At 45.3% G+C, this 144,179-nt stretch overlaps 3 protein-coding genes across 6 annotated transcripts; 2 read left to right on the top strand and 1 right to left on the bottom strand.

The window, feature by feature from the left end:
* The first annotated feature begins 11,065 nt into the window (after positions 1 to 11,065).
* Positions 11,066 to 23,652, top strand: LOC136572551 (extracellular superoxide dismutase [Cu-Zn]-like). Its single transcript, XM_066573226.1, has 2 exons — positions 11,066 to 11,214; positions 22,709 to 23,652. Exon 2 carries the CDS (start codon positions 22,722 to 22,724, stop codon positions 23,406 to 23,408), a length of 687 nt encoding a protein of 228 aa, XP_066429323.1. The 5' UTR covers positions 11,066 to 11,214; positions 22,709 to 22,721; the 3' UTR covers positions 23,409 to 23,652.
* Positions 23,653 to 37,238: 13,586 nt separating this feature from the next.
* LOC136573340 (extracellular superoxide dismutase [Cu-Zn]-like) lies at positions 37,239 to 59,436 on the top strand. The gene is made up of 2 exons (XM_066574630.1): positions 37,239 to 37,318; positions 58,513 to 59,436. Exon 2 carries the CDS (start codon positions 58,528 to 58,530, stop codon positions 59,266 to 59,268), a length of 741 nt encoding a protein of 246 aa, XP_066430727.1. The 5' UTR covers positions 37,239 to 37,318; positions 58,513 to 58,527; the 3' UTR covers positions 59,269 to 59,436.
* Positions 59,437 to 63,893: 4,457 nt separating this feature from the next.
* CCDC149 (coiled-coil domain containing 149) lies at positions 63,894 to 138,111 on the bottom strand. 4 transcript variants are annotated; one of them, XM_066573222.1, is made up of 12 exons: positions 137,956 to 138,111; positions 119,968 to 120,129; positions 107,694 to 107,732; positions 103,749 to 103,856; positions 101,903 to 102,019; positions 97,461 to 97,633; positions 84,119 to 84,191; positions 79,827 to 79,911; positions 77,237 to 77,399; positions 74,564 to 74,640; positions 65,616 to 65,729; positions 63,894 to 65,238 (listed from the first exon to the last, which is right to left on the bottom strand). In XM_066573222.1, the coding sequence occupies exons 1-12, from the start codon at positions 138,106 to 138,108 to the stop codon at positions 64,709 to 64,711; spliced, it is 1,794 nt and encodes a 597-aa protein (XP_066429319.1). In that variant the 5' UTR covers positions 138,109 to 138,111; the 3' UTR covers positions 63,894 to 64,708. The 4 variants fall into 4 exon arrangements, with proteins under 4 accessions (XP_066429319.1, XP_066429321.1, XP_066429320.1 ...); XM_066573224.1 differs by lacking the exon at positions 137,956 to 138,111 and adding an exon at positions 123,286 to 123,362; XM_066573223.1 differs by having other exon boundaries at positions 63,896 to 65,238; positions 77,237 to 77,381.
* Positions 138,112 to 144,179: the final 6,068 nt, after the last annotated feature.

Below are 144,179 nucleotides of genomic sequence, written 5' to 3'. Positions count from 1 at the left end.
CTACAAGGCTTTCAGAAGGTAATTTAGTAAAATAAATGGCTAAAGATTGTAAAATTCCTGCAGAACAGACAGAAATAATGAGAGTGGAGGGAGATTTATTCGATATAATGGAGGCTGCTGGTTGATTTGTCCATCACAGACCAAATTGCTAAGTGGATTTTCTGATGCGCGGCTCCTGCAGTCCTGCTGGCCTCCTGCCATAGGAATAAACTACACTGGAACATGCTAAACTGGTTCCCTGGGTTAGTATGTAGTGCCTCATGTAAATATCACACTGCGGGAGATGGCAGATTAAACAGAGTGATGGTTGCAATGATGCAGCTAGATAGAAATGTATGGCAATCATAAAGGCCGTCTTGAAATGCAAGGATGGCTGTCATGGCCAGTTAGCCATTTACTCGCTCCTCAGGCAGTTTTGCTCCACTATTCCAGCTAGCGGCAGAGTTTGTCTTCATTTAGGCGCCTCTAGGAATTATAGGGACAGATCGCCATGACCTCTTCACACCAGTTATGTAAGGTTCGCTCAGTTACTCTGCTGCAACAATAAGGGTCAGATACGGACTGTAAAAATTTGACCAATTGGGCAAATTCCCACTGGGCTGCGCAGCCACTGGCGCCACCCAACAATCTTTCTCTGAGATTGAATTTGATTGTATCTGATGCAGATACAATTTATAATGGCAGCAATGATGCAGGAAGCCATGCTCAGCTCCCTGCTCCACCACCCAGTTCCTTCTCTGGGACCGAGCTGAGCCAGTTTATTAGTTTTATACAGGGGACAGTATGGCATAATTTTATTACAAGGACAGTATGGCGCAGTATTTATTACAGGGGACAGTGTAGCATATTATTCATTACAGGGGACAATGTGACGTACAGTACTGTACATTACATGAAGAAAGAGTGGCATAATATCCATTACAGGGCACATTGTGGCATATTATGTATTATAGGGGAACAGTATGGCATATTATTTATTACAGGGAACAGTGTGCCCTATTATTTATTGCTCAGGGGACAGTGTGCCCTATTATTTATTACAGGGAACAGTGTGCCCTATTATTTATTACAGGGAACACTGTGCCCTATTATTTATTACAGGGAACACTGTGCCCTATTTATTGCTCAGGGGACAGTGTGGTTAACAATGTTGCCTTGTAGCGCTGGGATCTTGGATTCAAATCCGATTAAGGACAACATCTGCATGCAGTTTGTGTGTTCTCTGTGTATTTACATGGTGGTACTCTGGTTTCTTCCTACACTCCAAAATCATACTAATAGGTTAATTTGGTAACTGTTTAGTCATTACTATAGGGATAAAGGATATGAAAAAGAAAAACCATCTGTCTGACAACCTATTTATGTTATGAGCTTGGTTCCATTGCTGAACCTAATGAGGTTGGCTCTGGTGCTGTATTTATGTTATGAGCTTGGTTCTGGTGCTATTTTTATGTAATGAACTGTGTTCTAGTATAAAGGCCCATTTAGACACAACGATTATCGCTCAAAATTTGCCCAAAAGCTGTCTTTTGAGCGATAATCGTTGTGTGTAACTGCACTGACTTCATACAGTTTTCATTAAGCCGTCGCTCATCGTTGTCTTTCAGCGTGCAGAAAGACAACGATGAGCCTTATCAGGGTTTCACAGCAGGATACAGCTGATACTATTGTTTCAGCTGTATCCCGCTCCCTGATGACAGGCTGGGTATGAAGAACAGAGCGGTCCAGTTCTCCCCCGCTTGCAGAGCTATGCATATTCTAATCAGCCTGGGAGGGAACCTGTTGATAACATTTTGAGCCCCATCCCTGCAAGCACCTTCTCCTGATAATCCTGGCACTGACCAGTGCCAGGATGTTCGTTGTCCTTTTCGTTCTCTCTCTTCCTCTCTCCCTCTCCATGTCACAGCAGAAAGTGGTAATGCGATGAGGGGTCAAAATGGGGAGGGGTCGAACACGGCGTGGTACTCACTCTAGTAACGAGCGCCATCGAGTATGCTAATACTCCAACAAGCATCAAGCTCGGACGAGCATGTTCGCTCAACTCTATTCCTTACTTTGCTGTGAACTGCAATGGTCTGCCCTAACAGGACATACATACTGTGGTTGTCTTCATTAGACCTGTCAGATGAAAGCATTAATAGTCTCTTACCCATTGTTTTTCACAGGGTATAATTAGGTCCTCTGACCTTAGACTCTTGATGTCAGATAAGAATTTCAGATATTCTTTGTTCACCACTATATCAAAGAATTTCTATGAAAGTGACCCAAGTATAAATTATCCAGCATCCTCATCAATGAACACCAGTATATGCTTTGTGCTCCACATTAAAGAAACCCTATAGATCATCTTGTATATTATTACCTAGACAGTGGAAAAATTTAGATCTCTTCTTCTTCTCCATAATATATGAACTTAGAAACCTCCACTTCAACTGGAGTGCAGAGTCTTAAGGAAGCCCTGGTATTCACAGTATTCTGCATGGAGGACAAAAACCAAGATGGAACCAGCGCTGAACTCAAAAAACCTAATGGGAAACAAGCCTTAGTTTAACTAAGCCCAATGCAGATGAAAAGCTATAGTTCTCCACCTGAAGAACTCTCGACCTGTTGACCCGCACATAACATGGAACATCTCCAACAAACTGCTTATCTGACTTACAATTGGGGCTGCAGGATGGAAATCTGCATTCAGTGTTTCAGAAAGGCTTTTAACAAAATTCAATAATCTTCTCTTGAGCAAATATTCCCGAATCATAAAATTACATTTTATCTATAAAAAGTTCTTTCTTTGAACAAATAAGCTTTATTATAAATACAAAAGCATAATAAGGCAATGAGGAACGAAATTGCATGAACAACCATGAATTGTCTGTCTCCCGATAGGAACAGATTACTAACTATAATACACAATAGATAAGGGAAATATGGACATGGAGGTTGGGAACAGAATATCTGATGTAATTCCGTAATTGTTATTGGAGGGAAGTCAACTTGGAATCGGTCATGTACCGGCCTCACAGAGGGCGCATAAAGTAGTAACAGACACAGTGATTCCAGTGGTCTGTCACTTATCAGGCCATGTTGTGTAATTTTATTGCACTAATTAGTTAGGTGGCAGCTCCCCGCATAAAGACCCATTTACATGCAAAGATGAACGCTCAAAATTCATTCAAAAGATAGCTTGAATGACACTTTGAGCGATCATTTTGCATTAACCATTCATGGACACTAATGCCCATTAGTAGCTTATTAGCTTCATTTGCATGTAAATGAGGCTCCCTTCGCTGTATGCAGATAACAGCGGGTGATCTGTTACCTGCATACAATTCCATTGTTGTCCCGCAGGACAGCAGCTGAAAGCAATGTTATCAGCAGTCCCGTAGAGAATCACAGCGTGTGGTCCCTGCTATCAGGTGGCTTTTAAACTAATTTTGAGCGATAATCGTTGTGTGTAAAAGGGCCTTAAGAAAGGTCCTGCTTCCACAGTGCCTGGCTTGGGATAGATCTGGAGTGTTCTTGAGGCACCACTTGCCCTGCAAGCCTGCTTTGACATTTTTCTCTGTATGCAGTGGAATAGTTAGTAAAAGTTAATCCTAGTGGGTGGGCGGGTGAGTGGCGCTATTCAGCATATTAAAATTGGTGTCCATCCATTTCGGTATCTTTATTTCGTTTTTTTACGGCCAAGATCAGAAAACCCAGAGCTCTGTGATGACTACCTGTCGGAAACAGCCGAGCACTTCAGCCCAGCGCTGTTTCTGTAGCTCTCATTGAAATGAACGAGAATTATGGAAAATGTGTAGCACAGTGGCTTGCTGTTTCCATAGCTCCTATGCACTTCAATGAGAGTTACGGAAACAGCCCTGGGCTGAAGCGCTCAGCTGTTTGCGCAGGCTCTGGCTGGGTGACCAGTAACCATAGCAGCATTTTCCCATTTCAGGTATAAGAACCCAAGATGGGAATACCCCTTTAATGATACCAAATTACTAGGATTCAAAGCTAGAAGGGTATAATTCAGGAAGTATCAGGTACTTGTCTTCTTGACAAGGGAATAAACCTTTATTATCTGTCTTAACTGACAAATGAATGAACGACCTGTAAGAACCTATGAGACTGATCATTTAGAAACCTACTTTACACCCATTTTGTATTTACTAACAGCCTCTGGAAGAAGGAATGAACACAGTCTATAGACTGCTACAGCTAAGAATGACAGCCGACACGAGAGAAAGTTCAGGAGGAGTTGTAACTTGTAAAAGTCATCAATACTTTATTGTATATATTGTGGAAAGAACTGGTAGACTGGCACGAAACCTCCAAGGATGAGTCAGAGGACATAAAATCCAACTTCTCTTTTATTGATTAATTATACTGCTGGTATAATTAATGAATCCATCAATAAAGAGTAAGTATTTTATATCCATTGTCTTCTGAATCATCCTTGGAGGTACACGTCAGTATACCAGTTCTTTGCTCAACCACGATCTCCCAATAGAGCGTTCATCTGGTTGGGAGTCACCATCCTGTTGACCCACCCCAGTACTTTTACCCCGGACCAATGCCCTGGGTTGGGGTCTCTTCCTGGGTTTGCTCCACCTGTCACTTTTTTCCTCTTCTACCTTGATCAACACTTAATCGGTCAAGTGATGGAAAAAATATATTTAGGACTATGTTGAAAAATAAAGGGTCCATTCTATAAAAACCTCCATGCACCTGCACGGGAGCTAGTATCATTAGCTCTCAACGGGGAGGCTGCAGGAGATTTTTCTCCTCGCGCTCTTCCGCCCCTCTCCATTGGCATAACATAGCGGCCGTTCAATACTGAACGTCTGCTATTTACACTGAGCGATCAGCTCATCGTCCATCATTTATGAAGCTGATCATTCAGTGTAAATAGCAGCTGTTCAGTAATGAACAGCCACTAGGTTGTGTCAATGGAGAGGGGTGGGGGAGCGCGAGGAGAGAAATCTCCTGCAGCCTCCCCACTGTGAGCCAGCGATACTAGCTCCTGTGCAGGTGCACGGGAGCTCGTATGTGCGGGGATGAGTGTTGGGCATCGTTTGCCCAAAACCTATCCCGTCTAAATGGGCCTTAAGAGTGTTGGCTAGAGATTCCATCACCAAGATAAATAAACAAAGTGTGAGGGGGCAGCCCTGTCGCCTCCCATTTCTAATCGGGAAGGAGTTTGACAAGAGTCCATTTACTCTGATCCTAGCCAAGGGACCACAATAGAGGGACATGATCCAAGTCAACATTCTAGAGCCAAGACCTATTTTGTTAAGTGTTGCCTCTAAGAATTTCCAACTGACCCTATTAAATGCTTTCTCCACATCAATGGAGAGTAAGCAAAGTGATGAGCCACACCCAACTTGCTCCTTATGGATAATAAGGGGTTTATGTGATTTTAATCTAAGAGCGATCATTTTGGAGAATAAATAAATATTGTTGTTTATTAAAGAGATAGGGCAAAAGTTACTACAAGCCAAGTAATCCTTACCCGTCTTGGGAATGATAATAATATGTGCCTGCAGGGCTTGAGAGTAGAAAAGGCAACCTCAAGCAATAGAACTACCGTATATACCGGCGTATAAGACGACTTTTGAACCCCGAAAAATCTGCTCTGCAGTCGGGGGTCGTCTTATGCGCCGGTAATACAAAAAAAAAAAAAAAAGTGTAAAAAAAAAAATTTATTACTCACCTCCCACGGCGTTCTGTCGCGCTCCGGCAGGATGTTGCTCGCTCCGGCAGGCTGTCGCTCGCTCCTCGTCCCCGGCGCAGCATAGCTTTCTGAATGCGGGGCTTGAAATCCCCGCTTCCAGAAAGCTAATACACACGCCGGCAGCCATGACAGCATTGAATGGCTGTGATTGGCTGAAGGCGCACGTGTTAGCAATCACACCCATTCAATGATGTCATTGAATAGTGTGATTGGCTGAAGCCACGTGTGCTTTAGCCAATCACAGCCATTCAATGATGTCATGGCTGCCGGCGTGTGTATTAGCTTTCTGGAAGCGGGGATTTCAAGCCCCGCATTCAGAAAGCTATGCTGCGCCGGGGACGAGGAGCGAGCGACAGCCTGCCGGAGCGAGCGACATCCTGCCGGAGCGCGACAGAACGCCGTGGGAGGTGAGTAATGAATTTTTTTTTTTTTCTCCACTGTATACCGGCGTATAAGGTGACAGTTGGGGGGTCGTCTTATACGCCCCGTCGCCTTATACGCCGGTATATACGGTAAATGCCGTCAGCACTATGGCAGAGACCAAGGTACCACATAATTTATAGAATCTGAGAGTAAATCCCTCCGGCCCTGGGCTTTTCCCAATTTTCAATCCCCTAATAACCTGATCTAGTTCGTCAGAATTAAAGTCTTGGTCAAGGCTATGCCTCGCCTCCTCTGGATGGGGTCTGGGGAAGTTAAGCCCCAAATACTGTCTAGTGTCCTGATGTATCCTATTTTCTGTGGAGCCATGAGGTTGTGGAGTATTGCATAGTCTAGTATAGTAGGAGAAAACGTCTTTAAAATTCACTGGGGAGTATGTACCAGGCCCTTAGTTGGAGAGTTTATGGAGAAGATGTGTGAATGGGAAGAGCGGGGATGTAGTGTTCTAGCTAGGCATCTGCCACATTTGTCTCCTTACTCGAAGTATCCATCTCGTAATTTATCTCTCAAGCAGAGAGTTTTCTGATCCAAAATTAATAATACTTCAGATCAAAGAGATGATATCTCAGAGGCCAGGCCATCAGTGGGATGTGCTTTGTTAGCCTCCTCTCTGATTCCCAGGTCCTGCAACAGTTGGGAGAGCTTATGTGACCTGTCTTTCTTTACTCTGGTTCCATGGGAAATAAATATCGCCTTTAGGACACATTTTAATGCTTTCCACTGAACGGCTGATGTGGAGTCCGATTGGTGATCCATTATAAAGTTATCTATTGTAGTTTTGATTTCAGCCATACAAACTGCATCTTTCAATAAATTCAATAATAGCGCCAATTCGGACTCCTAAGTCCCTGACTATTACGCCCAAAGTTCCCGTAGATCGGTGTATGGTCAGACCAAACAAAGTTGTCTAGAGAGAACCCTAGTGCATTGTCTCAAAGTTTATGTGATATGAAGAGATAGTCTAATCTGCTATGAGAATTATTTGCTAATGAGTGGAAACTATAATCCTTAGTGTTCGGGTGTAGTATCCTCCAGAGGTCTACTAAATGTAGACCTACCAGGGCTTTTTTCACTCTACCTATTGCCAAATGGAAGACTGAAAACCAGCCCGCTGACGAGTCCAAAGAAGGATCGCACACGAGGTTAAAGTCTCCTCTCAGGATGATATTTGACCCCTCAGCAAATTTTTTAAGTTTCTGGAGAACCCTGGACCCAAAGGAGCCTTGTTCCTAATTGAGGAAATAAAGATTAGCGATTGTATATATAGATCCTGATATCTCAATTCCTAGGATTATATATCTACCCTCAATATTGACCTGGGATGACATACATTTATGGAAAGCTACGGAAACTCCGCAGGCTTTACGACTTGGATGTAGAGCATGATGCTAAGAGGTGTAATATTTATTACTACAGCGGGGAATTCCTGATGCCATTAAATGTGTCACTTGCAAAATGGCTATCATTACCTTCTTTTTATGTAGCTTATATAAAATTTGACTTTGTTTTTCAGGTATGTTGAGGCCTCTAGCATTGTGCAAAATGACGCTGTGCAATCTGATTTAGGCAATGGGCTGTGGGATGTGTAACCCGCCAAAAGTGGATACCATAGTCAAAGAGGCATAAGGGGAAAAGAAAAAAAAGTGGGGATAAAGCCATGAGCAAAGAAAAAGAACGGAGTGGAGAGACAGATAAAGAACAAAAATAACTAATAAAACAAAGAGATACATAAATGTAATCTCATTTCGAAACTACACATGACTCCTGTCATTACAGCACTCCATGTTGTGAGCCTTATGTGGGGGGAAAGGAAAATTATGGCTAGACCACGCTTTCCCAACAACCCCAGTAACTAGTATTACCCAAATTGGGCAAACTATTGAGCTAGACGTCTATCAGATTGTATGTCTTAACTATCTAAAAGTGAAGAAGACATCAGGCTCTGATTGAGTGGATCCCCCCGGGGCCCAACCTGAAGGAAATGATCAGAGTGGACATGCACTCATATGCCCAGGGGGCAGCCAACTCACCTAAATTTCACCTAAATGTAAATATTTAGAGATGTAGGCATTGTCATAGTGATATGTATAATATGTAGATCCGTTTTGAATACCGTTTAGAGGAGTATGTCTCCACTTAAATAATTGTATGCTGAAAAAAAAGAGTCTGCTCGTGGGCATATGCCCCGGGATATTAAGCGGATGTAGATTTAGTTTCTCTCGTGTTCCGTTTTGTGGGGGATCTTGCCAGCTGCCATCACTCCCTGGGAAGCAACGGGGAAGGAGTAGATGAACTCGGCCAATATGGAAGAGAGATCATGGGAAGTTCAAATGTAGCTAAAAACTTAGGCAGACCTCCCAAATTTTAAAAAATTGCTGATTTGCCCCCACAACTAGCAAACAGTTGAAAGTAGCACACCCAATAATATGGTATTGCCTTTTCCTTAAGTCCAGTAAGCAATGGGTGGAGGGCTCAACATAGCTGGGGAGTCCTTCTGGACAGATCAGGGAGGACTGCGAGCACAATGCCTTAATATTTAATGGGATCCTTCTACTTAAGTGATCTTAATATTTCCTCCTTTTCCTTGAAGTGGATCCTGAAAATCACATCTCATGTATGGGTGGGGTCTACGGGCCGAGAGCCCAGTAATCTATGAATCCTATCTAATTCCACCAGCTCCACTGAGGGGCATTGTAAAAGTTCCCCAAAACATTTTTGTGCCCAACTTTCCAATTGTACAAATTCCACCTCTTCCCTCAACCCCCTTATGTAGATAACAATACGCCTGTTAGTTTTCAATATCATCTAGATATGTTAGAATGTCAGAAATCTGATCTGAGTGTTCTTGTAGAATAGAATGGTAAGCATTAATGTGTTCAAAAATCTGATCTTAGACCTTTGCCACCTCTATTAACCGATGGCCTATATATTGGATCTCTTTTTGCAATGACGCCATGGTCTGTTTTTGAGATGTTTCGAAATGAGTGAAAAGGACATTTAACTCCATCTTGGGGGGATAGCCTTCAAATGGGCCTTCCAGTCCCACTCCTCTAAATCTGCTGAAGCTGGGGAGGGTATCGGGTGCCTGTTTGCTGTGGGATATATTGCTGTATTGCTGGCTGATGAATAGGAGGAAGATGGGGACCATCGCAGTGCAGGTTTGGGTGTGCGTGTTTGTGAATGTGCAGGGCCTTGCTGATCTTCACTTAACCCCACCTTCATGGGATAACCAAGGATGGCTGTTTGCTCTCCTCAGGATGGGCCAAGCTGGAATCGGGAAAGCTGCAGCACCTAACTCCTTTACTGCATAATGTTAGTAGGGACTCTCAGAAGCCTTCCCATCCTCTTCGCATTGCCCCTGGGCCGGAACCCCGAGAAGTAACCTGGTTCCTTTCTGTGTGATTTTTGACTACTTTCCTGCTGCAGGGCCTGCAGCGCTCACAGGCATGGCTTCTCCCCCCATACCTACCACATAGGAAGGAGTTGCAATGAGATCGCGGTCAGTGCGGCAGATGGCTCCCACCCATCAGATGTGGCTCCAGGGTCACCTCCAGAGCCAGAGGAGGGATCGGGGATGAGGCCACAGTAACCCCAGCCAGCCGCCTCCGCAGCGTGAAGGAGGACGTCTCAGACATGGTGGCAGGTGCCTGTTTGGATTCCAGAGGTAGGCCACGCTGTCTAGTCTGAGCACCCAAAAAGTGCTCAATGCTCCCGGAAGCCTCTTCCGCCGTTGCTGCCCGGACAGAGGGTCTTCTCCTACGCCCCATCTTCTGATTTTTGTCTGTGCAGGGTGTACGCCACAAGATGCAAGGGACATCAGGCAAACCACGCTACCAGAATTGAGAATATTTAGAATAGTTCAATTATGTCACTATGGTCATGTGTCATGGCCCCAAAGGCAACATTCATCCTAAAATGTAGGGCCAATGTTGATGCAAAAGAGCTCAAATACAGTTGGCTGCAACTGATGTGTCGAAAGGGGTTATATTTATTTTACACTGTACAATTGCATACATAGCAAAGATAAAAAATAGACCCATTTTACAAGCTACTTGACACTTTCTCACTGACTACATGTGAAAGGAAGTTCTTTTGCCCATATACCATTTTTCATGATCCAAAAGCTGCCCATATACATAAGACAAAAGTAGATCAAAATGATCTATTTTGGTAATTTTTGCCAATTAACATTTGAAAATTTTACGCAAATAATCATTTATGATGGTCAACGGCCAGCCTCTGTCTGCTAAAACATTTCTTCTAGCAAGTTGGAAAATTCTAATTCAGATGATCATTTGCCAATTTATTAATTGTTTGATCTGGCATGTACGAATGAGCCGATGGATTACGGATTGGTTGCCTTCTTGCAGATTGAACTCTTATATATATATGGGCAGCATAATACATTTTTTACTTGTTTGCCAACATTACAGCACCTGTGAAGAGCATATCCCTGTACAGGTACTCTCCACCCAGTAAAAGGGGGATGAGACCAACTGGGAAATGGCCTGATCTCTCCAGGCGCCATGGGATGCCTCAATGGTGCATACACCCTTGAAGAACAATTGCAAAGTAACAATTGCTCTGCAAGTCATTGTGTGGCACTTCCCCTTCCCTCACACATAAGTGAAAGATATTGAAATTGTCCTACACCCAAGGGGTAAAGAAAAAGTTTGGAAGAACTGCATCATGCCTTGGAGAAGATCATTCTGAGGTAATTCTTTCATTTCTGCTTAGATGACCCCTAGCGGTGTATTTATGCAGAGACACTTATTGCATTCATGTCTAAACTCTTTTATGTTGCTTCTACACTCAAGGTCTTTTATACCTGTGGAGGTAGTTTGACAAGTGGCTACATGATAGACCCAGCTGAAGTTACGTGGAGCCCTGGAATGTGTATTATAATGAGCTTATCACGTCAATGTGACCACTCCCCTTCTACAGTGTTACAAAACCACTGAACATCCCAGACCTCATGCACTTTGAGCACTGCCAAGTTCATTCCTTCTATCTCTGAAAATCACTACATTACATTACGGCTCCAAACAACTACCGAGGTAAATGGTATTTCATGTATATTTAAGTAGCAATTAACCAAATGTATTAATTAGTGTTTATTCTTTTCAGCTTGTAGCAGCTGCACATTTATTTCCATAGTGCAGTGTGTTTGTTATACGGCTTTATGGTATACAGTGCTTATACTGTTTTATGGCGTTTTTACTCAAGGGTTCTAAAATAGTTCACCAGATTCTAGACTTTTCTGCATATTTTCTATTACTACTTTAACGGTGGACGTCCGTCCAGTGTGGAGTTGTGTCAATGGAGCCATTTCCTAATAAAATGTAAGTTACATAATTGCTCCCTTTACAAAACAATGAGATTTGTAACCCCACATATAAATAAAGTTTAATGAAAAGTTCTGCAACTTTTTAATATACTTTTTGTTACAATTCCTCACTGTTTGCAGCTGAGGAACAAGAACATGTATATATGAAGTTGAGGAGTGGATGCAATTGACTATTTTTCTAAAATGAGTCAAGTCCAATTTTTGAAGATTTTGCGCTTTTTGATATAGTACAAATCCCTTTATTTCTGTTTACATGTCTATGAGGCGACTACCTAAAATATGTCTCATAGTGTCCCAGTCATAATAATACTAATATCGTTTTTTACAACTCTTTTACAATATTATGTTTTTTTTATGTATTTCGATTTTCTCTAAAACAATTCCTTGTAACTTTGGAAAAAGTCATTTTGGAAAAACGCTCCTCAGTTGTATCCAGTGTGGGCAGCCTGTATTCTATGGATATGGTTATGTTGCTGTTAGCATTACCTTAGGCGTTTACTAATTATGCCTCAAACTGCAGCTTCACAATAAAAGTTAAATGCAGTTATGCTCTTGAAGAGCTATTTAGACCATAATGTTTCTCAGTGGGGTTTCAATCACAAGTACCCATTAGGGTCCCTTCATTAGGCTGCTTTCATATGGGCTACAAAATCACGCGATTTTGTAGCGATGCAACAGTGCTACAAAACGCATGCATGTGAAGCCCATGGTTTCCTATGGTCTGATGCTATGTTGCTAGAAAACAAAAATTGCGGCACGATTTGCGATGTTTTGTAGCCCATGTTCCCCTATGGAGCCTCCTTGTTTATTGCATCACATAGCACGAACTTGCGATTTTCGTGCGATGCGATTTTAATATTTGAAAGTCCTATCACCTTTCTCGTGATAAAATTGCGTGATTTTATCGTGCGAGAAAATCACGAATAGCAGCGACGCGAGAAAATGCATCAAATCGCAGCGATTTTGTAGTGTCGATATTGCTGTCGCCCGTGTGAAAGAGGCCTTACAGAGCACAGATGGCTACAGTAGTGTCCGGGGTGCATGCAGAGTGCTCATGGGCATGCATACACTTTAGGCATGCTGCTACTTAAATGGTGATTCTATATTTATGTACATTAACAAAGGACACATTGACTTCTACTTCCATCACTGCCCCCACAATTACTTGCATGTGCCCATATTACAGATGGGAAAGGGGAGCAAATCTTATTTTTCAAATTAAAGGTAACCCTTTAACTATCTTAGATGGTGGTACAGGCATAATACACACAGTCTGCTGCAGCTCAATAGAACTGTCCAGCTAGTTACCTAATGGCCTTAATTCCGCTGTGGTGCACCTTACTGTACTGTTATCACGTAACGTAGCTACAGTATTATGTAATGTATATTATGTGATTGTCATGGTGCAACCATTGTCCAAAGTCAGTCACCCAACAGACCTCTAATAAAAGCTGGAAGCTGGAACAATTCTGACTCTCCTAACAACCTAGAGAGTTACTCCTTGAGAGAAGACTATAAGTATAGGAGATCATTGTGAAGCAATTAGGAGATCAAGTGTGAGCAATAGAGAAACCAAAGCCTTGATCCGGTAACAATCCAGTATAATACAGCATCAACCATTCTTCCTTGATCCACAGACAAATGTTTCTTAAAAAAGAAAAATATATCTACACACTGGTTCTATGCAAGAACAAAACATCTACACAAAATGCTTGATCTAGGACAATACACCTGCATGAGTCACCAGGTCTAGATCTATAGACCTGCACAAGCCACCTGAGCTAGTACTTGATCTAGGACAATATACCTACATGAGACACCAAGTCTAGAGCAATAGACCTGCACAAGCTACCCCAACTAGTACTTGATGTAGGACAATACATCTGCATGCGACACCAGGTCTAGAGCTATAGACCTGCACAAGCCACCTGAGCTAGTACTTGATCTAGGACAATATACCTACATGAGACACCAAGTCTAGAGCAATAGACCTGCACAAGCTACCCCAACTAGTACTTGATCTAGGACAATACATCTGCATGTGACACCAGGTCTAGAGCTATAGACCTGCACAAGCCACCTGAGCTAGTACTTGATCTAGGACAATATACCTACATGAGATAAGCACAAAAAAACAAAAAAGATCCAGCGCTCCAGAGAAATGCCTATTGTACTATATAAATAATAGGTCTCTTAGATATTTCCAAAACAAGCACTAACTTTTATTCACAGATATGTCCGACGCGTTTCGTCGCCTAAGAGCGACTTTTTCAAGTGACATATACACATATACCTTCTCCTTATATACATATGTTAAACCTTACCCACCCAATCATCTCTGCATATCCTCTGCATGGCCTCCCGAAGCGCCGGGTCCTGACTTCCGGTGCACGGAAGGTTACCTAAAGGACTTCCGGTTCACGGTTACTGCTTCCGGGTTGCCACCATGGATATGTTATCTCAACAAAGTGACGTATGGACGTACCGGTCACGTGACTGTACTAGTCACATGATCGCACACCGTCCTAACGTCATCACGTTCAGGATGCATCTGTATGATGCTTTTCTAGGGGGTGCGTTCCCATAGTAATGGGACGCATTCCCCCGACATATATCGGAACCATGAATATGTTTTCTCAGCGATATGACGCGCGGACGTGCCGGTCACGTGACTGTACTGGTCACATGATCGCAGCACCGTCCTGACGTCATCACGCTCGGAATGCATCTGTGTGATGCTTCTATAGGAGGTGCGTTCCCACGGTAATGGAACGCATCCCTCCGGCATACAACGGAACCTTCACTGTATTGTTGTTATGTTTTATACATATAAAAAATGTGTCTAAAACTATATAAATAGATCAATATTGCATATCTCCTTAACAACATTATAAGTTTGCAACAAAATCAATCACTTATTTCTTATATACTACATTATTAACCCAATGAATACCCATTACTATCAATACATTCCCATTGCTTCAAAAATATATATATAAATATAAGATCATCTAATAATAGCATATATATCATATCATAATACCAATCAAAATCATATATATCATAAATATCATAAAACTATATCATCACATTAAAAAACCTCAATAGATACTTTCTAAACTATAATCCCATCCATATATCTATGGATGGGTACATCCCAGTTGTCAATAAAAAAACTTTAAAAACTAATAAATACATAAATACATAGAAAAAATGAGACAAAAAAAAAAAAAAAAAAAAAAAAAAATTTATAGAAAAAAGGGGGGCCCTGATTAAAATTTCTCTAACACTTCATTGAGACCATGCGGGACAAGGGAATTTAACTTAAATATCCAAAACATCTCCTTGGTACGTAAATTTCTAATAGACCGTAAGGAGATGCTCTCCAGGGGGGTAACCTTCAAACCTGCGGGATCACAATTATGGTGTATTTTAAAATGCCTAGAGACGCTGTGTTGCATAAAACCCTTCCTTATGTTGCTTTTATGCCTTGAGATTCGTGCTCTCAACATATTAAGGGTTCTCCCCACATACTTTTTGTGACAAGGACATTCCAAAAGGTATATAACATTTTTGGATCTACATGTAAGGTGTTGCCTTATCTGGATTTCCTCCCCATCCTGACCTATTATTTTTCTAATTTCATGTGCGATGTGTATGCAACTCTTGCACCTCTTCTTACCACATTTATATACTCCTTTTTGCCCTTCTTTCCCTTCTTGCTCCTCTTTAACTCTATTTTCTTTTTTCGGGCGGGATGGGGCCAACATATTCTTAAGGGTCCTATTTTTTCTAAAAATGCATTTAGGATTTTGATCTATACAATTCCCCAAAAAAGGGTCATTCTTTAATATACCCCAATTTTTCTTGATTATTGCCTTAATTTCCTTATGTTGTGAACTATACTTTGTAATGAACGTGGTCTTTTGAGATCCATTCTTCTGAATCCCCTCTTTGTCTTTTTTCTGTTCTTTTCTTTTTGATATCTCACATACCCGTTTATAGGCCCCCTCTATTATTTCTCCTGGGTATCCCTTTTCTCTAAATCTTTGTTTTAAAATTTCTGACTGTACATCAAAATCGGATTTTTTTGAACAATTTCTTCTTATCCTCCTAAGCTGTCCGTACGGGATGTTAGTACGCCAACTTTTAAGATGACAACTATTAAAATCTAAAAAGCTATTGGTATCTACTGGTTTAAAAAATGTCTTTGTAGTAATTTTTCCTTCTTCAATGAATATCTCCAAATCCAAAAACACTATTTTATGCGGATTACAAGTATCGGTAAACTTAAAATTAAATTCATTAATATTTAGGGTATCAATAAATTCCCTCAAACTCTCTACGTCCCCCCTCCATATCATCAAAATGTCATCAATATATCGTTTGTATAACCCCACACGTGGGTCTTTAAAACGATTCTTCTCGAATATGCCCATTACGAGGTTGGCAAAGCTAGGGGCACATTTAGTGCCCATAGCTGTGCCCCTTGTCTGCCTGTAAAAAACTCCATCATATGTAAAACAATTATTACTTAAAATAAAAGACATGGCTTCTATAAGAAAATCCTTTTGTTGATTTGGCATAAGGGGATCTTCATCTAAAATTTCTCTTATGGCCTCTAGACCTTGTTTATGTGATATGTTCGAGTACAATGCCTCAACATCTAGAGAACACCATATTGAGGGGTTATGCCATTGTTCTTCCTTTAAAATCTCCAATAAATGGCCAGTGTCCTTAATATATGATGGCAATGTTTTTACATAGCGTTGTAATTGTATGTCCACATATTCCGACAGATGACTCGTTATTGAACACATTCCCGCTATGATGGGGCGTCCGGGAGGCTTATGTACGCACTTATGTAGTTTGGGAATGTGATAGAAATAAGGGATATCTGCATCTATATTGATAATATATTTGTATTCTGTTCTAGAAATCCCATTTTCCTCTAAAGCCCTCTTCATCATGTCATGGAACATTATATTAATTTCACCCATGGGGTCTTTATCCAATTTCTTATAATAAGATGCATCATCCAATATCCTTAAAGCTTCCCCATGGTAATATGAATGATCCATCAACACTATTCCCCCACCTTTGTCCGCTTGCCTTACTACCACCTCCTTTTCTTTAGTTAGTCGATCTAATGTTTTTTTCTGTTTTTCATTTAAATTAGGTTTCCCTATATGGGTCTTCTTTTTTTTACACATCATGTTAAAGTCCCTAAGGACATTCTGGTAGAAGAGCTGAAGGTATTCACCCTTCGATTCTGTGGGATAAAATTTTGAGTGGGGTTTTAGTTCTGTGATGATGGGTTCATCTAATGAAAATTCACCTAATACATCTTCATTATTACTATTTCCATTTTTTTCTCGAGGATGTTGTAAGAAATACCTATTTAGAGTGAGTTTGCGAAGGAATGCATTAAGGTCGACAAAAAGATCGAACATATTGGATCTTTGGGTGGGGCTAAATGAAAGACCTTTCGACAAAATTTCCACTTCTTTTCGCCTCAGTAAATACCGTGAGATGTTAAAAATACCGCATTTTCTTGCTTCCTCAAAGCTAACTACTTCCTCATCTGTATTTGATTTGTTTCTACGTTTCTTGTGTTTTTTACCACCCCTCGTGCCCCTTCTTTTGTCCCTTCCATTTTTCTTTTTTGAACCTGGGTGGACTGTGTTAATGGATGGTAAAACTGTGTGATCTTGGACCTCGCTCCCAATCCACTGGTAGTTTGGTAAGTTCTTATTTTGCTCTGACTGGGGGCATTGCTCCCCAATCGGGTAGTCATGGATGGTGCTGTTTGATTGATAGTGACCAGAGGGCAACGAATGGTATCTTGTAACCCTAAAAAAACCTGACCTGAGCCCGTTTGATTATGGGAACTGATATTATTTATCACACCATCTTTCCGCCCAGTTGTTGTGTTCGCTAGGCATAGATCTAATATATCCGTGGGGGAATTTCCAAGTGGAGATGTTAAAAGGGCTCTCTCAATAGGGTGTGGAATTAATTCCGGAGTGAAAAATATATGGTCACTATTTAATCTCTCCGGCGTTTTCCTGGAAACTTCCAATCTTCTAATAGGTGTAACCATGGGACTAGCAATTATGTCTTTGGTATTCTCACATCTAGTATCATCCACTGTAATCATGGACTGTAAATTAACAGTATTCTCACCATCCAAATCCTGAAGATGCAATGCATTAAAACTTCCATTAGTGTAACCCTGCCCCCCTTCTGTTTGTGTCATATTATCCCTATTGATCCTATGTCTAGGTCTGGTTTCCATATAAGATGTACTATTGTTATCATGGAATCTTGAATGTGTATAGTTCTTCCTCTCTAACCCCCTTCTTCTCCCCCCTCTGTACTGATTTCTAGATCTAACTGGTTCCCAAGGATAAGAATTGTCATGTATGTGTGAATATTGGTTTCTTCCAAAATTCCATTCCCTATTCTTTCTACGTTCATTAGACCGATTATAATTAGTGAACACCCTTGTTTCCCCAAACCAGATCTTTTTCTGGGGAGGTATATATACATTATTTGCAATAACCTTTTCATGTCTACCTTCTCCCGATGTATGGGGCTCCTGATGATTCCTCAAATTAGACACCAAGTCTAGAGCAATAGACCTGCACAAGCTACCCCAACTAGTACTTGATCTAGGACAATACATCTGCATGTGACACCAGGTCTAGAGCTATAGACCTGCACAAGCCACCTGAGCTAGTACTTGATCTAGGACAATATACCTACATGAGACACCAAGTCTAGAGCAATAGACCTGCACAAGCTACCCCAACTAGTACTTGATATAGGACAATACACCTGCATGTGACACCAAGTCTAGAGCAATAGACCTGCACAAGCTACCCCAACTAGTACTTGATCTAGGACAATACACCTGCATGTGACACCAAGTCTAGAGCAATAGACCTGCACAAGCCACCTGAACTAGTACTTGATCTATGACAATACACCTACATGAGACACCAAGTCTAGAGCAATAGACCTGCACAAGCTACCCCAACTAGTACTTGATCTAGGACAATACATCTGCATGTGACACCAGGTCTAGAGCTATAGACCTGCACAAGCCACCTGAGCTAGTACTTGATCTAGGACAATACACCTACATGAGACACCAGGTCTAGAGCTATAGACCTGCACAAGCCACCTGAACTAGTCCTTGATCTAGGACAATACACCTACATATGACACCAAGTCTAGAGCTATAGACCTGCACAAGCCACCTGAACTAGTACTTGATCTAGGACAATACACCTGCATGTGACACCAGGTCTAGAGCTATAGACCTGCACAAGCCACCTGGACTAGTACTTGATCTAGGACAATACACCTACATAAAACACCAGGTCTAGAGCTACAAACTTGCACAAGCCACCTGAGCTAGTACTTGATCTAGGACAATATATCTTTCTTATATATATACAGTATCTCTTTGAGACACCTGAACTAGAGCAATAAACATTGCATGAAGTAACTGATTTCGAACAATACACCTCCAAGAGGCACGTAATTTAGCATTGATCTACTGTAGGATAATCTATGCTTAAAGGCCCATTTACACCAGCAGATGATCGCTCAAATGACAGTTTGAGTGACAGCTTTGAGCGATCATTTTGCATAAAGTATTAAGTACCTACTTAGCTACTTAAGTACCAATTAGGTGTGCAAATGAAGCCTTCACTGAACGCAGTTAATAGCCCAAGGCTATTATCTGCGCTCAGATCCTTTTTTCTCCACAAGGAAACAATGCTATCAGCACTCCCCGTGGAGAACTACTGATAAGGCTGACCACCGATTTTTAGGTTGGACTGAATTTAACTATCAGCTAGCAGTGCCCAAAAAGCGCATGATGGGCGCACATTTACACGCATCGATTATCGCTAATATGATCACCGATTAGCAATATTTTAGCGATCATCGGCTGGTGTAAATGGGCCTTAAGACATCTGATATAGAGCAATGAAACAGCATGAGTCACCTAATCTAGACTCGGATACTTACTATTAGGCAGGCAGATGTGGAACCACCTTGCCACACACTGCTTTGACTTTGGGTTATCTGGGGAGGCAGCACCTGGAGTACCTCATTTTTCACCTTTGACCCCTCCAAGCGGGATACCAACTTTGCTGTGGAGTCTTCAAGCCATTACTCATCCAGATAGTCCTGGTAGTATGGCTGCTGATGCTGCACTGGCCCGAGACGTTGTACCTGTAGGTCTGAACAGGAGCGTAGCTTAAAGACAGGCTTGAGTCAGGGCTGGGGGCACAGTTGCATTAATGAGGTCCAGGCTGTTGGTTAGGGCAGGCTACAAGCAATAACTGAGTCCAGAATACATAAGCCAAGGTCAGGGAGGACAGAAGTCAAAATAGTCAGTAATTAGGGAAGGGTCAGAACCAGAATTTACACAAATGGGGGCTTTGTCCCAATGAGTAGTATGACATCAAATTACCTAGGCATCCTTCATAGGGAAGGACACCTCCCAGAGGTGTGCATGGATTGGTGGGGATAGAAGAGGGAGTTGCACTAGCCCTTTAAGACCGGGACAGAAGTCCGTGCGTTCCCTATGGGTGGAGAAAAGCAGAAGAGACTGATCATGGGGTAGACAGAGGGTGGGAAGTCAGGTGTGAGGAACAGTGGCACCAAACCATGGTTCTGATAAGAGGAGAACAGTGACACTTACAAGAAACCTAATATAGTACTTGGTTTAGGGCAAAATATCTGAAAAGGACACCTAATCTAGAGCTATACAAATGCACAAAACACTTGTTCCAGCAGTTGATCTAGGATACTATGAGACACCAGATCTTGCAAGAGACACTTAATCTAGCACTTGATTTATGATAATAAGTGTGAATGACACACCTGATCAAGAGCTATACACCTACATGAGACACCTGATCTAGGAGAAAACACCTGCACAACACATGATCTTTCACTTGATGTAGGACAATAGATTTGTTTGAGAGAGCTATGGTAATCTAGAGCTATACACCCACAAGAGGTACATAATTTATCACTGGATTTAGGGTAATATACCTGCACGAGGCACCTGATCTGGAGCAATACAGTTGCATAACACAACTGATCACCCCTTAGTGACAGCCCCACTGCCTTTTTACTGTCTAGCTAAATGGGCTTTAATCTTCAGGGACAGAAAAACATGCTTCCTCTGAGGATTAAAGCCACGTGGGCTGAGGATGTGAGAGCTCCATGCTGTCAGCTGCTGGAGGTAGCTGAGAACCTGGTGCTGTCATGGGGGGCCGGGATATCCAACCCCCGGTTATGCGACCAGCGCCGATCGCATGATAGTAAATAGAAAGTGAAAAAAAGTTAGTTTCAGCTCCCCTCACAGATCGCATCCATGAGGGGTGCTGAAACTATTCAACCCCATCCTACGCGATGTCCCGCGATGATCTGATCTGAAAAGGAACTTTAGCCGTCTTCTGCGCATGCGTGCCAAAGGAAAAACAGCGACGCATTTTTTTCAAAATTTTCCCAATTTTGGCACTTTTAATAAATATACACAGGTTCTATTGCTCTATTTTTGCCACCTAAATGAAGTACAACATGTGGCGAAAAAACAAAGTCAGAATCAATTAGCTATGCAAAACTTTTACGGAGTTATTCTATGTTAAAGTGACACATGTCAGATTTCCAAAATTTGCTCCATCACTAAGGCGCAAACAGGCTTTGTCACTAAGGGGTTAACATGACTGGTGCATCATGATAACTCGATTTACAGCAATGTAGTGCATTATAGCCAAGTTATCGGAACACATTAACTATCAAGTTAATGCTTGGTACATTTGTAGCTATTAACTGGAATACCGGTCATATCTTATGCAATGTAAACAAATCACAGAAAGAGGACATATCAATCCAAAAATCACTGCCAGCACCCGTTCTTACTAGTGCACTGATACAAAATACAAGGGTAGGTGTAGAACCACATTCCTCAGCATGCAGATGGCCAAATTACTATATGGAGGAGCATTGCCAAAGTGTAAAATCCTGATGACAACCACTCACATAGCTACCACATATTGGGAGGAGGGGCTGCTTAGTATTACACTTGCACATAGATAAGGCATACAAGGGGTGCAGGCCCGCTGATACATGTAGAGCACCATGCAGGCCTGCAACCTATTAATGATGCCACATACGATTCATTCCAGCAGGTTGTCCTGCACCTCAAAAGTAATCCTCATTCAGCAATTTTGCTGTCTGCATGCTGAGGGATGTGGTGTCTATCCTATACTGTGTAATTATAAATTGTATAGCCTGTATTTTTGTCATTAAAAAAAAAAATTCTATACTCAACTACTTCTTCCCCGTTAGTATCCTTATTACATCTTCTCCTCGCTGAACTTCTGCAGTCACCCAGAGTTACCTCACCGCACTCCTGCCGGCTTGTTATGAAGCCTGCATTCCTTGCATTCTTCTTCCTGCCAGTCAGTGAAGGTCACGTCCCTGTGATGTAGCGTTCACTGGCTATGAAGGAATGCTGATCTATTGCCTAGACAGCTTGCATCAGCAGTCTCTGCAGTAGATCGCCACTCCCCCTGCTGGCCTGTGAGCTGTTATGTAACATACATTGGCTAGCAGGAAGGAGACTGCCTGTAAATGTACGGAACCTCATAGGAAGCAGAGAAATCAGACAGCTGGAGGTGAGGTTACCTTCTGGACTGCAGGAGAGGATAGAGGGGGTGAAGATCTGGTAAGTAGACTGACGGGGGAGGAATAGGTAAGTATAGCATTTTTCTTTTTAATGACAGAACCCCTTTAAGCCTCTGAAGTTTGGCTAGACATCTAATTATGTAGTTAGTTTGCAGTTGTCTATACTGCACAGATTAATAATTTCCTCCTTGCTTTCTAAAAATATTTGATCTACCATCGGGACAGGATTATAGAGAGAACAATTTTGAGACCTCCAGTCGCTGATGGCGCCCCATACACATTTATATACACATTTTCTGTTTCCTTTTTCCCCCAAAATTGTAGAGAACACACCTCAAAAAGTTAAGGGGCCGCCACCAACATTGATCCTGCTTTTGGACATGCGGCTAATGCTGGTTACACGACTAGTAGACCTTGATATACACTGTCATGACATATATTACTTAGCACTGAGTGAAACAATATTTGTCTTTGTTTTTCTTCAGGAATCGTATCATCATGAGCTGCATCTTTTACCCATCCTTCATCTTATACCTATATGCCTTCTGCGGTGTGGGAACAATGACATTGCCTAGAGATGAAGCCCAGATGTTAACAGACATGTCCCAAAAGGCGGATGACATATGTAACATGTCCCTTTTTGGAATTCCCAGCAAGAATAATCCAGATAATCATACATATGGGATATGTAATCTGCAGCCAAATCCAAAACTTGATGAGGGTGAAATCAAAATCACAGGACTGGTTTTGTTCAGGCAGTCCTATCCCAACGGAAAGCTTGAGGCACACTTCATGATACAAGGATTTCCCCAGAACTGCAACCAATCTGGCAGAGCAATTCATATCCATACCTTCGGCGATCTCAGCAATGGCTGTGATTCTACTGGTGGACATTACAACCCTTTTTCCGTAAATCATCCCAATCACCCAGGAGACTTTGGGAATTTTGAAGTGCAAAATGGAAAAATCCAGCAACATCGACCCAACCTTGAAGCTACATTCTTTGGCTTCTACTCCGTTTTTGGAAAATCAGTTGTTGTTCATAAGTCACTTGATGACCTGGGCTTAGGCAATAACGAGGCCAGTCTGCAAAATGGGAATGCCGGCACACGTCTTGCTTGTTGTGTGATCGGTTCCACTAGTAAGACCACCTGGGAGAAGTTCATCACATCTAAAGACTCTTAAAAGTCAGATTTTTTATGAAATGTGGTAAATGTCTACACTTGCAGCTATATTTTGAGGGTTGAGGGCAATCATCCTGTGTAATATTTTGCATAGATTGTAGAATTTGTGGATAATTTACTTGCACTTGCATTAGGCCTGTGAGCATTCATAATCTAATTTAAAAAAAAAAAAAGATTTGAAGGATATAGTTTTTGTAATTCCTCTTAAATAAAAGTTGGTATGATTCCAGTTATAGAAATATTTATTCCGAGTCACTTGATATTTTTCTCTTCATTTATATTCAAGATACAAAAATCAGTCACCATGTAAGGATATTATAGATGCTTGCATAATTCTACATTTTTGCGTCAGTGCACCTTGAAACTTCAGAGCAGTTTTCTCTAATCATTGGCTTAGGAGATACTCAGTCCACTTGGTTGTGACCCCTTCCAGGAGGATGGAATCCTTACCCAAACTTGCAGTGTGGGAACTTCAACATTTGGTCCAGTTCCTACAATGAGTCATGTGATATGGACTTTCTCTGTCCCATCACCTCACTGCAGAGAGCTGTTCTGCTTATTTTAGTAACTAAGGGCCCATTTACACAGAGAGATGAGCGCTCAAACGATAGTTTGTCTGACAGTTTTGAGCGATCGCTTTGCATAAGCTCTTAAGCCGCTAATTAGCGACTTAAGAGTTTATTAGCGTGTAAATGAAGGCAGACGCTGTATGCAGAAAACAGAGGGAGCGCTGTGATCTGCATACAGCTTCATTGTTCTCACAGCTATCAGCTGGTGTCCCGCTGAGCTGACAGCTCCGAGAACAGCAGGGGCGCTGACAGCTGCTTTGTTCACGGAGCTATCGCTGAGAGCTCCGAGCGGGATACCAGCTGAAGCAACGCTATCAGTGGTATCCCGCTGAGAACTAAGCATGCGGCACTGATAAGAGTCATCGCTGACGTTTAGCTTGCTAAAAGTTAACGATGAAGGAATAGTCCACCAAAAGTGCACGATGGGCGCTGGTTTAGACACAACGATTATCGCTCAAAAGGTGGCTTTTGAGCGAATGTTGAGCGATAATTGTTGTGTCTAAATGGGCCTTTAGTCAGCAACCTTCTCTGTGTCTACATCAGCTGTGAAAAAGAAGGGTGTTGACTAGAGATGAGCGAACACCAAAATGTTCGGGTGTTCGTTATTCGTAACGAACTTCCCGTGATGCTCGAGGGTTCGTTTCGAACAACGAACCCCATTGAAGTCAATGGGCGACCAGAACATTTTTGTATTTCGCCGATGCTCGCTAAGGTTTTCATGTGTGAAAATCTGGGCAATTCAGGAAAGTGATGGGAATGACACAGTGACGGATAGGGCAGGCGAGGGGCTACATGTTGGGCTGCATCTCAAGTTCCCAGGTCCCACTATTAAGCCACAATACCGGCAAGAGTGGGCCCCCCCCCCTCCCAACAACTTTTACTTCTGAAAAGCCCTCATTAGCATGGCATACCTTTGCTAAGCACCACACTACCTCCAACAAAGCACAATCACTGCCTGCATGACACTCCACTGACACTTCTCCTGGGTTACATGCTGCCCAACCGCCCCCCCTCCCCCCCACAGCGCACACCAAAGTGTCCCTGCGCAGCCTTCAGCTGCCCTCATGCCACACCACGCTCATGTCTATTTAGAATTGCGTCTGCCATGACGAGGGACCGCAGGCACACACTGCAGAGGTTGGCACGGCTAGGCAGCGACCCTCTTTAAAAGTGGCGGAGCGATAGCCCACAATGCTGTACAGAAGCAATGAGAAATAGAATCCTGTGCCACCGCCATCAGGAGCTGCACACGTGGGCATAGCAATGGGGAACCTATGTGCCACACACTATTCATTCTGTCAAGGTGTCTGCATGCCCCAGTCAGACCGGGCTTTTTAATTCATAGACACAGGCAGGTACAACTCCCTATTGTGAAGTCCCTGTCGACCCACAGCATGGGTGGCTCCCTGGAACCCACTGGCGGTACACAGAAATATCCCATTGCATTGCCCAACACAGCTGAGGTAGTAATGTCGTGCTTAATGCAGGTGGGCTTCGGCCCACACTGCATGCCCCAGTCTGACTGGGGTTCTTTATAAGTGTACAGATGTAGTAAAAACTCCGTGTGCACCTACAGCATGGGTGGGTGCCAGGAAGCCACCGGCGGTACATAGAAATATCCCATTGCATTGCCCAACACAGCTGAGGTAGTAATGTTGTGCTTAACCCTTTCCAATCCAATTTGTATATGGTTTTCCTAGGGGGCTTACTCTTTTTCTGCTGTTATACAACGGCGCTATATGCTGGCTAAAGCCAGTACTGCATGAGCTGACACGTAGGATAGGCTCCGACAGCAGAGAGGCTGGCAATATACAGTAAGAGAACCCCGACGGACGTCTACCAACAACGGAGCTGTACAGCCTTAAACCCTAATGTCTTCACAGGTCACACAGTGGACTGGAAAGGGTTAATGCAGGTGGGCTTCGGCCCACACTGCATGCCCCAGTCAGACTGGGGTTCTTTACAAGTGGACACATGTAGGTTTAACTCCCTGTGGACCCACTGCCTGGGTGGGTGCCAGGAAGCCACCGGCGGTACATAGAAATATCCCATTGCATTGCCCAACACAGCTGAGGTAGTAATGTCGTGCTTAATGCAGGTGGGCTTCGGCCCACACTGCATGCCCCAGTCAGACTGGGGTTCTTTACAAGTGGACACATGTAGGTTTAACTCCCTGTGGACCCACTGCCTGGGTGGGTGCCAGGAAGCCACCGGCGGTACATAGAAATATCCCATTGCATTGCCCAACACAGCTGAGGTAGTAATGTCGTGCGTAATACAGGTGGGCTTCGGCCCACACTGCATGCCCCAGTCAGACGGGTTCTTTAGAAGTGTACAGAAGTATTAAAAACTCAGTGTGCACCTACAGCATGGGTGGCTCCCTGGAACCCACCGGCGGTACACAAAAATATCCCATTGCATTGCCCAACACAGCTGAGGTAACGTCAGCTGTAATGCAGGTGGGCTAAAAATTAATTTGATTACACTGTAGGCGAGGGCCCACAAAAATTGCTGTATCAACAGTACTAATGTACATCCCAAAAATTGGCCATGGCCAGCCAAGAGGGCAGGTGAAACCCATTAATCGCTTTGGTTAATGTGGCTTAAGTGGTAACTAGGCCTGGAGGCAGCCCAGTGTAACGAAAAATTGGTTCAAGTTAAAGTTCCAATGCTTTTAAGCGCATTGAAACTTATAAAAATTGTTCCGAAAAATTATTTGAGTGAGCCTTGTGGCCCTAAGAAAAATTGCCCGTTCAGCGTGATTACGTGAGGTTTCAGGAGGAGGAGCAGGAGGAGGAGGAGGAGGAATATTAGACACAGATTGATGAAGCAGAAATGTCCCCGTTTTGGATGGTGAGAGAGAACGTAGCTTCCATCCGCGGGTGCAGCCTACGTATTGCTTACGTATCGCTGCTGTCCGCTGGTGGAGAACAGAAGTCTGGCGAAATCCAGCCTTTGTTCATCTTGATGAGTGTTAGCCTGTCGGCACTGTCGGTTGACAAGCGGCTACGCTTATCTGTGATGATTCCCCCAGCCGCACTAAACACCCTCTCCGACAAGACGCTAGCCGCAGGACAAGCAAGCACCTCAAGGGCATACAGGGCTAGTTCAGGCCACGTGTCCAGCTTCGACACCCAGTAGTTGTAGGGGGCAGAGGCGTCACCAAGGATGGTCGTGCGATCCGCTACGTACTCCCTCACCATCCTTTTGCAGTGCTCCCGCCGACTCAGCCGTGACTGGGGAGCGGTGACACAGTCTTGGTGGGGAGCCATAAAGCTGGCCAGGCCCTTAAAGACTGTTGCACTGCCTGGGATGTACATGCTGCTCGATCTACGCACATCCCCTGCAACATGGCCCTCGGAACTGCGCCTTCTGCCACTAGCGCTGTCGGCTGGGAATTTTACCATCAGCTTGTCCGCAAGGGTCCTGTGGTATAGCAACACTCTCGAACCCCTTTCCTCTTCGGGAATCAGAGTGGGCAGGTTCTCCTTATAGCGTGGATCGAGCAGTGTGTACACCCAGTAATCCGTAGTGGCCAGAATGCGTGCAACGCGAGGGTCACGAGAAAGGCATCCTAACATGAAGTCAGCCATGTGTGCCAGGGTACCTGTACGCAACACATGGCTGTCTTCACTAGGAAGATCACTTTCAGGATCCTCCTCCTCCTCCTCCTCCTCAGGCCATACACGCTGAAAGGATGACAGGCAATCAGCCGGTGTACCGTCAGCAGCGGGCCAAGCTGTCTCTTCCCCCTCCTCCTCATCCTCCTCATGCTCCTCCTCCTCCTCCTGTACGCGCTGAGAAATAGACAGGAGGGTGCCCTGACTATCCAGCGGCATACTGTCTTCCCCCGCCCCCGTTTCCGAGCGCAAAGCAGCTGCCTTTATGGTTTGCAGGGAATTTCTCAAGATGCATAGCAGAGGAATGGTGACGCTAATGATTGTAGCATCGCCGCTCACCACCTGGGTAGACTCCTCAAAATTACCAAGGACATGGCAGATGTCTGCCAACCAGGCCCACTCTTCTGAAAGGAATTGAGGAGGCTGACTCCCACTGCGCCGCCCATGTTGGAGTTGGTATTCGACTATAGCTCTACGCTGTTCATAGAGCCTGGCCAACATGTGGAGCGTAGAGTTCCACCGTGTGGGCACGTCGCACAGCAGTCGGTGCACTGGCAGCTTAAAGTGATGTTGCAGGGTGCGCAGGGTGGCAGCGTCCGTGTGGGACTTGCGGAAATGTGCGCAGAGCCGGCGCGCCTTTACGAGCAGGTCTGACAAGCGTGGGTAGCTTTTCAGAAACCGCTGAACCACCAAATTAAAGACGTGGGCCAGGCATGGCACGTGCGTGAGGCTGCCGAGCTGCAGAGCCGCCACCAGGTTACGGCCGTTGTCACACACGACCATGCCCGGTTGGAGGCTCAGCGGCGCAAGCCAGCGGTCGGTCTGCTGTGTCAGACCCTGCAGCAGTTCGTGGGCCGTGTGCCTCTTATCGCCTAAGCTGAGTAGTTTCAGCACGGCCTGCTGACGCTTGCCCACCGCTGTGCTGCCACACCGCGCGACACCGACTGCTGGCGACATGCTGCTGCTAACACATCTTGATTGTGAGACAGAGGAGGAGGAGGAGGAGGAGGGTGCTTTAGTGGAGGAAGCATACACCTCCGCAGATACCAGCACCGAGCTGGGGCCCGCAATTCTGGGGGTGGGTAGGACGTGAGCGGTCCCAGGCTCTGACTCTGTCCCAGCCTCCACTAAATTCACCCAATGTGCCGTCAGGGAGATGTAGTGGCCCTGCCCGCCTGTGCTTGTCCACGTGTCCGTAGTTAAGTGGACCGTGGCAGTAACCGCGTTGGTGAGGGCGCGCACAATGTTGCGGGAGACGTGGTCGTGCAGGGCTGGGACGGCACATCGGGAAAAGTAGTGGCGACTGGGAACTGAGTAGCGCGGGGCCGCCGCCTCCATGATACTTTTGAAGGACTCCGTTTCCACAACCCTATACGGCAGCATCTCAAGGCTGATGAATTTTGCGATGCGGACGGTTAACGTTTGAGCGTGCGGGTGCGTGGCGGCGTACTTGCGCTTGCGCTCGAACACTTGCGCAAGCGACGGCTGAACGGTGCGCTGAACTACACTGCTGGATGGGGCCGAGGACAGCGGAGATGAGGGTGTGGGTGCAGGCCATGAGGCGGTAGTGCCTGTGTCCTGAGAGGGGGGTTGCATCTCAGTGGCAGGTTGGGGCACAGGGGGAGAGGCAGGGGTGCAAACCGGAGGCGGTGAACGGCCTTTGTCCCACCTTGCGGGGTGCTTGGCCATCATATGTCTGCGCATGGTGGTGGTGGTGAGGCTGTTGGTGTTGGCTCCCCGGCTGAGCTTTGCGCGACAAAGGTTGCACACCACTGTTCGTCGGTCGTCAGGCGTCTCTGTGAAAAACTGCCAGACCTTAGAGCACCTCGGCCTCCGCAGGGTGGCATGGCGCGAGGGGGCGCTTTGGGAAACACTTGGTGGATTATTCGGTCTGGCCCTGCCTCTACCCCTGGCCACTGCACTGCCTCTTGCAACCTGCCCTGCTGATGCCCTTGACTCCCCCTCTGAAGACCTGTCCTCCTGAGTAAGCGTTGCACACCAGGTGGGGTCAGTCACCTCATCGTCCTGCTGCTCTTCCTCCGAATCCTCTGTGCGCTGCTCCCTGGGACTTACTGCCCTTACTACTACCTCACTGCAAGACAACTGTGTCTGATCGTCATCGTCCTCCTCACCCACAGAAAGTTGTTGAGACAGTTGGCGGAAGTCCCCAGCCTCTTCCCCCGGACCCCGGGAACTTTCGAATGGTTGGGCATCAGTGACGATAAACTCCTCTGGTGGGAGAGGAACCGCTGCTGCCCAATCTAAGCAGGGGCCCGAGAACAGTTCCTGGGAGTGTTCCCGCTCCTGAGCAGGTGTCATTGTAGTGGAGTGAGGAGGCTGGGAGGAAGGAGGAGCAGCAGACAGAGGATTCGGATTGGCAGCAGTGGACGGCGCAGAACTGCGGGTAGACGATAGGTTGCTCGAAGCACTTTCTGCCATCCAGGACAGGACCTGCTCACACTGCTCATTTTCTAATAACCGTCTCCCGCGTGGACCCATTAATTGGGCGATGAATGTGGGGACGCCAGAAACGTGCCTCTCTCCTAATCGCGCAGCAGTCGGCTGCGACACACCTGGATCAGGAGCTTGGCCTGTGCCCACACCCTGACTTGGCCCTCCGCGTCCTCGGCCGCGTCCACGTCCTCTAGGCCTACCCCTACCCCTCAGCATGCTGTATTACCAGTGATTTGATTTCACAGGCAGGAAATAAATTGGCGCAAGACTGCAGGCCAAATATAATTTTTGCCCTTTTTGGAAAACGAAAGGCCCCACTGCCTCTAGTGAATGAATTATCTAAGTTTAATAACTGTGCTGTGTCCCTGCTTATGTGTCACAGAACGTGAGGGTAGCAGAGTTATTAACTGTGGCAGAGCAGGTATTTTTTTTCCCAATTAAGGAAAGCAAATGGCGAACCCAGCAGTAAAGCGTAGCTGGGTGCGTATGATTTAGCAATGTTTTTCACGCAGCTCACACGTCTCCACAGGCGTAAGGACGGACACAGGCTGGACAAATAGATTTGTTTTCAGTTTTTTCCCACCAACAGGCAGCACTGCGTATATTCAATGAACCTGAGAAGTTTAATAACTGTGCTGTGTCCCTGCTTATGTGTCACAGAACGTGAGGGTAGCAGAGTTATTAACTGTGGCAGAGCAGGTATTTTTTTTCCCAATTAAGGAAAGCAAATGGCGAACCCAGCAGTAAAGCGTAGCTGGCTGCGTATGATTTAGCAATGTTTTTCACGCAGCTCACACGTCTCCACAGGCGTAAGGACGGACAGAGGCTGGACAAATAGATTTGTTTTCAGTTTTTTCCCACCAACAGGCAGCACTGCGTATATTCAATGAACCTGAGAAGTTTAATAACTGTGCTGTGTCCCTGCTTATGTGTCACAGAACGTGAGGGTAGCAGAGTTATTATAACTCTTGGAGAGCAGGTATTTTTTTTCCCAATTAAGGAAAGCAAATGGCGAACCCAGCAGTAAAGCGTAGCTGGCTGCGTATGATTTAGCAATGTTTTTCACGCAGCTCACACGTCTCCACCGCCCGTAAGGACGGACAGAGGCTGGACAAATAGATTTGTTTTCAGTTTTTTCCCACCAACAGGCAGCACTGCGTATATTCAATGAACCTGAGAAGTTTAATAACTGTGCTGTGTCCCTGCTTATGTGTCACAGAACGTGAGGGTAGCAGAGTTATTATAACTCTTGGAGAGCAGGTATTTTTTTTCCCAATTAAGGAAAGCAAATGGCGAACCCAGCAGTAAAGCGTAGCTGGCTGCGTATGATTTAGCAATGTTTTTCACGCAGCTCACACGTCTCCACAGGCGTAAGGACGGACAGAGGCTGGACAAATAGATTTGTTTTCAGTTTTTTCCCACCAACAGGCAGCACTGCGTATATTCAATGAACCTGAGAAGTTTAATAACTGTGCTGTGTCCCTGCTTATGTGTCACAGAACGTAAGGGTAGCAGAGTTATTATAACTCTTGGAGAGCAGGTATTTTTTTTCCCAATTAAGGAAAGCAAATGGCGAACCCAGCAGTAAAGCGTAGCTGGCTGCGTATGATTTAGCAATGTTTTTCACGCAGCTCACACGTCTCCACCGCCCGTAAGGACGGACAGAGGCTGGACAAATAGATTTGTTTTCAGTTTTTTCCCACCAACAGGCAGCACTGCGTATATTCAATGAACCTGAGAAGTTTAATAACTGTGCTGTGTCCCTGCTTATGTGTCACAGAACGTGAGGGTAGCAGAGTTATTATAACTCTTGGAGAGCAGGTATTTTTTTTCCCAATTAAGGAAAGCAAATGGCGAACCCAGCAGTAAAGCGTAGCTGGCTGCGTATGATTTAGCAATGTTTTTCACGCAGCTCACACGTCTCCACCGCCCGTAAGGACGGACAGAGGCTGGACAAATAGATTTGTTTTCAGTTTTTTCCCACCAACAGGCAGCACTGCGTATATTCAATGAACCTGAGAAGTTTAATAACTGTGCTGTGTCCCTGCTTATGTGTCACAGAACGTGAGGGTAGCAGAGTTATTATAACTCTTGGAGAGCAGGTATTTTTTTTCCCAATTAAGGAAAGCAAATGGCGAACCCAGCAGTAAAGCGTAGCTGGCTGCGTATGATTTAGCAATGTTTTTCACGCAGCTCACACGTCTCCACCGCCCGTAAGGACGGACAGAGGCTGGACAAATAGATTTGTTTTCAGTTTTTTCCCACCAACAGGCAGCACTGCGTATATTCAATGAACCTGAGAAGTTTAATAACTGTGCTGTGTCCCTGCTTATGTGTCACAGAACGTGAGGGTAGCAGAGTTATTATAACTCTTGGAGAGCAGGTATTTTTTTTCCCAATTAAGGAAAGCAAATGGCGAAGCCAGCAGTAAAGCGTAGCTGGCTGCGTATGATTTAGCAATGTTTTTCACGCAGCTCACACGTCTCCACCGCCCGTAAGGACGGACAGAGGCTGGACAAATAGATTTGTTTTCAGTTTTTTCCCACCAACAGGCAGCACTGCGTATATTCTATGAATAATAACTGTGTTGTGGCCCTGCCTATACAATTCTTTCCCTGCAGTATCAATGGAGGGTGGAATGCTCTGCAGAGGCGATTTTGAGAAGCCCAAAAAAAATGCAGCACAGCTAAAAGCAGCCTGGACAGTACTGCACACGGATAAATATGGCCCTAGAAAGGACCGTTGAGGTTCTTGAAGGCTACACTCACTCCTAACACTCTCCCTGCCTATGCAGCACTTCTGTCCCTAATGCCAGGTGCAACGCTCTGCAGAGCCGATTTTGAGAAGAAAAAAAAATCCCACTGCTAACAGCAGCCAACACACAGCTATCAGTGGCCCTAATAAGGACCTTTGGGGGTCTTGAAGCCTACACTAACTACCAATTCTTTCCCTACAGCAGCTCCGGTACAAACAGCACTGTCCCTCATCTAACTCACACCGCATCTGAGGCGAGCCGCGGGAGGGGCCGACTTTTATATTAGGCGAACACCTGATCTCGCCAGCCACTCACAGCAGGGGGGTGGTATAGGGCTTAAACGTTGCAGGGGGAAGTTGTAATGCCTTCCCTGTCTTTCAATTGGCCAGAAAAGCGCGCTAACGTCTCAGGGAAGGAAGTGAAAGTAACCAGAACACCGCATGGTGTTCGTCACGAATAACGAACATCCCGAACACCCTAATATTCGCACGAATATCAAGCTCGGACGAACGCGTTCGCTCATCTCTAGTGTTGACTTAGTTATTAACCTCTTCCTGATCACTTTATGTAAATATTCGTCGGCCAATAGTGTGCCAGTTTGCTGAGCTATGGCATATTTACGGTTCGTCTCATCTCAGCCATAGCTGGCTTCCAGCTTCAAGAAAGCTGCAGTAATGGCTAAAACTAACAGCCTCTAATATGGGAGCTGACATCAGTACCTGATACGTTCAGGTCCTGATAAGGGCACCCGGGTGAGACTCTGTTAATTTAACCCTTCCCATGCTGCAGGAACTCTGTGATTGGTGGGTCCTTGCAGCACAAAAGCAATTAGCTGTAAAAGTAAGTAAAGATCTATTTCCAATGTTACTTTCATGGACAGCTGATCTCTCCTGCGGGACTTGCCAATCATGGGGTTTCTTGCAGCATGGGATAAGTCTAATCTAAACCCCAAAATCACTGATTCCTCATTCAGGTGGTTGCTGGGGATGTCCTGCGATTTCAGTAATGACATCACAGGAATTCCCTCTGTATACCGGGGCTTGCAGGCAATTGGAGAGGACTAGAGATGAGCGAGTATACTCGTTAAAGGCAATTGCTCAAGCGAGCATTGCCTTTAGCGAGTATCTCCCCACTCGAGACTGAAGGTTCGGGTGCCGGCGCGGGGGAGCGGTGAGTACCGGCTGTCAGCAGGAGGGAGCGGGGGGGGGGGGGGGGGGGGGGAGAGAGGGAGAGAGAGATCTCCCCTCCGTTCCGCCCGCTCTCCCCCGCAGCTCCCTGCCTGCCGCCGGCACCCGAACCTTCAGTCTCGAGCGGGGAGATACTCGCTAAAGGCAATGCTCGCTCGAGCAATTGCCTTTAGCGAGTATATTTGCTCATCTCTAGAGAGGACGCAATGTGCATTCTCTCTTTATGTTTGTGACTACAGATCACTGCTAACAGTCATCTAGTGGGCTATTGTTATCTGTGGCCTGTATGTGTGGACAGCAGGGAACATATTGATAATGTCCTCCCTGCTAACCTGTACCTGTTTTAAAAAATAATTAAAAAAATGTAAATAAATACAACCCCAATTCCAGAAAAGTTGAGACACTGGGCAAAATGTAAATGAATTGTGACCATCTGGGGGATTGTTACTCGCTCATGATCGTTGTCTTCATTTCGGAGATGGTTGTCAGCACTCAGAAAACTCACACATGGAAGAAATCAATAATAATCCACTCAGGAACCATTTCAGGGCAGCAAACATATAAGCTCTTCTCTCGGATCTCACAGGCCCTCATCGCAGAGAATGCGGTCTCCTCCAGCATTGAGGAACTCCACAGCCCATGAGTGTGGCAGGAACCGAAGGTGTTCTCTCTCATTAGTTATCAGAATGACCGCTTTGGAGCCCACTGCTGGTCACTTTGCTTACTACACTATCACAAAATGTTAAGAAAAAAAAGAATGCAATGATGTGGAAATCTCATATAACTATATTTTATTCACAATGGAAAATGGAACTCATATTAAAAGTTGAAAGTGAGAAATTTTCCATTTTATTTAAAAAAAAAAATAACTCATTTAAAAATTGATGGCAGCGACATATCTCACAAAAGTTGGGACGGAGATAATAAAAGCCTCTAAAATAAGTTGTACTAATGAAAAATAGCTTGAGGGTCTATTTTTTTCCTACGTCACATCATATAAAAAAAGCATGTTAGAGAGGCGGAGTCTCTCAGAAGCAAAGATGGTCAGAGGTTCACCAATCTGTGAAAAGCTGTGTCTAAAAATTTGTAAACGATTTCAGAAAAACGTAAAATTGTGAAGACTTTGAATATCCCATCCTCTACAATACATAATATCATCAAAAGATTCAAAGAATCTGAAGAAATTCATGTGCACAAGGTACAAGGCCGACAGTCAATACTGCATTCTTTTTTTTTCTTTACATCTATTTACTTTTTACACAGCGCCACAACTTTTTTGGAATTGGGGTTGTAAATAAAATGTGAAAAAAGATAAAAAAGTGAAAAAGTAAAAAATTAGAAAGCCCCCTTTACCCGCAAAAAATGTGAATCTCTCTCTCTCTCTCTCTCTCTCTCTCTCTCTACCCACATTGGTATCTTGATATTGAAATGTACTTTTTGGGTTGATTAATTTATAATATTTGTAATTAGTTATGAATTAATAAGAAAAAAATTGATATTGATTTGATAGTAATTTGACAACATACAGCATATGATGTGGTTTCACACCTGCATCAGAGTTTCTGGTTTTCTGCTCTATTTGGGGAGCAGTAAAGGGGAACCACCTGGCCGGAAGGCTCAGTCTTATGATGGAACCAAACAGCGCCGAACAGACCCCATTTTCTATAATGGGATTTGTTTGGCTTCCTCTCCGGAAGAAAAAGTGCTGTGTGCAGAGCTTTTTCTTCAGATATTTTGTGCCGGATCTGCAACAGAACCCCCGAACGGTTCTAGTGCAGATGTGAAACCACCTGTACATAATGTACAACTGTTCTTTGGGCCAGTGCACTTGTATACTGAGCTGATTTCTGCAGACAGCTCCGTTGCTACTGCATTGGCCTGGCTCGGTATCGCAGGCCAACTTCCCATTCATTTCAATGGTAGTTGTGCCTTGTAATACCAAGCCTAGTCACTGCAGTGAGAATGGAGCGGTTTGCTTCCTGCAAAAATCAGCTCAGTGCACAAGAATACCAGCCCGGTAAACAGCTGATCGGTGGAGATCCCAGGCGACAGATTCCATACGTTCTACTATTGATGACCTACTCTGAAGAAATACCATCAATAGTTTAGAACTTAACAACCCAATGGTCCAGCTAGTAGTTAGCAGAGGATCCACATATGGTTAAAATAGATCAATGACAGCATGTACTGCCACCCTTAGGAACCTTTCACAGGTGCCAAATATTTCTGCAAGATGCACCAAAAAAATTCTGCACCAAAATCCACATATATACATGTGAGTTACAAAGCAGAGATCCGCAGCAGCAGATTAAGCCGCGTCTTTAGGTGTCTTGGAGAAATATTCTGCACATGTGGAAGGTCTTTTAAGGGGTTTTCTACTATAATATATAGCATATCTTGTGGAATGGCCATAAACAATGAGAAAACTTTAAAGGAGTTGTGTGGTTACTGGACAACCCTACTCAACAGGACCCTCTGTGTAAAAATAATAAACATAGAGACACTTACCCTCTGTGGCCGCTGAGATCCAGTGCTGTGATCCCAATGATTCCTGTGATGTCACAGGAAATCAGACCAAATAGAAACCATACGGTTTCTATTTGGTCTAAAGTTGGATCCAGGGTCAGGATCTTTGTTGGGTGTGCATTTGGATCCGGTTCCCTGAATAACAGTACCAGGTTTGTGCTGCTGACTACATCTTTTATTAGGTCACAGGAAATCAGGTGACCGCTAAGTGGCTACAGCATCACTGCTCATTCTCCCTGGCATCGGCGCTCATATCCTGATCGCCATGATGTCAGGAGTTCAAGAACGTGACGTTGCAGCCTTTCATTGGCTGCATTGATCATGTAAGTTCCTGTGACATCATCTGTACTGGATCGCAGCAGCCACGGAGGGTAAGTATATCTTTTGATTTTCACACCCAGTAACCGGACCACCCCTTTAAAGGGCTTTGAATGTCGCCCATACTTCTAATTTTACCTATGTACTTGGATACAGTTAGGCGGTTTTGCTGGATATAAAATACTTAGCACTGAATCCAGATTTCTTCTGCTGTCTAATGAGATTCCATGTTACATCCACAACATCATGCGCCTGTTAAGTAAGCCCTGGAAGAAACCCAAGGCATCGCTGCAGGCTTGTTGTGTGCAACTTTTACATAACCAAAGGTTAATGATTCCAAAAAAGCCCACTGGAATGTAAATCCTAATGGAGACTGTGACCCCTCCCACAGCAGAGGCTTACAAAACCTCAGCACTTCCAAGACTCCGCACACAAGAAGCCCCTGATCCTCACGTCTTTACACGCCAGCTCCCACTACACAGGTAACTAGCACTGCAATGGCTTAACCAGACTAGGAGAACAGAACCAATACATTCAGCTATCACGTTATATAATATAAAAGACTAGATTGTAACAAGTAGTTGATAGAAGTATACAGACTGCAGCAAGAACAGGACAAGATGTGGGCATATCATGTGTGAACAGTGGGGTCTCAGTGGGGGTCCAAATCCGTGCAGAAATGATATTGCAAAAAGTACTCATTTCTAGAAACTTTATTCTTCCCCATAAACTGACATCACAGCATCGTTAATATAGACTTGTGTGAAGTGGAGCCTATGTCCCGGTGACAGCCGTTGCAGTTAATGACTAGTTGCGTTGCTTAGATTTAGCAGATGGAATATTCTGCCCTTGATGTGCAGCAATAGGCTGTCATCTTGTTATATTACTATTACACTGCTGCTACTAGGATGTTAGAATTTATTTACCTTCGCTGGTATATGTGTCATCTGATATTGATAGAAGCAGATATGGTTGTCCGGTTACAAATGCCTACATTTGACTGATTCTCTCATTTGTATTTTTTTGTTACCTTGTAGGGCTCTCTTTATGCATAAGCCTGTGTGGTTTGCAAAAATCATGTTGCAATGGTAGCATATTGTAATGTTTATAGGCTTTTATCTGTCTGCAGATGGCGATTTTGCACAGAGAATAGAACCCATTAATTTCAATGGGTTCCCTCGCATTATGCATTTTTGCAAAAGTCTCATCCACACAGTGGAGAAGCCGTTGCGGATAAGCCGCGCTGAAACTGACATGCCGCACGGAAATCAAAGCCGCGGCAGGTCAGTTGTATTGCTGTCTCCGCTGAGGCCATCTCTCCTCTCTATGGGGAGAAATGGTCGCAGCGGACTAGAGGTAGTTAAGTCAATTCAAAACCCACGAGTTTTGAAGCTGCATTTCTGCCGCAGAAATCTCGCGGTATTTCCAGCATGGACAGCACACAGTTCAAAGTATGCTAGTGTGTCGGAGGGCGTCGTGGAATAAGCTTCAGCACAACTCAACTATTTACGAATGTTCATCCTGGTCTTCCTGATTAATTGCTCCGTCACATGCAGCCCCCAATAATCTGGACACGGAAACACTTATCTATGTGTGGCTGCTCAGGTCTCGGGAAGAAGAGGGAGCAGGAATGGGCACGTATTAATGTTGCCCCATATATGAGTAAATAGGACCCCTAACAACTCCAGAAAGGAGTACATGAGTATATTATACTTAAAATGCTAGATTGTTAACACAACACCCATCATTTTCAATGGAGAGATGTAAGTATGGTCCTCTCCTCTTTCATGCATTGATTGGGGACCCCCATTCTCCCACTAGTTCTGGAAGTGGAAGCTGCACCGATCAGACATTTACAGAATATACTTTTAATGTGCCATAAATGTCTCAGATTAGAATAATCCTTTGACATTTGTCCAGAACCAAGACTGACTTTTATCACCTATCCACAGGATATGTCATAATAATAGTATTTATTTGCCAACTTATTCCGCAGCGCCGCTAAAAGCCTGACGTATGTGCAACCGTTGCTCCACTCGATCTTCTCCACCCTGCAGGGGGTGCGACGATGTCGCAGTGAGGAGGAGAGGTGACATGGGATCCCTCTTCTTGGGATCAGTAGAGGTCTCAGAAGTGAGACCCCCATCAATCAGACTTTAATCACTTATCCTGTGGGTAGGTGCTAAAAGTCAATCTTGGTACAACTCTTTTGAGTTTTATTGTGGCCGTGGGAGTGATTCAGTATGACAATGTGGTCCTCAGACCAGAAAAGGTTGTGCACCCTTGTTGTAGAGTCATGAAACGAACCTGAAAGGCCTTCGCTGAAAGTTTGTGACGTGTAGCATTACCCTCCTATAGGGTTTGTCCACTTTGGGCAATCCCTGTCCATATGTTCTGAGGTAACAGCAGAGAGGACCAGGATTGGCACACAGTGGTAGTGGATCCGCAAGACCATTAATATCCATTCATTACGCAAACTTATTGATTTCATTTGCCGTCATGTAATACCTCACTTATTTGGACTTAGTCTAACCTTGACCTCATGTAGTTTGCACTAGACAGATGCATAGAAACCACTGGTTGGTTGATGTGAGAAAATCCTGCATACAAATGCAGTGTGGCCGGGCCGTTGGGAAAGCTGGTACTGTTTCCAAGTGTAACCCGCTTATTACTTCATTATTGAACATCTCGCTGCTGAGTCTTCCATCTTATGCTCCACTGGGCCAGAAACTAGGATTCCATTCTCCAACACAATTTCTGCTCCCTTTGATAATTTAACTACAGGTTATTGATATCTCCGCAGTTGAAGGAAAAAGTAAAGTTTTCCAATAGATCAAAGCATTTTCAATTACAGATATTTTCTACTTTCCCTTATTACTTCTGTAGAAAACCCCAGAATATATTTTACTTATAATTGTTTATGTCTATTTACATCAGTAGATTCTTACAACCCGCGATGTCGTTATGTGCGGCCTCCAACCATCAGGACATGCGTATCTGACGCTTCACAAGGACAGGGCTGTAACAAAACAGCCAAATGCTCCTGACGCACTGAGTGGCGTCACCAAACAGCAGCTTCAGTAGCAGTAAGAAGCTGCACACGTGCCAGAGCAGATATAGTAATGGTGCACTATGTGGCTGATATTGTTGTGGGGGACACTGAGTGGTGGGCATTGTTATGGGGCACATTGTATGGCTAGCGCTGTTATGTGGAGCACTTTGGGACTGGCATGGTTATGGGGCACATTGTATGGCTGGCACTGTTATGTGGAGCACTGTGGGGCTGGCACTATTATGGGGCACATTGTATGGCTAGCGCTGTTATGTGGAGCACTGTGGGACTGGCACTGTTATGGGACACATTGTATGGCTGGTGCGGTCATGTGGAGCACTGTGGGGCAGGCACGGTTATGCGGCACGTTGTATGGCTGGCGCAGTTATGTAGAGCACCATTATGTGGCACATTGTATGGCTGGCACTGTTATGTGGAGCACTGTGGGGCAGGCACTGTTATGGGGCACATTGTATGGCTGGCGCAGTTATGTGGAGCACTGTGGGGCGCTCACTGTTATGCGGCACATTGTATGGCTGGCACTGTTATGTGGAGCACTGTGGGGCTGGCACTGTTATGGGGCACATTGTATGGCTGGTGCTGTTATGTGGAGCACTGTGGGACTGGCACTGTTATGGGGCACATTGTATGGCTGGTGCTGTTATGTGGAGCACTGTGGGACTGGCACTGTTATGGGGCACATTGTATGGCTGGCTCAGTTATGTGGAGCACTGCTATGGGGCACATTGTAAGACTGGTGCTGTTATGTGGAGCACTGTGGGGCTGGCACTGTTATGGGGCACATTGTATGGCTGGCGCAGTTATGTGGAGCACTGTGGGACTGGCACTGTTATGGGGCACATTGTATGGCTGGCGCAGTTATGTGGAGCACTGTTATGGGGCACATTGTAAGACTGGTGCTGTTATGTGGAGCACTCTGGGGCTGGCACTGTTATGGGGCACATTGTATGGCTGGTGCAGTTATGTGGAGCACTGTGGGACTGGCACTGTTATGGGGCACATTGTATGGCTGGTGCAGTTATGTGGAGCACTGTGGGACTGGCACTGTTATGGGGCACATTGTATGGCTGGCGCAGTTATGTGGAGCACTGTTATGGGGCACATTGTAAGACTGGTGCTGTTATGTGGATCACTGTGGGGCTGGCACTGTTATGGGGCACATTGTATGGCTGGCGCAGTTATGTGGAGCACTGTTATGGGGCACATTGTAAGACTGGTGCTGTTATGTGGATCACTGTGGGGGTGGCAGTTATGGGGAACATTGTATGGCTGGCGCAGTTATGAGAAGTACCTAAGTACTGTTTTGCGACACAATTACAGTTTATTGCCGCTCCCAGACAACCGGGCCAGAACTCTGTTTAATAACAGTCCACACTGGCCTTCTAGCCTTATTGTTAGACTGAAATAACCTGAATCACCAGTTCTTTTTTCCTGTTCCATAGTTAATAAAGCTGTTGCTTGTTTAGTAAAAACGACGTCCGAGAACTATGTGAGCTATCCTCAGAGTTTTTGGGCCACGGCGGCCAATGGGGTCTACTTTAAGGACTGGCCCTCAACTGAACTGGAATGGCCAGAAATGGGTCATTAGACCCTTATCTCCCAGTTGCCCACTAATGAAGAAAAAGGGGACCATGACCCTGGTCATGTAGCTTGACTTGCCGTTCCTTGCTTGGGAATTAGTTTAGCTCTGTGTCTGCGAGGCTGTCACTCACCTGGAAAACAGCGAATCCACTGCATTTGGTCCCTTACATTATGCCAAGCGCAGACCATCTTTAAATCCCTATGTTATATGCAACCCCCTCAGGCCCTGCACTATTTATAAGAAAGTGTATTAGTTTTATACATCTGAGACAGTTACAACATATCCACAGTATATACAATAATGTTACATGCCAGAAAGGAGAAGAGAAGGTGGAGAAAACATTCCCATCCAGTAATCAAAGTCCTACAATTTGTTAGGTTTTCTTCCGTTAGCAACACGGCTTTAGTTTATGCAAAAGATAAAGTTGGTCGGCACCTCCTGCTACAGTGAAACACATGAGTGGGTGCTAATCTGCTGTGGTCAGAATGCAATTAAAAGTTAAAATAAATGTTTTTTTGATATGCTTAAAAACTGGTACTGCGATGTATTATCGATTCTCACGTTACCAACTAGCGAGATAAATGTGAATCCGCCTTCTACAGTGCAAAAAGCTGATTTAAAGCCTACAATAACCCTGTGGATGATCTTTTTCTACTTCATAGCATAAGAGGAGAGAAGAGGCTTAACCCTTTCCAATCCACTGTCTGACGTCTGAAGTCATTCTGATTGAAGGCTGTACAGCTCCGATGTCAGAAGTCATCCGGCAGGGTATTCTTACTGTATATTACTGGCCGCTCTGTTGTCGGGGGGCCTCTCCAACATCCCCCATACCGCAGTACTGGCTCTAGCCAGCAGATGGTGCCATTGTATAATGTCAGAAAGAGAAATCCCGCTAGGAAACCCTGAATCCAAAATTGGATTGCAAAGGGTTAAATTCTGTCTGTCTAGAAGCAATTCACTCCAAAGATCCTATGCATTTCAATCAGTCTTTATCTTCGGGGGTGTGTAATACTTCTTAACTGTCAAATTAAAGTGCCATCCACAAGGTGTCGAATATATGGCATGGGTGGCAGCTGTGGCGAAGTGTAAATAAAATCAAGCACAGTACTGTGTAAAAGTTTTAGGCAGGTGTGGAAAAAAATGCTACAAAAGTAAGAATTTTTCAAAAATCTGTGTCCGACTCCAAATTTATTCTACAGCTAGACAATGACGCCAAACATACAGCAAAGGTCATTAGGAACTATCTTCAGTGTAAACAAGAACAAGGAGACCTGAGGTGATGATACGGCCCCACCCAGCCCTGATCGCAACATCAAGTGTGTCTGGAATTATTTGAAGAGATAAAAGGGTTTGAGCAGGCTACAGCCACAGAAGATCTAGGGTTACTTCTGCAAGAGGTTTGGAAAAACCTCCTTTCCAAGTTCCTGCAAGAACTGTACAAGAGTATCTAGAAGAACTGATGCAGTTTTGAAGGCAAAGAGTGGTCACACCAAATATAGATTTGACTGACATTCCTCTTTTGTTCCTTCACTTTGCATTTTGTTAATTGACAAAACATTAACACTTCTATCTTTGAAAGCATTCTTACTTTGTAACATTTTTTCGCACCTGCATAAATGTTTTGCACAGTACTGTATATAAAGAGTAGTGATAAGTGCACTTTTGAAAAGTTTGGTTCAGCTGGTTCGCTGAACTTCCACAAAAAATTCAATTTGGCCTAAATTAGTTCAAACTGAACCAAAAGTTCAGCAAAATCTCTAATGTTGGTGCATAACACAGTCTAAGAGCCATAAAAGCCCTACATAATGCTCCCAGAGCATTATACAGGACCTTTATGGATCTTCGATAGTGTTAATGCTCCCAGAGCATTATACAGGACCTTTATGGATCTTCGATAGTGTTAATGCTCCCAGAGCATTATACAGGACCTTTATGGATCTTAGACGATCTTAGGACTAGTGTTGAGCAAACTGAAGTAGTAAAACCCTATTTCAGGTTGATATTTGCTAACTAGGTTTGCTCAACGTTAATAAGAGATTTCCTTCCTCTAACTTATCATCAAACAACCAATGAATTGCCTGAATGTCATAGTGACGTATTGGGTGATAATATTACGGATATGGATGTGCACCCCTCCCAGTGTTTCCAGGGAAATGAGACACTAAAATATTGTTCCATGACAGTTTTGAATGGCCACCATAATCTTACAGGGAAGGCAAGTTTACATTTAGCTCTGCAGTGCGTAACTTAAAAATCAATCATTTTATTTTAGCACTAAATGTAGTAGGAAGTTCTTTATGCATATAAGCAAACATTTATATGTTTTTATGGTAACATAGTAACATAGTATGTAAGGCCGAATGAAGACATTGTCCATCTAGTCCAGCCTGTCTATCCTACTGTGTTGATCCAGGGGAAGGCAAAAAACCCCAAGGCCAGAAGTCAATTAGCCCTTTTGGGGAAAAAATTCCTTCCCGACTCCCTAATGGCAATCAGACTGTTCCCTGGATCAACCCCTAATAGTTCCTACCTGCCTATATACCAGGATTGACACTTAACCTAAAATTTATATCCTGTAATATCCTTCTTCAGAAAGACATCAAGTCCCCTTTTAAACTCCTCTATGGATTTTGCCATCACCACTTCCTCCGGTAGAGAGTTCCACAGTCTAACTGCTCTTACAGTAAAGAACCCCTTTCTGTGTTGGTGATGAAACCTACTTTCCTCTAATCGTAGCGGATGTCCTCTTGTTACCGTCGCAGTCCTGGGTGTAAACAGATCACGGGAGAGATCCTTGTGTTGTCCCCTCATGTACTTATACATAGTTATTTGGTCGCCTCTTAACCTTCTTTTTTCTAGAGTAAATAGTCCCAATTTGGATAGCCTCTCTGGGTATTCCAGTCCCGTCATTCCATGTATTAGTTTAGTCGCTCTTCTTTGAACCCCCTCAAGCACTGTGACATCTTTCCTGAGCACCGGTGTCCAGAATTGTACGCAGTATTCCATGTGAGGTCTGACAAGTGCCTTATATAATGGAAGGATAATGTTCTCGTCCTTCGCCCCTATACCTCTTTTGATGCACCCCAAGACTTTATTTGCCTTTGCAGCGGCTGACTGGCATTGGTTACTCCAGTTTAGTCTATTATCCACTAATACCCCCAGATCCTTTTCCATATCACTTTTCCCTAGTGGTACCCCATTAAGTGAATATTTGTGACATCCGTTCCTCCTGCCCATGTGCATAGTCTTACATTTTTCAACATTGAACTTCATTTGCCATTTTTCTGCCCAAGCCCCCAGCTTATCCAGGTCCGTTTGTAGCCGCACATTGTCCTCCGTTGCATTAATTATATTGTATAATTTTGTGTCATCAGCAAATATTGATATTTTGCTGTGCAGCCCCTCTATCAGGTCATTGATAAATATGTTGAACAGAGTGGGGCCTAGTACTGAACCCTGTGGCACCCCGCTAGCGACTGTGGTCCAATCAGAGTACGAACCATTTATTACCACCCTCTGCTTTCTATCGTTGAGCCAATTTTTTACCCACTTACACACGTTTTCGCCCAGTCCGAGCTGCCTCATTTTGTATATTAGCCTATTATGTGGCACGGTGTCAAAGGCTTTAGAGAAGTCCAGATATACAAGATCAATAGATTCTCCCTGGTCCAGCTTAGAGCTTACTTCATCGTAGAAACTGATCAGATTTGTCTGACATGAGCGACCCTTCATGAATCCATGCTGGTGAGGAGTTATTCCCTTAATCTCCTTGAGGTACTCATCGATGGCGTCTCTCAGAATCCCCTCGAAAATTTTTCCCGTTACTGAAGTGAGACTTACTGGCCTGTAGTTACCAGGCTCACTTTTGCTCCCTTTTTTGTAAATTGGAACCACGTTGGCAATGCGCCAGTCCAATGGTACTACTCCGGTCTTGATAGTGTCTAGAAATATTAGGTATAGCGGCCTAGCTATCTCGTCACTTAGTTCCTTTAGTATCCTTGGGTGTAATCCATCTGGGCCCGGTGATTTATCAATCTTAGTTTTCTTTAGACGCTTCCGCACCTCCTCCTGCGTTAGGTATGAGATATTTTGTGAGGAGTTCGTTTTATTCCCCTGCATCTCGTGTGGCATTTCCTTTTCTTTGGTGAACACACTTGAGAAGAAACTGTTTATTAGATTTGCTTTCCCTTCGTCATCATCAATGATTTCTCCTGCATTGTTTTTTAAAGGGCCAGCGCTCTCCCTGCAAATCCTTTTGCTGTTTATGTAGTTGAAAAATAGCTTCGGGTTGTTTCTGCTCTCTTTTGCGATCCGTCTTTCTGCTTCCTCCTTGGCAGTTTTAATCGTGTCTTTGCATATTTTGTTTTTTTCCCTGTATGATTTTAGCGCTTCTTCGCTGCCTTGTTGCTTTAGTAGTTTGAACGCTTTCTTCTTTTCGTTTATTGCCCCTCGTACCGTCTTGTCGAACCACATTGGTTTCCTTTTAGCTGAGTTTCTTTTATTTTTAAAGGGAATGGACTGCTCACATGAGGCGATTAGGATCCTTTTGAACTTTTCCCATTTTTCCTCCGTACTGATATTTTTGAGGATGTTGTCCCAATTAATGTTACCGATAGTAGTTCTAAGCTCATCAAATTTTGCTTTACTAAAGTTTAGTTTCTATTATGTTTTTATGGTAGCAATTAGAGATGAGCGAACGTACTCGTCCGAGCTTGATACTCGTTCGAGTATTAGCGTGTTCGGGATGCTCGTTACTCTTAACGAGCACCACGCGATGTTCGGGTTACTTTCATTTTCCTCTCTGAGACGTTAGCGCGCTTTTCTGGCCAATTGAAAGACAGGGAAGGCATTACAACTTCCTCCTGTGACGTTCAAGCCCTATACCACCCGCCTGCAGTGAGTGGCTGGGGAGATCAGGTGTCACCCGAGTATCTAAATCGGCCCCTCCCGCGGCTCGCCTCAGATGCGTTGTGACATAGCTGAGGGACAGTGGTATCGTGTTGGAGCTGCTGTAGGGAGAGTGTTAGGAGTTAGTGTAGGCTTCAAGAACCCCAACGGTCCTTCTTAGGGCCACATCTAACCGTGTGCAGTAGTGTGGAGGCTGCTTTTAGCAGTGTTGCACATTTTTTTTTTTGGGGTATATCGGCCGTGCAGAGCATTGCGCCCTGCAGTAATACTCCAGGGATAGAATTCTGTAGGCAGGGCCAGAAGACATCTTATAGATTGAATATACGCAGTGGTCCTTTAGAAAAAAATATTTGAAAAAACGGGAATTTTTTCTTACCGATAATTCCCTTTCTGGAAGACATCATGACAGCATACGCTGGAGGTTGCTCACCTGCTGACCTGAAGGGACAGGAAGAGGCAGAGTATAAAAAGAACCTCCCCTCCACCAACACCAGTGCGTTCCAAATGACCACAGTGACCAGCTATTTAACCAGAAGGTGTGTTTTTATTAACATCACACACCTCAGAAGTCAAAGCATACACATTACCTCATGTGTTGGACAAACTAGGTTAACCATGTTGGTAAGGGGGGGAAAAAAGCCCGTATGCTGTCATGATGTCTTCCAGAAAGGGAATTATCGGTAAGAAAAAATTCCCGTTTTCCCCATGACATCATGACAGCATACGCTGGAGGAATACCAAATAAGTGGCATGGGCTTTTTAGGGAGGGATTACGGCTTGGAGCATCTTCCTACCGAAGGATGCGTCCTGACTATATTTAAAGTCCAGCCTATAATGTTTAATGAAAGTATGGCCTGAAGTCCATGTGGCTGCGTTACAGATTTGCTCAATCGACGCGTGCGCTCTCTCTGCCCAAGAGGATGCCACCGCTCTCGTTGAGTGGGCCTTCAATCCTTCTGGAGGGGGATGCCCTTGGCCTTGTAAGCCTCCTGGATGGCTCTCCTGAGCCACCTGGCGATCGCATCTTTAGAAGCGACCTTTCCTTTGGCCTGCCCCTGAAATTGAACGAAAAGCTTGTCAGACTTCCTGAAACTTTCCGTTGCCTCAAGGTACGCTAGTACCGCTCTTTTGACGTCTATATTGTGGAGCTTTTGTTCTTTTCCATTTTTGAAATTTTGGCAAAAGGCTGGAATAACTATTGGTTGGCCCTTGTGGAAATCTGACAATACTTTAGGCTGGAAGGACGGGTCTAAAGAAAAAACTATTTTGTCTGGGTGGATAGTCATATATGGGGCCCTTCGTGAGAGGGCCTGGATTTCCCCCACGCGTCTGGCCGACGTAACTGCCACAAGCAGGGCTACCTTGTATGTCAGCCAGGCGATGGATAGATCCGTAATCGGTTCGAATGGGGGGTCGCAGAAGGCCTAAAGGACTATGGTCAGATCCCAGGGTGGTGCCGTGGGCCGTGTGCTGGTGTTGGTGGAGGGGAGGTTCTTTTTATACTCTGCCTCTTCCTGTCCCTTCAGGTCAGCAGGTGAGCAACCTCCAGCGTATGCTGTCATGATGTCATGGGGAAAAATCTATTTGGCCTGCCTGTCACTCTGCTCAGTGTTCTGGGTCTGTGTCTGCTGGGGGTAGTAGTTCTCCAAATAAATACGCAGCCAGCTAAGTGTTACAGCAGGCTTGCGCCAAATTATTTCCTGGCTCTGAAATCACCGCTCTGTTGCAGTTAATAACAGTGCAACACTGCAGTTCCGTGACACACACATCAGGGACAGAATTGTGTAGGCAGGGCCAGAAGACATATATTATAGATTGAATATACGCAGTGGTCCTTTAGAAAAAAATATTTGGAAAAAATCTATTTGGCCTGCCTGTCACTCTGCTCAGTGTTGTGGATCCGTGTCTGCTGGGGGTAGTAGTTCTCCAAATAAATACGCAGCCAGCTAAGTGTTACAGCAGGCTTGCGCCAAATTATTTCCTGGCTCTGAAATCACCGCTCTGTTGCAGTTAATAACCAACCAACGCGGTTACTGCCAAGGTCCACTTAACAACGGACACGTGGACAAGCACAGGCGGGCAGGGCCACTATATCTCCCTGATTCCTCCTCCTATTCCTCCTCCTCCTCCTCCTCCTCCTCCTCCTATTCCTCCTCCTATTCCTCCTCCTCCTATTCCTCCGCCTCCTGGAGTCCGCCTCCTGGAGTCCGCCTCCTGGAGTCCGCCTCCTGGAGTCCGCCTCCTGGAGTCCGCCTCCTGGAGTCCGCCTCCTGGAGTCCGCCTCCTGGAGTCCGCCTCCTGGAGTCCGCCTCCTGGAGTCCGCCTCCTCAATTATTTTCAGAACAGTGGGCCTGGTTGGCAGACATCTGCCAGGTCCTTCGAAACTTTGAGGAGTCTACCCAGGTGGTGAGCGGCGATGCTGCAATCATTAGCGTCACCATTCCTCTTTTATGCCTCTTGAGAAGTTCCCTGCAAAGCATAAAGGCAGACGCTTTGCACTCGGAAACAGAGCCGGGGGAAGACAGTATGTCGCTGGATAGTCAGAGCACCCTCCTGTCTATATCTCAGCGCGGTGAGGAGGAGGAGGAGGAAGATGAGGAGGAGGGTGAAGACACAGCTTGGCCCACTGGTGAGGGTACACATGCTGCTGGCCTGTCATCCTTTCAGCGTGTATGGCCTGAGGAGGAGGAGGAGGAGGATCCTGAAAGTGATCTTCCTAGTGAGGACAGCCATGTGTTGCGTACAGGTACCCTGGCACACATGGCTGACTTCATATTAGGATGCCTTTCTCGTGACCCTCGCGTTACATGCATTCTGGCCACTACGGATTACTGGGTGTACACACTGCTCGACCCACAGTATAAGGAGAACCTTTCCACTCTCATACCCGAAGAGGAAAGGGGTTCGAGAGTGATGCTATACCACAGGACCCTGGCGGACAAACTGATGGTAAAATTCCCATACGACAGCTCTAGTGGCCGAAGGCGCAGTTCCGAGGGCCAGGTAGCAGGGGAGGCGCGGAGATCAGGCAGCATGTACAGCACAGGCAGGCCAACACTCTTTAAGGCCCTTGACAGCTTTATGGCTCCCCAGCAAGACTGTGTCACCGCTCCCCAGTCACGGCTGAGTCGGCGGGAGCACTGTAAAAGGATGGTGAGGGAGTACGTAGCCGATCGCACGACCGTCCTCCGTGACGCCTCTGCCCCCTACAACTACTGGGTGTCGAAGCTGGACACGTGGCCTGAACTCGCGCTGTATGCCCTGGAGGTGCTTGCTTGTCCTGCGGCTAGCGTCTTGTCAGAGAGGGTGTTTAGTGCGGCTGGGGGAATCATGACAGATAAGCGTACCCGCCTGTCAACCGACAGCGCCGACAGGCTAACACTCATCAAGATGAACAAAGCCTGGATTTCCCCAGACTTCTCTTCTCCACCAGCGGACAGCAGCGATACCTAAGCAATACGTAGGCTGCACCCGCGGATGGAAGCATCGTTCTGTATCCCCATCAAAAACGGGGACCTTTTCGCTTCATCAATCTGTGTATAATATTCCTCCTCCTGCTCCTCCTCCTGAAACCTCACATAATCACACCAAACGGGCAATTTTTCTTAGGCCCACAAGGCTCAGTCATATAATTTTTCTAAACAATTTTTATACGTTTCAATGCTCATTAAAGCGTTGAAACTTTCACCTCAACCTATTTTTATTTTAACTGGGCTGCCTCCTGGCCTAGTTACCAATTAAGCCACATTAACCAAAGCGATTAATGGGTTTCACCTGCCCTCTTGGTTGGCCATGGCCAATTTTTCTGATGTACATTAGTATTGTTGATACAGCAATTTTTGTGGGCCCTCGTCTACAGTGTAATCAAATGAATTTTTAGCCCACCTGCATTACAGCTGACGTTACATCCGCTGTGTTGGGCAATGCAATGGGATATTTTTATGTACCGCCGGTGGGTTCCAGGGAGCCACCCATGCTGTGGGTCCACAGGGAGTTGTAAATGCATCTGTTTCCACTTCTAAAGAACCCCAGTCTGACTGGGGCATGCAGTGTGGGCCGAAGCCCACCTGCATTAAACATGACATTACTACCTCAGCTGTGTTGGGCAATGCAATGGGATATATTTATGTACCGCCGGTGGCTTCCTGGCACCCACCCATGCTGTGGGTCCACAGGGAGTTGTAAATGCATCTGTTTCCACTTCTAAAGAACCCCAGTCTGACTGGGGCATGCAGTGTGGGCCGAAGCCCACCTGCATTAAACATGACATTGCTACCTCAGCTGTGTTGGGCAATGCAATGGGATATATTTATGTACCGCCGGTGGCTTCCTGGCACCCACCCATGCTGTGGGTCCACAGGGAGTTGTAAATGCATCTGTTTCCACTTCTAAAGAACCCCAGTCTGACTGGGGCATGCAGTGTGGGCCGAAGCCCACCTGCATTAAACATGACATTACTACCTCAGCTGTGATGGGCACTGCAATGGGATATTTTTATGTACCGCCGGTGGGTTCCAGGGAGCCACCCATGCTGTGGGTGCACACGGAATTCCCATTGCGGAGTTGTACCTGCCTGTGACTATTTATAAAAAAACGCGGTCTGACTGGGGCGTGCAGACACCTTGACAGAATGAATAGTGTGTGGCACATAGGTTCCCCATTGGTATGCCCACGTGTGCAGCTCCAGATGGAGGTGGCACAGGACTGGATTTCTCATTGCTTCTGTACAGCATTGTGGGCTATCGCCCCGCCCCTTTTAAAGAGGGTCGCTGCCTAGCCGTGCCAACCCTCTGCAGTGTGTGCCTGCTTTTCCTGTGGCAGACGCACTTATAAATAGACATGAGGGTGGCGTGGCATGAGGGCAGCTGAAGGCTGGGCAGGGACAGTTTGGTGTGCGCTGTGGACACTGGGTCGTGGGGGGGGGGGGGGAATTAGCAGCATGTAACCCAGGAGAAGTGGCAGCGGAGTGTCATGCTGGCAGTGATTGTGCTTTGTTGGAGGTAGTGTGGTGCTTAGCTAAGGTATGCATTGCTAATGAGGGCTTTTCAGAAGTAAAAATTGTTGGGAGGGGGGGGCCCACTCTTGCCGCTATTGTGGCTTAATAGTGGGACTTGGGAACTTGAGATGCAGCCCAACATGTAGCCCCTCGCCTGCCCTATCCGTTTCTGTGTCGTTCCCATCACTTTCTTGAATTGCCCCGATTTTCACAAATGAAAACCTTAGCGAGCATCAGCGATATACAAAAATGCTCGAGTCGCCCAGTGACTTCAATGGGGTTCGTTACTCGAAACGAACCCTCGAGCATCGCGAAAAATTTGTCTCGAGTAACGAGCACCCGAGCATTTTGGTGCTCGCTCATCTCTAGTAGCAATAGAACCCTGGGGTTTTCAGTGAATTTTGTAACAATACAGCAAATTGCATTATAGTTCAACACAACAGCATGTAAGCACAGCACAACAGCATGTAAACGCAGCACAACACCATGTAAACGCAGCACAACAGCATGTAAACACAGCACAACAGCATGTAAACACAGCACAACAGCATGTAAACACAGCACAACAGCATGTAAACACAGCACAACAGCATGTAAACACAACACAACAGCATGTAAACGCAACACAACAGCATGTAAACACAACACAACAGCATGTAAACGCAACACAACAGCATGTAAACGCAACACAACAGCATATAAACGCAACACAACAGCATGTAAACGCAGCACAACAGCATGTAAACACAGCACAACAGCATGTAAACACAACAGCATATAAACGCAACACAACAGCATATAAACGCAACACAACAGCATATAAACGCAACACAAAAGCATGTAAACGCAACACAAAAGCATGTAAACACAGCACAACAGCATGTAAACACAGCACAACAGCATGTAAACGCAACAGCATATAAACGCAACACAACAGCATATAAACGCAACACAACAGCATATAAACGCAACACAAAAGCATGTAAACGCAACACAAAAGCATGTAAACGCAACACAACAGCATGTAAACACAGCACAACAGCATGTAAACACAACACAACAGCATGTAAAACACAACAGCATGTAAACACAGCACAACAGCATGTAAACACAGCACAACAGCATGTAAACACAACACAACAGCATGTAAACACAGCACAACAGCATGTAAACACAGCACAACAGCATGTAAACACAGCACAACAGCATGTAAACACAGCACAACAGCATGTAAACACAGCACAACAGCATGTAAACACAGCACAACAGCATGTAAACACAGCACAACAGCATGTAAACACAACAGCATGTAAACACAGCACAACAGCATGTAAACACAACACAACAGCATGTAAACACAACACAACAGCATGTAAACACAACACAACAGCATGTAAACACAACACAACAGCATGTAAACACAGCACAACAGCATGTAAACACAGCACAACAGCATGTAAACACAGCACAACAGCATGTAAACACAGCACAACAGCATGTAAACACAGCACAACAGCATGTAGACACAACACAACAGCATGTAAACACAACACAACAGCATGTAAACACAACACAACAGCATAAACACGCAACACAAAAGCATGTAAACACAGCACAACAGCATGCAAACGCAACACAACAGCATATAAACGCAACACAAAAGCATGTAAACACAATGATGAGTCATGACAGCGATGCTGGATCATCTTACAGATACTGACAGTCCTGACAAAAAACATTAAAGGGGTTGTCCCGCGAAACAAAGTGGGGGTATACACTTCTGTATGGCCATATTAATGCACTTTGTAATGTACATTGTGCATTAATTATGAGCCATACAGAAGTTATTCACTTACCTGTTCCGTTGCTGGCGTCCCCGTCTCCATGGTGCCGTCTAATTTTCAGCGTCTAATCGCCCGATTAGACGCGCTTGCGCAGTCCGGTCTTCTCCGTGTTGAATGGGGCTGCTCGTGCTGGAGAGCTGCTCCTCGTAGCTCCGCCCCGTCACGTGTGCCGATTCCAGCCAATCAGGAGGCTGGAATCGGCAATGGACTGCACAGAAGACCTGCGGTCCACCGAGGGTGAAGATCCCGGCGGCCATCTTCGCAAGGTAAGTAAGAAGTCACCGGAGCGCGGGGATTCGGGTAAGTACTATCCGTTTTTTTTTTTCAACACATGCATCGGGTTTGTCTCGCGCTGAACGGGGGGGGGGGGGGGAGGCTATTGAAAAAAGAAAAAAAAACCCCGTTTCGGCGCGGGACAACCCCTTTAACCTTCAGTATAATTGGGTCCATCACAGTTCCGTAGGGGTTCTGGCATTCTTGTAACAGTGCTGTAGACTGCATGGCTCTTGCTGCCAAAAATACTGGGAACCCTGACGAACTGGACAAAAACACCAGTTGAAGAGAGCCTTACATACAGGAACTAGGATCCTACTAATTCCACTAATGCCTACAATATTAGGTTTGCCTTTCTAGTACTGGGTGAGACCGCATCCTTCCTCCACTCCTTTGACTGAAGTTTTCGTGGTATGGACTCAATAAGCTGCTAGAAACTTTTCTTAGAGATTCTATTGGAAAGCAACAACAGAATCTGCGTAGTGTCTGAACGGGTAGGCAGTAGAGCGTTGGTATTGTAATGGCAACGGCGCTCTGCTGCCATTATGTGCCATGACACAGCTGCCTTGGACACAGAAGAGGGAAGGAGAGCCTCACCCGACATACAAAAGGACTACAATGCAGAGCAATGCTCATTGAGAGTTGGGGTGCAACCACCAGGGCGAAACCATATAGAAACAGAAAACTGACTGCAGAAAAAGACCACGTGGTCCATCTAGTCTGCACATCTATGGTTTCCTTTTCATTTCTCTTTTAGGGCTCATGTCCACGGGAAAAAGAAGAATTAAAATCCGCAGCGGATTTTAACTCTTCTCCCGCGCGCGGATCCGCACCCCATAGGGATGCATTGACCACCCGCGGGTAGATAAATACCCGCGGATCGTCAATAAAAGTGATTTTAAAAAAAATGGAGCATGAAAAAATCTGGACCATGCTCCATTTTCATGCGGGTCTCCCGCGGGGACGGCTCCCGCGGGCTTCTATTGAAGCCTATGGAAGCCGTCCGGATCCGCGGGACACAAAAATCATATTTTACTCACCCGCTCCGGTTCTTCTCTTCTCCGCGGCGCCATCTTCTCTCAGCCGCGGCCGGATCATTTTGCTTCGGCCCGGCGCATGCGCGGGGCACGTCACCGACGTCATCGTGCACATCCGCCGAGCCGAAGAATGAAGATCCGGCCGCGACGAGAGAAGATGATGCCGCCGCGAAGAGAAGAAACGGAGCGGATCGGAGGTAAGTTTATTCTCATTTATTTGCATTTTCAGCCCTCATGTCCGCGGGGCAGGAGGGACCCGCTGCAGATTCTACATGTAGAATCTGCAGCGGATCTGATTTTCCCCGTGGACATGAGGCCTTAAGATAGATCTCTGCCTATGCCAGGCAGCTTGAATTAATTTAACATTAATTTTCCAACGAAATCTGCTAGAAGTTTATTCCAAGCATCTGCTCCTCTTTCAGTAAAAGATTTCCTCACTTTGCTTCTGATTTCCCCCCAACTAATCTCAGACTGTGCTCACTTGCTTGAGTGTGTAGCGCCCTAATAAATACACTATCCTCCTGAATCTTATTTAGACCTTTAACATATATAAAAGGTTTCCATCATGTTCCTCTCTCCCTTCTTCCCTCCCATGACACAAAGAAAGGTTTCCTTATGTCTCCCCATCTCCCTTCTCTCCTTCAGGCTATACAGATTAAGTTGTTTAAATCTTTCCTGATAAGTTTTGTTGTTGAGATCTTACACTATTTTTGTAGCCCATCTTTGGACTTGCTCTATTTTATCAATGTCTTTCTGTAGATGAGATCTCCAGAACTGAGCACAGTATTCCAGATGTAGTCTCACCAGAAGCGGGATCACAATCTCCCTCTTTCTACTGGTTACACCTCTAGCTATGCAGCCGAGCATCCTACTTGATTTCTTTGTGGCCCAACACCACTGTGGGCTTATTTTGAGGCAACCAGAGCCCCTAAATCATTCTCTTATATCAGTGATTGTAGCAGAGAGGAGGAAGGCACTGTCTGGCAGCTGCTACAGTGGGATCCTAGGACAGAGAGGAAGTATGTCCTGAGAATAGACTGAGCAGTGGACAGAGTGGCCAGCTATCCTGGATACAACTGAACAGAATGGGTGGACTGGTGGGGCGAATGCGACAACATCAAGAGCATTACTCATCTTCCTGTGCACCAAAGTGAACCTTTCAAGAATTAGAACTGTGTTCTGCAAGTATTCAGCATCCTGTCTTGAATAGTAAATTAGTTATATTGCTGCTGCAATGTGTGTTTAGCGGTCCCTCAAAGAGATGGCACCTCTTTTCAAAAGGCGTTGTACTAGAATAGTATTCACCACCCTATGGTGTGGGGCTGTGATCTGGTGTTGATCAGAGTATTCTGCCATGTACACTTGGTACACTTGCAGCTAAGGGTAGTTGGAATGCCATGAAAGGCAATGGCATAACAGCTATGAGGACTTACGAAGGTTGGGTTTAGGCAGGGTAGGAAATGGCAGAATAGCCTCTTGGGGACCTGTAGTGGCACAGTAGACTCGGTGGGATTCTATGAGATCAGGATCCCAACTCTGACTTAATGACCACTCAGGAAAGTTGGTACACTGTTCTATAATAGTATTTGTTCCAGTGCAATTTGTATGTGCAACTAAAATGCAACGGGAAGGTTAGTTTTTCCTAAGTGAGGATACTGTACAGTTCCCAGAATGTATATCACCAGGGCAATTTTTGTGCAGACATAGACCCAGCAATGAATTCTGAGAGATTTCAGCTGTGGAGTCTGTAGAATAGTGAATACAGCTCTAGGCTATAATACAGTCTGAGGTTAGTAAACCGTAAGTAATGCAATTACTGAGTAGCTCAACTTTTTATGTACATTAATTTTATCTGTAAAACTGGTCTTCAAAAGTGAACGCACAAAAAAATTCCTACTTCATTGGCAACTTGTCCAAAAACTAGTGACTTTGATGTAGCTGCTATAGAGATGTCCTTTTCTTCTGGCCCATCAGGGACTCCATTGGTAAGTATACAGCCTGACAGTACTTGTACAACACTAAGTATTGTTTCTCTGAAGCACAGAAGCGTTTAGGTGCCAGGATTTATATTAATGTTGGCAGTGGAGATCTAGTTCACTTATGTGCCACGTGGGCAAACAAAAGTCAAAAATATGTTGTGTCACCAACACAAACTGTACGATATCTGTAGTATTTTATATAGTAACTTAAGCTGAGCTGTAATGATAAAAGCACAATAATATAACAAGGTTGACGAAGCAGTAAGTCTCTCTAGTTAAACTTATCTGGAGGAAGACCAAACAACTTTATGAAGCAGTAGACAAAAGTTCCAAGTACAAGGAGTACAAAACCCACCCAAACCCACTCAACTACTCCCCACCTATGGAAAGGACAAAAAATATATATACCAAACACCCCAATAATCATATTTGCACTCATCAGATGGACATCAGTTTTCCAACCATACATCCGAATTTTTCTCATCTTAAGAAGGAGGGGGTTAAACATTTATTCTTAGTGAGGTGCAATTTCTCGGTGGACTCCTTGTCTCAGCAGCGGGGGCTCATAATTTGGCTTGTATAGCCCACTGGTGTGTTCCCCTCCTATGAAACAGTTTTTGAGCCGTTTAGACGCGGTCTACGAAGAAGCTTTATGCAGCAGAAAGCTTCTCCCAATACGCTGTCTGCAACTGAAACAAGGCTGCATCAGTCAATCCCAGACTTGGAGAGGGAGAGGCCGGAAATGATGGACCACTGGTAATGTTCAGTGTTAAATGTTATGCTATTTTTCAATGGCACTGTCTCTTTAAAAGGGAGCGAGAATGGAGGAACAGAACTGAGCGGGAAGTGTAGCATGTGGAGAGAGCAGTAAACTGCAGATGGAGGATAAGGAGTTGCTGTTTAGTTTGTGCGACTGGGCTGTAACCGTGGTCCTGTGAGCAGTATCTTCCGGAGGGAAAGAAGTTAGTTGGGACGAGCCAGGAATTATAGTATTCTGCATGAAAGCAGTTCCTCTGTTCTCTCTTCTCCAACTATGCTGAACTTGTGCCAGCGGTTTGACGTAGGTTTATTCCCGAGCAACTAGGCTTAAAATCATTGCAGGTACCCTACACTGCCAGACCTAAGGACCGTGTCATGAGAAAATCATTGTGCACTCTTCTTCTGGGTTAACCTTTTTCCAGGACTCTAATGCATAACAGTTTACACGGACTTGCAAACTTCACCGTAGGCTGCGATATCCAATCAGTGTCTCAAGTTGCATTTTACCCATTTTCAGTTAATAAACCATTGTTTATTCTGCAATGTCGGCCTCAGTGCCCTATGCTAGCTACCCCCAAAGCCTCCAGGTTGCAGCCACTAATAGGGCTGTGTGGCCGGAGTCAGGAAACGAGCCTTTGATGTCACAACTGCCTAGTTTGTAAGAGAAAGGGACCATAACTTCCCTTACTGAACTTGGCTTGATGCTCCCTGCCGAGGGATCATACCAGCTCCATGCCAGTCAGCCAGATGTCAGCCCCGAGCCTACAACCTGCAATACCTTACATTTTCTCTGCAAGATTTCTGCAAAACAGTTTATTTTAGGAATTAAAAAAAAATAAAAAAAATCAAATAACTTATTTGTCAGTTTTTTTGCCATTTCCCTTTTAGTTCTGCTGGGGCTTCATTTGCATCCTGATAACTCCGTAATTATACAGTAGAGTCCTCATTAATCTACCATTAAAAGGAGCCAGGTTATCAGAGATTCACAATTACCGGATAGTCATAGGAAAGGCTGACATTTACTTTGAAGGGTAAAGAACCTCAAGGAATACAGCCTGAAATAAGATGCTACACAAAATAGGTTACCACCATCACATACACAGATACAGTATACAGAGATAGATACAAGACAGGTTCTCTCATTTATTCCTTTTCTTATAGTGAATTCTAGAAATACATCTCACCAAAAAAAAAAAACTTACCAGAGTTTTTTTCTCTTTTTTAGAGACCCAAGTAAGCCATGTCCTGTGCGCTTTACCAACGTGTCCTATTCCTCATCTCGATATGCGTCAGGATCGGAGCAGAGATGGAACAAACCTGCCCGACAGAAACTTTAACAGAAATGTCCCAAAAGTTAAACGACTTATGGGCCACGTTCCTTAACGGAATTCCCCTTGAGAGCAATCCAAACAGAACCGTCTACGCCACATGTCATCTACAACCAAACCCAAAACTGGCTGCAGCTGAGCTACAAATCACAGGCAAGATTTTGTTTAAGCAAATCTATCCAGACGGAAAGTTAGAAGCGGTCTTCAGCGCACATGGGTTTCCTATGGATGTCAATCAAACCTCAAGAGCCATTCATATCCATAACTATGGTGATCTTAGCAATGGATGTGACTCCACAGCTGGACATTTCAATCCCCATTCTATAAATCACCCGTATCACCCAGGAGATTTTGGCAACTTCCGTGTCCAAAAAGGCAAAATCCAACGGCACCTAACAAACCTTGAAGCTACACTATTTGGCCCACATAGTGTACTCGGAAGATCAATTGTGGTTCATAAGTTGGCCGATGACCTTGGTAAAGGCAATAACCAGGCCAGCTTGGAGAATGGAAATGCTGGCACACGTCTTGCTTGTTGTGTGATCGGTTTCACAACAAGCAGCAGCTGGGATAAATACATTCAAGACAACGCAAAGCTAAAGAGTCCAAAAGTCTCAAGGCATGTTAGTAGCGTGCGAAGAGCCAGAAACTGAACTCATGCTTGATAAAAAATACTTTTCGTAGCCCTGTTTAGAACTTGCTTAGTTACTATGCATGGTCTTCACAAACCTTGTGTACTTGTGTTAAGCGTTAAAGTATGTATGTTCTGGTGAGCTAAAGGGTCAATAAAGTCAAAAATAGACAAAAAATACTAGCAGCATTTCCCATATTTCCTATGGTCATTGATCCCATTTTGTCTATATTGCAATTCAAATTAAGAAAAAAAACTCCCTATAAGAAGAGGAATCTCCAGGATTCTACTATCTTAAGGCCCATTTACATGGGCCGATGATCGCTCAAACAGCTTTGAGCGATCATTTTGCATAACCTATTAGGTAGCTTGGTTTTTAGGTTAGACTGAATTTAACAATCAGCTAGCAGTGCCCGAAAAGTGCACAATGGGCGCGCGTTTAGATGCGCCAATGATCGCTAAAACAATGGCCGATTAGCGATTTTTTTAGCGATCGGCTGGTGTAAATGGGCCCTTAGATGGTCATAGACATAGATTCGGTCACAATGCAATTATAGTTCTAACTTCCTTTTTTTTTTTTGCCAGAACACATATGAAGTGGACAAGCACAAATGGAAAATAGTCCGCATTGCATGAAATAAAATATTTGTGTGTTCTACATGCATTTTTCTGAAATTATAGTAAAACTACAGCCATAGGGGAGAATTTGTTTTAAAGGTCGCATAAGAAAGTGAGTGATGGAAAAATCCTGCCCATCGCCACCTCTTGGAAGGTGGCTACCCTGTAAGTCAATAGCTGATCTTTTAACAGGTCTTGTAACAGGACTAGCATATTCATGTTCACACAACTGTTTTGGGGTTACTGCCCCTCATCAGTGTACAGTAGGGTTCTGATTGGTTGGATTAATGTTAATCATGAGGGGGGTAAGGTTTCACTTTGTGGAGAGCACAAAGAGGTTCTAGGAAGACTTAAGCCCCATTTACACGCAAAGATGATGTCTGAAAATTTGTTCAAATGATAGGGAGAATGACAGTTTGAGCGATCATTTTGCACCAGCTACAAATGGGCACTAATGCCCATTAGTAGCTTATTAGCTTCATTTGCATGTAAATGAGCCTGCCTTAGCTGTAGGCACTTAACAGCAGGTTGTCCGTCATCTGCATACAGCCCCTTTGTTCTGCCAAGGGACTGCAGTTGAAAACAATGTTATCAGCGCTCCCATAGAGAATCACAGCATGTGGTCTCTGCTATCAGCCAAAAAGCTAATGATGGTAGCATTTACATGCAAGGATTATCGCTCAAAAGACATCATTTGAGCAAATTTTGAGTGATATTCTCTGGGGCTTTAAAGGCCATGGAACGCTCCTTGGTAAAAATCTATGTAAATGAGCAATGCAAGAATCTTCCACAATGCAACTTATTGGAAAGCAGCCACTATATAAGTCAATATCCAACCTGTGGAAACAGTTTCGTCACTCATTTATATCGCTTTTTCCAATGGAGCATTGTACGGCCTATGAGACTTCCTACACCACTGTGGTGCTTTTCACAAAAAGAAACATTGCCCCAGCACTCACATTGATGGCCTGTCACCAAGCCAATGGGAACCCTACAGTATACCAATGAGGGACAGAGCAATGCAACAGCTGTCTGTACATGGGTATGCTGGTTTTGTTTATAATCCCAGTTGCAAGGCCTGTTAAAAGGTTGGATATTGACTCAAAAGGTAGCTACTAAAGATGAGCGAGTATACTCGCTAAGGGCAATTGCTCGAGCGAGCATTGCCCTTAGCGAGTACCTGCCCGCTCGAGACAAAAGGTTCGGGTGCCAGCGGCGGGCAAGGAGCTGCGGGGGAGAACGAAGGGGAGATCTCTCTCTCTCTCCCCCCCCGCTCCCCCCTGCTGACTGCAGCTACTCACGGCTCCCCCGCGCCGGCACCCGAACCTTTTGTCTCGAGCGGGCAGGTACTCGCTAAGGGCAATGCTCGCTCGAGCAATTGCCCTTAGCGAGTATACTCGCTCATCTCTAGTAGCTACCATTCCAATAGGTGGTGTTATTATCAAGGCATTATTGCATCACTCATTGGCATAGCTTTTTCCCACAGAATATTGCATGGCCTACAAGACTACCTACACGCTAGTGGTGTTCTTCACAAGGAGAAACATTACCCTGGACTGACAAAGTAGGATAAAAAAAAGTGCAAATTCTGGTGCAAACCTTTTTGTGCAAAAAAGGGGACTTTTTAAAACGTATACTGCTTCCACCAGTCTAATAATAGTGAGTGTGACGTATTGGGAGGAGGCTACCGCCTGATTAGAGGATGATACATGCCAGCAACTGGTGTAAATTATAACACAAATCTACTCCAGTTTATGGCAGGTCAAATTTCTTTTTCAACATATGCCTAATGTACTACAAAGTATGCCCCTCTTAATACATTGGGCACATCTTGCAGGGATCGTATTAAAGATGGCATGAAAAGGTCGGTCTTAATAAAATCCTACCATATTGTTCTCCTGTAGCCATGAAAAATCTAGATGCACAAGTGATAAGTGTTCAGACCGATGTAAGATATTTCTAGGGGACGGCACCCCTAACACTTACTGCCAATGATGTGACAGCCATCACCTATCACCCTATATGGTGCCCATGTAGATTTTGAAAAACACATTCTTGCAAGAATATCATACGGAAACATATTTATTTCTCCAGCCTATCTTCATAGCAATGCTGGTCATTTTACACGATCATCATCATTGTAACATAAAAAAGTATATCTTTGAGAAGTCATTCAAGTAGATAAAGCACAAACTGTGAATCTGGAGTGTAGAACAGATCATCATTTAATATACAGCCATTGAAAACTAGAATGAACACTGTTACACTGATAATGTAGAAGACTTGACATGAAAACGGCGCACAACCGTCAGGGGGGAGCAGCGCTCTATACATCCTGTGCATAGATGTACATTATATCTAACAGCGGTCCGTAGAATACAGATATTTGTGCTCCGGAAGGATCTAGAACTGCAGACAGGACATGAAATATCGGAATGTTCTAAAGAATAACTAAAATCCGTAAGACATCTTACAAAAAGAATCAGTATACAGCAGGAGATCTGCACATATAACAACTATATGGACCAACGGAATATCTTCCTAACTTATAAATTATTGAATAAATTAATGAAATGGTCATGTCTTCCTTAAAATACATTGAAAGAACGTTCTGCTTCGATTATACTAACTGAAAATGTATAATGGAGAAACTGTACAAATGAGGGCCGGTTGCAGAAGAGAAACAGCTGATATTTTTAGTATTCATACCCATTGACTGTTGTACCCGTCCATTAAGAGACGGCAAACAACGATAAACTTGTGGCCTTGATGACATACATTGTTATCTGACATCCCATTCACTTCAGTGTTAGTTTTGGCGCTTGTCATTGGGTGATCAGGTTCTCTCTCTCATGTTCACACTGGGATAACACATGGACATTTTCTAGGAACAGGTATTTCTAGGAACTCTACTAACAAGTTTCCCAGGAAAATAAGCCCTACCCCTTTACCAGCAAGCGATATTTTGTCAGCGGCTGAGAACTGCAGGGAAGCCTGCCGAAACTGCGGAGACCAGCAGGGAGGGACACGGACGGCGCCTGCTAGGCAAGTATGATAAGACAACCCCCAAAAATAAGAGCCCCATTCCTTTTTTGGGTAAAAAATTAATATAGGACAGGGTCTTATTTTCAGGGAAACACGGTATTGTACAGATGACAGATGTAGCAAACATTTAACACGTTGTGATAATTTAGCCATCACATACTACAATACTGTAATTGCAGTTGTTATGATGTGCCAGTCATGTTAATAATTTCTACATTTGCAACTATACCCAGCCCTGCACTTGTGAGATCAGCATATGAATAGGTCAAATGTATTATCCTATGAAAGGAAACAAAGCAGAGATCGTGAAAACCATGAGGAGTGGATACAGAAAGAATACTGAAAAATTCCATAACTTTTAAACAATGAATACGCTTTATTTTTGAAACCATAACAATTCTTTAAAGGGGCTGACCCACTAAAACAACTTATCTATAGGGTAGGTAATAAGTATCTGATCGGTGGAGATCCAATGGCTGCAACCTGCACTAGTCACGAAAGAGAACTTGAGTCTTTCTATATAAATATTGTGGCGTTTAGACTACCACTCCATTGATATCTATGGGACTACAGAGAGAGCTGAGCACTTGTATTCAAATATATCCATCAGTCCCACAGAGATGAATGGAATGGACGTGTGCACATATGACCGCCGCACCATTTATAAGGGGCAGATTTAAGTTCTTGTGATCAGTGGGGATCACAGCAATAAGACCCCAACCGATCAGATATTTGTCACCCATACAGTGATACAGTAGGTGATATATTGTTTTGGTGGGACAACCCCTAAACAGAGTTGCTCAGTTGTAAACTATTGGTGGCCTATGTGCAGGGTCTGCTACCAGGGACCCCTGCCGATTAGCTGTTCGTTAGGTGGGTGTACATTCATGCACTGAACTGATTTCTGCAGGAATTAAACAGCTCCATTCCCACTGCAGTGGCCAGGCTTGCTATTGCAAACCAAGTTTCCACTGAAGTGAATAGGAGCTTCGCTTGTAATACCAAGCTTGGCCACTGCAGTGGAAATGGAGCTGTCTAATTTTTACAGAAATCAGCTAGGTGAATTATCGCAATGGCCCAGCAAACAGATGACTGTCAGGAGTCCCTGGCTGCAGTGCCCCACCAATCTACTATTGATGGCCTATCCTAAGCATAGGCCATAAAATAGTTTACAACTGGACAACCCCTTTAAAGGAATTGCTCATAATGCAACTCCCTATTCAAGTAGTTAGCTGCTCTTGGTCCATCATTTCTTGTTTGGGTACACGTCAACTTGTCTACACACAATTATATGGAATGCATGATAAAATGATCGCCATCTTTACACCAGACAAGCATTAAAGAAGCTCTACAGCAACCATTTCAGCTTCGCTCCATTTGTAAAGTACATAAGGTAAAATGTAGTGCAGGTAATTCCCTTATTTTGCGCTTGAGTGTCCAGTAATCCGCTTTGTTCTAGCCCGCCATTATATCACGTCACCCTCACCAACTCTGACTCTCCAAATCCTACAGGGTCTGCTGTGTGCACCCGGATTCAGTCTCTCATCGCAAGCCTATGAGCGTCCAATAAAATAACTGTTTGCACTCCCCGTTACCTAATAGATGTTGACAAAATTTAAAAAACTTTCCCAGAATACTTATTTAATATTACATGTTCAAAAACACTAAACAATGAATGGCCAATGAAATGTTAAGACGGTCATTGATATGTGGTTTTTTTTGGGGGGGGATGTTGTACAATTTCAAATGAGGCCCTTAAAACGCACGCACTGTACATGTCTGGAAGCCGATGTATTCAGTCATGATCCATGATCTTCTGTCAACTGAACACTTTCAGAACTGCACAAACTCTTTAAAGATTCATCCAGTTCAGGAGCTACAGCAGACTGGTCGTCTTTTCTGTCCAAACCGTTTTCAAGTGCAATACTCTCTAAGCTAGGGTCACCGGTTTCTGGAGTTTCATCCAAGCTGGATGGTGATAATGGCTCTTGTTCCAGTTTTTTGGTGGGTTCTGGGCTGGACAATGGAGTCTCTAAACCATCAAGAGGAGGTGGCTCTTCTGAAATAGCGTCACCACCTTCAGAACTTACAATGTGGTTTTCCTCCAACTCAACGGAAGCCAGTTCCTCCGCGAGGTCAATAATCTGCTCACCAGTCTTTTCCAAATCTTGTTTCTCTGAACACAGAAGAGGTATTAAAGGATGAAGATACATGTTCTCGTAGGTGTTACCTAGTGGATCTTGGGAGTTCTCTAGTAGCTGATTGGACTCCTTTTTGGCTGGTATGCTCACATCACTAGAACATCTCTCCACGTCAGGTTGTCTGTGTGCTACACATACAAACAAACAGTAATATCCATTAAGAACAACCTTGCAATATCGGTGTGAGAAGGAAATTGCCCATGTAAATGGACGGATTACAAACAATGGGGTCTACTTTCATGGGTCTTACAAACACAGACAACTCACACGAGAATAATCGGTGGTGTAAATAAGGCCAAATGTTGAGCTTTCTCCCAGCAAGGATGTACACACTGTAGATTCATCCATAAGAATCTACCAGAGACCAAGCATGAAGAATGCAACATCTCGGCCAGGGGTAGAAGAGCATGGCTCACTCATAGCAATGCTTGATCTCAATAGCTTCTTCTGGGTTTCAACAAATTTATAGCATGAATGAAATCCTAAAACCCCCATTTGTCATTACCTTCATAGGTTAGAGGTTTATGACAAGGTATGTCAGTGAAGGTCAACATTGGCGACTTTGGTCTCTGTGTGGTTGGCATCGTTGGTTCATGTAATGAGATAGTGTCCCGTCCACCTAAAGAAATAAGAAAAATTACATTTAGATCAGAAGCTTTTACCCCCAGGATGACAATACTGATTATTGTACCAGCTGTAACATTAAATATTAGGATAAGATCTAGCATTTGGGCATCTCCATAGGTCCCATTTAATGGGACGTCAGTCAGACTCCCACTGATCAATAAGTTATTCCCTACCCTGTGGGTGGGGATAACTTACTTTGGTGAAACAACCTCTTTAAAGCGACCTTCTGGGCCTGGAGAAACAAAGATGGCCACACTAGGTTCTCTGATCACCTAATGTACACTGTGCATTAGTATGTATCCTTAGTTTAATACGCTACATCTGCTTTGATTAAACAGTACTGGCCAGTCAGAGCAACATGTAGCGTCTTGGACTGCTGATGCATATTAGTACATAAATGTGCCTCAGGTAGTCAGAGAAGTGGTGCGGCCATCTTTCTTTGTCCAGGCCTAGAGAGTCGCTTTCAAGTTGCGATCATGACATGCTCTTAAATCTGTATTAGGCCTCTTTTACATAGGCGACAGTGATATCACTGATACAAAGTCGCAGCGATATCGCAGCTTTGTCACCACCATTTTGTAGCAACAGCGATGCGTTTTCCTGTAGAAAATCGTGCATCGCATCGCTGCTGCCCGCAATAACATTGAGCGAGAAGGTTAACCCCTAGCTGCACTCAAAAAAAAAAGGGGGGGAATACTTACCTAGTAGGCTCGGCCCGGGTCCTCCCGCTGCTCTCTGGAGCTCCACCGTGCATCCTGCAGTCCCTGTTTGCCCACAGAAGATCAGTTCCTGGTTGCTGGATTCATAAATCCAGCCTCCAGGAAGCAATGACTCTGGCTGAGCAGCGCTGGATGAACCAAAGCGATGTCTAGGATTGGTTCATCTAGCACTGCACAGCCAATCAATGCAGCCCTGGATGATCCAATCAGAACCACCACTTCCTGGATGCGGGATTTATGAATGCAACAGCCAGGAAGTGATCTTCTGTGGACGAATGAGGACTGCAGGATGCCCAGTGGAGTACCGGAGAGCAGCGGGAGGGCCCAGACCCTGCCTGCTAGGTAAGTATTGCCTTTTTTTTTTGAAGGGGGGGGGGGGTGCAGCTAGGGCTTAGTTTCGTGGTAGGGCTTAAATCGTATCGCGTGAAAACTGCGATTTCATGTGTTGCGACAAAAATGAAGACTCCATAGGGGCTTCATTTTATTGTATAAAATAACATTTCAGACACTTCACACAACATTCCATCATCTAGGATACCACTCACATACAACAATGGACTGGAACTACAGACAACCATGCACTTGGTAAATGCAGAACGTAGAAATGCAGATGTTCTTGTTAATCCAGATTATATTAAAGGGACCTTAAATAAACACCTCAGCTGTTGGAGCTCCCCAAAGTGTTCTACATGTCAGTCAGCCACTGACATAAAGGGAGGAAGCTCTGTAAAGGCTGAGCTGTGTGTTATACACTGTATTACCTTAGTTGCTATACAACATCTTTTGGAGAACGAACTAAAAAAGTAAAGGGCAAACGGAATTCAGAAAAATAATGGAGGAAAACCTGCTGCAGTCTACAAGAGAACTGGAAATGAGAAAACCCATTCTCCATCAACACAGCAACATAGTAACATAGTATGTAAGGCCGAATGAATACAATGTCCATCTAGTCCAACCTGAAACAGAAAACCGAAGCTAGAACTAAAACAGAAACAATCATGAAGTTGGAGTAGCCAGGTCACAGCCCAGACCTTAGTTCAATGGTGATTTTATGATGGACTTCTAAGTAAATTATTCCCTCTCTCTCTGAATTTTAAAGAGCTTCAAGAGGCTGGAAAGAATAATGATATAAATTGCAGTGTGCACAGCTAACCTACACAGACTCCATGGTGTAATAGCTGCTACAGGGGATTTTCTCATGTGTATTTTCATACATTTGCCAATACTGGGGGTGGGTTATACAATAAGAGAATATAGGAAACTACTGTATAAGACATTTTATACAAAAAAACTGTATAAAGTGCATCAAACAGCACCATCAGGGAGGCTCCGCTAAGTGCGGATCTGAAGGTGGTGAAGATTTCTGCATTCAAATCCTGTGTGTGAGCGTATAATGACTGTCAATCACTTTGTATAGATTTGTTTCCGCTTTGACAATGAAGAATACTTTCCTGTTTATCACTGTCAAAAACACTTCATTCATCCAGCGTGATTCAGTGCGTTCCAGAATAAAAACACGAAAGGGGGGATGTATACTTTTTAAGAGGCATTGTGTAGGATACCTGCGCATCTACAGACGTCTTTGTGTCCTGTGAATGTCCTTTCTCCAAAGCTCTGTTTATAGAGAGTTTTATGGAGCATTTGACAGGGTAAAGTGAGGAGGTTTAATGATGGATGGCGAGGTTACTGAACATTAATGTAACACATTCTGTACTTGAGATTTCTCGACGTGAAGCCCAGTAGAGCCGTCTGCTTTTTCCCAAATGCCGACTTCATCTGTTATATTCTATTCTACCCATCTAGTCTGACTCCTACTGTGATGGAACAAGCGTTTTGCTAAATAGGTTTTTGAGAAGGGAAAAAAAATGTAATGTAATTACCAAAAAGACAATGAAAGTTACTCAAGACGGCCAAGTAATTACCAAGAGCGGGTATTACTTATGGTGCTAATATACAAGTAATACAATTACATCTTCTGATGATCTTAATATCTGTCTTAGTAAAATAATAATGATGAATTTTAGATTGCGGCTTAAATACATTTGATGAAACCACCAAAGAAATGAACGTGGCCAAGAAATATTAAAACTGATTCTCTTAAAGGTTACTCTCTCTCTCGCTCTCTCTATAGAAGTCTATGGGAGTTTGGAAAACAAGCAAATAAGTTTGTTGGAAATGGGTCAGTGGCCTAGGTTCTCCCAAAAATGATGCGGGTCCTAGAGGATATGGCATCAATGTGTGTGACAGTAAGTGGATCGTCAACTGGGCTGGGACAAGCAACAGTTAATAAGCCTATAGAAGCATCCGTAAATGTAGGCAAAATGATACTATACAGCAGTGTAGTAGATCCTAATAGGAAAAAGTAGACACGTTGTTTGCCAACATCTGCAACTCTGGGAAAGTTGGCGTCTAGAATAAACTTTTGGCACGTGCTGTGTGTTCCTTAAGCAGAATGAGAAAGTACTTCATTTCTTCACCGACTGAGCTGTAACACCAGGATTGCGGGAAAAGTTTATTCTTCATTGATTTCAGTGAAATAAACAGGAAACGAGTTCTCAGGAGGAGATCACTATAAACGGGGCCATCATTTTTGCTGTATGCAGCACAGAAAAATAAAAAAAGTGTATAAAAATAACACAATGTAAATACGATGGGTCAATATGCACTAAACCGCCACTTTATTAAAGACGGAATAACTTGCATTTCTGGTATAACCCCTTTAAGAGACTGCAGACTTTCAGAAACAGAATATGTCCAAACACAGCCAGATTGTCCTATTCTTTCCCACCACTATAAGATCAGCGGTCCGTGGAGACATTGGGATCAGCCAAAATATAAGCAGGGTTCTCTGCTTTGGCCGCCCTATACCTGTTGGAAGGGTTTCTAACAATAAGCTGATCACAAACGGACCCTGCTTGGTGCGGGAAACAGGGCAGTGAGACTTCAATTACCCTGCAGCGCCACCACTGGGGAAATTAAACATTACACAGCGATCATTCCAAGAAATGGACTGTCCATGTGACACAGGACAGGACAGGTCCTTCGGAGCGAGATGCTATTTCTATCTGCTCTCCAGGAGGGGAGGATCCTGAAGAGTAAATTCCCCCAAATGGGGTATATAAAATGGGTTTTCTAGACTAGACAGTAAGGTAACACAGGTGACATATGTAGTATACACAAAACATTGAACCTACGCCCAAATCCCACAGACACATTGTAGCTGAGGCCTTAGTGAAGCAGAAAAGGGAGGGAAAAAAAGAATGATAAGTAACACAAGATACAATTCAGTCACAGTCAGCAATATCCGATACAAGATTAGACATGAATGTTGAGCTCCACATTACGGCTCCCGCAGGGATCATCATTCAGTCTCCTTGAACGGCGTTTTCCTTCCTGCACATTTGGCGTAGAATTAGATAGAGTAACCGTTCAGGAGTTTAGAGACACTGAGTGACAACCTCTGTGGGAGACGTAGGGGTAAGTTCATACGTGGCAGAAATTTTGGCACAGTCTCATTCATCTGAATGGGGTTTGCAGAAACCCTTGCACACGTTGCAGAGACAATGCAGACAGATGTAACATACATAGGCTGAAAAATGACACATGTCCATCCAGTTCAGCCTATTACCCCCCCCCAATGTTGATCCAGAGGAAGGAAAAAACCCCAATGAGGTAGAAGCCAATTTTCCTAATTTAGGGCAGAAAGTTCCTTCACAACTCCAATCTGGCAATCGGAATAATCCCCAGATCAACAACCCTTCTGGACATGCGACATGTAATATTGTATCGCTCAATGAAGGCGCCCAGGCCCCTCTTGTACTCCTAATGATGGAATTGTAGTCACAGAAAATGAATCTGCCACCTGTGAACTTACCCTAAGGGTGGCCGTAAAGGTTGCCACTCTACGCTCCCAAAAAGTGATTGAACTAAGAGACGATAAACCATATTTAAGACCTTGCTAAAAAAGTGTAACTCACAAGTTTGTATATAAAAATATATTCTATGTTAGCAGAAAAGTTCCATAATTTGCAATTATCAGAATGCTGAACAAATATTGAGCATTAACCCTTTCCAATCCACTGTCTAACATCTAAAGACATTATGATTTAAGGCTGTACAGCTCCGATGTTGGAAGACGTCCGTCGGGGTTCTCTTACTGTATATTGCTAGCCTCTCTGCTGTCGTAGCCTATCCAACGTGTCACCTCATGCAGTACTGGCTTTAGCCAGCATAGAGCGCCGTTGTATAACAGCAGAAAAAGAGGAAGCCCCCTAGGAAAACCAGGATACAAATTGGATTGGAAAGGGTTAACATGAAGCTCCACATTGGTTGTACAGTCAGCATATCTTCTGCATAGGCCCGTTCCGTAGATTTTGTCTTTATTACGGATTTCAGCTATTTTTCAGCTTGGTTACTCGTGGATACTGTCAACCGGGTGCTGCTGACAGATCTGTTAGTCTTATTGTTCCACTTAGTACATTGAGTGGATAATGGCGTACTGTTGTGATTGTGCGCTGATTGGATTAAGGACAGCATAATAGCTTGTACAGAAATGCCCATTAGAATATATATGTTAACTACATTATTTGGATGGTTATTTGTTCATATGCAAAGCTGCAGTGGATAGTAAAATGAACAAGCCATAATTTAAAGGCTATGGTCACCTGAGGGGGGGGGGGGCAATTTTTTTTTTTACTTAAAAGCATGTATTTTGGGCTGACTGTTATTCTCACAGTAGGGTTTAATTATGAAGTTTGCACGGTTTGTCTTCTGCAGCTTCTACTTATCACTGTATGTAGAGACTGCAGTCTAAAGCCCCTTTACACGGGACGACTGTCGGGCAAACGATGCCCGTCCCCGCATGTACTCGTCCCCGCATGTACTTGCTCCTGTGCTGTTACACAGGAGCGAGTATAGTTGGCTCGCAGCGGGGAGGCTGGAGGAGATTTCACTCTTCGCTCTCCCCCGCCCCTCTCTATACATTAACACAGCGGCCGTTTAGTACTGAACGGCTACTGTTTACACTCATTGTTAATAATACACAACCATCGCTCATTATTTAGGCTGCATAAAATCCTGAATGATGAACGATGAGTGTAAACAGCAGCTGGTAAGTACTGAACAGCCGCTGTGTTAAGGGAATGGAGAGGGGCGAGGGAAAGAGTGGGGAGTGAAATCTCCTCCCCCTGATGGCCGCTCTGTCAGAGAGCCAGCGATACTCGCTCCTGTACAGCAGCACGGGAGCGATAGCACACAGGAATGTGTGTCGAACATAGTTTGCACAACATTCGTCCTGTGTAAATGGGGCTTAAGTCTCAGTAGGAGAGCCGTCAGTGTGCTGCGTTGAGGGTTTAGTTTTCAGCTCTTATCTCTTCTCTCCTGCACTTTTTATCCACTAATGCAGGACAATAAGAAAGTTTGTTTGTCATATCAGAAATTAGTCGCCAGTCCAGCCTCACTGACACGTCTCGTATTGTGACTTAGGCCCCATTCACATGGCTGTATGTGTATTTGCGTGGGCACCCCACATTGACTTCTATGGGGACCAATAGTGTGCAAATATACAGAAAAAAGTAGAAGAGGTTCTATACTTTTTATTTTAGTGTGACTGAAATGCGTGACTACACGGAATCATGAACAAACCCACTGATATCAATGGGTTCTATTCTTTGCATATTGCCTGTGTGAACCTGGCTTTAGACTGCAGTTTCTATAAACCGTGATAAGCAGAAGCTGCAGAAGACAAACAATGTAAAATTTTTAATTAAACCCCATTTCAAAAATGACTGTTAACCGAAAACACATGAATGCAACTGAAAAAAACTGCCCTCCCCAATTCCCCAAGGGGATCCATAGCCTTTCAGGGGTTGTCTGCTTTGGACAGCTCTTGTTCACGTACAATAGTCTAATGGGCCCCAACAATGTGCTGATTGCCCCTAATGATCAGCGGTTATCATTGGGGAAAGTACCAGAGACATTACACTGTGTCAATTGAAATGCTTTTTATACTGGCTCTTCATTCTGGCTAGTAGAGATGGTTCCAGGAGAAGGATCCTCTATTCCAGTGGTGGCGAACCTATGGCACGCGTGGGGCAGGGGCCGGAGCGCCGGCGGCCGGGAACAGAGCGCCGGCAGCCGGGAACAGAGCGCCGGCAGCCGGGAACAGAGCGCCGGCAGCCGGGAACAGAGCGCCGGCAGCCGGGAACAGAGCGCCGGCAGCCGGGAACAGAGCGCCGGCAGCCGGGAACAGAGCGCCGGCAGCCGGGAACAGAGCGCCGGCAGCCGGGAACAGAGCGCCGGCAGCCGGGAACAGAGCGCCGGCAGCCGGGAACAGAGCGCCGGCAGCCGGGAACAGAGCGCCGGCAGCCGGGAACAGAGCGCCGGCAGCCGGGAACAGAGCGCCGGCAGCCGGGAACAGAGCGCCGGCAGCAGGGGAAGGAGCGCCTGCGGCAGCTGCAGGGGACAGAGCGCCGGCGGCCGCAGCACCAGGAACGCTGGAGGGAGCGCCGCTGGTAGCAGGAGACTGAGCGCCGGAGGCATGAGCACAGCCACTGCCAGCGGAGGCTGGAGAACAGGACACAGAGCGACTTCAGCACAGACTGTGGGGCCGCTGGGGGGTGTGTCACTGGTACGCAGGGGGGCGCTGGGGGGGTGTCGCTGGTACACGGGGAGCCGCTGGGGGGGTGTCGCTGGTACACGGGGAGCCGCTGGGGGGGTGTCGCTGGTACACGGGGAGCCGCTGGGGGGGTGTCGCTGGTACACGGGGAGCCGCTGGGGGGTGTCGCTGGTACACGGGGAGCCGCTGGGGGGGTGTCGCTGGTACACGGGGAGCCGCTGGGGGGGTGTCGCTGGTACACGGGGAGCCGCTGGGGGGTGTCGCTGGTATGCGGAGGGCTGGCGCTGGTACGTGGGGGGGGGGGGCGCTGGTACGCGGGGGACCGCTGAGGGGGGTGTCACTAGTACGCGGGGGGCGCTGTGGGGTGTCACTATTACCGCTGGGGTATGTTTACAGGTGGCGGAAGTGGGCAGGGCTGTTTCAAAATAGACAGGGTGCAGATTTTGACTGCTTTTTCGATGCATAAATGCTGCAGAATTTTCCACATAAATTTCCCCTGAGGACATTCTGCAGCATTTCCGCATCCAAAAAGCAGTTAAAATCTCCACCCGGTCTATTTTGAAACAGCCCTGTCCTTTTTTAGAACGACGATGGTACAATCATACGTCGTGATAACCCCCGCCCCTGACATGTTGGCACTTTGCAATAAATAAGTGGGTTTTGGGTTGCAATTTGGGCACTCGGTCTCTAAAAGGTTCGCCATCACTGCTCTATTCATATAACCTTACAGGGCACATTTACAAGGGTTGTCAACAAAACAATATCGGCAATGCATGACCAGCTTGCTGACAGTTTCCATGGTGCAACAGATTTCTGTTTTAGACTATGTACGAGGACATAATAGCGCTTTTTTAGGTTTTCAGTTAGGTTTAACTATATATCACAGAGATACTACATTGAATTCTATTTATTGTTTTGCATAGATTAACTATAGAGTCAATGTTGGCTGATTTTGTGGGGGGTGTAGGGTGTGCCTAAACATCAAGAAACACGTAAAAATAAAGAAGAGAGTCAATGTAGACAGTTCAGTATGAGGCTAGGTTAACATGCTACGATCCGCCCTCCCATAACTAGATTGGTGTCCTGATAAGTACAGTTACGTCAATCTGGGTTTTCACAGTGTGAGATATTTTACTCAGAGATAAAAAGGATTTTCTGTTCCTATCCCATCATAATAAAGCATCTTTACATTGCGGTTTTCCCTAACAAGGACTGTTACAGGTCAAACACTAGGAGCAATACGAGAACAAAAATGGCACAAATCGATTGCACCAGATCATTTTGGCCATTTGTATATAGGAGGTCATTGCTCAGGTCAGACATTCTCCATTGGATGATAGCAATGTGCCATGTAAGCCTAGCCTGAGGCATATACTGCCTGTAACAAGCACTAAGAAAGAGGTCCTCAGCCCCTGGCTTCACTGACGTAAGTTGTGTTTGATGTGACCATTCTAAGACAAGTCTGTGTTATTGATACAGAAAAGTACTGACCAGGGAGACTCCATAATCCAGACACCTCCAATGTCCGGAGCTTCTTCTCCAACTCCGCCACTCTGTTACCTAAAATCCTGAAGGGAGGGGAGAAAATTAGTTGTAAATAGATGGAAGATTTTATTTTACTCTTCTATTCACCAATTCAAAATTTTTCAATGTCTAGTTCAACTATTCGGTTATTACTTTTACTTTGTGACATGGTGCTCCATCATGATGGAAAAAGCATTGTTAATCCCCACATTGCTCCGGGATAGATGGGAGAACTTGTTTTGGAGAGAAAATAACTTTACCCCAGTCCTCTGCAGTCCAATCCCTGCACAGTATTTTCTATGATGAAGCCCCCTACAAAATGTTTGGGACATCTGGAAGAATGGTTGTCCGGAGAAGTAAAGGTGAGCCCTACCATAAATCCTGGGTCAACAGTAAAGCATCCTGAGACCAAAGATTGAAATTTTGGGTCCATGGCCAGGAGACTCCACAGATCTCAATCTCATTGAGAACCTGTGGTCAATCCTCAAAAAGCCAGTGGACAAACAAAAACACTGATTAGACAAGAATGGGTTGTCATCAGTCAGTATTTGGCCCAGAAGCCGATATCCAGCATGCCAGGGTGAATTGCAGAAGTCTTGGAAAAAAGGCAACACTGTAAATACTGACTCTGTGTCTATACTTGATATATTTATCAAGAAAAGGCTAAAAACGTATGAGATGATTATAACTGTGCTCCTATGATTATAACTGTGCTCCTATGGTATACTGAAGTATCTGACTAAGGCCGGCTGCACACGGGTGTATTTGCATTGTGGAATCAGGAAGCGTGTCCACCTCCGGATTCTGCCGCAAATACTGCCCATAGATATGCTATTGGAAATCCCTTTTTCTGTCAACGGCGGACATCAATCGCAGCATGTTCTATTTCAGAGTGGATTCCGCATGGACAGCTTCCATTGAAGTCAATGGAAGCCATCCGATCCACGGCCCTTCCGCAATGACATTGTGGAAAGGTCATGGATTCCGTGTCATCACTGGGCAATGATGTGGAAAAATCCGACATTTAAAAAAAAAAAAATTCTGTTCTGCGCATGTCCGATGGCTCGCCATGTGGACCATCCGCAGTATAGAAGAAAAGAGAGAAAAGCAGGTGCGCGTGGATGTTGGCTGGGCACAAGGTTGGATTCCGCATGCGGAATCTGACCCACCCGTTTGCAAGTGGCCTAAGTGTGATATCACACCCGTGCCCAAAGATACACATTCCTGCTCTGTTTGGGGAGCAGGAAATGGGAATTTATATGGCCAAACAGCCCTGTCTCAGCGCCAAAATGGACCACACTTACTATAATGGGGCCCACTCTGTTTTCGTTCAGCTACCTGGCTTCTAGACAGAAGAAAAAGCGCTGCATGCTGCGTTTTTTCGTCTGGTATTTTGAGCTAGATCTGTGGCCGTATCCCGGACTGGAGGTTCTACCCTACATGTGAAACCACCCTAATAGATCTAAAAACACTGAAGCAGCAAACTATGTGAAAAACAACATTTTTGGCTATGACTGTACATGGTTATCTTTTCCTTCTGGAGAAAATTCTGGTTTTGGCTTATAGTCCCAGTCATACTAGAAGGAAAGCTAACTGCTAATAGGTGGCGCTGCCGAGGCATTGTAACATAGCCTTCAATGAAACTACATGAGTCTATGAGTGGGAGAAGGGTGTATTTCCCTAAGAAAGGGGTCCGAAACCCTATCTTTTCTCCTTAGTGAGAGAACCTAGACGGTGAGTAGGGAGACTCAAAAGGCCATTTAAGCTCCTCTGGGTAATATGCAAATAAGGGAGATGAAACAATACCTGCACAATGAGTGAACAGTAGAGATGAGCGAACGTACTCGTAATGAGTACTTACGCACCCGAGTACCGCCATTTTCGAGTACTTCAGTACTCGCGCGTAAAGATTCGGGGGGCGGGGAGAGGCGCGGCGGTGCGGGGGGTAGCAGCGGGGAACAGGGGGGAGCCCTCTCTCTCTCCCTCTCCCCCTCACTCCCCGCCGCAACCCCCCGCGCCGCCACGGCGCCCCCCGAATTTTTTCGCCCGAGTACGGAAGTACTCGAAAATCGCGGTACTCGGGCGAAAAAGGGGCGGGGCCGAGCACGTTCGCTCATCTCTAGTGAACAGTCATTATATGTGCTGGGTCTCTCTCACTGGGAAGGGGGGGGGGGGGTCTCTCTCACCGGGAAGGGGGGGGGGTCTCTCTCACCGGGAAGGGGAGGGGTGGGGGGGTCTCTCTCACCGGGAAGGGGAGGGGTGGGGGGTCTCTCTCACCGGGAAGGGGAGGGGGGGGGGGTCTCTCTCACCGGGTAGGAGAGGGGGGGGGGTCTCTCTCACCGGGTAGGAGAGGGGGGGGGGGGGGGGTCTCCCTTGTTACCCATTACTGTGCATGAATTCCTTAGCTGGACCAATTTTCCAGATGCAACAGAATAGGAATTTTCCTTTTCACTTTGATTACGGATTTTTGCAGCCCGAAAGAAGGAAAAGTATTGTGAAAGCTGCAGAGTAAAGTCATGTGAAGGAGAGTTCTCAGAATAGACGTGTCTTGGGCTTGGTTCTCAGAGTGTGATGAAACATCTTGGATGTAACAAGCTGGAAGCAGCAGTGACAGTAAACAGGAGGGGACTGTACACATACTTGTTAGTCTGTCTTTGGTGCTGAATAACCATGTTTTTCTCGTGAATGGTTTCAAGCAGAGCTGTAGCCAGCGACTTGAGATCAGAGATAGACTGCGGAGTAGCAGGCAGACTGCAGCCGTGATCCTCTGATAACAGCTCCTGAACTGCACAAAACACACAAACTGCAGGTGACGGATAATAATCAAAGATGTTAAATCCATCTGGCAACGCAATGTCATCAAAGCAATGCGAGCAAATCTCCCAACCTCGTCTGGAAATATGTCACTAATGAAGCTGAATGAAGGAACAAATTAAGTAACAGCTCATCAAAGAGCCTTTCTAGTCTCCGCGGTGCAGCTAAATATCTATTTATATAGCTACGTAGCAATAGGTTTTGGGATTGTTTATGAAGAATGAAGCACAGAGTCTATGGATTGTTCCTTCTTTTGCTCCCTGTTGAGTGATGCACTTTCTATGAGTCACTAAAGATTAGTGGGAGAAGGGTGTATTTCCATAAGAAAGGGCTCCGAAACGCTATCTTTTCTCCTTAGGGAGAGCACCAAGACGGTGAGAGTAAGGAGACTTATGCTCCTCTGGGTAATATGCAAATAAGGGAGCTGAAACAATACCTCTACAGCGCCACCTATTGGAAGGCAGCAATACCTAAAGTCAATATTAGACGCTTTATACAAGCCTTGCAGCAATGACTAGGAATTGAAAGCAAAGCAAGCTGTATATGCATGGGCTCTGACGTTGCTTTCAATTCCTGGTCATTGTTGCAAGGCTTGTTTACAGAGTCTAACATTGACTTTAGGTATTGCCGCCTTCCAATAGGTGGCACTGTGGAGGTATTGTTTCATCTCCCTTATTTCCATAGGAAAAGCATGTTTGTCACTTTCCAACCCCAGTTATATATGTTTTTCTGCAGGGGCAGCCTTAGAGTACTTTTAGACAGAATAGCTGTTGGGCACTTGTCCAGTTGTAAAACTATTGATGGCGTATCCTCAGGGGTACATCAGCAGAAATCCAAGCTGATCAGTTATTTCCCATCCAGTGTGTGTGTACTAAGCGGATTTCTGCAGGAAGCAAGCAGCAACATTTCCACTGCAGTGGCCAGGCTTGGTATTACAGGCATTAAAATGAATGGGAACTTTGCTGCAGTACCAAGCCTGGCCACTACAGTGCGAACAAAGCTGTCTGCTTCCTGCAGAAATCAGCTTAGTACATTAGTCCAGAAACAATTGGATGACCCCTTTAAGCCATTATTGCTCCTGTACTTTCACACACATGCGATAAATCGCTCATGCAATGGAGGGGGAGCACGTCAGAGATCTCTTCTGGTCGTCCACTTCCATTCAGAGCAAATAGGCAGTCGTTCATAGATGAACAGCTGTCTGTTTAAATGGGCCAACAGTCACTCAGTTCTTAACTAAGCTGAAAACCAAGCAACTTTGGCAAGTGAGTGATTCTTGCTAACTTACACTGTCAGGTCCAGTGTTTAAACAGGATGACAGTCGCCCTGTATAAGAGTCCCCTTATGTCGGATGCTGCCTTGTGTGGTACCTTCTCTTAATGACCTCTTATGTGCGTTCTGTCATGCAGTGTATAAATAATCATCATTATATATATAGTATATGGTGTGTATTTATGGAATAATTGCCAGTGTGATAGGTTGGTGAATAACATTTCCGTACATTTTAATTATTTCTCTTTTTTTTTGCATTTCAATGGGACTGCCTGAGGTACATTATCAGAGTTCTAGTGCTCAGCTATCCGTAACAGTCCCATAGAGATAAATGGAGCAGTAGTGCACATGTGTGATTAGAGGCCCACCTCTAAGGATCGGTATAGGTCTTAGTGGTCCGGCCTCCACCAATCAGATAGTTATTCCCTGTCCACAGAATAGGGGATAAGTACTTATTGCGAGACAGCCATTTTAATTAAAGCGACGCTCCAGTCAGGAGTTTAAAATGAATATATAAAAAAGTCAGTATCTGCGGGAGTTGATTACCTATGTATTTTTTTTCTGATCTTGCTCATTGCCTGCTTTTTAGCTCAGCTCTATTAGGACAGAGCTGTGACCTGTGATTATAATTTAACCACTATGTCTAGTTTAAGGTAGTTTGGGACACGCCCACTGTCTAGTCATTGGTTCAGGCTGCAGAGCAGGCATCCTGAACCAATGAAGATACAGGGGTGTGTCCCAGACTACCTCAAACTACACACAGTAGTTAAATTATAATCACAGATCACAGCTCTGTCCTAAGGGAGATAAGCTAAAAAGCAGACAACTAGCAAGATAAGAGGAAAAACAAAAGTCAGGTAATCATCCCTTGCAGGTACTGACTGGAGAATCACTTTAACGAGATTTACTGTTGTTGCAGTACATCTATCATATGCAGCCATGCCATATAAGAGGTTATGTACTGTATTCTAAATGGGCTGGACAGAGGCAGATTTCCTAATGAATATTCATGAACAGCCGGGAAACACCCCTCGCCCAACACACAAAAGAGACTGAAGAGGATCTTAGAACTAAAGAAATAACCATTACACAGTCCAGTATATATGTACGTATTCTAAAAACATAGAAAACAGAAGCTCAGTACCTTGCTTGGCAGAGAGAACCCCGGTCAGGGCGCTGCTATTAGACTTGCTACTTGACTTTGAGTTCTTCCTCTTCTCCAGCGCATTCTGAAGTACAAAGGGACATCTTATGTAGAAGGAAGGAAACAAACACACAGACATTTTGGAAAATAATGAGAGTGATCCAATAGGCTGCTAGAACGTCATGCCCGAAATGACAGAAGAGGAGTATCATTTATCACAACTGTGAGAAAGACAACAATGCTTTGTTTCCCGTAGCAACCACAGTCCATATTACATTGTTTCAGTATAATCTAGAAAATTAAAGTTGAACTAGTTCACAATTTTGATACACAAATCATCTGGAAATACTCATACAGAATGAAAATAGTTTGGCATACATACTGCAGGGGAAGGGGGTAAACCTTTTAGGCCATGTCACCAATATGACGGCCATTTTGAATGCCACCATCTTGGATTTAACTAATAATTATAATTCCAGGGGGAAGGTAGGTATGTGATATATCAAGTTGGGAGAAAATTTTGCAAGGAAAACCGATGGTTTTCTTCATTTTAACATAATGTTATTTGTTGTCATGTTACCACTGTGTTAGTGTCATCATTCACACTGCCTGCAATGAAAACATTTTAGGGCTCATGTCCACGGGCGGGTTTGAATTCCGGGATCCGCATGGGGCACCCATGTGGATTATCCACAGTTCAAGCTGCCCATAGACAATTATAGGTGCCTGCAGCTTAATCAAGGAATGCAGGTTTGTTTTCCGGAAAACAAATTGCGGCATGCTCCGTTTTGCAGCCGGTCCCGCAGGGACGGCTTCCACTGAAGTCAATGTAAGCCGTGTGATCTTTGGCATACCCGGAACTATCACTCCGGGTGTGCTGCAGGTCCCCTGGAAAGCAGGAGATTTAAAAAAAAAAAAAAAAACTCCACTGCACATGTGCGGGAGGTGTGCCGGTGCACCCACCCACATGCACGGAAGAGATGACGGACAACTCTCACACATTCAGACTGGTAAGTAATGTCCTCATGCGGCGGGCAGGGGCGGGATTTTGCTGTGGGGCTCCCGCCCACGGAACCCAACCTGCCCGTGGACGCAAGGCCTTAAGCAGAACAGGTTCAGATTGTCCTGTCTGGTGAATGAAGCACACGTCATTGCAATAGATTTCAATCCATGCCACCAACCTGACTTACCATTACCCACAGTGCAGTTGCCAAACTTATTACCAAATGAAGAGAAACAGGTTTGTTGCTGATAAATTAAAATTTGGACGACCAAAAGCCGTTACTGATAAAGTATCAGAAGTTGCTGCTCCTCGGCTCGACTTTATGGGACTGCCAGTAGTAGCTGAACACTTGTATTCGGCTCTCTCCAGCGGTCCCACTAAGCGGTAACGAGCACCATTCAGGAGGACAAGGGGACATGGTAGCTGCTTCTGTCCGGTAGGAGACCAAGGAGTGGGACCCTACTAATCAGACTTATCCTGTGGATAGGTGATAAAAGTTGATTGTGGGATCATCCCTTTAGCTGGTTGACTTAAAGGGAAGCTCCGTATGAGTTCAAACCTCTAAAGAACTTTGGACCTTTTTAGATGACCTCAAACTACAGCTACTCTACCACTAAACCACCAAGAATATTACAGGGATAATAGATGTAACAATGTACAATCGTGTACTGAGAGCTGGCAATGGAGGTACAACTGGGGGCATTTGCAAACCCCTTTAAAACCCCTATATTTGCTCCTGGAGCCTGCACATGTATTGTGTTCTGCAATATACACAATTCTGCTGATCTCCAGTCAGATGTAGTGTGTAATTACGGCAGTGATATAACCAGGGTGCGATATCCTGGCAGCTTCACACTTATAATGAAGGAAGCTGTTATGCTGTTAGAAGATGACACTTTTGCTGCTAAGCGATTTACTGTAGTTATTGTGTCAAATTCAGGATGTTCTGCAACTTCATCCCTGTACAAAAGCAGAAAAAAAGTAGTTTTGCTCAAATGGGACAAAAGGGTTTGGTTTTTGTAAAAAAGTTTTGCTTGTTGCTAAAGTCCCGATTCCCTCATTTCTGACCAATTGTATTGATAATTGTTCGCTGCCAACAATGAAACTATTGTTTATTATCGGTCATCAATTGTGATGGCAAAGAAAAGTATCAGTGGTTCGATCGATAAATATAAGTGCCGCTCATAATGGGATCTACACAAGATTTTGTTGTCTAGCGCACAACCAGGATCTTGTGTTCAGTGCTGTGCAAGAATGTGTATGGAGGATTAGCTCATCTAATTAAAATATTTCCCGGTAAACAACATTCCAGGGAAGTTTTTTTTTTTTATACACAGTGGGCCACGGGAAAGTAGCCCGGCATCAAAGTCTTATGAAAATCTTTGTTGCCCATAGTAACCAATCATAAAGCAGTTTTCATTTGTTCTACTGATGAGGTAAAATGAAAGCTGCGCTGGGATTGGTTGCCACGGGCAACTAAGTTTTTTTTTTTTTAGACAGCTTTCATAACAGTGTGGTGCTGGACTAGTTTTCTGTGGTCCACACTGTAGAGGCTATGGTGATGATGAGTGAGTGTGAGGCATACCGTGTAGTTACATAATGCAGTGACATGAGGTTGGAGTTATTTTGATACACCACATCAGGCTAAGATGTACTGTATAGGCATTAGATATAGTATACACACATGCAGTGTATATATGCCGATTGCTTCAAAAAGTCAAGACCACCTGAAATATCTACTAAATGAAAAGAGATACAAGTAGGAAACTTCGTAGAACCCTTAGGCCTCATGTCCACGGCCGGGTCGGATTCAGACTGCGTAATCTCGCAGCAAAATCAGACCAGGTGCTCCAGCAGTGACCCCCAGAGACCGATACTCACCTGTCCGGATTTGCCGCGAGTGTCTCGGTGGGCGAACCAGCGTGCATGCACAGTGCAGGGCATGATGCGGATTTGCGTCGACTCGCTGCGGGATGGATGGCTGGCTTTCATTGACTGCAATGGAAGTAGTTCATGCGATTTTCCACAAAAAAAATAACACATGCTGCGAATCTTACCCACGAGTGGAAAATAGCAGTTGATTTCCGCTAGTGGGCATGGAAGAATCTTTTAAGATGGCATGCTATTGACGGTCATTGCTACGGAATTTGCAGCGGGTGTCTCGCAGCGAATTCCGCAGCGATAATCCATCCGTGGACATTGGGCCTTAACATGGCTGTAGGGAAAACTTTTTGGCACTATGGTGTGTCTGTTGGCCACCTTCAGCCCAAGAAACTTCAATGGAATGGAGTACGTGGGATACATGATTTAGGGTTATCATTTCATCAGAAATTCATAGATGCGGACATTTGGTCAATACCCGAGTTATGGATGATGCTATGTTGAATATTAATACAGCTGGCATGTTTAATTATGAGGTATGAAAAACACTAAATCGCAGGTCTTTTCAGATACCAGAAGACAGACAGTCTTTACAATCCAGGACAGAACCAAGATCATCCTGATGATCGGTAACAGGTTCACATGAGGTGGCCGAGGCTTTCAATCAAGAACTCCCAGAAAGAGAGCCAGTGAGGGCACGAACCATCAGGAAGCTGGTTCAGAAGTTCAGGGAAACTGGTAGTGTCCAGGACAAAACAAAAAATGGTCGTCCAAGCAGTCTTTCCAATCGCCAGGTCTCAAAAGCTGTACTAGCCGAGTCTGATTCGGTGTATTTCTTTATGAGGTCCACATAAAAGCGCCAGGAAACTGGTATTGGAGCATGGTGTGAGTCAACCGTCAACACAAGTGACACCAATACAAACTGCAGCTACAACAGTAGTTGTGTGAGGATGACCCCAACAGACCCTTGGTATTATGTTAGTCGGCTTTACAAACGTGTGAACAAGACGCAAATTTTCCTGAACTTCTTAATCAGTTTCCAGACAGTTTGCGCAATCGCTGGGGCCTACAATATGTAATAAAACTTTAAAAGTTGCAAAAATTAGAAGAAAAGAAAACAAACAAAATGTTGAAGCGGTTGGTTTACATTGTAGATTCTGTAAAATTGGCCTCTTCACAAACAAAAAATTCACAAGTAATGCCTCAAGTTGTCTTCATGATAACCGTGATGAGCCAGTGACTTTGCACTTATCCTTTATTGCCATCTGAGAATCTGGAAATGTGGTTTTGTGACACAAAAGCAATAAATCAAGTGCATGAAATCCAAACAACTGTTTTCAATTGGAACAAAGCTCTGAGGGACACATCTCATTTTTCAATGCATTTTCAAAAAAAATGGTTTCTTTACCTTGTATTTCACAATGTTGCTTTTCTGCAGATTAACTTCTTCTTGCAGTTGTTTCAATCTCTCTTGTAAATACCTGGAGAAAAATAAGATTGAATCTCATTGAAAAGGTCTGGGGCATGGGATGGGAAGCGCAAGAATGATAGAACAATGACAGCGTGCACTGAAGGCGAAAGATGGAGAATCAACCGGGAGGCCTCTCTGTAGACTTTAGATAATGAATAGGATAGAATTCAGCAACAGCCTATGTTTATCATGGTTATCCTCATGTAGCCCTTAACAATGGACATCCACAATGCTTGTTTACCATGGAAGTCTCAGAATTATTCAACCCCTTCATGACAAGAGTCTTTAGTACTTAGTAGAGCACTCTTTTACTGTTATGATCTGCTGTAAATGTGATGCATAACCAGACACTAGCTTCTGACAGCGTTCCTCTGGAATCCTAGAAACTTCCTCATAGGCAATGGCCTCCAGTTCACCAATATTCGATTTACATGCTGCAACCGCCTTCTTCACATTCCAACAAAGCTTTACTATGGGGTACAAATCAGCTGACTGCGATGGTCACGCTAGAATCTTCCAAGACTTCTTCTGAAACCAAGCCTTGGTGGACTTTGAGGTATGCTTGGGTTCGCGGTCTTGTTGGAAGGCCCAATAACACGTAAACTTCAGCTTCCTCACAGAAGGCACAATGGTTTCTCGTAGGATTTCCTGACGTGATTGAATCCATTCTGCGCTGCAGTATTTTAGTGCCAAAGGCAGCAAAGTAGCCTCTGAGGATCACCGAGTCACCGCCATGCTTCATTGTAGGCAGGGATACTTTAGGTCTTAATGACTTGTGAGGGAATAAGGTTAGAGGAAAATTGCACAAAGCGTCAAAAATTGGAGAGTTTTTGCATGCACTTTCTATTTTTATATATTTATTTTTCATAATGAATAGCTATATTCACCAATTTCCTCCATTTTCCAATAGTAGGTAATCTGTCTCCCATCCATCTCAAAGCAATCACCTAATCACCTTCCATGCAAAGAATAAAGTTTCTCTGAGAAAAATGTGCATATGAGAAGTCCACATAGAATCATCTAGTACGCCAAACAGGCACCTCTGCAGTCAAAGGCACTGGAGTTCCTGACACATCAATTTGCATTGCTAGTACATTCACAAACTGAACATGGGTCAACAGTGTGATGCAGCAGCAAAAAAGGCAAATACAATTCTGGGATGTATAAAGAGAAGCATAGATCATGTGAGGTCATTATTTCCCTGTACTCTTCCTTAGTCAGACCTCATCTGGAATACTGCGTCCAGTTTTGGGCACCACAATTTAAAAGAGACATAGGCAAACTGGAGCAAGTTCAGAGAAGAGCAACCAGGATGGTGAGCGGTCTTCAAACCATGTCCTATGAGGAACGATTAAAGGATCTGGGAATGTGTAGCTTGCAAAAAAGAAGGCTGAGAGGAGACTTAATAGCCATCTACAATATCTGAAGGGCTGTAACAGTGCAGAGGGATCAGCCCTATTCTCATTTGCACAAGGTAAGACTAGAAGCAATGGGATGAAACTGAAAGTGAGGAGACACAGATTAGGTATTAGAAAAAAACTTTGACAGTGAGGGTGATCAATGAGTGGAACAGGTTACCACGGGAGGTGTCGAGTTGTCCTTCAATGGAAGTGTTCAAACAGAGGCTGGACAGGCATCTGTCTGGGATAATTTAGTGAACCCTGCACTGAGCCGGGGGTTGGACCCGATGACCCTGGAGGTGCTTCCAAATCTACCATTCTATGATTCTATGACATTGCTCCAAAATGTTTTAATATATGTGCAGCCTAAAGCCATGTGCCAGAAGTCTGACATCTATTATACAATAACCTTCCCACCCATTGGGGTGAGAAGTAACATTGATATAAGAAATATAACAGTGTCATCATGAGTTTAACGGATGTAATTTGTGTTTAGGTGTTTGAGACACACACAGCTTAAAGTGTACCTCCACCGACCCACTTCAGCTAACATTTGTACTTCAATACGTAAATTCAAATTTCCAATCTAGAAATAAAAATGAGTGGTCTATACTGTTTGGTGGCGTCATTTACTTGGAGGCGATATACTCAGTTCATTTAAAAACTGGGAAGAGTAAGAGGAGACTTGAATTACTGTATCCCTTTACTTCCACCCCTCTAACGTTAGATCGATAGATACAGTTTGTCTGTAGTGAGAACCCACTAGCTAAAATAACAGGGCCTGTTATTACAGCAGCATCAGCACTGTTTCAAGAAGACCGTTATGGGAGAGAGGCGTGAATTAAAAAACAAAAAAAAACAAACAAACTGTACTAAAAGGGGAAGGAGATGAGTGACAACAGGGAGAGAGGATAAGAGAGAGAAGGAGGGGTTATGAACACCATGAATTTCTAGAATAGCTGGAGTTCTTAAATTTGAGAACAACAGGTTGAAGAAACATTGACCTTCTCGATAAGAACGTTCCCTCAGTTCAATGCAAATCTTAGAACAATTACAAATCCCCCTGATGTAATGTGCATGGATGCATAAGATCCCACACTGTGATTTTCTACTTCTGGTTTTCTACAGACCAACATTTGTTTCTGAAGTTTCATTCTCATTAAGTAAATGTTCTTTAGCGGATGCTGTTTAGGGACTGTATTATCTGAAGTCCCTGAAGGTTAATTTAATACCATTAAATCAGCTCACTATTACCCAGCGCCTCAATCTCCCAACTGTTCCAGTGCATTCCGAAAGAACATAAAGTTATAATGATTTTAAAGTAAGAGATAAAACTAAAGTTTCCAAACCTTAGTTAGAACCTTCTGTTGCATTCTTGCAACGAAGAGGGGGGGGGGGGGGGGGGGGGACAGCAGGAGACAACTGAAACAAACTTTTTAAAACATCAGATGACCCAGCTTTAAAAAGGAATATTCTAATCGCGGCTTTTCATACTAGAGATGGGAAACCACTGCTATAGTTACCGGCCACTCAGTTACTATACCGTTACTGTGAGGAGGGACCTTAGTCCCACGTGGTGTAGCAACCATGATGTATAGCCATAGGCAAAGGAGTTGGGTGCTTTTCAGTACCTAGGGAAGCTGGGTGCTGAAATACCTTTGAAGTAGACTCCACAAAGGGCTGTTACACTTCTCCCCCAGGGGGTCTCTGATGCCCTACAGCCCCTCTGAAGCCAGAGCCAGCAAATGTTAATATTAGGAAATAAGGGGAGGAAACAGGCTTCACACCTCAGTAGCTCTAGGTGAAGGAGCTGGGTGCTGGAATACCTTTGCAGTAGACTTCAGAAAAGGTTTTTACACTTTCCCCCCAGGGGGTCTCTGATGTCCTACAGCCCTCTGGAGCCAGAGATAACGAGAGGAAACAGGCTTCACACCTCAGCAGCTCTTTCCCTTGTTACGGGTCCAAATGGTCGTAACTGACCTGATAAGTTTTGGAGGCAAAGCTAACATAAGAACGAAAAATGTAATTTAGGAATTATGAAAGACCTGTACGTCGCAGCCCGCGGACGAGGATATTTTATGGAACGTCGCATCCCCACAAATAAGATGCAGGGACCCCTACATTTGCACGACGCTCAGGAACCGAGAATTGCGTATCTCGGATCAGATGCGTCCAAAACTACTCATGCATGGGCTCAAAACACACGTAAAATCACAACAGGAAACATCGTTGTCATATTTTCATGGTGGGGCACACCCACATGGAGTTATGAAGGAAATATGTATTTCAGGGAATTATGTGTCCCAAGATAAGCCAGCCCCTAAGGGGGCTGGAAGGAACTAAAGGGGAGTTACCACCGTGAGAGTTTAAAAGTCGCACACAATGTGTGCTCCGGGTCAGCCCCTTGGAGGTCACTATACGTGAGGTCTGGTCCGCAGTTCTGGCGCGACTCCACGCCACAGAATGGTAACTCTCTTCTTTTAATCCCTGTTATTTTACTGTTTGTGATATCATATGTAAGTCTCTTGCCATTTATCTTGTAACATCATTTTCGTATTTTTTCTGTAAATAAGCACTGCTCTATTCTTTGAGAATTAAACTTTAAATTAATTAGTGAGCCTCGTCCGTGTTAACACGAAACCATATTCTCCGAAGATTGTATTCAGAAATCGGGTTCCAATTTACCGTAACCAAATTGGTGGTGGCAGCGTTTTGTATGCATATTGTAGAGCTCTGGAGTGCGTTAGAACTGACCAGGTTGGGGATTTGAGTTTCCGCTTCGCATGCGTGCAGAAGTCGGAGAACGCTAAATACAAACCAGCCTGTATTCTAACGACTGCCAGCTTGCAATACTGCAGAGTGTTTGAGGACCAGAGGTGGGATCGATAGGTATCGTCCCTTCCCCTCTCTCCTCTTGTCCAGTGAGGGACAAATTGTTAATAAGTGCAGGGCCAGGTGGGTTGCTGTAGAGTTGTGGCTGTGGCTCATGGTCGCTTTTCAGGAGTCTGGAAAGTTGGGTACCAGTCACTCCACAACCTAAGAGCCTTTCCTTCCTCGCCCTCGCCCTGCGTACGTGACAAATTGGTGGCAGCAGTGGGATAAGGTTAACACGTTCGTGCCAGGATTAAGCAGTTAGTCCTTGTACGAAAAGAAGCACCCAGTCTTTGCGAAGATTGGTGCCCTTCTTACGAGGTTTCACTCAGTGCTTTTGTGTAAGAGACTTACGATATCCCCAGACAGTCCCCTCCCCTTTCTTCTTGTTTTCTATTCTATCTTTTGTTTGGCAAAGCAACTACGGAGATGGCAACTAGAAGCCAGGCCGCTAAGCTAAAGGGGCCGGTGACCGAGGTGCTGGGAGAAGACGATGTCTCGCACCAAGCCACAGCAAACCCTGATACAGAGATGGGTGACCCCATCGGAGAAGAGGCTATGGGTCGGAATCGAGGAGACCCCAGCAATAGCAGCTCTCAGCAGGACTTTGATTTGCCTACCCGAGAGGCTCTACAACAGCTGAGTGCAAGAGACCCTGAGCGTTACCTGCAATATGTTTTCCAGCTGCAAGAAAATGCCAAGCGAGAACGCCAGGCAGAGCAAGAACGCCAGGCACAGCGAGAAGCCGCAGAGCGAGAAGCCGCAGAACGCCAGGCAGAGCAAGAACGCCAGGCACAGCGAGAAGCCGCAGAGCGAGAAGCCGCAGAACGCCAGGCACAGCGAGAAGCCGCAGAACGCCAGGCAGAGCGTGAGTACCAGCTGCAACTAAAACGACTCGAGATGGGCAGTTTGGACTCACAGAGGAGTGGGTCCAGAGACCCTTCACCGTTCAGACCCCGAATGGAAAATTTCCCTGCTCTGGACCCGGAAGGAGATCTGGACGCTTTCCTGCAGGTATTTGAGCAGACGTGCTGCCAATACCAAATACCTGAATTGGAATGGGCCCGGTATTTAATCCCAGGGCTTAAGGGCAAGGCCCTCCAGGCCCTCTCTGCTCTTCCCAAGGAGCAACGTGCGGACTATGCCGTCATCAAAGCGGCCCTTATCAAAAAATACAATCTCACGCCAGAGATGTACCGCCAAAAGTTTCGTACACTATCGCGAGGCCCCACGGACAGTTTTGTGGACCTGCGAGATGGCCAGAAGGCCGCCCTCCGACAATGGATTCGGGGACAATCCATCACCGAGTTTGATGACCTGGAAGACATGATATTAAAGGAACAGTTCCTGGATATGTGCCCAGGAGATGTGCGACGGTTCATCGTGGACCGAAGGATTAAGGGATCGGCCGAGGCGGCTGAGGTTGCTGATGAATATGTCGCCAACCGAAAGCTGGACTTACGAAAACCTGAAACCAGCGGGAGAATGGGTAAGCCGAACATTAAACATGACAACCCTTCTCCCCTTGCCGCTCGACCCCCAAGGGGGTCCACCATCCCTTCTTCCTCCAAGTTTGCTGCGGAGACTCGCAGATGTTTTATTTGCCACAAGCTGGGTCACCTCAGTGTTGCCTGTCCTGACAAGAGGAAAAACCTTCCGTCTTCCAAGCCCACCCCACCTGCCCCAGCCGTGCTTCTGGTCAAAGGGGGTAGTGGGAAGATTGATCATAACCTACAAACTGTCACCGTTGGTAATACTGTCACTGTAGGGATGCGTGACAGCGGAGCTGAACTGACTCTCATCCGTCCGGAACTTGTGTCCCCTACTGACATAATTCCTGGGAAGACCATGACTGTTTCTGGAGTCGGAGGCATCTCCTCCGCCTTACCCATGGCCTGTGTGTACCTAGATTGGGGTGCGGGAAGTGGGGTGAAGGAGGTAGTGTTGTCCGATGACCTCCCTGTAAATGTGGTACTGGGGAAGGATCTGGGGAAGTTGGTGTCTCGATACGAGGAACCTGACCCCCCTGAACCCAGTGAAAATCGTAATGTCAAAAATAATGATGTTGATGTTGTTAAAATTATAATGTGTGATCCTGTGTCGATCAGTGATGCTTCAGACGGGGGAAGCAGTGGGGAGTCCCATGCAGTCTGCCCCCCTCTTGGGCTCACTGACCCAATCCGGTATGACAGTACTACCAACCAGTGTGAACCCGCGGAGCTCGGTGATACCCCACCCCAGTGTGATATCACCGAGAGCCTGCAAGGACCTCCGGTGGTAGGTGATGTCACAAAATGTGGGGATGATGTGAGTTGTACCCCTGCCGAGCCTGTGCCCTGCACCACAGGGTGTGATAAGGCCGGTGGGGGTGGACCAATGACCAATGCAGGTACAGGAATATGCCAGTCTGGAGCGGGGGTGTCACCCAAAGATCTAGCCAACATACTTGTGGTTACCCGCAGCCAGAGTAGCCAGAATGCAGGGGTTTCCCTGCGCCTCGGGCCCTCCAGCTCCCAACCAACCGGAGCTAGCGGGGCCGGAGATGACCCTGGGCTGGTACCAGGAAAACTCAGTGAGGTCACAACCTTAACCTCCCTTCTGGCTACCCCCAGCCAGGAGTTCCAGGCGGCTGTGCATGCAGATGCCACCCTGGGGGTGTTGAGGGACCTCGCGGGAAAACCCCTCCCTGAGTCCGACAAGGAGAGATTCTTCTGGGAACAAGGGAGGTTATACCGGGAAACTAATCCCGGTGACCCCCAGCTGAAGTGGCGTAAAGAGAAACAGCTGGTAGTGCCCTATCAGTTCCGGCAGGAGTTACTCAGAGTCGCACATGAGATCCCGCTAGCTGGGCACCTAGGGGTCAATAAGACCAAGGGCCGGCTAGCCCACCATTTCTACTGGCCTAAGATGGGTGCCGACATAGCCAACTACTGTCGGTCATGTATGACATGCCAGAGGATGGGGAAATCGGGGCCTGGACCCAAAGCTCCCCTAATTCCTTTGCCGATCATAGAAGAGCCTTTCCAAAGAGTTGCGGTGGATTTGATAGGTCCCCTGGCTGTCCCCAGCCGCTCTGGGAAACGCTACATACTGACCGTGGTTGACTATGCCACCAGGTACCCCGAGGCTGTAGCCCTGTCCTCCATCCGAACTGAGAAGGTGGCAGACGCACTACTGTCCATCTTCTCCCGCGTAGGCTTCCCTAAGGAAATGCTTACGGATCAGGGGCCCCAGTTTATGTCCAGCCTAATGCAGTGCCTCTGCAAGAAAACAGAGGTGCGACATCTGGTAGCCAGTCCGTATCACCCACAGACTAATGGTCTGTGTGAACGGTTCAATGGCACCCTGAAGCAGATGCTTAAGATGTTGGTCGAGTCCCATGGGCGCGATTGGGAGCGATACCTCCCTCACCTGCTGTTTGCTTACCGAGAGGTACCTCAGGCCTCAACGGGGTTCTCCCCCTTTGAGCTCCTGTATGGAAGGCGGGTGCGGGGACCCCTGACCTTGGTAAAAGAATCCTGGGAAGAGGAGACAGATGCCTCTGGAACATCCGTGGTTGACTATGTCCTAAAGCTCCGTGATCAGATGCAGACATTGACACAGCTGGTGCGTGTGAACATGGAACAGGCCCAAGCCAGCCAAAAGCAGTGGTATGACCGGAACGCTAGAGAGAGAGTATACGAAGTGGGTCAGAAGGTGTGGGTCCTAGTCCCACTGACCCAGCACAAGCTGCAGGCTGCTTGGGAGGGTCCATTTCATGTTCACCAGCGGCTCAATGATGTCAACTACGTGGTTACGGTAGATCATGTCCGTAAGAAGAACAAAGTCTTCCACGTGAACATGATGAAAGCTCACCACGAGAGGGAGGCCTGCGCCATGCCAGTGTGCAGCCGCCCCGAGGAAGGTGAAGAAGAAGTCCTGATAGATCTGCTAGCCACTGCTCAGGCGGGCGGGTCTATCGAGGATGCCCAAATTAACCCCTGTCTCTCAAGGGATCAGCATTCTCAACTGGAGGAGGCACTAATCCCCTTCCTATCTTCCTTCACCGGGAAACCAGGGAGGACCCAGATGGCAGTTCACCATGTGGACACTGGGGACCATTCCCCCGTTAGGCAATCCGCCTACCGGGTTTCCCAGGAGGTGCAGGCAGATATGAAGCGGGAAATTGATGAGATGCTGCATCTGGGTGTAATCCAAAAATCGCGGAGTGCGTGGGCCTCCCCTGTAGTCCTGGTGCCTAAAAAGGATCGAACGACCCGTTTCTGTGTGGACTACAGGAGGTTGAATGCCATCACAGTGTCTGATGCCTATCCCATGCCCCGCATTGATGAGTTGTTAGACCGACTGGCTGGTGCCCAGTACCTAACTATAATGGACCTGAGTCGGGGATACTGGCAAATACCAATGACAAGGGAGGCTCAAGAAAGGTCTGCATTTATCACCCCATTCGGGCTCTACGAGTCTAAGGTGATGCCCTTTGGCATGAAAAATGCCCCTGCCACCTTCCAGCGCTTGGTGAACCGGCTGCTTGAGGGGCTCGAAGGGTGTGCTGTTGCATACCTGGATGATATCGCTATCTTCAGCCCCACCTGGAAGGATCACCTACAGCACCTGTCGCAGGTGCTTAGGCGGATCCGAGATGCCGGCCTAACCATCAAGCCTGGCAAGTGTCAGATTGGTCTGAAAGAGGTACAATACCTAGGACACCGTGTTGGGGGGGGGACACTGAAGCCCGAGCCCAGTAAGGTGGATGCCATCCAGGCCTGGCCTCGCCCCAGGACCAAGAAGCAAGTCATGTCCTTCCTGGGTACCGCTGGGTACTATCGCAAGTTTGTACCCAATTACAGTGTCCTAGCAAAGCCTCTTACTGACCTGACCAAGAAGAAACTGCCACAAGTTGTCTCCTGGACTGACAACTGTGAGCAATCATTTGTAGCCCTCCAGGCTGCTCTCTCCAGCACTCCAGTCTTGCAAGCCCCCGACTTCAATAGAAGGTTTGTGGTACAGACCGATGCCAGTACATATGGCCTGGGTGCCGTGCTTAGCCAGGTAAACCTTGGTGGGGACGAGCATCCTGTGCTGTATCTCAGCCGCAAGCTTCTGCCCCGGGAGGTGGCATATGCCACCATCGAGAAAGAATGCCTAGCCATTGTGTGGGCTCTACAGAAGCTGCAGCCATACCTCTATGGCCGCAACTTCACCGTGGTAACAGACCACAATCCACTGACTTGGCTGCAACGCATGTCAGGGGAAAATGGACGGCTTCTCCGTTGGAGTCTAGCACTACAGCAATATGATTTCACGATTCAACACAAAAAGGGCAGTATGCATGGTAATGCTGATGGATTGTCTCGGCAGGGAGAGGATGCTCCAGGTCCGGGTTTGGTAGGCAATCCGTAAAGGATTGGCCTCCCACACCCGAACAAAAAAAAGGGAGGTGTGAGGAGGGACCTTAGTCCCACGTGGTGTAGCAACCATGATGTATAGCCATAGGCAAAGGAGTTGGGTGCTTTTCAGTACCTAGGGAAGCTGGGTGCTGAAATACCTTTGAAGTAGACTCCACAAAGGGCTGTTACACTTCTCCCCCAGGGGGTCTCTGATGCCCTACAGCCCCTCTGAAGCCAGAGCCAGCAAATGTTAATATTAGGAAATAAGGGGAGGAAACAGGCTTCACACCTCAGTAGCTCTAGGTGAAGGAGCTGGGTGCTGGAATACCTTTGCAGTAGACTTCAGAAAAGGTTTTTACACTTTCCCCCCAGGGGGTCTCTGATGTCCTACAGCCCTCTGGAGCCAGAGATAACGAGAGGAAACAGGCTTCACACCTCAGCAGCTCTTTCCCTTGTTACGGGTCCAAATGGTCGTAACTGACCTGATAAGTTTTGGAGGCAAAGCTAACATAAGAACGAAAAATGTAATTTAGGAATTATGAAAGACCTGTACGTCGCAGCCCGCGGACGAGGATATTTTATGGAACGTCGCATCCCCACAAATAAGATGCAGGGACCCCTACATTTGCACGACGCTCAGGAACCGAGAATTGCGTATCTCGGATCAGATGCGTCCAAAACTACTCATGCATGGGCTCAAAACACACGTAAAATCACAACAGGAAACATCGTTGTCATATTTTCATGGTGGGGCACACCCACATGGAGTTATGAAGGAAATATGTATTTCAGGGAATTATGTGTCCCAAGATAAGCCAGCCCCTAAGGGGGCTGGAAGGAACTAAAGGGGAGTTACCACCGTGAGAGTTTAAAAGTCGCACACAATGTGTGCTCCGGGTCAGCCCCTTGGAGGTCACTATACGTGAGGTCTGGTCCGCAGTTCTGGCGCGACTCCACGCCACAGAATGGTAACTCTCTTCTTTTAATCCCTGTTATTTTACTGTTTGTGATATCATATGTAAGTCTCTTGCCATTTATCTTGTAACATCATTTTCGTATTTTTTCTGTAAATAAGCACTGCTCTATTCTTTGAGAATTAAACTTTAAATTAATTAGTGAGCCTCGTCCGTGTTAACACGAAACCATATTCTCCGAAGATTGTATTCAGAAATCGGGTTCCAATTTACCGTAACCAAATTGGTGGTGGCAGCGTTTTGTATGCATATTGTAGAGCTCTGGAGTGCGTTAGAACTGACCAGGTTGGGGATTTGAGTTTCCGCTTCGCATGCGTGCAGAAGTCGGAGAACGCTAAATACAAACCAGCCTGTATTCTAACGACTGCCAGCTTGCAATACTGCAGAGTGTTTGAGGACCAGAGGTGGGATCGATAGGTATCGTCCCTTCCCCTCTCTCCTCTTGTCCAGTGAGGGACAAATTGTTAATAAGTGCAGGGCCAGGTGGGTTGCTGTAGAGTTGTGGCTGTGGCTCATGGTCGCTTTTCAGGAGTCTGGAAAGTTGGGTACCAGTCACTCCACAACCTAAGAGCCTTTCCTTCCTCGCCCTCGCCCTGCGTACGTGACAGTTACCACACTGTGCTGCATTGTTCCCGTAGCGCTCATTCACTTCAGCTACACAAATGCTGAAATGCTCAGCTGTTTCTAACAAGTGGTCAAAAAAAGAGGGCTGAGTTTTCTCATCTTGGCCATGAAAAGATGGGAATAGCCCTTTAGCTGGTCACTGCTGGTCTGGCTTCTCTAACTCCCAGCAATCAACTGTCACCACTGGAGAAATTGCAACCAATGCAGGGGAAATGTACCAGGACATGGTGGCCAATTAAATAAGGGGGTCGAGGGTCCACCAGAGCAGAAGCTACTCTTACAGAGAGGATCACTGTTCCCGCACGTGTCCTATAGAATTTGTTATCTTTTTGGGCAACATGATGCACCATGTCCATGTGGTCATGTGACATAACTATTTTACCAATTTCCCATCAGCTTCTGCGTTGACCCCTTCACAGGATCAAGTCACAGAGTAGGATTTACTGAGTAGATTGATATATATTTTTGTGGGAAAAGATTCAGTAGAGTTTGTAATCTATTCATTTACATTCCTGCTCACTTTGAGCTTAGCAGTCCAGTGGGCGGTCCTACTCAGTGACTGACAGCCTTTCCTGCATAAATAGCTCTCCATCACTGAATAGGACCGCCCACTGGACTCCACAGCTCAGAGCAAAGATGTAAAAGGAATACTATACTAATTATACTGAATCTTTTCTTATAAAAGGTATATATCAATCTGCTCGGCTCCTTCTGCTCTATAACATGTTTCTGGCAAATCAGTCCACAGTCTTGCATCCGGTCTGAAAATACAAGTATTATTAAAGGTTCCCTTATACTTGTATTTTCAGACTGGATGCAACCCTTGCACAGCAGGAATCCGGGACAATTCTATCTAGTTTAAGAGATAAGGTGAATACACAAAATGTTTTTTCCAGGTAACACCAGAATGGGCATGGGTGTGAGGGACTAAGTAGTCACTTAAGTGTTTTATGCATCACTATTTTTATGGTAACCTCATTTTCCAAGTAAAATCTATAACGCTCAAATCAAAAATTATTAGACAACCAGGCTCTGCAGTCCTACATGTTCCCAATACAATTTTGGGTAGATCAAGCTAAATACATATTTCTAGAATATGCCATAATAATACCACTAGAATATGCCATAACTTACTGATCTTAGAGGTTAAAAGGCAAGCTTTACTACTGATGACCTATCCTTAGGATAGGTCATTAATAGTTGATCAGCGAGGGTCTGACACTTCGCTGATCCCACACCTACTGTCAGTGTGGACGGGGCTGGAAGCAGATAGCTCTGTCTGTATTGCAGTGGCCTGGTTTAGTACTGCAAACACAGCTCCCAACAGTACCAAATCAGGCGACTACAATGTTTCCACGGCTGTCCACACTTACGGCAACCTGGAGCTCAGTTGATCAGCAGGAATCCAGCGTGGTGGACCCTCACAATCAACTATTGATGATGTATTCTAAGAATATGTCAGCAATAGTAAAAATCACAGAGAACCCCTTTAATTGCCACGATCCTTAGAATGAAGACACAACTGGTTTTAGGACGCAATTCCTTAACAAAATTTCCTTGCACAGCAATGCTTCCTGCCCCATTCACATGAATGAAGTTCTCTGGGCAGGAAGCGCAAAAAGTCAGACCTCCAGCGATTTTATTGCTTTGGAATATCTAAGTGATATTCCGTAACATAATTAGATGGGAATACCCTTTTACTGCAGCAAAACTGCTAAAAGGAACATACATCTTAAAGAATGTGACACTTAATTTAGAACGAGATAATGATGCGATTCCAAAATGGGAACTAGGAAAACAGAAAAGTAATATGTGGCTTAACAGCCCATTGCCTGCAACAACACTAACTCCAACTAAACATATGTTGAAATTAATTAAGCATATGGTCAGCCATATGATTGTAGCCTGCAGTTTTGGTGAAGTGAAGATTTTTTTTTGTCACTGCCTGATAAACACGTCTGTCTGCAGCTCGGTTATTTCATGATACAGTTCTAGACGTCCGAGATCTCTGTAGAAGACCCACCTGTTTTCCATACATAGAGCATCAATGTCTATGATCCTCTTCTCATGACCACCTAGGACATGGTTAAGTTCTTGATTCAACCTCTCGGATTTATCTTGGAAGAATGATCGCTCCTGCTTCACGTCCTCGAGTTCATCCAGTGCTGCTCTGAGGTCATGTTCTAGGCTTTCCATCTGTAAAAAATGTATTACATTTTATTTTGTCAATACTGACAATTAAGATCTTACTGTAGACTCCGATCAGCCATAAATGCTAAAACCACTAACAGGGAAATGAATAGAATGGATTACCTCCTGACATCAATCGTCCCTGTCAAGTGGTGGGATACATCGGCTAGTAAGTCGGTTTTTAAAGCTAATTGGAAGCAGGAAAACTGGGCAGATGTAAGGATCTGAGTGACTCCGACAAGGACTAAATTGTGAAGGTTAGATGAACGAGTCAGAGATTCTACAAAAACAGTAGGTCTTATGGGGTGTTCCTGAAATGCAATGGTCCAGGAAGGACAGCCAGTAAACCTGCATGAGCGCCCAAGGCTCACTGACGTGGTGTGAAGACAAGCCAGTCTTGTATAATCTCGTATGTGAGCATTAGAACTGTACCATGGAGCAATGAAAGGTGACCTGACGCCACTGTGGGGGACGCCATTCCTACTGGGGCCACTGTGGAGAAGCACCATTTCTACTGAGGCCATTGGGGGGGGGGCACACCATTCTTACTGGGGCCACTAGGGGGCAAGGGGGGGACGCTATTACTACTCTGGCCACTGGGGGGGGGGGTACGCCATTACTACTGGGGCCACTGGGGGGGGGAGGGACATCATTACTACTGGGGCCACTGTGGGGGGAGGCACTATTACTACCGGGGCCACTGTGGGGGGGGGGGGGAGACACTATTACTACTGGGGCCACTGTGGGGGAGGAGGGACACTAATTACTACTGGGGCCACTGTGGTGGGGGGGACGGGACACTAATTACTACTGGGGCCAGTGTGGGGGACACTATTACTACTGAGGCCACTTAGCACGTGGCGGCATTCCTCAAGCTGACTTATGTTATGCTGACACATGGCAAAAATGCTGAGAAATGTATGCAGCAGAAATTTCTTTGGCAAATTATGCAGCATTTCTGCATCCAGAGAAACTGTCAAAATCCCCACCATTGGTGCAGATTATGACTGGAAATCAGCCGTGTACCCGCAGCCGATTTCATACTATGCGGCACTCCCTCTCACCTCCTTCGTGAGCTTCCTGTTGTCTGCGCTCCCTAGCTTCCAGTTAACAGCGGCCTGGTCAGGCGAGGCCGCTGGTAACTAGAAGCCATGGAGCGCTAACAGCAGGAAGCCTATGGAGAAGGTAAGGTGGAGCACTGCATAGCATGAGGTCAGCTATGGATACGCGACTGGTTTCAAGTCAAAATCCACACCTATGGTGCTCCAGCTAGGGAAAAAGAACACAGGGCATTGCTCCCTGTCCATTTTGAGACGTACTTTATATAACGACAGAGGTAAAAATCATCAAGTTTTGGGTTGCAGTTTGGGCATTCAGTCTCTAAAAGGTTCGCCGTCACTGATTTACAGCGTTACATTCTTCTTCACCTGTTCTGTAGGAAAATCTTCAATATATTTTCCAGTCGTGGAAAGACATTTCAAATTAAAGCGGCGGACCAGACGAGGCACTCAATATTGCACTAAGTTTCCAGCTGTTCCCCAATGTATCACAACACGTGAAGATATACTGAAACATTAATTCTGATTATCAGTAAAATTTATTTCTTAGCTTTCCACCCACAAATGTTCTCCGAAACAGAACACTTTACTCTGCAATTAGAGCAACTTAGCTTTTCTGACAAGTTAATAAACTATCCATAGACAACAATAGAACACTGACATCAAGTGGCCAAGTCGTCAACAAAAACAAACCGTAAGAGATTTTGGTTCTAAAGGCTACGAACCTTTTGCTTTGCTCACCACAATGTTATATATAAATATATATATTTAATTTACATTACATCTAGATATAGGATCCAGCCAAAGAAACTTCAATGGGGGGGGGGGGGGGGGGGGGGACGTATGGGTTTTCATCAGACATTGATAGGTCCAGTCATTATTTTCAATCCCCGAGTTATGGCTTATGATATGTTGATTTTTAATTAAGTTGTCATGTTGAATTATGTGCTTTGGAAAACAATAATTGCATATTTTTTCCAGGTACCAGAAAATGTAGTTAGCAATCTAGGACAGAATTGGGATCATTTTGGTGGTCAGTAACAAAAGTGAGCTGGCCGAGACTTTAATCAAGAACACCCAGGAAGACAGCCAGTGAGTAGAGATGAGCGAGCATACTCGATAAGGTAAACTACTCGAGCAAGTAGTGCCTTATTCGAGTACCTACCCACTTGTCTCTAGAGATTCGGCTGCCGGCGCGGGTGAGAGGAGAGTTGCGACGGTGAGCAGGGGAAAGCGGGGCGGGGGGGGGGGGGGGCGAGAGAGGGAGAGAGAGAGAGAGAGATCTCCCCATCAGTTACTCCCTGCTCTTTCCCCCGCTGCTCCCCGCCCCCTGCCGGCCCCCGAATCTTTAGAGACGAGCGGGCAGGTACTTGAATAAGGCACTATACGCTCGAGTAGTTTGCCTTATCGAGTATGCTCGCTCACCTCTACCAGTGAGTGCACAAACTATCAGGAAACGGATTCAGAAGCCCATATAAAAACACAGCTGTGGACACCCGAGCCTCCCAAAGCAGAGGGCTGCAACTCTGGCTCTGGTACATCCGGGGGTAAAAAGCAGGCCAGAGGAGAACCAAGCTTTTACATACAGGCCAGAGGAGAACCTGATGGGACAACCCCTTTAATAAAGAAAGATGAAAGATTCAACTCAACAATTTGGCACAAAAGCATTGAAGTGAATAAGGCTGAGCTGCAATATTAGGCAGAATCCAGAAACAAAAAAGTTATGCTACTTTTAATAAAAAAAAGAGACAATTCTCATACCACAACTTTCTAAGCAAACTTCTTTCTACATGCAAAAAATGTTGATGGCTGCAGGCTACGGTAACCCTGCAAGGTGACTGGGTATTGCTGAAGGCAAACATAATTAAAAAAGAAACAGCAGCCTCTCTTCACCTGGCTCCAACAATAATGTGTCAACACAAAATGTGACGGCTACAGCCAATCTGTTGCTGTAACAGTGAATATGTCAACACCACTTGGATCACCGTGACGGTAGTGATTGGCTACAGCGGTTGCATGTCATGCCTATACATCAAGGCCGATGGAGGACCCAGAAGTATCAGCATGGGAGTGGCGGAGGATTGGAAGGCAAGTAGTACTTATTATTTTATAGCCTTGTAAGCAACTTTCAAAAACATTTAGGTGGCTGGACGATTAGTTTAAAATACACAGCGTTTTCAATAATATAATGGATCAAGTTTTTTTAAAGGAGCCTAGATCTCCTCTATTCAGTTCCATTTGTGCTACAACCCAACATCGGTTTTCTACTCTTTAAAGAGAACCTGTCCTCAGGCTCATGGTGCTTGAAACACAGGCAGCATGAACCCAGGACAGATATGCACAGTTCCCCCCATGCAGGTCCCATTCTGAAATGTTGTGGCAGGCCTCACCATGCTGCCCTTGGTTCCCGTGACAGGGTCCCTTTAAATTATGGCTAAACTAATACAGGAATTTTTAATGTGCCTTTGTAATATCTCTGTGGTACAATTTGGCCATTCGTATTGGACACCATGCCACTACTAACATATCTTAACCACAGATAGGTCATGATCTTATGCCATGACGAAGAGCTCCTGCTTGAAACATGTAGGCTTTCATTCATGTTCTTACTGAAAGAGTTGCTGGAAAACCTTTATTTTCTTCTCTGCTCATCAATGGCTCTCTGCTTCTGTGGGCTCTGTGGGGTGAAACAACAAGGCTGGGCGAGCTGACAACTTCTCTAGTTCCTTACAATTGTGTGTCAGATGTCCAGTGACTAAAATTTCCAAGAATGTCCAAAAGAGTTCCTGCACACTATAGCTGCAGAGAAGGGTATCTAACAGGGCAGGTTACGACCAGTCATCTACACCACACAACTGCATTATGTACCACGTGTCCGATCTAGGCCTCATGTCCATGGGCACGCACGGATTCTGCATGTGGAACCCTGCAGAGAATCTGCCCACGGCCAGCGACCCTGTGTACCTGTCCTTGTCTTCATTTTTCTGTGCCGCGGATGTGTGCGGAAATGCCAACTGGCGCACGGGCGCACATGCTTAGTACTTTTTTAAAAATTTAATTTAAACTCCTGCTGTCCCGCGGAATCCGCAATGTCAACGGATGGGCTGCGGATCTGACGGCTTTCATCAACTTCAATGTAAGCCTCCCGTGCAGGAATTGCAGTGAGGGCTTCTACCCACTAGCATTTTTTTAATGCTGCGACATCGCTGCGATTTACCTGCTCTCTAGCTTTCTCCAGCTGCAGCACAAGGTCCTCCCGTTCGTGCGGTGCAAAATGGCGGACTCCAACCTCATCATCTCCGAGCCTTTGCTTGGCAATTGTCATTCTTAACAGCTGGGGATATTAAAAAAAAAAGTGCAAAAATTACAGACAGTATGATAATAGTAATTTAAATGTTCTATTCAATTAGCTCGTGGCGATCGTTAGGAATCTGTGGGGGTCTAGTAATTCAACTTCATATTTAGAGAAACCATTTTCCAAAACAATTATGCATTACTGCGATAAGGGTTAGTCTGATTAGGAATTCTGCAACGTGTGCAAAATAAAAAACAAGGGGAAAACAACCAGAATATAGAATTGCTCAAGCATACCTGAATTGTAGCGCCACCTCTGGAGTAACTTTACAAGAAAAACAAGTAAGCTTATCTCATAACTACTAAAGTAACGTATTTATAAAATACAAGTCACATGCCCATCAACTTCTCAGCAAGTTGCATCCACATTTAGGGTCCATTTACACGGCGGTTTAAAGAGGCCGAAAAATGGGACACAGAATACAGGTCTGAAATCCCCGTGGTAACCGGCAGATGTTCTACATGGTTTTCACAATTACACATGGATTTTGCTGTGGATTTGCAGCCTTTTTTTGACCAGTTTTAGCGCCAGAGATTTCAAATCCAAGTCGTATAAAGAGCAACGCAGAATTCCTGAATCTTCATGGACTAGCCAGCAGGTACTCGAAAAAGCCGATGCTCTGTCGAGTATATCGGCTTACCGAGTATGTTCGCTCATCTCTTATAAAAACATTTATTAAAAAAAACAAAGAAAAAAAATGTAACGCCTGAGCACGTCCTAAAATAAAAATAAAAAATTAACAATGAAATAATAAAAAGAAAGCAGCATACTCACTTGTCTTCAGCATTCCCTGGGGCACAGCTGAATGGCACCCACTGCCCCATTCCCTGGTGTGAACGGCCACTTCAAGTCCGATGACACTGCGGCCAATCAAAGGCAGTCCACACTGAGGGATGGGGACAGGGCAGCGGGGGTCATTCAGCTGTGCCTCAGAGGCTGAAGACAGGCGAGTGTGCTGCTTTCTTGTTGTTTTTTTTTTTAATTTTAATCACATGACCAGGCTTTTATTTATTTTTTGCTTTTTACAACACAACCCCTTTAAGAGCACTCTTATGAGTGGAGGTCACATGACAGGAAGTGAGTGAAGGTATGGTGACAGTGCCACCAAAACCACAGAGCAAGCACAACATTACATTATTGTAGCAAGAGATCAGAAGGAGAAAAAAAAAAGCATAATAAAAATTGCACCAGAAAACAGTCTTTCATGCTTTGCACCACACTTATTATGCATTTTTAACACTTTTTATGACTTGTTGGCCAAAATGTGACATTGTTCCATTCGGTAACAGTATGCATCCGAAATTGCATAGAATTTTGGTACAATAGGTGGCATTAATTAAGCCAACTAATAAGTGGTAGAAAGATAGACTAGGCAGCCTAAACATGTGCCGGATTCACCATTCAGTAGAGCCGCTATGATACACCTGGGGCATTTTAAGGTTGCCTAGTCTAAGTTTGCACCGTCTAGTTATTAGACCGTATTAGCAGATCTTCCCCAGTGTCTTGTCATACCCAAAATAAAGCACATATGGTATTTTCCTAATGAAATCTCATCTGTGTGTCCTAATCTCCAGTCAGTAGATAAAACAAAACACGGATTTGTAGAAAGAGGCTTAGCGCTTTACGGCGAGCGATTGATCGGACGGCTGCAGATACAATGTATCTGCAGCACAAAGCAGTACCCCTCGGACAGCACATAATTCATCACCTTGTTGTCCCCCTGGACTTCTCCCAGTCGCTGCTGCAGTTCTTTCATCTCGACTTCCAGCTTTTTGTTCCGTTCCCGAGCCTCCCCCAGCAGCTGTGCCAGGTTTGCCTGCAAAAAGTGCAAACGTTAATCCTCAGCCCCGTGCCAAAAGAGAGAATTAGTGACTCCCACTAATACGGGAAAAAAGTTATAAATAAAGGACTTCTAGTTACACCAGCTATGGGAAAAGATGGACGACAAACAATATGGCTGTCATCGTAAACCGTAAAATGTGTTTGGTTCTGCGAGGACACTGCTCACACAGACGTAAGGCGTTGTAAATTACAGAGCGTTCTGATAAGCGCTCATTTACTGCCGCTCACACATGACAGATGATAGGCTTTATGGAGGTGAACGCTCATCAATACATTCCTTCATCTGCATAGAGCTGACATCGGTCAGCAGGTCCACCAGCATTTTCATGGTGGCATAAACTAGCAGATCAGCTGACGAACTGGCTGGTCTTTAGTATATTTACACAGCCCAATTATTGTGCCCAGTAATCGGCCCGGGTAAATGTGTGTTCGCCCAGCAAAACCTTCACAAATTCAAAGAACCCGATGCAAGGGAAGCAAATGGTATTTTATTAGTGTAAATCAGATGTGTCAAACACATGGCCCACGGGTCGAATCCAGGCCGCTGTCTCAATTTATGTGGCCTGCCCGACCGTGCAGTGTTCCACATACCCAGCCTGCAGGTCCGGTCCGGTGGTGGCAGCGTAGTCGGACCACTGACCTCTCCATCCTGTACTCAGCGCAGACCCTCAGGGGAGAGGTCAGCAGTCACAGATTGCAATACCACCACCAGACCAGAGCTGCAGGCTGGGTGAGTAGAATGCCTGTAGGGGTGCTGCCCGGCAAAACGCCAATAAGGAGATCGCTACGACTACTGGAGCCACTGTGGGGGGGGGGGGGGGGGGGGGGGAGGGGGGGCACTATTACTTCTGGAGCCACTGTGGGGGCCACTATTACTAGAGGGGCCATTTTAGAGGTCACCATTACTACAGGGCTTGTTCACATGGGTATACATTCATTTCGGTCACACAAATATGTCACGTATTTGCTCGACCGAAAATCACTTATGCCAACGTGTTTTTGTGTGCACAACTACACTCCATATTTGCGCACTCAAAAAGAACACAGATTGGCCTATTGAAATGATGCACAAATATGTAGTGAATATGCAAAATTGTGGGAGTAATATGCTGCATAAATATGCTTGTGTGAACAAGCCCTTAATATACAATTAAAATTGTCCCTTTTGAAGGCAGATATAAGGCTAATGTGGCCCCTGGTGAAGAGGAGTTTGACACCCCTGGTGTAAATTAAATGGCTTTTCCCCAAGCGGTTTGTGGTGTGTTTGATATTGGGGGCCTCACACCGCCATCTTTACTTTTGTGTAAATCATTGGATCTTTCAACAGAGGAGCTGAAGCATCAAAATATTTTCTGCAACTTTTTAACTAATTGGAAGACAACTAAGCAATGCTACTTGCTAAAAAGCTGTACATGATGCGTAATATGGCCTCCTTTCGGATAGGGATGCCTGCAATGACGGTTTGTACTTACAGCAGTGAAGAAGTAATCTCCCATGTACAGTTTATATATGTCTATCAACAGGGTTATTACAAATTATCTTCCTGACTGGAAACCCTCATAAGGGTAAGTTTACACGGGGTGAAAAATGCTGCAGAATGTCCACAGAGGAAATACTGCAGCAAGTTATCAGCATTTCCGCATCCAGAGTCAGAATCCGAACCATTGATGCAGATTTTGACTTGAAATCAGCTGAAAACCTGCAGCCGATTTCAGAAGATATAGGGCTCACTTGCAAAGTCTTCAGCTGTAGGTGCTTCCTTCATCCGGTACTGAATATAGCACCGCTGGCCAGGTGATGTGGAAGCGCCATCACATGACCACTGGCACTGCACTCACTAGAGGCACCGGGTGCCTGGTGAAGGACCTTCCGCAGAATTTTTGCCTTGCGTAAACCCTCATAACTCACATTTATTGGCACTCAGATACATAAATTTGATATCAATGGATACAAACTCAAACATAAAATAAGATAAAGATAAAATAAATGCTGCTCTATGATTGGTTGCTCTGGGCAACATGGACGGTCTTACTGTTGGACAGTTTTGTTAAAGGAGGCACACAACGGTTGTGAGGTTATCCCTACTAATTGTAATTGTTACAGGCCTAAAAACTGGCCAACAAAGTGAGGTTGTGTTCGTTCTGTGGGAGTATGCAAAGTCTAAAGACTCCATGAAACCATCGATTTCCATTACAGTGTTTAGTGATGAAGAAGTCTTCTACCTTTTGGGCAACAAACAGTGTCAGAGTCTGGGGGAGGGAAAACCCACAAACCTACGTGGATCATATGTGCGACTCCCCCAAGGTGAATGTGTTTTGCGCTATAATCTGTAGGAAAGGCCCCTTCTTTTTCCATAAGGTAACAATCTCAAGGATTTCGTATCTGGATACTAGATATGGCTTCTGACGCATCTTCAAACAGGAGGGGCACCCCCCATTATCACAATGAAGTCAGAAGTGAGCTGACTAGGTGACCAAACAGATGGATGGTCGTGCAGGTGGTGATGATTGAGAACTTTTTCCTTGGCCTCCACGTTGCCCCAACCTTAAAACTTGCGATTTTTTTCCTCTAGGGGAATTAACGTGTCCTCTGTACTACTCACCATGTATGATCAGCAAGGACACCTCACAGAAGCCATTGCATCAGTCAATTGTGATACACTACAACGTGTAGGTCAGGAACTTGACTACAGGTGCCATGTGTGTCGAGTCACAAAGGAGCTCACATTAACCACCCCTGATGTGAAAAACATTTGTGATGTTGTGCAACAAAACTTTTCGAGTTTCTGTTTCCATTGATAGCAAATTTATGTATCCGAGTGACAATAAACATGAGTTATGAGGGTTTCAAATGAGGAAGATCATTAAAAACAACCCTGCATATATAATGAAGAGATCCCAAGCTCGTGGTACATATACGAATCCTTCTTAGTTTACCAACCTCCCGATAAACCATGCAAGCTTGCCATGGCTTTCTCATTGAGGAGAGAGGCAAGCCACTACTAGACACTTCTGGCAGTGGCTTATCTACATGCAGAACAAACATAACTAATTTCCAAATCCCCTGAAATACGTCTTTGAAGGATAGTCGAGAAGTTAAGATACACAGCAGATGATTGTTGGAATCTGCCAATATTTATCTCATGTGTATGGGCAGCTTAAAATGTCTTTCTACTACAAAATAAGAAGACAATACTCCCATTTTCAGCCTCCCTGGAAACAGCCGAGTGGCTGCGGCTCTCAATGTGTACATCTGGCGGAAGACTGGTGACAGCGGCAGCCAATGAAAGGGTGCAGCATCATCGTTCTGAACTCCTGGCATCATGGCATCCAGGATGGGAGCGCCGATGCCCGGAGTTCAGACGATGATGCTGTAGGCTTCAATTGCTTGTAGTGGTCACCTGACTTCCACCGAATATTCACACCAGGAGCCGGAGTTGCCAAAGATAGGTGAGTATTTAAATTTTTGTTAACGCCATGCCCAGCCATTAAAAAACCCTTTAAACTCAGCAAAGATGGCCATATACATCAGGCATATAATGCCTGAACCCGCCGATTTTGGCGGAGCACTGATAATTTAATATGCTGCCGACTTTTCCCCAACAGCAGTTACTTACTGTAAAATCTCAATTCAGAACACATGCACGGTTGGCCAAGTGGAGCATGCACGTGTATGGGGCAGGTTAGGAGACATAGCCATCAGCCCAACAAAAGGTCTGCTGACTGCTATCCAAAGTGTAAGCAAGCCTTAGAGAAAGCTACACTCCTCTGTTTACTTAGGTGAAAAACTGGGTTCCAACATATAGGAGTACCTGCTTTCTTTTCTCCGGAGGAAGCGATGGGTCTCCATCCTGTAAAACAGATTAAGAAGGGATAGTTAAAATTAAGAGCTTCAAGAAAATGAACACACCTTATACATACAAAACTAATTTGTCACTGGTTTCTTAACGTGTTCTGATGTTAGAGATGTAATAAATAAGTAGAAGGATTTGTACTACTCGATCTCGGAAAGAAAAACTTCTGAAAATTGAAATAATTTGGTAAGCACCAATATTTTATTGCAACTTCACATCCACAGATGACACACTCCGGGGTAGAACCCCTTCTTTACAATTCAGACAAGACCGTGGGAATATTTAGGTGGACTTCACATTGTACGGGTACGTTCACACAAACATAATACACATTGCCAGAATCTGATGTTTATCACATCTACAGACCCCTATTCACCCAACAAATATGGCTTCCACCTGGGTTACCGGTTTTCTTGCATGAAATGGCACAGCGGACAGCACCTTTTCATGCATATGCATCTAGTAAAAAAATGTATAATGGGCGGCATATATGTTTTACTTCCCTTTTTAAATCAACAGCCTAAGAGTGATATAATGAATGTTTAGTGGCTTCTATGTATACGTCCGTGATTCAAGTCAAGAAACCTTCCCAGTGAAAACCTTGGATGCACACTAGCAGCCTTATTTGTGGACTGTATGGCAGCTATACCTCTGTACGTGAGCAGAGCAAGGCAGTATGGTAATATCGTTAGACCATATACCATATGTTACCCCTCACAGACTAAGTAAAATAAATGATTACAAAGCATATATCGGGTAACTCGACAAACACTTGAACATGTATAATACTATCTGGATTGAGTATCTAGATAGATACATGAGAAAACCACTACTACTGAGTTAGTGATTATGAGATATTTTCTCCTTTCGCTCTCCAGACCCAAGAAAAATTTTCGGTTAGACGTAAAGAGGGAGAAGAGGGGAGATTTACCAGAAGTATAAAGGGTCCAGGTATATTCCTGCTCTGGAGTATTTTTGGACCTCCAGGGTGGGAGATGTCACCAGAGAGCCAACCACTGAGGTGGCTCTCACTGTTGATTCAACTGATCCTGCTCCAACGCGTTTCACTAGAGGTTATAGATTATCAGGGACCTCATTAGACTTCAGAGTTTTAAACTCTTTCCAAACTGACAAGTTGGTCCGTATGTTAAATAACAGACACTGGGTGGGTATGTATAATAAAAAGCCCTCTAAGCCCAAGTCAGATCTATTATGCAATAGAAGACTTGATTCCCACAAAGGTTTTGTAGAAGCAGTACTAATTATCTGACTGCATCAATCTTATACAGAGGTCTCATCAGTATCTGAAGCCCCCTGTATCTACCATGGGGAGTGCAGGTGCTCACTATAAAGATGGCAACCGGTAGCACCTCTGTATAGTCGACAACTAGTCCTCAGCCACCACTAGAGGAAGTTAGTTGGTGTCCAATACTAGACCTCCACCCCCTATATTTGGATCAGGCTGGTGACTATCGCTACTAACCTAGCACTAGAACCCTGTAGGTGCTTTATACTTCTGGCAAATCTTCTCTCTTATCCTTCTTTACATCTTACCTACCGGTAATATTTTTCTTGGTTCTGGAGAGTGAAAGGAGAAAATCTCTCATTCCCACTAACTCATTAGTAGTGGTTTTCTCATGTATCTATCTAGATACTCAGTCTAGTTAGTATTATATACATTCAAGTGTTTTTTAAAAATGTATTTAATAAAGATCAAATGTATTTTAGTTAGTCTGTGAAGGGTCCTTAAGTTTAGGTTTTCTCTGCTCCAGTGAAGAAAAATATACCACATGTTAAAACTATTTAAAAAGGAGAGCATAAAGATACGTTCATTACTTATTTACAAGCGGTAAATAAAAAAAGAGAAAAATGTTTTTCGCTAAAAAAGGCATACACAAAAATTTGTGCCTTTTTTGTTTCATTTATTTATTTTTAGACACACACACACACACACACGCACGTGTCTTGATAACTTTGCTTGTATGTGGATTCATATCCGCAAATGCATCCTATTTGTGTTCAGCAGGACAGAACACTAAGTGAGGAGATCAAGTCCTTCTTGTACAGATGTAGCAAACTTTAAAAAGGGAACCTGTCATCAGCTATGAGCACCGTAATCTAAATTAAGCTGCTCATAGGGCAGGTTCCCTGGAGTTCAGGGGGGTATTTTTATACTTACCTGCACCCAGGTGCCCAGATTGGCAACACGTGGACCTGCATTCCGAGTGTGGATCATGTCGTTGGACTCAAAGCTGCAGGTTGTTTGCACGTGCTCCCATAGAGATCTTAGTTTATGGTGCTCATAGCTGATGATAGGTTAACTATAATGTACTGCAATACTGTAAATAGATGCACTAAAGATGTTAAAGGGGATCTACCAGAATTCTAAATTTATCCCCTATCCATAAAATAGGATATAACTTGCTGATCAGTGGGGGTATCACCCATGTCCCCACACTGCGGGCTTACTGCACCCCACACAATGAGGAGGAGACTGGATGGCGCAACATTTGCTCAAGCTCGCTGCTGCTTTATTCATTTTCAAAAGGGACTGCCGGAGATAACCAAGCAGCAAACTTGGGTATTTCCAGCGGCCCCATTGAAGTGAATGAAGCGTAGACTGCACATGCACATATTCAATATGTCGTCAGTGCGGGTGGAAGAAATATCCCTACAGTGACAAGAAGAGAGGGACATGTGACCTCTGTTGTCAGGATTAGTGGGCATCTCAACAGTGAGACCCCCACCAATCAGTACGTAATCCGCTATTCTGTGAATGGGGGGGATAACTTGTAATTCTGGTACAACCACTTTAATGATTGCTACATCTGTAATTCATAAGTTTCATTTATAAGGCAAGTTGCTCATTAGAAAGGTCCAAATCCTGGACCATCTTAATAGACAGGTGGAAGGGTTGGAGTTCCGCAATTACTATTGCAGCACGGTGGCCATATTACAGTGCAACGGCCCCCCAGATGGGATCCCCTTAGAACAGTTATCTAGTGGGTGTTTTTGCTTTTTATGTGAGGGCCATCAGAGAGTTAGCACCATACGTAAAACTGCATGTAAGGGAGGGTTCACACAGCGTTATTTAGTTCACATCAGAATCAGATGTTCCATTCAGAACCTCCATCACCGCATTCCATTGAAAACCGGGCAAAATAGCGCAGCATTATTTAGGGCTAATAACACGGTCAACTACATTATTCTATTCTTGAACTATAACAGAAATGAACGGAACCCTTGAAAGACGGACACTAAAGTGGTGTCCATTTCGCTAATGCAAGTGAACGGTTTTGTTGCGGTCAGAGGTTCCTTCAGCGCTATTTCCGGTAACTGTGACGAAAGCCTATTTAACGCAGAACGGTTATTGTTCAAATAATCATTGAATCGCACAAAAACGAACAATAATTATGATTAGAATTGTTCATTCAGGCCAAGGATGAATGATATTTCATTCACTTATGATTCCATGCTCCTTTTATGTAGGGATAAAGATCATTGTTTGTCGCTTGCCATCCATGGAGTGCAAAAGGCGATTGTTGAGTTGTTTGCAAACATTTCCCAGCCATTTCCAGACTCTCTCGACGGACCAACAATTGAATGAACGAGCTGAACAAAAAATGTAAAATGACTACCTGTGCGTGTAAATGGACATTGTTTGAAAGCAAACTATTCCCTTGCTCGTTCCAACTAATTTCTCCACGTACAAGGACCCCGGGAGTCCTTTTACACGGAAGGATCTGTTGGGCAGCGGATGCCCGACAGGCCATCCCAGCAATCAACGATTATAATCAATCATTATAATCATTCCTTTGCTAAAGCTCGCTGACTGAATGGAGGTTGAGTGGAACGGAGATCATTCCGGCCCGCCCGCCTCCATTTACAATAAGCAGACAGTCGATCGTAAGCGAACAGCTGCCTATTTACATGGAACGATCCGTCGTTCCATTTTCTGCATGCAGAAGCTGGACGAAGAGCGAGAAGTGAACAAGTCTCGTTCGTCGTCCAGTCGGGTCATGCGTTTACACTGAACAATAGCCGTTTAGATTTGCGCTGGATGGCGGGTAGCCGAACCATAATCGTTCTTTTAAAAAAGATGGCAAAGAGTTAAGGCTCTTTTACATGGGTTACATGTAGGCAGAAATGCGACTCCCTCTAGGCACTACTTCACAGGATTCTGCACTTAAAAAAATTCAATCCCGACCTCCCGTGTCCAGGTAAAAACCGGCATCTCCTCCGATATTGAAGACGGCAGGTTCACTCTTTTCACCGCTCATAAGAAGACGACTGATATTCTGTTAGTGATCAATAATTCTGAGTTACATAGATTGCAATCAAATCTCCAATGTGGTAATGGATGGCACCCTTCCCCTACACACACAAACTTCCTTAATGCCAAACTTCCGTCTATCGCTCTTCAACATAGCCCCCCCGCCACTTTCTATTGTCGCCGTTTCCTTGAGCAGAGTAATTATCCCCCACCCAGATCCAGATTACACAAATTTTGTTCTGGAGACTGAACTTGAAAATCAGAATACTATTGTGTTCGCCTACAAGAGCAGCTTGTGAGGAGATGGGAGCTGGCAGCGGCTAATGACATGACGTCAGCTCCAACAATAGGCTTGTTCCAGCCTGCATCCTGGGAGCCAAATGGCCACTAACCCTTTACATAGGCTTATTAGGCTCCAATGCTGGGTTACAATTCTACAGCGGGAGGTCAAGTATCACAAGTATTGATTTACAGACTGGCTGGGGAAGACAACGTCAAGAGCTTTATGGGAAATCTTAGATTTACGGTTTTAAAAAGATAACTAAAAGAAAAAAAAATACTCAGAAACACAATCTATGGTGCAATATTACTTGAGCTTCCGAGTTACACTGCTCCAAAAAGTATTTGCTTCCTTACAGAAGTCCCAGTTAGGAAGCGCTCAACAAATAATAATAGTCAAAGGGAATCTGACAGTTATTAAAAGGGCTGTCCAATTGTGTGTTATTGATGGCTTATCTGCGGGACTTTGCTGCCTGAGACCCCCGCCAATAAGTTGTTCACCAGACAAAAGGGATGGCACACTCAGATGATTTCTACAGGAAGCAGACAGCTCCGTTCCCACTGCAGTGGCCAGGCTTGGTATTGCAGACCTAGTTACCATTGAAGTAAATAGAAACTTTGCTTGTAATACCAATCCTGGCCACTGCAAAGGGAACGGAGCTGTTCACTTGCTGCAGAAAGTAGCTCAGTGGGCGAGCACACCGGTCCAGGGAGCATATTAGCCTTTTACTCCCCACTTGTACACGAACCAACCTAAACAACCAATCACAAAAATGGATGTCTTTTCATCGAAGTGCAGTTCCGTACGTCATCCGTATGCAGTACACAATGTACTTTCTTTTTCCAATCTCCATAGGTCATCTCTTTTTCATGTCCGCAAAAAGTGATACAGGCCTCAGTTTCTTAGTTATGGGTCCATGAATTAGAGACAGCGCAGATGGCAAGCGTGTGCTCTCCAGTTTTTATTAAATTGACTAGGCAATCCGTGTGAACAACACTGATGGGTAAATAGTCACATTGACCACTATGGTTCTGCACATTGTCCCCATCTAGTCAGTTGTGGACTTGTGGAGAGCAAAGAGATTGGAAATACGATTGTGTGCATTAGTCCATAAACACGCTCAAGTTTAAGAATAATCCGCGAAAAATGATTTGCAGCAGTGCAGCTAACGGATACGTAGAAGATGCCACCTCTGCCCTTACATGGTTCCAACCCTTAAAAATGGGTTATCCAGGACATTTTGTTTTTCCACAAGCTACTCAAGGTGCCGAACAAACATAAAAGATATACTCCCCTTCCCCGCAGCTCTTCACAGTCAGCTGGACAGCAATGACGTCCCAACCCCAGCACATGACCGCTGCAACTGCTAATCATTGACTGTTGACTGTTGCTAATCATTGCTTGTGATTGGCTGCAGCAGTCGCATGGCCCTGGTGTCGGTGATGTCAGCAGGGAACGGGAGGGAGATAAGCATATCTTCCTTTATGTTCGTCCTGCATCCTGAGCGGCTTTTGAAACAATAATAAAAATAAAATATTCCCTTAATAAGCAGATAGAACTAGAACTCAGTGTGTCATATAAATAGATAGATACAGACAGGCACACACATATACAGGGATGTTACTAATGATCTGCCCAATTTGAAACACTCATAACTCACGTTTAATGACACCGAGATACAGAAATTTGATATAAATGGGAACAGAAACTCCAAAAGTTTTTTCCACATCAGAGGTGTTCAGTGTGGCCCCCTTTGTCACTCGACATACATGGCGCCTGTAGTCAAGTTCCTGACTTACACGTTGTAGCGGATCACGATTGACTGGTGTAGATCATACATGGTAAGTGGTAAATGGGGCATGTAGACTATAAGGCTGCGGTCACACGGGCATGAGTTCCACAGAAATCTCACAGAATGACTAAAGCGGGAAATTTCACGAGATTTCCACGGCAGAAAGGCAGCTTCAATACCCGCACTGTTTGGCACGGGTTTTGAAGCGGCTTCGCTGCCTGTAATCCACTGCGGCCATCTCTCCCCATAGAGAGGAGAGATGGCCACAGCGGAAATGGTGATACGATTGCCATGCTGCAGGTGTGAATTCCCCACGGCATGTCTGTTTCAGTGCGGCATGTCCGCAGTGTGTGGACAAGATTTTTGCAAATCTCGCCCACTTTGTTGCTTAAGCTCAGGTTTAAGATTGCTGGTGGAATTTCCGTGTGGGAGGTCCGCACTGACATTCCACAGCAATTCTGCCCCGTGTTCACCCAGCCTTACACTCCAACAGAGAAAAGACACTACAAGCGGTAAGGTTCAGGAAACGTGGAGGCCAAGGAAGAAGGCCACCCTTGTCACCACATGCACGGCCAATCTGTTTGGTAGTTGCCTAGTGAGCTTACTTCTGACTGCATTGTGATAATGGGTGTGCCCGTCCTGTTGGAAGATGAAACCTGTTCCGGCTACGGCAGACGCCATATCTGTAGCGTCCAGATACAAAATCGCCGGGGTTGTTTCCTCATGGAAACAGAAGGGTCCGTACACTTTCCTACAGGTTATAGCCCAAAACACATTCACCTTGGGGAAGTTGCGCATACGCTCCACGTAGGTGTGGGAGTTTTCCCTACCCCCAGATTCTGATATTACGTTTGTTGTGCAGAGATGAAGGGCGGCTTCATCACTAAATACTAAAGATTCCGTGAAACCAGTGGTTTCCATTAGAGTGTGCATACTCTCGCGAAAAAAATGTCGCTCTGTCGTCCGGTTTTGGGCATAATCAGTAGGGATAACATCACAAATGTTTGCGCAGTCGGCTGCGGAACGTCCACTTCTCCGCTAGCTATAATAGTGGATTGCTGAGGACTTTGTGAGAAGCTCGCACTGACGCGCTCCACTCTTTCCACGCTTACTGGTGGACGGACGGATGATTTTTGCTTACAAATGCAAATTTTTTCTTAAAATTGGAACAACAGGAATTGTGCGCCCACTTGCCGGATCTTCACCAAACTTTATTTGAAAATTACATTGCGCACCGATATAACAGACCGGTAGATGTGAAACTCAAGAATAGAAAACGCTCTCCTGTCTTTGCTAGCAGCCATTTTGTCTCATATCCTCCTAGAGACGACAACAGAATAATAAAACTTTTTTGGCCTCATTTAGCAAAATAGTAAGATGGCCTTGTTGCCCATAGCAACCAATCACAGCGCAGCTTTCATTTTACCTCAGCAGCTTGAGACATGAAAGCTGCTCTGTGATTGGTTGCTATGGGCAACAAGGACATCTTACTGTCAGACAGTTTTGCTAAATGAAAGTTTTTGAGTTTCTGTTCCCATTGATATCAAATTTCTGTATCGGAGTGTCATTAAACGTGAGTTATGAGGATTCAAATTGGAAAGAACATTTGGAATAACCCGTTATCTATAAATTACATAATAAACTCCATAACTCAGTAAAGATCTGTCATTCAAATGCACAAATCAGGTTATATAATATTCTGTACAATTAGGCTTTTTGTGCTTCTTGAACATATTATTGGATTTTGTACATTTTTCATGTCTTTCTATTCATTAAGGCATATAGAAATCACGGAGGGGAAGCAGAAGACAGCCATATCAGCACATCCTTACTCCAATACACAAGGTCACCTCTCAGCAGCTTAGAGAGGAGATCCCCCTCCATGATCCAGAATGGACCGCCACTATGTACAAGCACTCCCATTCTAGAGGACTTAGGCCCTCCGCAAATGGCTGCCATGTAATACCAGGAGGGCCGTGGAAAAGTAGACCGCTCCACACTCTTATGAAAGCTGCCTGGAAAAAAATCTGTCTTTGTTCCCAGAAGCAACCAATCACAGCACAGCTTTCATTGAACCTCAGCGGTATAAAAAAAAGGAACCAATCACAGCACAGCTTTCATTTTACTTCAACACGAAGTCATAAAACCGGTGTTGCGATTGGTTGCTAGGACAGCTCTCATAAGTGTGGTGCCGGTCTACTTTTTCCACTGCCCACCCTGCATTACATTATCCCTGTCTGGCTGCAGCTTCCCCGGGCAAATACAGCAGTCTGCCGAGGTTACAGGTGTCATAAGCATGATCCAAGATGTTGAAGCCCGCTTCTACACACATGGGCAATGAAGACCCAGACAGGTAAGCACAGTCATCGGCTGCGGGCAGGGTCCAATTCTGCTGTGGGCTCCCGCATGTGGAAACCGACCTGCCTGTGGACATGAGGCCTAAAAGTAACTTCACACGGGTGAGCACGACATTCCAATTATGGATACCGCCGTGAATACTCATCCTGTGGTGGAATGCGGCATTTTAGAAGAGCCGCTTAGCTTAACGTCTATCCGTCTGGTACATCATTTTTTACCCAAAAGTCTCAAACACCAGTGAGGCTTCCAAGAAGGCTTCCATGGCTAAAAGTCATGACGTCGTTAGAACTAAAATTGGAAAAGGGTGGCTTAGGGCTGTGATGTTGCTCCTTTTGGCAATTTTGACTATCTCCACTAGGGGTTGTCCCAAACAACTGATCCAAGTAGTTTTCGTACTATGTATCATTTATCGCTCAATGATGAGAATGATCCTAATTTATCATCAGTTGAATAAGCTGCTTATCATTCAGCATGGGTTTTGTTATGGCGCTTCGGCCAGAATGCCTTATTAGCCAAACCTGATACCAAATCTGCTTTTCGCCTTTTACCAGTGTGCCCCTTTGGCTATAATTCTTTAGGTTTCCAGTTTGAAGGGAAGTTTCACTCTGATATGCGCCTCCCTCCAGGATTTTCTTTATCCCGTTTTTGCTTTGAGGCCTTAACGTCTTTTCTAGAGGGGGTTGTGACACAAGAATTTCCATCAGTTGGCATCATGTACGATTTAGACGTTGCTTATGGGTCACCCAGATACGGATGAGCAGTAAAATTGCTGATTTTTATGCTATCCCTCTGGCACACAAGAAAACGGTTTGCTTAGAGTTTATAGGCATTACTATTGCTAGTCGTACTACGGAATTTCTTCTACCACAAAACAGATTGCAGCGACTATGTAATATTTAGAGTACGGCAGTGCGTCATGAAAAGATTACGTTACAAGACCTACAAGCTCTCTTAGGACAATTGGGCTTTCCGACTGGCCACATTTTTTCTCGAAGGTTTTTTAGTGGCACCAGGGGCCTTAAATCTCCTCCTTCCCATGTACGTCTGTCTCGTACTGGGAAGGAGGACTTAGAAAATGTTTAGAACGTTGGTGGTTTTAACGGTCATTTGTTGAAACCTCAAAACCGCATCCATTTCCCGATGCATCTAATACCTTGGATCTCATTTTAGAAATAAAACGAGATTTTGCAAATCTTACGGCTGTTCTTCTACAACTTGTACTTTGTTTTTCTGAAATTTTCCCCGTCTGATTTGATCTTTTCCCGACTTCTATTTCATTAAGATGATTAGGAAATGACTGAATGGGCAATTGAAGAATTTTTGCCATCCTGTGGAGGCTTTACTTTTCAGCACTTTCAGTTTGAGGGATTTCTGGCTGCCCATTACAGAAGTGACTGTGTCCATTTATCGGACATAGTATTAGTTATATTTAATGTCGATTTTCACACTATAATTGAGAAGGTTGCGGTGTTTGGGGGGGGGGGGGGCACGTCATTGCAGATGTGATAGCAGGTTGTCACTGTCATCACGCGGATGGACATTGCTTCAATAGTTTCATTCAGTTTTGGACAGACTTGAGTCTCTATGACTAGGTATATGGACAGGTTGTGTGTTACTGAATTATTTATATATATGTTTATTGAATACTAATTAACGTTTGGTAATCCTTTAAATAAACACTGCGGCCTTTTAAAATCCAAATTGTGCGGTTTGTGTGTTTCTTACTGATTATCAGTATTTTATTATTCATGTGTCATCATGACGCATAGGATCCCATGAAGTTGCCCATACCAACCGTGCCTTGATGAAGCAAAACTGAAGAAAAATTATATTAGGGAAGAATAGAGGGGAAACAAGTTTGTAGGGAGTCTTATAAACCATTCAAATGAGTAGAGAATTAACCCTCCACAATGCCACCTATTGGAATAACAGCTATCCTATAAGTCAATATCCAGCTGTTTCAGGGTTATTGCCCCTCATCAGTGTACAGTAGGATTCTACTTTAGCTAGGTGAGAGGCCATCAATGGGAGTCCAGGGGGTAATGTTACCTGGTACTGATGAATCTTGTCTCCACCGGAACTAGGGGTGGAGACATGGGTTGGTCGAGCAGAGTGACAGGGAACAGCCCGTTATGCCCCCTGGGTTAGGGATGTGCTCATCACCCCGTCCTGCGTTGTGCTGTCTGCCTCTGGTGAGGAATCTCAGGTACTGTTTGGCCAGCGCACACGGGGAGTGGTGGGGAGAGACAGCGGGGCCATTGTAAACTGTGTCCTCTGAGGGGATGTCAGCTCCCTGCGCAGATGGGAGGCCATACGAGGAGAGTCACAGTGGGGGACAGGAGTGGAGGTCATCTGCCAATGTTACCTCTTGTGTAGAGAACCACAGGAGAAAGCATCACAAGACTGGAAGGAGTCATCTAGGCCAAGCAATGCTCCCTGGGAATAAGCCATGCAAATGATGCACTGATGAGGGGCAATAAACTCAGAAACAGCCGTATGTCCATGGATATTCCGGCATAGCTCACATCCCTAGTCATATTGCAAGGCCTGCTAAAAGGTTGGGTATTGACTCATTGGGTAGCTACCATTCCAATAGGTGCAGCTATGGAGGATAATTCCATCACTCGCTGACACGGCTTTTTCCTAAGGAGCATTACACCCTGGATTCACATTCCTGGTCTCTCACCTAGCCTACTGTACACTGATGAGGGGCAATAACCCCAAACCAGCTGTATGTAAATGGATATTCTAGTATGGCTCACATCCCTAGTTATACTGCAATGCCTGTGAAAAGTTGGATACAGACTTATAGGATAGCTACTAGAGATGAGCGAGCATACTCGCTAAGGGCAATTACTCGAGAGAGCATTGTCTTTAGCGAGTACCTGCCCGCTCGGAAGAAAAGATTCGGGTGCCGGCGGGCGAGAGCAGGCAGGAACGGAGGGGAGATCTCCCTCTTTCCCCCCCGCAACTAACCGCTCACCCGCGCCGGCACCCGAATCTTTTCTTCCGAGTGGGCAGGTACTCGCTAAGGACAATACTCGCTTGAGTAATTGCTCTTAGCGAGTATGCTCGCTCATGTCTAATAGCTACCATTCCAACAGATGGCGCTGTGCAGGTGGCACTGGTCCACTATAAAATGACACAAGGACTATAATGTGTCTCATAAAAGTAGCTGGATGTCATGCATGGATCAATAAAGTACAATTATGTGATGGCGAAGTGCTATTAACACCGTCCCTACACAATTCTCAGCTGCGTGGCAATTAACGTGTGTACAGACACCCTAAAACCAAACAGGACAGTCAAATAAATAGAACCCGTCACCTCCCTGCAGCCTCATAAACTAAGTTATGGCACTGTTAGGGGACATGATAGAGAGCCAGGGAGTATTTTTTTCTCTTTTCTTAACTCTCGCTCGCTCCCTGGTTCCCGCTCCTGAAGGTCGCACACTGCATTGAAACTCCACCCCTTTTCACAGTGCCTCCCATAGATGCACATACACCGATTGTATAACGCTGATACATACAATTAACTCCCGGTACTTTTTCTTCAGCGCCTGGTGCCGCTCTCGTAGCTGGTTGGCCATCAGCTTGTACTGGTCCCTTTCTTGCTGACATGTGTCCAGCTCTTTGGAGAGGATCAGTAAAGCTTCTTTTTTGCTTTCGAGCTTCCTCTTGCATACAAGGAACTGATGAAAAGAAGAAGAAAATGAATGTTATACAAAAGTTCCCTTCACTAGAAGTCCTGGAAAAGGCCGAAAGTGCATCAGCTGTGGCTAGGTGAGTGACCAGATAAGGACGTTCATGAACGCCTAGTGCTTCTACCCAATGACGTTCGCTCTCCCTCTTCACCGCTTCTGTATGCACTAAGCACTAAATGATCTGTACAAAAGCTGACCCAAATTTTGGTGGCATACTGGCTCTTGGTTTCTGTCTGACTGAGGGCTTATTCACAAAGGTGGGGGCAATATCCGTCCGATATATCACACTCTTAAATCTGCAATCTTTGCCTGTGATTGCAATGCATTTGGGGGGAAAAAAAACAAAACACATTGCATCACTATGCTTACAATTTTCACACATGTGGAGGTAACAAAAAACTGCATGTTTTTTCAATACTAAAGATAGAAAAATCGCAGCATGTCCCATTTTGGGGCGATTAGGCAGCTTTCATAGGAGTGTGGTGGCAGGCTACTATTCCATGGCACAATGGAAAACATGGGCGCCGTTGGACCCCCATTGACTTATACCGGGGGCATTGGGTCTCTCTAAGGTATCCACTGTTGCGATAGGAAAAATAGCTCTGGTCCCAGTGTTATTTTTCGCTTAAAATATAATAAAATCTGCTTGGAGACTCGAGCGGAGATGTGAACATAGCCTTAGCTGACATTTTGTCTGCAAGTTACCCACTGAATCCAGAACAGTGCACAAATAAAAATAATGTGGTCCCTGATGCAGCGATTGCCGGTAGTCCTTCCCGGTTGGAGAGACGTGACAGTCACTCTTCAGAGCTCACAGACAGCACATTTATAACCACTGAGACCGTTAGCCCATATACCACACAACTATTCCAGAAGGTCATTCAAAAGCCACGCCACCGCCATTATAAGTGGCCAAAATAGACTGTCTCTGTGACCCCCCTACTCTAGCTCCCATTAGTCCGTGGGCAGACTAGACTGTTTTTATGGCATTCTATATACTGGGCTCTATATACTACGTGGCAATCATACGCTCGTGTGAGCCTGGCCTTAGGCTGAGTTCACACGGGGAAGATGATTTGTGGCGGAATTTCCATGCAGACCTTATACAGTAGCAGCGAAGTGGAGGAGATTTTGAAAATCTCATCCATAAGTAGCGGAAATAAATCTGCACAAAGACAGTGCAGAAATTGATATGTGGTGGGGAACTCAATGCCGCAGCATGGCAATTAAACCGACATTTCTGCTGCGGAATTCCCCTTTTCTCAATGAGGGGGTGAATTCCGCACAGGAATATGCAATAAAACCGGCTTCAAAATCGGCACCAAAATGTTGCAGGTTTAGAGGCCGGCTTTCCACTACCGATCTGCAGCAGAATGCCCACTGCGGACACTCCGCAGCAAATCAGCCCCTGTGTGGACCCAGCCTTAGGACCGATTTACACGGCCATAGGCGTTTTACATGTGCCCACAGACACCGTAAAAATGACTGAACGGCAAAGAGCCCGGCTCATATACGCCAAGGCCGCAATGACATGGGGCCTGGGGAGACGTTCCCCCTTCCCTCCCCGACTCACCTCCTCTCTCCCCCCCCCCCCCTCTGGCTGTTTCCAATGGGAGGGGGCGGGACAGCGGCAGAGCTAAGCTCGCACCCCCTCCCCTTGTCCTCAGCCAGCAATGGGAAGGGGGGGGGGGGGCAGAGCATAGCTCCGCCCCCTACCATTGCAAACAGCAGCAAGGGGCGGAGAGGGGAAGAGAAGTCAGAGGGAGTTTAGCAGTCACGTTGCTAAACTCCCTCCTACCTCCCTTCTCCGGCAGCTAGCATAGGCTATAAGACTCTATGCAGATGCAGCTGCCGCTGGCGGAAGTGCGCCCTTGTGCACTGATGCATTGTAAGCCAATGCATCAGAGGGGGCAGCGTATATCAGCCAGGGCGTGAAAAAACGGCCGATATACGCCCGTGTGAACAAGCCCTTATGCTGTAAAAAGTACAAAAAAAACAATGGCAGGATTGACGTTTTTCTCCGCCCTCCAAAAAAAAATTTCATAAGACGTGAAACAATACATTATATGTACCCAAATATGGTACCAATAAAACTACAGTTCGCCACACAAAAAACACGGCTAGGTTGACGGAAAATTTAAAAAGTAATGGCTCTTGAAAACTAGCGAAGGAAATCCCCCCCCTAAAAATTGTCGTGTCCCTAGGCCCAAAACAGGCCATGTCACTAAGGGGTTAAAGGATCGGTTTTTAAATGAGAAGGTTAGAAAGACAAAATAATAAAAAAACAGATGCAAGCTCATAGAAACCGAAACAAACTGATGGAATCTGACCGTTTGTTAAAGGGATCCGTCTACTGGATCCACTAAGAAGCTGAAACTATGGTTTTTGTTTGAATTCCACTTTGCTTTCCATCTACTTATCTTTAATGGATCCATTCCAAACACTGATGTGAGCCCCGAAATGTTGGGTGAATGGCAGAGGAGGCAACTATGTAGCTTTAGGAATATTTACTACGAGGGGTGGAACACTGTTGCATGTAGGTCCGCTAAGGAGTGCATTCACATCCAGAGAGGAGATAAGCAGTGGTCGGACACCTCTGTCTCTGCTTATCTCCCATTTAGATCACAGCATAAACTATCCATACGTAAGTGTTTCCTGCCGTTAAAACGGATCCCTCTACATGTTAACGGGGTCTGTTGGGATCCAGTAGAGCTGGCACGGATCCTTTGCACAAACTTTTTTGTTTCTTAGCACTACAAAACAAATGGTCTAGCTGTACACTGAAGTGTGAAGGTGGGTGTCAGCAGCATACGCCTGCCCTATAGAGGTCTATGGGGAGATCACAGCATACATGCTGGACTAGAGAGGGATATACCTTCCATACTGCGCTAGGGTTAATGCATGCTGCAGCCACACTCTGCAGGACCTGCACCCACATGGACTGGAGCAAAAGTTGACTTTTTGGGCTTGGATCGTCCAACGCAGTGCAGCCACATAGAACATGCCTTCCATAGAAGCCCAGTTACTGGGCCTAAGGGTCATGGCACAGAGTGGATGACAACCCCCTGCCATGTCCATCATGCAGCTGCCATCGTGTATGAGCAGCATACAGTGCAGCACAGGAGGGAGCAGCGCCGTCCTCACCTCCCAGTCCCGGCCGTCATCAGTGTCTCCCCCTCCTCCGCTCCTCATCATATCACCGGCAGTCACTACAACCTCAGCCTCAGCTCCCGGCGAGGACGCATGCGCACTGCACACCTGCAGACGTTCCCTGTCAGGGTTGGAGCTGCAGCAGCCAATCAGGAAGAGGAGCGAGGGCTATTCCCGGTCACGGAGGATTCCCTCATCTCCCAGTGACATCACCAGCCGCACAGGGATCCGGCTCCTGCGTGTGCAGCCGCACTGTGCGACATCACCAGGATGTGCTATGCAGTCATCATGTGCGACATTATGTACAGTCACTACGTGTTATATCATTATAATATACAGTCATGCGTTATGATATAATATAATATACCGTCACCACGTGTTATATCATTATAATATACAGTCATGTGTTATGTTATAATATACAGTCATCACGTGTTATATCATTATAATATGTTATAATATAATATACAGTCACCGTGTGTTATATCATTATAATATACAGTCATGCGTTATGTTATAATATAATATACAGTCACCGTGTGTTATATCATTATAATATACAGTCATGTGTTATGTTATAATATAACATACAGTCATCGTGTGTTATATCATTATAATATACAGTCATGTGTTGTTATAATATAATATACAGTCACCACGTGTTATATCATTATAATATACAGTCATGTGTTATGTTATAATATAACATACAGTCATCGTGTGTTATATCATTATAATATACAGTCATGTGTTGTTATAATATAATATACAGTCACCACGTGTTATATCATTATCATATACAGTCATGTGTTATGTTATAATATAATATACAGTCATGTGTTATGATATAATATACAGTCATCGTGTGTTATATCATTATAATGTACAGTCATGTGTTATATATATTATATGATATACAGTCATCATGTGTAACATTATGTACAGTCACCATGTGTTATATCATTATAATATACAGTCATGCGTTATGTTATAATATAATATACCGTCACCACGTGTTATATCATTATAATATACAGTCATGTGTTATGATATAATATACAGTCATCACGTGTTATATCATTATAATATGTTATAATATAATATACAGTCACCGTGTGTTATATCATTATAATATACAGTCATGTGTTATGTTATAATATAACATACAGTCATGGTGTGTTATATCATTATAATATACAGTCATGTGTTGTTATAATATAATATACAGTCACCACGTGTTATATCATTATAATATACAGTCATGTGTTATGTTATAATTAGAGATGAGCGAACACCAAAATGTTCGGGTGTTCGTTATTCGGAACGAACTACCCGCGATGCTCGAGGGTTCGTTTCGAACAACGAACCCCATTGAAGTCAATGGGCGACCAGAGCATTTTTGTATATCGCCGATGCTCGCTAAGGTTTTCATGTGTGAAAATCTGGGCAATTCAAGAAAGTGATGGGAATGACACAGAAACGGATAGGGCAGGCGAGGGGCTACGTGTTGGGCTGCATCTCAAGTTCACAGGTCCCACTATTAAGCCACAATAGCGGCAAGAGTGGGCCCCCCCCCCTCCCAACAACTTTTACTTCTGAAAAGCCCTCATTAGCATGGCATACCTTTGCTAAGCACCACACTACCTCCAACAAAGCACAATCACTGCCTGGATGACACTCCGCTGCCACTTCTCCTGGGTTACATGCTGACCAACCGCCCCCCTCCCCCCCACAGCGTACACCAAAGTGTCCCTGGGCAGCCTTCAGCTGCCCTCATGCCACACCAGCTTCATGTCTATTTAGAAGTGCGTCTGCCATGAGGAGGAACCGCAGGCACACACTGCAGAGGGTTGGCACGGCTAGGCAGCGACCCTCTTTAAAAGTGGCGGGGCGATAGCCCACAATGCTGTACAGAAGCAATGAGAAATAGAATCCTGTGCCACCGCCATCAGGAGCTGCACACGTAGGCATAGCAATGGGGAACCTATGTGCCACACACTATTCATTCTGTCAAGGTGTCTGCATGCCCCAGTCAGACCGGGCTTTTTAATTCATAGACACAGGCAGGTACAACTCCCTATTGTGAAGTCCCTGTGGACCGACAGCATGGGTGGGTGCCAGGAAGCCACCGGCGGTACATAGAAATATCCCATTGCATTGCCCAACACAGCTGAGGTAGTAATGTCGTGCGTAATACAGGTGGGCTTCGGCCCACACTGCATGCCCCAGTCAGACTGGGGTTCTTTACAAGTGTACAGATGTGTTAAAAACTCCGTGTGCACCTACAGCATGGGTGGCTCCCTGGAACCCACCGGTGGTACACAAAAATATCCCATTGCATTGCCCAACACAGCTGAGGTAGTAATGTCGTGCATAATGCAGGTGGGCATCGGCCCACACTGCATGCCCCAGTCAGACTGGGGTTCTTTAGAAGTGGACACATGTAGGTTAAACTCCCTGTGGACCCACTGCCTGGGTGGGTGCCAGGAAGCCACCGGCGGTACATAGAAATATCCCATTGCATTGCCCAACACAGCTGAGGTAACGTCAGCTGTAATGCAGGTGGGCTAAAAATTAATTTGATTACACTGTAGGCGAGGGCCCACAAAAATTGCTGTATCAACAGTACTAATGTACATCCCAAAAATTGGCCATGGCCAGCCAAGAGGGCAGGTGAAACCCATTAATCGCTTTGGTTAATGTGGCTTAAGTGGTAACTAGGCCTGGAGGCAGCCCAGTGTAACGAAAAATTGGTTCAAGTTAAAGTTCCAACGCTTTTAAGCGCATTGAAACTTATAAAAATTGTTCAGAAAAATTATTTGAGTGAGCCTTGTGGCCCTAAGAAAAATTGCCCGTTCAGCGTGATTACGTGAGGTTTCAGGAGGAGGAGCAGGAGGAGGAGGAGGAATATTAGACACAGATTGATGAAGCAGAAATGTCCCCGTTTTGGATGGTGAGAGAGAACGTAGCTTCCATCCGCGGGTGCAGCCTACGTATTGCTTACGTATCGCTGCTGTCCGCTGGTGGAGAACAGAAGTCTGGGGAAATCCAGCCTTTGTTCATCTTGATGAGTGTTAGCCTGTCGGCACTGTCGGTTGACAAGCGGCTACGCTTATCTGTGATGATTCCCCCAGCCGCACTAAACACCCTCTCCGACAAGACGCTAGCCGCAGGACAAGCAAGCACCTCCAGGGCATACAGCGCTAGTTCAGGCCACGTGTCCAGCTTCGACACCCAGTAGTTGTAGGTGGCAGAGGCGTCACGGAGGACGGTCGTGCGATCCGCTACGTACTCCCTCACCATCCTTTTACAGTGCTCCCGCCGACTCAGCCTTGACTGGAGAGCGGTGACACAGTCTTGGTGGGGAGCCATAAAGCTGTCCAGGCCCTTAAAGACTGTTGCACTGCCTGGGATGTACATGCTGCTCGATCTCCGCACCTCCCCTGCTACCTTGCCCTCGGTACTGCGCCTTCTGCCACTAGCGCTGTCGGCTGGGAATTTTACCATCAGCTTGTCCGCAAGGGTCCTGTGGTATAGCAACACTCTCGAACCCCTTTCCTCTTCGGGAATCAGAGTGGGCAGGTTCTCCTTATACCGTGGATCGAGCAGTGTGTACACCCAGTAATCCGTCGTGGCCAGAATGCGTGCAACGCGAGGGTCACGAGAAAGGCATCCTAACATGAAGTCAGCCATTTGTGCCAGGGTACCTGTACGCAACACATGGCTGTCTTCACTAGGAAGATCACTTTCAGGATCCTCCTCCTCCTCCTCCTCCTCCTCCTCCTCCTCAGGCCATACACGCTGAAAGGATGACAGGCAATCAGCCGGTGTACCGTCAGCAGCAGCCCAAGCTGTCTCTTCCCCCTCCTCCTCATGCTCCTCCTCCTCCTCCTGTACGCGCTGAGAAATAGACAGGAGGGTGCCCTGACTATCCAGCGGCATACTGTCTTCCCCCGCCCCCGTTTCCGAGCGCAAAGCAGCTGCCTTTATGGTTTGCAGGGAATTTCTCAAGATGCATAGCAGAGGAATGGTGACGCTAATGATTGTAGCATCGCCGCTCACCACCTGGGTAGACTCCTCAAAATTACCAAGGACATGGCAGATGTCTGCCAACCAGGCCCACTCTTCTGAAAGGAATTGAGGAGGCTGACTCCCACTGCACCGCCCATGTTGGAGTTGGTATTCGACTATAGCTCTACGTTGTTCATAGAGCCTGGCCAACATGTGGAGCGTAGAGTTCCACCGTGTGGGCACGTCGCACAGCAGTCGGTGCACTGGCAGCTTAAAGTGATGTTGCAGGGTGCGCAGGGTGGCAGCGTCCGTGTGGGACTTGCGAAAATGTGCGCAGAGCCGGCGCGCCTTTACGAGCAGGTCTGACAAGCGTGGGTAGCTTTTCAGAAACCGCTGAACCACCAAATTAAAGACGTGGGCCAGGCATGGCACGTGCGTGAGGCTGCCGAGCTGCAGAGCCGCCACCAGGTTACGGCCGTTGTCACACACGACCATGCCCGGTTGGAGGCTCAGCGGCGCAAGCCAGCGGTCGGTCTGCTGTGTCAGACCCTGCAGCAGTTCGTGGGCCGTGTGCCTCTTATCGCCTAAGCTGAGTAGTTTCAGCACGGCCTGCTGACGCTTGCCCACCGCTGTGCTGCCACACCGCGCGACACCGACTGCTGGCGACATGCTGCTGCTAACACATCTTGATTGCGAGACAGCGGAGGAGGAGGAGGAGGAGGAGGGTGCTTTAGTGGAGGAAGCATACACCTCCGCAGATACCACCACCGAGCTGGGGCCCGCAATTCTGGGGGTGGGTAGGACGTGAGCGGTCCCAGGCTCTGACTCTGTCCCAGCCTCCACTAAATTCACCCAATGTGCCGTCAGGGAGATGTAGTGGCCCTGCCCGCCTGTGCTTGTCCACGTGTCCGTAGTTAAGTGGACCGTGGCAGTAACCGCGTTGGTGAGGGCGCGTACAATGTTGCGGGAGACGTGGTCGTGCAGGGCTGGGACGGCACATCGGGAAAAGTAGTGGCGACTGGGAACTGAGTAGCGCGGGGCCGCCGCCTCCATGATACTTTTGAAGGACTCCGTTTCCACAACCCTATACGGCAGCATCTCAAGGCTGATGAATTTTGCTATGCGGACGGTTAACGTTTGAGCGTGCGGGTGCGTGGCGGCGTACTTGCGCTTGCGCTCCAACAGTTGCGCAAGCGACGGCTGGACGGTGCGCTGAACTACACTGCTGGATGGGGCCGAGGACAGCGGAGGTGAGGGTGTGGGTGCAGGCCAGGAGACGGTAGTGCCTGTGTCCTGAGAGGGGGGTTGCATCTCAGTGGCAGGTTGGGGCACAGGGGGAGAGGCAGGGGTGCAAACCGGAGGCGCTGAACGGCCTTCGTCCCACCTTGCGGGGTGCTTGGCCATCATATGTCTGCGCATGGTGGTGGTGGTGAGGCTGTTGGTGTTGGCTCCCCGGCTGAGCTTTGCGCGACAAAGGTTGCACACCACTGTTCGTCGGTCGTCAGGCGTCTCTGTGAAAAACTGCCAGACCTTAGAGCACCTCGGCCTCTGCAGGGTGGCATGGCGCGAGGGGGCGCTTTGGGAAACACTTGGTGGATTATTCGGTCTGGCCCTGCCTCTACCCCTGGCCACCGCACTGCCTCTTGCAACCTGCCCTGCTGATGCCCTTGACTCCCCCTCTGAAGACCTGTCCTCCTGAGTAAGCGTTGCACACCAGGTGGGGTCAGTCACCTCATCGTCCTGCTGCTCTTCCTCCGAATCCTCTGTGCGCTGCTCCCTCGGACTTACTGCCCTTACTACTACCTCACTGCAAGACAACTGTGTCTGATCGTCATCGTCCTCCTCACCCACAGAAAGTTGTTGAGACAGTTGGCGGAAGTCCCCAGCCTCTTCCCCCGGACCCCGGGAACTTTCGAATGGTTGGGCATCAGTGACGATAAACTCCTCTGGTGGGAGAGGAACCGCTGCTGCCCAATCTAAGCAGGGGCCCGAGAACAGTTCCTGGGAGTGTTCCCGCTCCTGAGCAGGTGTTATTGTAGTGGAGTGAGGAGGCTGGGAGGAAGGAGGAGCAGCAGACAGAGGATTCGGATTGGCAGCAGTGGACGGCGCAGAACTGCGGGTAGACGATAGGTTGCTCGAAGCACTTTCTGCCATCCAGGACAGGACCTGCTCACACTGCTCATTTTCTAATAACCGTCTCCCGCGTGGACCCATTAATTGGGCGATGAATGTGGGGACACCAGAAACGTGCCTCTCTCCTAATCGCGCAGCAGTCGGCTGCGACACACCTGGATCAGGAGCTTGGCCTGTGCCCACACCCTGACTTGGCCCTCGGCGTCCTCGGCCGCGTCCACGTCCTCTAGGCCTACCCCTACCCCTCAGCATGCTGTATTACCAGTGATTTGATTTCACAGGCAGCTAATAAATTGGCGCAAGACTGCAGGCCAAATATAATTTTTTCCCTTTTTTGAAAACGAAAGGCCCCACTGCCTCTAGTGAATGAATAATCTAAGTTTAATAACTGTGCTGTTTTCCTGCTAATGTGTCACAGAACATGAGGGTAGCAGAGTTATTAACTGTGGCAGAGCAGGTATTTTTTTTCCCAATTAAGGAAAGCAAATGGCGAAGCCAGGAGTAAAACGTAGCTGGGTGCATATGATTTTTACAGGTTGCACACGCAGCCGACACGTGTCCACCGGCGTTAGGACGGACAGAGGCAGGACAAATAGAATTATTTTCCGTTTTTTTGCACCAAAAGGCAGCACTGCGTATATTCTATGAACATGAGAAGTTTAATAACTGTGCTGTTTTCCTGCTAATGTGTCACAGAACGTGAGGGTAGCAGAGTTATTAACTGTGGCAGAGCAGGTATTTTTTTTCCCAATTAAGGAAAGCAAATGGCGAAGCCAGGAGTAAAACGTAGCTGGGTGCGTATGATTTTTACAGGTTGCACACGCAGCCGACACGTGTCCACCGGCGTTAGGACGGACAGAGGCAGGACAAATAGAATTATTTTCCGTTTTTTTGCACCAAAAGGCAGCACTGCGTATATTCTATGAACATGAGAAGTTTAATAACTGTGCTGTTTTCCTGCTAATGTGTAACAGAACGTGAGGGTAGCAGAGTTATTAACTGTGGCAGAGCAGGTATTTTTTTTCCCAATTAAGGAAAGCAAATGGCGAAGCCAGGAGTAAAACGTAGCTGGGTGCGTATGATTTTTACAGGTTGCACACGCAGCCGACACGTGTCCACCGGCGTTAGGACGGACAGAGGCAGGACAAATAGAATTATTTTCCGTTTTTTTGCACCAAAAGGCAGCACTGCGTATATTCTATGAACATGAGAAGTTTAATAACTGTGCTGTTTTCCTGCTAATGTGTCACAGAACGTGAGGGTAGCAGAGTTATTAACTGTGGCAGAGCAGGTATTTTTTTTCCCAATTAAGGAAAGCAAATGGCGAAGCCAGGAGTAAAACGTAGCTGGGTGCGTATGATTTTTACAGGTTGCACACGCAGCCGACACGTGTCCACCGGCGTTAGGACGGACAGAGGCAGGACAAATAGAATTATTTTCACTTGTTTTGCAAGCAAAAGGCAGCACTGCGTATATTCAATGAATAATAACTGTGTTGTGGCCCTGCCTATGCAATTCTTTCCCTGCAGTATCAATGGAGGGTGGAATGCTCTGCAGAGGCGATTTTGAGAAGCAAAAAAAAATGCAGCACAGCTAACAGCAGCCTGGACAGTACTGCACACGGTTAAATATGGCCCTAGAAAGGACCGTTGAGGTTCTTGAAGGCTACACTCACTCCTAACACTCTCCCTGCCTATGCAGCACTGCTGTCCCTAATGCCGGGTGCAACGCTCTGCAGAGCCGATTTTGAGAAGAAAAAAAATGGCACTGCTAACAGCAGCCAACACACAGCTATCAGTGGCCCTAATAAGGACCTTTGGGGGGTCTTGAAGCCTACACTAACTACCAATTCTTTCCCTACAGCAGCTCCGGTACAAACAGCACTGTCCCTCATCTAACTCACACGGGATCTGAGGCGAACCGCGGGAGGGGCCGACTTTTATGTTCGGGTGACACCTGATCTCCCCAGCCACTCACAGCAGGGGGGTGGTATAGGGCTTGAACGTCACAGGGGGAAGTTGTAATGCCTTCCCTGTCTTTCAATTGGCCAAAAAAAGCGCGCTAACGTCTCAGGGAAGGAAGTGAAAGTAACCAGAACACCGCATGGTGTTCGTTACGAATAACGAACATCCCGAACACCCTAATATTCGCACGAATATCAAGCTCGGAAGAACACGTTCGCTCATCTCTAGTTATAATATAATATACAGTCATCGTGTGTGACATTATGTAGTCACCACGTAATATACAGTCATGTGTTGTTATAATATAATATACAGTCACCACGTGTTATATCATTATAATATACAGTCATGTGTTATGTTATAATATAATATACAGTCATGATGTGTGACATTATGTACAGTCACCACGTGTTATATCATTATAATATACAGTCATGTGTTATGTTATAATATACAGTCACCACATGTTATATCATTATAATATAGTCATGAGTTATATCATTATAATATACAGCCATTAGAGATGTGTGAGCATGCTCGTTTAGAGCAATTACTCGAACAAGTATCACTTTTTTCGAGTAACTGCCTACTCAGGCGAAAAGATTCGGGGGGCGGCGGGGTGGAGTGGGGGTAGCAGGGAGGAACAGGGGGGAGGTCTCTCTGCCCTGAGCTCACCCCCGGCGTCCCCCGAATCTTTTTGCCCGAGTAGGCAGTTACTCGAAAAAAGCGATACTCGTTCGAGTAATTGCTCTAAACAAGCACGTTCGCTCATCTCTAACAGCCATGTGTTATGTTATAATATAATATACAGTCATCATGTGTTATATAATTATAATATACAGTCATGTGTTATGTTATAACATACAGTCATCACGTGTTATATCATTATAATATACAGTCACCGTGTGTTATATCATTATAATATACAGTCATGTGTTATGTTATAATATAATATACAGTCACCACGTGTTATATCATTATAATATACAGTCATGTGTTATGTTATAATATAATATACAGTCATGTGTTATGATATAATATAGTCACCACGTGTTATGCTATTATAATATAGTCATGTGTTATGTTATAATAATGTCATCATGTGTTATATCATTATAATATAATATACAGTTGAGGATTTGTTTTTGTGTCGCCGCATTCCTAGAGCCGTAGCATTATTATTTTTCCATCCGTGGAGCTCTATGAGGGCTTGTTTTTTGTGGGGTGAGCTCTGGTCTTCATTTATCCCATATTATTTGGGAGCATATAACATTTGAATCACTTTTTATTGCGTTTTTATTATAGGAAACATTAACAAAATCTACAATTCTGCCATAGTTCTTTATTTTTTCAATGGTGTACCCTTTGCAGTATAAATAATATGTCAAATTGGTCCTGTGGGTCTGTACAATTTGCCATCACTAGGTAGGTGCTGTTGTGCGCAGTCACTACCTTTGTCATTTTTATGGATTAACAATAAAGTTGAACTTTTAAGGAAGTGCTGGGCTTTTTATATAGTTTTTTGGATCACTTTATATATCTCCAAGGGTCCATTGGAGCATCCCTGCACACTGCTTTAAGCAACATTCAGGTTGAGAGCAACATTTGCAAGTTTGGGTGAGTGGACCTTTTTTCTGTGTTCAGTACAATTACGTCAATACCAAATTTATATAGTTTTTTTTAATATCTTGCTACTTTTTCACACTTTTTTTGTATTGTCGCGTTAAAAAACTCCTAACATTTTTTTTGTTGTTGCCAGCGGTGCTGTTGGAGGGCGAAGGGGGTCTTCGCAGGATGAATTTTACTTTTCATTGGTACCATCTGGTGATCTATATGACTTTTTGATTGCTTTTTATTCCATTTTTGTGAGGTAAGTTATGCAAAATAAGGTATTTTCACCACGTTTTTCATTCTTTTTTTCCACAGTGTGGAATGTGGATGTGTAAATAATGTACTAACTTTTTTCTGTGCGTCATTAGGAACACCACAATTGTGATGATTTTTTTTTTTTTACATAGCAAGGGGGGAAAGATGGGGTTTTCCCTGTTTAATTTTATATTTTTTACTATTTTTTTATACTTTTTATTTTTGACTCTTAGGCCTCCTTCCCACGAGCGTGACGGGCTCCGCAGCGTAATATTCCGCTGTGAAGCCCGTCACGGCGCCCCCCAGAGCCCCTATACTTACCTGCGGGAGATAGCGTGAAATCGCTTCCCCGCCCACCGCCGCGCGTCACCGCCCGTCACCGCCCACCACCGCCGCGTCACCGAGCGTGTCACGTGACGCGGCCGGCCGCGTCATTTGGCATCAGATGACGCGCGGCGGTGGGCGGGAAAGCGTTTTTTCACGCTATCTCCCGCTGGTTACAGCGGGAGATAGCGTGAACGGACGGCTTCCATTGACTGCAATGGAAGCCGTCAGTGCGTACAGCCCGTCCTCACCCGCAGAAAATAGAGCATGCTGCGGGTGAGGACGGGAGAAATCGCGGTGCGTAATTCCGCGGTGGAATTACGCATCGTGAGCATTGTGCTATTAGGTTCAATAGAACCTAATAGCAGCGGGCAACGCAGCGGATTTTCGCCGCGAATTACGCGGCGGAAATCCGTTCGTGGGAAGGAGGCCTTAGGGGTACTTGATTACCACTGCATTTGTTAATTTTTATAATACACTGCAATACTTCAGTATTGCACTGTTTTAAATGGTCTTTTGAGCCTTATAGACCATTGTAGATGGCAGACCCAGAGGCCAGCTTCAAGCCTTCAGGTAACATATCAATCCATAAGGGCCAATGGGTGACAGAGGGTGCCCCTTCCCTCTGCCAGACTTTTACATGCTGAGGTCAAATTGACTGCAGCATTTAACGGGTAAACCACTGGGATCTGCGGTTTTCCACTCCCCCATCGTCTCCCGGTTACAGCTGGAGCCTGACTGTCTGTTCACAGCCAGGTCCCTGCTCCTACCATCACGGAAAACCCATGTTAGTATTCTGATGCAGCACTGTAAAAAAGGCGCATGCATCAGGCCATTAGTGGCCCCATCGTAAAAAGGCATAAGGGCAGTCACTGAAGGGTTAATGTAATACACAGTTATCATTTGTTATGTCCTCACAACATGATAAACAGTTATGATGTGCGACATCATCATAATATATGATCACAATATAATTCCATGGGCGGAAATTCTGCAGGAAATCCCGCCGCGGAATTTCCGCCCGTGTGCAGGGGGCCATAGGATAACAATGATTCCCAGCCGCTCCGCCTCAATTCATGAATGACTATTACTCCTGTGTAAGAACAGGAGAAATAGCCAGGCGGTAGTGGGTAAGCTGTTGGGTTTTGCCCGGCAGTCATCCTCTAAAAGGTACCTTAAGGCTGCCTGTCCACGGGCGTTGCGGTATCCCGTGTCAGATCTCCGCCGCGGGAGCCGCCGCCCGGGAGCAGGAGTCGGCAGACGGATCTCCGCCGGTCAGCCTATCTGACATGCTGCGATTTGCCGTAAGCGAGCGAAGAATCGAAATGATTCTCCGCTCGTGGACAGCAACGCTATGGAGAGCTTTCACTGTGTTTCCTGCGGCCGGATTATCGCCGCGGGGAACGCAATGAAAACTCGCCCGTGGACAGGCAGCCTTACTCTGTTTGGGCCAAGATACTTTAGTCCATCACTGCATGGTAGTGAGATACAAGATATTTAGTGCACATGGTGTGCATAAGAGTCAAATGGAAACACACAACAGTGTTGGACTGTGGTTCCTACTGTAGCACCAGTAGTAATAGGGCCCCCATAGTGGCCAAAGTAGTACTAGTGACCCCTGTAATAACAGTAACACCAATAGTAATAGGGTCCCTCATAGTGGCCCCAGTAGTAATAGTGACCCCCATTGTGGCCCCAGTAGTAAGTGTCCCTCATATTGGTAGCCCCAGTAGTAATATTGCCCCTCCATAGTGGCTCTGGTAGTAACAGTGTCCCCTAGATTGTCCCCAGTAGTAATAAGTGAGCCACTGGCTTAACTATAGGTGATGCAGTTGTACCCCGGCCCAGGAGAATTAGGGGGCCCATAAGGCATCTCTTCTCCATATAGGGAGCCCAGTACTATGTATAAAGCATTATAGTTGGGGGCCCTGTAACAGGTTTTGTATTGGGGCCCAGAAGCTTTAAGTTACACCTCTGTGTTAAGAGAAGTTGGAGGGCCCCAAGATAAACGTTTGCACCCAGGCCCATGAGCCTTTAGCTACACCCCTGAGTCACATAGTATTCCCACTAGTAATAGCAACCCCGCTATTGGCCAATGGTCAGGCAGCATCCCTACATGCATTCCACTCACGCAGTCTCCAGCTCCGGTTTGGCGGTGGCAGCCACTGCTGAGTCTCTGACTGCTGACTTCTCCCCTCGGCATCTGCGCTGTGTACAGGATGGCACACACAGACATTGGAGAGGAGAGGTCAGCCGTCAAAGACTCCGACGGACCGCTGCTGCAGGCTGGGTGAGTGGGATGCCTACTAGGTTGCTGCATGGCCAGTGGGCCACATAAAAAGAGGTCACAGGCCAGATTCGGGCTTTTGTTTGACACGTGGGCCATACACCCTAATGCACTTCATATCTGTATGTATACAGATACCAACTGGTGAGTGGCTCACCCAAATTCATGTATACTACCCTATTTATAGAAGGTGGCATTGTATTTTGAGCCGGATTTGCAGCTAAACTTCTGACCGGAGTTACCAATACAGATGTGAAACCACCCTAATAGGTTATCTGTGATTCATCCCATGGAATACGGACCCTAGTGGCAAGTGATTTGCTCTAAAGCTAGCTCCAGATAGGGTTGTCTTCTACTCATAAGGCAGGTCTCACATGCCGCACGCGTATCTCTTTCTCACGCGCAAGCATGCAGCAAGTACACAATGACATGCCTACTTGCTGCGTGTCACCAATCCCCATGCAGCATCTTAGTGTATATGCGCGTGTAATATGAGCCAAGATAGAATGTTATGCGTTTTTTTTTCCACCCGTATTTTGCGCATCTCGTGTGGGCGGTACAATTGAAAGTCTATTGGGACATTGCTGCTGCGTATTACGCGCAGGAAAACTCAGTAGCATACGCCGGTGTTTAATGCACCATCAAAATTCACTACAAGGTACTGTACATTTTTGATTCCCGTTTTTCCTAAGTCAATTTTTAGTCTTTTTTTGTAGGATTTAAGAAAAAATATTCTATGAAACGCTAAAAATACCCTTAAATTTCCTTATTTTTTATTTACATTACACTTATCATACGAGTTTTCATAAAGTAGATGGTTTCAAGTATTTACATATGTTTGGAATAATGATACCAATCCACTCAGTAGGCAAGCCTACTGCATTATCTTAAAGGGGTTGTCTCGCGGCAGCAAGTGGGGTTATACACTTCTGTATGGCCATATTAATGCACTTTGTAATGTACATCGTGCATTAAATATGAGCCATACAGAAGTTATACACTTACCTGCTCCGTTGCTAGCGTCCCCGTTGCCATGGTTCCGTCTAACTTCGGTGTCTTCTTGCTTTTTTAGACGCGCTTGCGCAGATGCATCTTCTCCCTTCGGCTGGTCTTGGAAGCATCGGCGTTTTGGCTCCGCCCCCTTTTCGCGTCATCGCGTAGCTCCGCCCCATGACGTGTGCCGGTTCCAGCCTCCAGATTGGCTGGAATCGGCACATGACGGGGGCGGAGCTACGCGATGACGCAAAAAGGGGGCGGAGCCAAAACGCCGATGCTTCCAAGACCAGCCGAAGGGAGAAGATGCATCTGCGCAAGCGCGTCTAAAAAAGCAAGAAGACACCGAAGTTAGACGGAACCATGGCAACGGGGACGCTAGCAACGGAGCAGGTAAGTAAATAACTTCTGTATGGCTCATATTTAATGCACGATGTATATTACAAAGTGCATTAATATGGCCATACAGAAGTGTATAGACCCACTTGCTGCCGCGAGACAACCCCTTTAACTCAGGTAGTTAGGGACGGCCTTAAATTCTATGGTGCCCTGTGCTGCAGATGCAGTTGGCACACTCCTGCCATATGGTGTACAGTCATAGACAGTACAAACAACCGTACCTTACACTGCCTAATGATAAATGCAGTAAGTTGCTTAAATAAGGTTATATAGTGTCAGCCTTAATTAATACTGCAAAAGTAATAAATTGTTCAATGCCTTAGTAGTAGTGCTGCACAATAGTACCGCCAAATGGTGCACAAATAATGCCAACATACAGTGAACAACCAATTTTACATATAAAGTAAGTTAAAAACAGTGCTAATACAATGTATCAATAATACTGCTATACAATCTTTGGTGGCATTGCTTGTCAATCCATTTGGAGCAGATCCACTGACGCACCCTGTGATACAATAGGGCATACCGCTAGATGCACAAACAATGACACCCCAAATAGCTGAATCACATTTTCAGCTCTGCTACATCCATATATATATTCCACATAATGAACCTGAAACAACTGTATGTGTAGATGTATTCAGTATCATTGTCTACAGGCACTTACGGTATTACCAGGGGACTCACCTCGCTGACTAATCCTTGCCAGTCACTCTCTGTATGGTTACTATTCATGATTGGCAGTGCTTTGGTAAAACCGTAAGATTCTGCCGTGCTGCTAGGCCAATATACACTAAAGCAGTCATCCATAAGCTGCAGCTTCCTGAGCCTGATCCACATTGCCTAGGCTGTTTGTTCTACGTCAGCTTTAACAAACTCTGCCAGGGAGGGGTGTGCGCCAACCATATGTGACAAACCTGTTACACCACTTGTTATCAGACTGTGTCCGGTATATTAGTATAGCAAGCCTGCAATCCAGCTGTATATGACTGCTGCAGGATCTGCTCTGATGTTATGGGTAAAGCATTCCCTCCCTCCAAACTTTAATACACTTAATGAAAAAAATAATCAAGCAGCTACAAAAAGTTGTTTTGCTGCAAAACTTGGCATGCAGTTCCATCTCAGGCAGACATGCAAATGATTAGAGTTGTGATGTGATTAGATGAACGGTTTTGCCAGCTGAGGCCCGGAAAGTGGTTCCCCCCTTGGCCTATAAAAGGCTCTCGGAGGCTCCTTGTGTGTAGTGACATCTTCTTCCGCTTGTGTAGAGCTTGTTGACCACTAGACACATCTGCGACGCAGAGAAGAGATTTCACCCCGTTACCAGAGTCTGAGAGGGGCGCGTTTTTGGGATGTGAGAAGTTGGATGGTCGTATTGGCAAAATGCCTGCCACCTGGGCCGCTGTGATTTGACTGTTCGGAGGTGTTGGGACCAGTGGATGCATGAGGACGCACAAGGCAACCGGGCTCAGGACACTCTTGACAGACCACCAGTAGAGAGAATTGTCTGATCATCCAGCAAGCATGAGCAGCTCTAACTGTCCCCCATCATTATCTGGAATCCAGAGACAGGTGGCGCCATTGTTACAGTCCGCTGTGTCTGTCTGAACCATTTTCAGGCACTTGGCTGAAGGACATTTGGTCTCATAGTACCCATTACATGTACTGCCTTTGACACCCACTATCGCCTCCGTTTGTAGTGGTGTCATGAGTAATAAAACCGGAGTGCTACGGAGTGGAACTCAGTTGTTTTCGGCGATGAATGCAGGTTTAGTTTGCGCACTGATAACGGACGCATCTCTGTCTGGAGACCTCAGGGTGAGCACCTCAAGGCTTCCAGCAGGATAATAGTCAGCCGCACATACAGGTGGGGGTCACAAGAATGTCTCCAGAACATTGCCACACTTCTGTTGTTGCTGCCCAGTCACCAGATCTATCACCAATAGAACATGTATGGGACCTTCTGGGACACCAACTTTAACAGCCTACAGGTTTGCACTAGAAGCTCAGTTACAGCAAATGTGGACCAATATGCCAGAGGATATCATCATACAGAACCTGTATGCCTTCATGCCTGCTAGAGGTGGTACAACAGGGTACTAGAGCCTCCATGCCTGCCTCTATAACATCTTGTATGCAAGCTAGAGATGGTAAAACAAGGTACCAGAGCCTCCATACCGGCTCGTATCACATCTTGTATGCAAGCTAGAGGTAGTACAACAGGGTACTAGAGCCTCCGTGCCTGCCCGTATAACACCTTGCATCCAAGTTAGAGGTGGTACAACAGGGTACTAGAGCCTCCATGCCCTCCATATCACATCCTGTATCCAAGCTAAAGGCAGTACAACATGGTACTAGAGCCTTCATGCCCGCAGTATCACATCTTGTATCCAAGCTAGAGGCAGTACAACAGGGTACTAGAGCCTCTTGATGAAATAGTGAATATGGAGGCTTCCGAATAAAAAAATCTTTCAGGTTTAATTCATCCAGATAATACAGGCTACAATTCGGATGACACAGATGCCATAAGGAGAGTCACTGCAGACTTATTGGAAAGCAAGGAGACACGAGTCAAGCTGCAAATACCCACGTAATATAATATTGAAGTATTGCATGTGAGGACACAGTGCAGAGGATGATGGAGCTGGGTTTTTGGTTTATGACTTTGTTCAAGCCCAACCAACAAACAGGCTGGTGATATGGCAATGGGGCTGATGTTAAGCCAGTGGATGCACTGGTGATTCAGAAATTAACGGGCCAATGTATAGCTGGCAGTAAGCTGACAATATGGCATACAACTACTAACTGAAGGAGAAGACAGCAGAATGGTGGTGGGTCTCAGCTGGGCCAATGCTAAGGCGGCAGGCAATGCTGGTGATGCGGTGAGCGTATTACAGGACACACAAGAGTCAGGTAGTAGGCATGGCCTGACTCGCCTTGCAGTAGGGTGTCAGGCAGGAGCCCAGTTCATTCCTTTGGGATTGAGTGCTGTGATTGTCGTCAGGCTCCCCAATGTATTCCCTGTAAATAAAATGTGGCATTTGCCAGAATATATTGTTTGTGCGCTTTCTTTAGGGTGCGGTGGTCGTTTATGGACTGAAGAGACAATATGCGTCGCAGGTTCCTCACTTATCGTTGCTATCCTAAGCCCAACAATATGTGATTCTTCCCAGCAAGAGAAACCACGTAATCTTGTAGATATGATACCTTTTAATGGCCAACAAAAATACATGATGTAATAGTGAGCTTGCGAACCAACGCAGGGTTCTTCTTCAGGCTTATGGATATCATGTATTTTTGTTAGCCATTAAAAGGTATCATATCTACAAGATTACATGGTTTCTCTTGCTGGGAAGAATCACATTTTGCTCTACTGGCTAACACGGTACCAGATCTTTGTTTTCATTATGCCCAACAAAATGACACGCTGTTCACTTTCTCATTGTAACTATGTAGATTCCTAATTCATGTGTAGTTGTGCAATCTATTACGTATATACCTCCTTTATTTCCTTCTTTCCCACCAGCCAATTTTTGTGACAATATCTAACTAAAGATTATATCATTAATGGTCATTAGAGCATCCCGTGTGGAGTCACCACTAGAGATGAGCGAGCGTACTCACTAAGGCAAACTACTCGAGCGAGTAGTGCCTTATGCGAGTACCTGCCCGCTCGTCTCTAAAGATTCGGGCAGGGGAGAGCGGTGAGTTGCGGGATTGAGCAGGGGGGAGCGGGGGGGATAGCGTGAGAGAGAGATCTCCCCTCCGTTCCTCCCCGCTCTCCCCCGCCGCTCCCCTCACCGGCACCCGAATCTTTTGAGACGAGCGGGCAGGTACTCGCTAAGGCCAATGCTCGCTCCAGTAGTTTGCCTTAGCGGGTACGCTCGCTCATCTCTAGTCACCACCCATTACTACATGTAATATCATCACTATATCGAAATGGAAAGAAAAAGCAGCACTTTCATCCAGATTAGGCTTTCTCATTAGCCTTGCTTGTATCTCCACCCATTGTGGGGCCCTAAAAGTGACCTATTGACATTTTCCAGTATGATGTCTGTATCACTCATGTGTGAAAGTACCTTTACACTGGCTGATAGTCGCCCAAATAATCACTCAAACAAGCGATTGCAGGCGACTTTAGGCTCATGTACACACAGCCCTCAACAGGGCACTGAAACAGAACGACTGCTAAGTGACTTCAGGTGTTGTTCAATCTATGAATCACTCCTATTTATTCTGAATGGAGGCAAGTGACTGGAAGAGATCTCCGGTGTGCTCCACCTACATTCACTGAACGACTATTGCCTTTGTCTATGGCCTTTATGCCCCTTAATTGGATACCTCTTTTAAGTGGGCCTATTGCATGTTCTATGCTTAATAAAGATGGAGTAGTGGAGGTCACTAGATGGTGGGAGCACTGGCACTCCTATTTCCGTAGAAAAACTCTACAATGTCTATGAAGGAATATCTGCTAACAATAGTGGTAAAACAAGGTGCTGCAATAATTTGCATGGATGTCTACGTTTTGCTGAGTGCATCATTGAATTTTGTACATATGGAACCATGTCATGGCATTGACGGCGCTGTGACTTCCAGGTCCATGGTGCACCAACCGGCAAATGCACGTTTCACTGAGCCTTGTTAGTCAAGGGTTAATCATCAGATGTTCATCTGTTGAGCTGGCTGATATGATTGATAGCTCAGCCAGCCAGACAGTAATTTCATTAGTTTGGCTTTGCCATTGGGGACCAATTAAGTTCTTTCTGGTGCTGTTTAGTCCACCTCCTCTGAACATAGGTTGCTGCTTATACTACTTGTGTACTAACTAGAGATCTCTGAGTGAATTCCTAGTAGTCAGCCTTGTATATGCTTTGTATATGCTATTGCATATTAGATTTTCTCTCACACAGTGGGGTTGCCCTTTTCGGGGCCAGTACTCCACTTGAGGGTCCAATCCAATTTAGATGGTTTTAGACATTCTCTCTGTGAAATCCTTCATACCTCAGTATACTCAGTTCAGCTGTACCAGTTTGCCACATAAGACCCATATTACCACTCACCCATTACACACCGTCCTTGAATCCCAAATTTGTTGCCTCTGGTTGTGCAAACTAGTCAACCTAGATGTGACACACACTATCTGTCCTTGATAACCACTTTGCATGGGCTGTTTATTACTCGTGACTCAGTATAGGAAATAATCCTTTTGCACACTAACTAATAGAGGATGTGTTTGCTATACTCCCTAGCTGCTTGTAACTATATGTTCAGCAGGGTAATGGCCCTTTAAATGCTTTAGTTGCGATCTGAAAGAAAAAAGGTCGAGGAACTCAGAATGGGACCTCAACTATAAGTCAAAGGTTGAGGAGATAACAGGAAAAATAGGCACGTGTTTAAGTAATTATTACCCACCTAAGAGTTATAGCAGCCAAAGCACAATGACTGCCCACCCCCATGTGTTTAGGGTACTATCAGGTTTAAATACATTTTTATTCCCCTATGATACAGTAAGTATTCGCTACCAGTAATTGTAAGTACTGATATCATGACCACAGTCCCTGTTATCAATAGGTTTGTGTTTTTGCAGAGGCTACACCAATAGTACATCCGCCTCTACCGTGTTTCCCTGAAAATAAGACAGTGTCTTATATTAATTTTTGTTCAAAAAGGTTTAACTTTTTTACATGTATAGCTGCCTGGACACTATTTAAATTGACTTTTTTAATTAACTGTTAGTAGGGCTTAATTTTGGAGTAGGGCTTATATTTCAAGCATCCTCAAAAAGCCTGAAAAATCATTTTGCATCCTCAAAAATTCCGGAAAATCATGCTATGTCTTATTTTCAGGGTATGTCTTATTTTCAGGGAAACAGGGTAGGACCATACTTTATTATCAATTAATTTATGAAACCGAAAGCCAATATAAATTGAAATGACTTTATTTGTATCAATGCACAAGTCCCTAACGTCATAACATTGAAAACATATTAATGTACGAAAAGATATACAGTATATACAGTCTTAAAGAGATTCTATTAATTCTATTAAACTTTGTCATATAAACTACAGTTACTTTACATTAGTCCATGTTTACATCATCGGAAACTGTAGCAGTTGCCACAATATACTGGGATCTCCAACAGTAATGATAGAAATAGGATGATATTTTTGCATAGTGTATTCGGTTCCGTGCTAGATGCTGTCTGTGAATCACAATATCTATGAAAAACATATCACCTATACATAATGTATTTACGGTTTTCAATTTTGCGATGTCAGGCAAATGCCTCTAGCTGTACTGCACTTTTGAATGAACATGTTATAGCACTTAGATTTCTGAAATCTCTGTAAGTAATTCTGTTCTAAATGCTGCCATACAATACACATAAATAATGCCACCCCTCTGTACACCTAAACAATGCCATCCTACACACTTCTCTGCCAGTATGTTGATAGACTGGTTGGCTGGGAGGTATGTTTCCCTGCCAGCCAATCGGCTTTAGTTAGTACACATTTATTCTGGCTCCTCCTCACAGAGGGTGCCGGTTATACTCTCAGTCTGAAGGTGTTTCTGGTTTTGTCAGTGGCTCCTTGCCCAGTTCTGCATCACAGTTAAGATAAGTCTGTCTGGAGTTATACTTGTTATCTGGGATGTTGTAACATCTACTCACTTGTACGTCTGTCATTTATGTACTTGTATGACTTCTAATCTTCACCACATTCCCTGTCACCATGTAGGGAAAGTCAGGGTCACCCTCATCAGGGCGAGTGCTCCACTTTTAGGTAGGGTCTTCTCATGTCAGTAGTTTAGGGTCAGATTCCCCATTTTTATGTTTCCTTGTGCTGTTCTGTGTTGTCCGCATATGTACTAAGTTTGTATATACTCATCCTTTTAGGACATTATCATTGCAC

Source organism: Eleutherodactylus coqui, chromosome 7, assembly GCF_035609145.1.
Source record: "Eleutherodactylus coqui strain aEleCoq1 chromosome 7, aEleCoq1.hap1, whole genome shotgun sequence".
In the NCBI taxonomy this organism is placed as follows: Eukaryota; Metazoa; Chordata; class Amphibia; order Anura; family Eleutherodactylidae; genus Eleutherodactylus; species Eleutherodactylus coqui.
This window is presented reverse-complemented; position numbering and strand designations above follow the sequence as displayed.

Bases quoted from the DNA above. Each gene is read 5' to 3' on its own strand.
- LOC136572551 (XM_066573226.1), top strand. From the start codon at position 22,722: ATGAGCTGCATCTTTTACCCATCCTTCATCTTATACCTATATGCCTTC.
- LOC136573340 (XM_066574630.1), top strand. From the start codon at position 58,528: ATGTCCTGTGCGCTTTACCAACGTGTCCTATTCCTCATCTCGATATGC.
- CCDC149 (XM_066573222.1), bottom strand. From the start codon at position 138,108: ATGTGGATCAGGCTCAGGAAGCTGCAGCTTATGGATGACTGCTTTAGT. The intron at 102,020-103,748 runs GTGATGAATTAT...TAATATCCCCAG, and splicing joins AAGTCCAGGGGGACAACAAG to CTGTTAAGAATGACAATTGC. The intron at 74,641-77,236 runs GTATGTGTACAG...CCCTCCCTTCAG, and splicing joins CACCAAAGACAGACTAACAA to GATTTTAGGTAACAGAGTGG.